Genomic DNA, 139,628 nt, shown 5'->3' on the forward strand with positions numbered 1-139,628 from the left:
TCCCATGTCGATAACAGTGAGGACTCCGCAACCCACCTATTGACGATCCACAGAAACTGCCCTTTACATGTTCCGTCCGTTTCCTCTTGCGTTGCAGAACAGCCACGTCGGGAGTCAGGAATCTCTCCAGCCGACCGGGACTGAATCCCTGCTCCGGGTATAGCAAGAAAACGAGGAGCCCAGCGCGTGCCCGCGTGTCCCACTGAAACGAGAGAAAAGTATGAATCCTACTGAGACGACACCATGGCCGGAGGTTTATCCTGAGATCCCTGGAAACCCCGAGAGCAGAGCGCAGGCAGGTAACTTAAACCCCGAGAGCAGAGCGCAGCCAGGTAACTTAAACCCCCTTCTGAGCACTTAAATGGGGTCTCTAGTTTCATCATTTGTAAAGCCAAAAGGGACCACTGTGATCGCCTGTTCTGATTTTATATATATACACACACACACACACACACACCCGCCCACACACCCCACTGCTGCACACCCACTGCCCCCTGCATCCAGCCCACACCTGCTGGGGAGAAGCTAGCAGCTCTTGTAAAAAACACGTGCAAACCTCTGGCTCTGTACAGATGGGGCTCTGCCAATTCCAAAGAGTGAGTGTAGGAGTCTCACCTTTCAGTGCCTGTGACTGTAACACCTGTGGGGGTGGGGGAAATTGCTGGAGCATCTGCTTTGCCTTAAACACGACTCTGGAAAATGCTGGCTAAGGACCCGTGGAGAGACTGAAACTGTTCTCTCAGCCCCAGATGGCCGGGTACCCTGGGTTTATTCCCCCTGGGTAAGCAGTTTGCCTGGATGCCAGGCCATCCAGCTTGCCCCAATCAGGAGGTTGTTTAAGAGTGTGTGTGTACATGTGGGGTTAGGGGCATGGGGAGAGCAGGGGCCCTGGTGTCAGATGTGAGACCTCGCACACATGCCTCCGCCCGCCCCATTGCAAGCCTTAAGAAGCTGGTCTGCCTGCAGCAAGCTACAGTTACATGCTCAGATGCTCATCAAACCCTCTTTTATCCCTCTTGACCTGAGCGACTCGCCAAAAATGTGGTGTCTTGCAGTTACGAGGCGAAACAGACAGTGGGGTCTGGTCCCCTTTCATAGAGTGTGGCTTATTTACAAAGTCCAAAGTCGTGTTACCCCAAACACAGGAGGAGTCAAAAGATGGGAGACAATTTCCTTGCTCATAGTTCCCAGCCTCTTTCAGCCAGCACTGTGCCCAAAAGCGCGGTCTCAAGGTTTCTTCTCAGGGTCCCACTGCCAGTGCTTCTGTGTCAGGCTTTCTGGCTGCCTGCTCCCTCCGGTTCTCTGGTGTTTTTTCTTCTCTGTCTTGTGCACATGCACACATCTATTCACAAACAATACCCAGGCAAGCCCCTCTCCTACATAGCACAAACTCCTGAGTAGCCCACATGTGCCTCTGTGTTGGGATAGGGGCGTGGTAGTTTCATAAAGGATCTTAGCTATAAGAAATAATTATTGTAAAGGAAGGGTGGTGGTTACACCCAGCAGCTTCAACAACAACACAACAACCACCTACAACGTGATAAAGTCTCTGGGGGGTCTGCTGAGCCTACTAAGGCTGCTTATTGGTGATGGTTGTCACAGGACAAGCCAGACCAGTGTTGCCAAGGTGTTAGAAGAAGCCAGTCCCCAGGTGTTGTCAGAGGCGGGTACGCCCCACCCAGGATGGGGTCACATGCAGTGTTTGGGGGTTGACCCCCTGTGCCCCGTTACCGTTGCTGTCAGTCCTGTTCCGGTGGCAGGTCACTCTGTAGTATGATGTCTCCAGGGTCAGCCTTGGTTTTTCCTTGATGCTTTTCAATGAGACTTATTACAGTTGGAGATGACATCTATCACTCCCTGATATGTGGGATATTGCAGTGGAAAATGCCTCTGTCACATCTAGTCCACAGTCTCCCCTCTCTATACAGCACTCCAGGGAACCCGCTCAGGTTTGTGGAGGGGTATGTGCTGCAGGGATAGGGCTGGGTTATTTGTTATCGGGTTTTTCTGTTGGGGAGTTTGTACCACACCCAGAGCCGTGGTCCCTGGTTTTTAGGATCTATGATGTAAATTAACAAAACAGGATGTTTTTACTGAGAGTAGGTGTGGAAATTGTCAATTAAGCTGCTGTTATAACCTAAAATGACTGAAACAGTCATCACATTCCCCACTTCACTAGTTCAAAGCTCGCACGAGTCATGTTTTCCAGCGGAACACAGACAGCGCTAGGTAAGCTGGGTAAGTGACGAGGAGACGAAGATGTGTTTTAGGCTGGGCTGCATGGGAAACATACAGGTTATAACTTCCCAGGTGGACATTCTTATTGTGCAGTAAGTGGCTTTTTTGGTTTAGCTTGAACCCCTTCCAAAGCAATATTAGCTGACCTAAAGGCCACTCGTCTACTGGAATAAGAGTCTCCCCGTGGGAGGCTGAACTGGTATCACTATTGGTTTAAATTCCCCACCTTGGCTTGTACTGGGATCACTTTCCCATATAGACAAACCTTTATACTCCAGGGGATGGCGACCGGTGGTCTGAAGTTTGTGGTTGTCTCCTTGGGTAGAAAGAACGGGGTAAAAACTTCTGGGCTTCAGACAAAATCTGCCCTTTGCTCTCCTAGTTTGCTTTAAATTAAATGGTTTTAGATGAGCAGGCAAAGACCAGAACCACCTAAGGGATGATCTGAAGTGCCATGAAGGGGCCTGATGCTCATTAGAACTGGAATTTGGGAAGGAAATAAAAGGAACCTAAGAAAATTGCCTAGGGAGGTTGTGGAATCTCTGTCATTGGAGCTTTTTAAGAGCAGGTTGGACAAACACCTGTCAGGGATGATCTAGATAGTGCTTAGTCCTGCCATGAGTGCAGAGGGCTGGACTAGACGACCTCTCGAGGTCCCTTCCAGTCCAGTGATTGTGAAAAGAGACTGACACCGCAAACCACCAAGAAGCAAAGCCCAGCACCGCCCCTCTGGGCCCTTTGTGACTTGTGCTCTCAGGCCACGCCCAGTCGCTGGACTTGGCAGAGTTTTCCAGGCTCTTTAGCCCAACCGTCTTAACTGGAAAACTGAACCATCTCGGGGAGCCTGAAATATGTCAACAGACTTTCAGTTTTCCCAGCATGCTTAGCGGGACTTGGGCTAAGTGACTTCAAGCCTCTCCCCCAAATTCCAAGCTACCAGCCCATGCTCCAGAGGCCTCCAATCCATTGGGGTCTTTTCACTCTCTCCTAGAGGCAGGCGCCACTGAAACAGAGGCTGTTCATGGTGATAGTCCCCAGCTCTGACAGCACTTCTCATCAGGAGATCTCGGCGCACTTTACCAAGGGAAGCCGGTCTCGCTCTCCCCGTGTCAGAGAGGGGAACTGAGCCCCAGAGAGGGGACGTGATTTGCCCAAAGTCAGGCAGCAGCGGAGCTGAGAACAGAACCCAGGCCCCAGTGTCCCAGGGCAGTGAGCTGACTGAAGCAGGTTGCCCCTAGTGAAGCACTGGGGATGGGTGGGTGCGGGCCCCTGCCCTCAGCCTAAGGGGAGGAGCCACTGAACCCAGGCTTTCAGCTAGTCACTGGGGGACAACAAATGAAAAAACAGGGATGGGAGTGAGGGTCACAGATTCGGAATTAGGGATTCCGAGGGGGACCCCGAGAAAAGAACCCAGGACAGAGCCCGTCGCTCCTCGCTGGTGTCCTGGGAGCCAGGGGACACAGCGCAGAGGAACTCTGCCCAGAGACGTGACATCAGGAGGGAGCAGGTTGTATGTGGGGCGACATGCTGAGATTTTAAAGGCCTGACAGAGAGCTAGATTTCCTCCATTGTCCCCCCTCCCTATAATTCCCTTCTCTATTCCCCTGCCTCTCTCTGACCGCTTTTTTCCTGCTCCCCTCCCCCGATTCCATGCTGTCCTCTGCAGACCCCTCCAGCAGAGCAAACATCTGTGTGCACCTTAGCAGGGCTACAGAAGTGGGGTGCAGGAGCTGGAAAGGGGCTTTAGTGGGGGGCAGCCAAGCAGGGAGTTGCCCTGATTTTCACTATCTAGCAGATGAAGCCAAAACCAGTGTTTTCCCCAGGAATTGAAATTAGGGGTGGGTGGGTGTTCGAATTTACAGGGAGGCGCGGGTCAGGGCCTACGAGGGGTGAGACCGTGAGGGTGAAGGTGGGCTGTATGGCACCATAGTAAAAACTCAAAACTGTTTCATGACCATTTTATTAAATTTAACATATGTTTTGAAATCATCACACAAATTAAAGTTCGCTACTCAAGCATTCTATGAAGCACGATATCTACATCCTTCTTGGTTTCTTGTTATAATTTTGCACAACTCTGTTAATAAACTTCTTGAATGCAGCGTGTTCATCTTTGGTGGCTTCTCATGTGTCCAGTACTTCCATTCCTTCAATTGATATGCTCATTTGTTCATTCACATGATCAAGCAAGAGGCGACTTCTTTCAGAACACAAAATTCTAATCAGTGATGAAAAAGAACACTCAACTGTAGCTGTTGTGACTGGGAGTAGCAAGAGATGAATTCCTACTTCTTTCATCCCAGGAAACATAGCACAAAGATGAGGTCAAACCACTAGTGTTGATAGAAAAGAAGTTGAAGTCAAATCTTCGTTCATTCGTTGTATGATATTCTGCTCTGTGTTCAAATTCTCTATTCTGTCCTGAGCACATGGCAGCCCCATTGCTGGTAGTGCCTCACTCCACTCAACTGTTGGTGTTTTATGGACAGGGATCTGTAAAAGCTACGTAGAGGTTGAGTAGAATCTAGAAGTCGCTGTTGCAGATTTTTAAGAATCAAGTCTGTGTACTTTTTCAGTTGTTTTAACAAATACTTCTTGTTCTCTTCACTTAAGGATTCAATATAAATGCCTTCCTTAGTCAACTTCTGGACTGAAGTCTTTGCTTCTTCCAGTACTTTTTCAATGGATAACTCTCTGATTGATCCAAATGTAGCTTCTATTGCTGGACAAAGATCTACTGCTGTTCTGGCAGATGCCTGGATGGCCTTGTTTAATGACCCAAGTGGTTTTAACAGTAGACTTACAAGAGAGAGAATGGCAATAGTCTTCTCTGAACTTAGCAGCAAAAGTAATCCACCAGCCTCACTACTTAGATCCGTCCCATCTCGGTAGATACTTTCCAAAGCCAATAAAAATGGTTGCAGTCATTTGAAGACAACAGCCAAGGATCCCTCATGAGAAAGCCAGAGGGTTTTCCCAGGTTGGACTAATTTGAACTTCAATCCTAGTGTACTTCTATATTTTCCAAGATATTCAGTCTTTTTGAACTCTTGCTGAAAAAAGAATGTAATGAAGATATTAAATTTATAGCTTTTTAAATGTCTTTTGAAGCGTCTGCAGCTTGTACTAGCACTAGTTGGAATAGATGGCCTCTGCAGTGTGTATAGGAGAGATCAGGGTTATACTTTTCTCTGTACTCCTCCATGTCTTCCAGAGAAGTTTGCAGCTCCATTAAATGCACAAGCAGCCATCTGTTTGGGGTCCAATTGACAAGCATTTAACTCTTCTAAGATGTGGGTTGTCACAGATGCAGCCGATGTGTCTTCTATAATTTGAACATCTAGAAATGCATCTAATGGCCTACCGCTGACATCAAGATAACGTACACAATGACTTAATACTTGCCCATTTGCATCAGTGCATTCATCAGCCATGTACGCAAATTTTTTGAATGTGGTGAGAGAGGTCTTTACTTTTTCAACTGTTGAGTCTTTCACTGTTGCACTATATGCTTCTAGCCAGTCAGTTGAGCTTCTTGCAGAAAGATAGTGAGAATTTGCTGGTCTTGTTCAGAACCAGCGTTCAACTTCAGGATAAACAAGTGACAGTGCACTTAACATTGGCCTCTAGCTTGTAGTGTGTGGTATCTCTTGCTTAAATAGAAAGTATGATGCCACACCCCTGTTTGTTCACATGTCTCTTGAGGTTCCACCCAGCTCACCATGACTTCAGATGAGCTCTCAGTAGGGGAACCTTGCTAGTGCAATCTGGGTCCTCTCTTCCACTTAGTCCTGATTATCAGTGATTTTAGCTGTAGTGCTCACTTAACAAAACAAAAGACTATCTATGGAGCCTAATCAGCTCTGTCTTTAAACAGTAGAGAGGGGCAGGTCAAATAGTACTTGTGATTCAGGCCGACCAACAAGCAAAACACCTGTCCCCTCCCTCTCTCTTGATGCCCTCAGTCAGCACAGGCTAAGTACAGTTCTACTGCCCTTTACTCGTACAATAAGAATAACAATATTTCATTTAACACACACACACACACACACACACACACACACACACACACGATTTGTAACCCATCACCAGCCAAAAGTTAGCACTTGGGCAACACAGCTCTGCTTGCTGGTAGATTAGGTGTGAATGTAAATACATTCTGGTCCTGATGCCTTTTCCCCCCCCCCGCAGCCCCCAGCTCATCACTAGCTGTCAGGGAGAGTCATTTAGACTTTGCTTACAAATCATCATTTGAAATTATTAGCTTGGCCAACATCACCGAAATGAATGCACTGACATTGTCATAAAAACAACAGCTGTGTAAGGAAGCTAGTCTATGTTCATACTTTTCAAATATATGATACTTTTTCTCGTATTTTATCATACACGGTCTATGCTTTTAAAGTGTGTATTAATGTTTCAATTTCAATTCAGTTTCCCAGACAATCACTAAATTGGCAACACTGCATGTAACTAATTCACAAAACTGGGGAGGTGGGGTGTTTGGGAAAATTCGGGCGGGTGGGTAGGGAAATCCTTGGCCAAAACCGACCGTTAACCATCTCACTGTCAAGTCGGGATCTGGGATTTTAAAAAAAAAATTTTTTTGTTGAAGTTTCTAACTCATGGTAGTCACCAACTAAAATTAACTTGAATAGTACTTTAAGAGGGGAGTTTATTAACCGCCCACTGATTGCAAATATACTGTAAGTTCCCTAAACATCTTAAATCAGTGTTCGGGTTTTTTAATTATTTGGGGGTTTTTAAGTGATTCATTTGCTAAATCAAAAGAGGACTTTACTCTTAATATCTAAACTAGGATGGTCATCGCACAGACTTGGCAGAGAGCCAACACAACGCGAGGGGTGAGCTGAAAGCCATGTGGGTGCAAGTGTGTGTGTTTAGTCCCCAACTCTGGAAATGCCCAAGCTTCTGTTTAAGGGACTGTCCATACTGCAGCCAGGGGCGAGTGTTTGCAAATCTGAGCTAGCTTTGATTTAGTGAGTGGCAGTATCAATAGCAGCAGAGCAATGGCCTGGCTTTCAGCATGGGCGGTGTGAGCCCCTCTGATCCCCCACGTATGTACCTGCCTTCCTAGCTCGCACCAAAGCCTGCACTGACACTGCTTCGCTGCCAGTTTTTAGCGACACTCGCTAGATCCAAGCTAGCTCGGGGACGTCCACCCGAGCTGCAGTCACACCTGCTGACTGCAGTGTAGATGTCACTTGGTCCCCTCCACGCCAAGCTCCGGCTGAGGCTGGAGGAGGGTGAATCAGCAGCGGGAGGGATAGAGGGCTGGAAGGATGCAGAGGTGGGTGGGGGAAGGAGTCATCAGCCAGAGGATGAGCAGTTGTTAGGACGGGGAAGGGGTCAGCCATGGGTGGGAGAGATGCGGGGGAGGGCAGGAAGCAGCAGCAGTGGGAAGAAAGGGAGGAAGCAGTGGGGTGAGACAGAAAACCAGCAGTAACGGGGACGGGTGTATGGGAGGGGAAGGGGCCAGCAATGGGGTGGGTGGGAGGAAGCAGCAGTGGTGGGGAGTGGGCTGTGGCTGTGGGGGGAAGCAGGGGGCCTGCAGTGCTCAGTGGAGGGGGATTCAGACCGTGAGCAGCCAGGAAGGGGATGTGGGAAGAACAGTAGGGGTGCAGTGTGTAGTAAATCCGCTGTCGTGTATGGAAAATGGAGGAGGCCGGGGTTTGCGTCATGGAGACTCTGAACAGCGTCGATGCCGGCTGCTTCCTTTTGACATTAAGTCTTTCCTTCCGCCGCTCTCTAAACCTGTGAGTGAGTGACGCAGACTGGAAACCCCTGAGCAGCGTGACTGGTGTGTAAAGTGATCACAGGATGCCACACGGTCCCCGGGGCCGATGCCCACACCCTACAGGAGCACTGGAGCAGTTCCTTGCTTGTGACTCAATATTGTAGCGTCTCGGTCCCTGTGTCGATGTCAGTGCAGGCGGCTGTTAGCTGGGCTCTGGGGCTGTGTGACACTTGGACAGCCTGGGAAAGCGGGGAAGAGCTGAGATGCAGCAGCCCCTTGACCGCCGTGGAGACCCAGGCAGTGAAGGGGAACCGGCTCGCTGGAGCGTCCCTGGCTGGAGCCAGAGAGGCTGCGGCTTGCACAGGTGGGGTGAATTTTCTGCGTTGGCTGTAAATGGCCAGGCCCTTTGGGGGAGCAGCAGGGAGCTGATCACGGTTAGGAGCGGGGCAGGCGGTTTGCACTCGCAGCTGCTATATCCTGTGTGTGCATCCGGGATCAAGGCCATGTCCTGGGGGGAGGGGACTTGGCAATAGTCCCTTGTCTCCCTCTATTCTCCTGCCTTCCCTGTCCTCTTCCTTCTGGTGGTGAGGGTGAGATTTCACAGGTGCATCCTCCACAATGGGCTCCTAGAGGCCTGAACAACCAGCTGGGATTCTGAGTGGGGTGTGTGTGTGGTGGGGGCTAATATATCCTGGGGGGGGCTCATATTGAACCCCATTCGAAGATCTGCCCTGTCTCTCTCCCTTCACCACCTCATGTTCCTTTTTCCTGCTGTTCTTTGGGGCCAGTTTTTCCCCCGTACATCTGTGTGGACACAGACGGTCCTGTCGCATGTTTCCTGCTCCCAGGTGTTACGAACCCCCCTGTGTGAACCTCACCGTCCTGCACAGCTGCTGGGCTGGGACTGCAGCTCCCCCAGCTCGGTGATTCAGATTAATTAGGGGCGGGATTTTTCCCATTCACCCCTGGCTCTGACTGCTGAGGGAAGGGTGGCCAAGTGGTTTGGGGGCTAGGCCAGGCATTGGAAGATCTGGGGTTGATTCCCTGTGTGACCCGGGCAAGTGTTAGTCTCTCTCTGCTTCAGTTTCCCATCTGTACAATGGTCAGACCAGTAATTCCCTCTCTCACAAGGCTGCTGTGCAAGTAAATTCATTAACAGGCTGTGAGATGCTCACATATTGTGGAGAAGGGGGCCAGAGAAGACCTTACCTAGCTAGGGCAGGAGATTTTTTATGTTGAGGGCTGATCTAGTTCCCCCAAACCCAAAGGACTCTTCTCCCTCAGTGGCTGCCTGGGTTCATTCCGTCCATATCAGTGTGAATCATCATGAATCATCAGTGAGCAAAGAGTCAAAAATTCTTCAGAGGAAATGAGGAAAGCTGGCGGGAACATTTTCCATCTAAGTATGTGGCTTCATTGACGCTAAAATGTTTTGCACAGTTGTATCAATTTTGATGGGAAGGTTTCTGAGGTCCACAGCTCTCTGATCACTTCTGAAGAGAGAGAGGAGCACGTGTCTACACTGCAGGAAAAGGTGTGTTCTCAACTCCGGTGGGTGACCCACATTAGCTCACTTGGGTGAAAGTAGCAGTGAAGACACGGCAACTCAGGCTAGCAGCTTACATTAAAGCCTGAAATGGAGCCTGGGGTTGAACTTGGGGGGCTAACCCCAGTTGCTTTAAAGGTCTTTGCTGCCTTTTTAACCCAAGTTTGCTAATACAGGTTAGCCAACCCGACTTCAGAACATTTCCTCCCCCCAGTGTGGACATACACAGAAAAAGGCACATATGAAAAATTTGTGGTTTGAACTAAAACATATGAGAACTAATTTCCAAACTGAGAAAACTATTACAAAAAGGAATTGGCATCAGCTCGCCAGCCTATGATAGGTTTCTTGGGAGAAGAAAGATGCTCATTGCCATCTCTAAAGTAGCCCAGCCTCTTGGGCATAGCTAGGCATGCAGGCTTAGTGTCTGTGAGAGGGCACAGGCTGGGCAGGCGGCACAGGCTGCCAAGTGAGGATGAGCCCCACACTCCTATCCCTTCTCCCATGGAGCCAGTCGCCCTTGGGACGTTCTGCGTGCCAGCTCTGGGAAGGAGCAAAGAGTGGAATTAAACAGCCCCATTCATCATGTGGCACAGGTCTGGATGGAAGCTGGGCTAAGTAAGCCACCATCTCTGCAGTCATTCCTCATGCAACCAATGAAACTGTTGCGTGCAAATCGGGAATAGAGTAAGGATGGTGATTGGTTGCGTACCTCTGACATCACAATGGTCTAGGCCAGGGACTCTCAACCTTTTTCTTTCCGAGGCTGTGTCTACACTGCCCCTTTCAGCGCCAAAACTTTAGTCGTTCAGGGATGTGGAAAAAACAAACAAACCCTGAGCAACAAAAGTTTTAGCGCTGAAAAGCGCCAGTATAGACAGCGCTTTATTGTCGGGAGCTACGCCTCATTCAGGGTGGTTATTTTTTTTATCGCCATGAGAGCTCTCCCCCGGCGATAAAGCGTGACTACACTGCCCACGTCGCAGCACTGCTGCAGCCGTGCCCTAATGTGGGCAGTGTAGACAGCCCCTGAGGCCCCCCAACATGCTATTAAAAACTCCACGGCCCACCATTGCCACAACAGCTGTTTTTCTGCGTATAAAAGCCAGGGCTGGCATTAGAGGGTAGCAAGCAGGGCAGCTGCCCAGGGCTCCAAACCACAGGGGTCCCCAAGGCTAAGCGCCTCATGCTTCAGCCCCAGGTGGCAGGGCTCTGGGCCCCAGGCTTCAGCCCTGCACAGCGGTGCTTCGGCTCTCGACCCTGGGACCCAGCGAGTCTAACACTGGCCGTGCTTGGCAGACCCTTGAAACCTGCTTGCGGCCTCCAGCGGGCCCCATATCCCTGGTTGAGAACCACTGGTCTAGGCTCTTGGCATGGCATAGATATATCCCTGACTGTAGTTGTATGGTGTAATCTGTAATGTCTGAATGGCTGAGAACTTAAAAATTAGGCGGTAACAGGCCGGGGAAGTCAGTGGTGAATGAACCTGGTGATATTCCGAACAAAAAGAGCTTCTGGCCATATTAATAGCTACTTCCATTGCTTCCCAGTGACTCTGCAGACATTGTAGGTTCCAGAGTGACACAGACAGACCGACACTCCTGGGGTCCTATTCCATAGATAGATAACGGCAGCCATTCAGCACAATGCTCCTTGCACCAACGCCGCTCAGACCCTGATGCAGCTACTGACTCTGGGTACCCCACTCTCAGGAGAATTAAGGGTTTTTTCTCTTTCAGGTAATGGCCGTAGCTGCAGGCTCAGGAAACATGCTGCATGGACAGTCGCAGCGAGCGTTGTACTTGTCGTTCTGGTTGTTGCTGTTGTTGCTCTGGCAGGTGAGTGGCTAATCCCAGTGTCCGTGTGTTCCATTTACATCGAGCTGGCCACGCCACTCAGGGCTGTGAAAAATTCATGTGCGGAGCACCACAGTTAGGTCAACCCAACCCCCGGTGTAGACACGGCTGGATCGGCAGAAGGGTCCTTCCATCGACCTAGCTACCGCCTGTCAGAGAGGTGGATTAACGACTGCGATGGGGAAAACCCTTCTGTTGATGTAGGAAGTTTCTACGCTCCGGCACTACTGGGGCAGGGCTGCAGCAGCGTAGCAGTGCCATTGTCATGCAGACATACCCAGAGTCACAGGCTGTCTCCTCTCAGGCATTAGCCGTGGGGGCCAGGAACGCATCTTCAGACTCTCCCTCCTGCTCCCTTCTGGAGCCTTGTTTGTGATGACAAAACTGGCCCTTTAAACTGTCTTCCTGGGTAAGTACGTATCCTTGTAACGAAAGGGAGAAACGTCCGTTCCTGAGATAATACAAACAGGGAAGGAATTTCTCCTCCAAAGAGCGTACAGTCTCGGGGATGTCTGCCCTACGGAGACTACACTGGCACAGCTGTGTCACTCTGGCTATGCCGGCATAACACCCTAGTATAGACCCAGCCTATGCTGACAAAGATTTTTCCGTCGGTGTTGGAACACCACCTCCCTGAGCAATGGTACCCGCATCAACACCAGCCCGAGCATGGGGCAAACCACGGGTCATGCCCCCAAAATCATGAGATCGGCTTAGAAATTGTGACTTTTAAAAATTAAATTTGGGTTCTGACATCTGCACTGCAGTTTATAGCCCTGCAGGCTGAGCCCAAGTCAGCTGACATGGGCCAGCCGCAGGGGTTTTATTGCAGTGTGGATGTACCCTGAACTGCAGCTCCCAGAGTGTGTCTACACTGCACTGACAAGGAACAGCCACGACTAAAGGCCTGTTACATTGATTCCGGGTTTGACCTGGACTCTAGAATCCCCCCTGTACTTACAGTGACACCTAGTGGCTGGTTAGAGTAATCCCAGGGGTGAATACGCTGGAGGTAACTCCTAAAGCTGATTTCAGTATAGAAAGCTGCTAGGTGTGTGTCCCATTTCTAGCCTGCAGGGGGCAGTGGGCCAGGCTCAGCTTTCCTGCTTAACAGCAGGTGTTTGACTGTCATGTGGGATTTTGGTTTCTAGCTGTCGTATCCCCCAGATCTCCTTTCCCACCTCCCCACTCTCAGGGGAGTGGCCAGATTTTTTGGGACTGTGGACCCCAGATGAATTCATAACACAATTCTGCTACAAAAGTACCTATACTATATGGTAAAAGTATACAGAAGTACACAGCATTTCTCAAACTGGGGGTCCCAACCCAAAAGGAGGTTAGAAGGCTATTGTAGGGGGGGTCACGGAATTACCACCCTTACTTCTGTGCTGCTGCTGCTGGCGGCAGCGCTGCCTTCAGAGCTGGGCACCCAGGCACCAGCCGCTGCTCTCCGGCCACCCAGCTCCAAAAGCAGCGCAGAAGTGAGGGTGGCCAATACCATAACCTCCCTACAATAGCCTTGTGATCCCCCTTTGGGTCAGGGCCCCCCAGTTTGTGAAACGCTGAGTCTTAAGGGCTTTACGTGTTTATATTTTGCCATTTTTAAATATATATTCATGTTTTGTTGCAACCCTGTGAAATGTAAGATTTAAATACCTGAAACTGTGAAATTCAAGATTTTTAAAATGCTGTGACCGTGAAATGTAGGGAAATGACTGTGAATCTGGTAGGAGCCTAATCATAACTGATGCACATAAAAAGGGAGGATCAGGGAAACCAGGGTTAAGGTCGCACTTTGGAGCCTTTCCTCATTTCCATCTGGTGGGTGTTTGCATCTGGGGGAGGGAAAGGTTGATTTCTTACCCTTATGTCGCTCTCTCCATTTCAGTGCTGGTACTTAAAGCACAGCCCCAGTTCATGGCCTGGTGCCCAGACGGCTGGATCGGATACCAAGGGAAATGCTACTATTTCTCCGAGGCTGAAAAGAACTGGAACAACAGCCAGAGCAACTGCTCTGCATTTGGTGCTTCCCTGGCTGGGATTGACAGTGAGCAGGACCTGGTGAGAAAAAAACAGACCCTGGGGGCGATGGGCTATGCTGGAGTTATGGTCAAGGCCTTCAAGGCGCTCCATGGCCTGGGCCCAGGGTGCCTAAAAGAGCCGAAAGCTCCAGGATGAAGACCTTGGTTGACATCTCTGCTCCTCTGGCACCATTTAAAGGCAAAACTTCTCAGTGAGGGAGACGGAGCTTCCTTGGTGGCTGATCCTAGCTTGGGGAATGGACTCCCCCAGGAGCAAAGGACTGTCCAAAACCTCACCACCTTCTGCTCCGAGAGCGAGGTGCACTTCTTTGAGCTGTCTTCTCGGATATCAGCACCCACCGGTGAGCGTGTCACTGGTTACACTCTGTGCTTGTCCAGAGAGGAGCTGTGCTGACTGGAGAGGGTTGCTTCGTTAGCTCCAGCTGGCGTGACTTGGGCTTTTTCGTTATGGAGGTTCCCAGTCTGTCAGCCAAGATGGCCGCCTTCACATAAACATGTAGCACGTGCACGTCAAATAACAAAACCCTACCAAAACAAATCGCTCCACTACACACACATGATTCTTCCCCTTGGGGAGAGACAACAAATCACATGTAATATGTTAATCGTGTCGCTTAATGCATGAGTGGAAGATGCTCAACTACAAGGGGAATGGGGTAAGACCCCACCTAGGATAGTGTAGACACACGGGATGAGGCCTATTGTTAAAATTGCCTAAGCCACTGGTCCCCAAACTGTAGGCTGTGACCTGCCCTAGGGAGGCTCGGAGGAATGTTTGGGTGGGGGAGGCGCATGGCAGGGCCCGAGCCAGCCCCCATAGGGGGTGGAAAGGAAGCCCCACCCACAGCTCAGCTCTGCTCCGCCTCCCAACCCAGCTCTGGCCTATCCCCAACTTCGCCCTGCCTGTCAGCTGCAGCTCCACCCCGCCCCTCAGCTGCAGGGCTGCCCCATCCCCAGCTCTTCCCCCCCCCCCACCTCCCTCAGCTGCAGGGCTGCCCCATCCCCAGCTCTGCCCCCCCCCCCACCTCCCTCAGCTGCAGGGCTGCCCCATCCCCAGCTCTGCCCCCCCCCCCCCCACCTCCCTCAGCTGCAGGGCTGCCCCATCCCCAGCTCTTCCCCCCCCCCACCTCCCTCAGCTGCAGGGCTGCCCCATCCCCAGCTCTTCCCCCCCCCCACCTCCCTCAGCTGCAGGGCTGCCCCATCCCCAGCTCTGCCCTCTCCCACCTCCCTCAGCTGCAGGGCTGCCCCATCCCCAGCTCTGCCCTCTCCCACCTCCCTCAGCTCCAGCCACAGATCCGTCCTGCCCCCAGCTCCGCCATCACCCTAGCTCTGCCCTCCTTCCCGCTCCACCCCCAGCCCAGCTTCGGCCCCTCCTCCAGCTCTGCCTCTAGCCCCAGCTCCTCCCCCAGCTCCGCCTTCAGCTCAAGCTCCTCTTCTGACCAATTCCGTTACTGGTAAATGAGGACACGACAGGAAACATTTGGGCACCACTGGTCTGAGCATTTCCATTTTTCAGTTACTTATAACTGCCCCCAGGTTTTTCTTTTGTGCTGGGGGGGGGGGGGGGTGTTTGTCTGAACTTGACTCTCCCAAGGCGACGTTTTTTTTTTCCTGAAAGTTTCAGCAAATCCACGTGATGATTTCTCTCGTGGTAGCACCTACGAACTCCAGCCCAGAATTTTTCAGCGAATTTACAAGTCACCAAACATTGGCCCAGCTCTAACTGGGAATAAGTCAAAGCTCCCAAGTGCCACCTTAACTCTGGTTTTCCTTCTCCTTCCCTTTGGTGTGGCTCAGTTATGAGCCAATCTTTAGTTATGTGGCCCCCTGCTGTGTTTTCCCACGGGACCCCTGCCTCATTCAGCGCCCAAAGAATGGGGCAGGGTTGTGTGACGAATTCCTCTGGGGTCCCCAGCTTCTTGCCACGTTCGCTGCACTGGTTGTACCCGGCGCCGTGACTGAGGCGGGGCTGAAGGGATGGGCTTGTGGTTAAGGCGCTAAAGTGGAACCCAGGAGCTCTTGTTTCAGTTCCACACTTTGCTTTAACTAACTCGGGAACATTTCTGTACAACGTGACTCTGTGCTGCCCGGAGCCCTGTGAGCGGCACACGTGGAATCAAACTCTTTCCTTTTTCTCTGTTACAGGCTTTCATGATGCGATACAAAGGCGTCTCCGAGCACTGGATTGGCCTCTGGAGAGAGCAGGAGGGGCAGCCCTGGAAATGGGTGAATGGCTCTGATTTCAACAGCTCGTGAGTCTTTTTTTTTTTCTGTCTGTTTAGCTTCTGAACATTAGGCTTTGGGGCTGAATTCAGGCAGAGTCAATGTTCACCATGTAAACCCCAAAACACTGACGGGGAGTGAGGGAAATCTGTATTCTCTCTGGGATTTGGGGCTCACTTCCACTGCTGAGACATGGATCAACAGGGGAGCAAGGGATTCTGCAATGTTAGGGGGATGGTAACACTAGGGTTGTTGAGAACTTTTCACTGAAACTGTTTTATGATGGAAAATAGGGGTTTTGGTAAAATCTTGTCATAAAATGTCTTTTAATGGAAAATTTTGACTTTTTGATCAAACTCCCCCCCATCTCCCCCCTCCCCCAAAAACAAACAAACAAACAAAAACCTGAAATATTTCTGCCCCAGATGGTGGCTATATACCTCATGGGAGTTGTTTGGTTTCCTCATATCCCCAATCTCCCACTTTATGGGCTGGGCTCCCCAGCTGGAGTACATCTCCCATGGTGCAGCATGGCCAAGGGACTCCATGATTCACCACCTCCCCTCACCAAGAGCGAGATCAGGGGGCATCATGGGAGATGTCGTTTGGACATGGAGCTTGGCCTATAGAGAAGAATGGGAGTATGAGGCAGTTGCACTGCATCTCCCATGATGTATTGCCTCCTCTTGATCAGTAGTGAGACCATGGTGCACCCTGGGATATGTAGTCTGAATGGGGAACCTGGTCTATAGAAGAGAAGGGGAGCACGAGGCATCTGAACTACAGCTCCCATGAGACACCACATCAGCCTTACCAAATTGAAATATTTTAAGTTGTGATTTTTATATATATATTTTGGGGGGGGGGGGGGAGTCAAACTTGTCCGGGCCGAATCCACCCACCTCATCTCCTCCCACTCAGACTCCAGTCCCTGGAGAGCTGCAGGCCAGTTGCTTTGGAGAGTCTAGAGAGAGTCGGAGGCTGGAGGAAAGGGGTGATACCTGGTCCGGGGCTGTACGTTTTGACACCCCTGTCTTAGACTGAGACAGCATCAAAAAGAGGGAGCAGAGTTTGCATGTGCGTCAGGCTGACTGAACACAAAGTCTCCGCAGATGGCTGAGCCCTTTGAGATTCAAGGGAAAGCAAAAGGCACCACAGTGAGTCAGTTCCACCACAGCTAACAGACCTCACAGTTTGAGTTATTCACACGGTAGCAACCGTCAGTACGAAAGGGGCTGCAGAGAAACCCTCATGAGTGGAGACTGACTCCCCTGTTTACTGCCACCTTCAGGAATTGGGTTCCTTGGTGCAGCCCGGCTAGGCCAGGTCCTACATGAGCCTGTCACGTACCCAGGAGCACAGGAAGGCCCAGGCTGGTTCTGACCCAAGGTCCATCTAGCCCCATCTCCTGTCTTTGCCAGTGGCCGGCGCCAGCTGCCCCAGAGGAAGGTGTAAGAACTAGAGCTGTCGGAATGAGCGATATTGTCGTTCGCTGGCTGAACTGAACATTGGGAGCAGAAGAACCTGGATCAGCCAGAACTGAAAAAAAATCAGACTTTTCAGCGAAACAAAGAGCCAAAGTGTTTACTTTCACATCAAATGATTTTTTTTTTTTTTCAACCAGAAACGAAATGTTGCATTTCAGTTTCAGGCATTTTTTAAACCCCTTTTATTTATTTATTTTTATTAAAAGCCAAGGAAATTTGGAAGCACCATGAACAAACCCAGTGGTGGTGTCCGTCCTCCGTCCCCCGTAGCCCCTGGTTAAGGCACTCAACCTGCGTCTCCTGTATCCCAAATCAAGCCCTTGCCCTGTCTGATTTGCACCTGGCTCTAGCTAGAAAATCCTTCCCACACGCACCTGCAATAGTAGATGTGGGCTCATTTGGGCCCCCTCACACATTGCGGGGAGATACAGTGATCTAGGCTGGAGGTGTTAGATCAGCTGCTCCCAAACCGGGGGTCGCACGTGAGCAGACGGGGTGGCAGTGACCCCTAGTGTGTAGAGGTACCACTTTGCTCCACCCGGCGTCCCCTCGCATGTACAGTTCCTGTGAGGGCGCGGTGCGCAGAGGACGCCATTTTGCTCTACAAAGTAGCATCCTCCGCACTGCATGACTTTGCATGACCTAGGCGTGAGGTTGCGCTGTGGAGCAGATGCCATTTTGTAGAGCAAAATGGCGTCCTCTGTGCGGTGTGACTCTGCACAAAATGGTGCACAGGAGACCACGCTGTGCCATAGGTGCCGACTTACACAGATCCCTGCCCCTGCTCTGTCCCAGGCCCTGCCCCCGCTCACCCCTTCCCCCAGCCCAGCCCCTCTCCGCCTCTTCCTGCTGCCGCTTCTCCCCCTGCCCCCAGAGCATCCTGTGCGCCACTGAACAGCTGATCCGTGCTGGGTGGGAGGCGCAGGAGCTGACCCGTGGGGCCATCAATGGACAGGAGGTGCTGCAGGGGAGGGCGAGGCGCTGATCCGCTGGGGGGTGCTGAGCACCCATTACTTTATAGCCCCGGAGCACCCACCGAGTCAGCGCCTATGTCCTATGTGGAGGATGCCATTTTGTTTATGCTCTACAAAATGGCGTCCTCCATGCTGCCTGGGGTCCTGGGAGGAAACAATTCATTAACATGGGGTCATGCTGGCAAAGAGTTTGGGAGCCCCTGCGTCAGGCGCATTCTCCCCCTGGCAGTAACAGGACAGGCCCAGCTGCTGGCTGACGATGGCTTTATCGTTCATTGCAGGCTTCCGATAGGAGGAGGAGGGGACTGTGCGTACCTGAACGACAAGGGCGTTAGCTCTTCAAGGTGCATCACTGAGAGAAACTGGGTCTGCAGCAAACCTGATGCGTATACAAGCCAGAAAAACGCGACGCAGAAGATAAGGAGCTGACAAAGGCTCACAATGGGCTACTAGAGAAACTGCCTCTCGCACATCTGGTCTACAGCGGAGTTTATAAACACAGGCTGAAGAATAAGATAGCAAAATTTCCATTGGACGCTGGATTATTAGGTTAATTAAATTGAAAAACAAGAGGAGGAACTTCGGCGGGATCTAGCCACATGAGAGGAATGGGCCACCCACCGGCAAATGAAACAGTGTGACAAATACAGATAGGGTCCAGCGGAGGAACAATTGAGGATTACTCAGCCATCTTCATAGCTACTAACATCACCACAACAGCTCAGGAGAAGGAGCCGGGGTGAACTGCTCATCCCACTGAAATCTATGCGCATTTTCCCATTCAGTTCAAGGAGGCCAGCATCTCACCCAGGGGTGTCATTGTTGATCGCCCAGTGCAGACCTCGGCTGAGTGTGCAGCAGCTGACAACAAAGCAAACAAGATGTTGGGGTATATAAGGAACGCACTAGGTGATAATACAGAAAATGCTCTGATGTCATTATATGACTCAAAGGGACGTCCTGATGGGGAACACCATGTGCAGTATGGGTCACCCATCTCCAAAAGGACGCTGCAGAACTAGAGGAGGTTCAGACACCGGGAAGAAGAATGATGTTTTGACACATTCAAACCAGAATGTTTTGGGGTTTGAGCCAGAACGATGGTTTCTTTTTTGAGATTTTTAGGAACTTTTAAATATGAAAAAAAGTCACAATCAAAACATTTTGAAATTATCGAAACGAACGGTTTCAGTGGACCCAGAATGAATTTTTGGTTTGGTTTATTGACTCTTCATCTTGATTTGGGATGGGATAAAATTTTGAAATCTCCCAAAGTCTCATGGATGGGAAAGGAGTTTCCCACCTAGCTCCACTCCAAAGCCACATGGGCACTTTTGAAAATCGCATCCTCTGGGCCCAGTTGTGTAGAACGAGGCATCTCCAAGCTCTGTCTATACACCAGCTCAGCTGAGTTTCCAGGGTTGGCAACTCCTGCCATTTTTTGGCACTGTATTTGTTGCTTTTCGGCAAACCCCGGTTCTTGGAATGAGCTGATATGAGAACCTCAGCTTTCTGCTGTGTAAATTTTTTTTAAGCAAGTTTCTAGCCCACAGCATCATGGTGAAAAGCTTAAAATTATGACTCAAGTTCTCCCTCAAGACTCACAAACCAGAAGGCAATGAAAAAGAACCCAACATTTTTAATACACATTTCATTTAATTTCTTTCATGATTTTTGTACATCTGGAGTTGGCAATAGTGGGTCTTGGGCTCTCATAGACCAGAAGGGATCTCTGTGAGAATCTCAGCTGACCTGTATAACACAAGCCGTAGGCCTGGCCTGGATTAATCCCTGTTCGAACCAGAGCAGATCTAGAAAAACATACAATCTTGATATTAAAAATTGCCCATTCTGGAGAATCCACCACGACCCTTGATAAATTGTTCCAGTGGTTAATTATCCTCCCTGTTAGAAATTTACACTTCATTTCTAGACTAGGTTAGTCTGTCAGGTGTTTACACGTTGTATTTATTGCACTATATAGTTGTTTGATTACAAGGTGTGAGAAGTAGGTAACTAGCTTACTAGTATGCAAATGTTACTGTTCATATCCTTTATCTGTAGTCCTATACATGTCTTTGCCTCACTGTATATTCATGGGTATTTCCATTAGTTCCCTCTTTGAAATTAATATAATTAAATCCTGTTGTTCAAAATGGAGCGGGGAGTTGTGAATAAAGCAGATTTCACTGTCACACTGACTCCACTTCACTGCCTCTGTACCTCTGTCATTATCAAAATTGGGCTGAACCATTTTTTGCCTTTGCTTAGACTTCACCCAAAAAAATTCACCTTTAGGCAAGAGCTCAGACATGACACTTTTCAGCCCCAAAGGAAGTGTTCAGTAGGTGCTGAGCTAGAGGAGTCAGTGGTATTCTCACGAACTCTGTCAACAAAAATGAACTCTGCCCATTCCGCATGCCAGAATGAGAAGCCACTCTCAGGAGCTGGTGCACGTGTTCAAAAGGTGACATGCATGATCCTTGGACTCCCTGGGTTTAGATAAAACAAGTTTATTATAGAAAAATATATGTTAAGTGATTACAAGTACAGAGGCATAAAAGTCAGAATTGGTTACAAAGAAAATAAAAAGATAAACCACATGCTAATGCTTAACGCAACACGCTAAATGAACTTGAAAACAAAAAAAACTTTTCTCACAATAAGCTTACAGCAATCTGGCTGGATTGCTTTAGCCACACCTCCTACATAGTTCAATGATGCTTCCTTTGTCTTTCAAACATTGTAGCTGCCATGAGTTGAGATGAGGGGAGAGAAGTAATTTGTGGTGTGTGTGTGTGTGTTTTCTCTATTTTTATACAATTCTCCCTTCTATGAGGATTATCTCCAGCTGGGGTTCAGGCAATAGACAGTCTGTTAACACAGGACATCCAGCTGTTTCCGTTGCCAATATGTAAAGTTCTTGCTCACACTCTTCTTCCTGCCAAAGAATGGCCACTTAACTAGGTGATAGTCCATGATAGTTCATTTGATTATGCTGACATCTGCCTGGGACACCAGTGTGTCTTTGTCTCTGAAGAACAGGTTTGGGCCTGATTTTCTAACTCTGGAATATGTCACAGCAATGCTATACAGTAGAATCTTATAAATATACAAACAATGATACTGCAAATATTTTATCTGGACAATAATGTTCAGCAGATTATGAGGTCTCAAATGATACCTCACAAGGCATACTTTGGTGGAAGGGGATACAGGGGGAGGAAGAGGCGTGTTCTTGCTGGACCAGAGTCACTGGTGCAGTGTTTTCATCCATGAGATGTTCCTTTGCTCTTGGGCCTGATTTGCACATGCATGTACCCGAGTTGAAGATACAAATAGCTGGTCTGAGGATGCACGTACATGTTTCTGCAGGCACATCCGTGCCTGGAAGTCTGGCCTGAAGACTGAAACCCAAGGCAGTGTACTGGTCTGTTACAGGAACGAGTGTCTCTAATGCCACTGTTTAGAGCAGCACGGCTTCCTTCTGGCAAATCCATTTGAATTCAGCTCTGCAGGTTTCAGAGTGAATCCGATTCCCTTTTATCACCCCGCAGCTGTTCACGACGGTAGGACCCGTTACTGGGAACCTGTAAAACAGAGGAGAAAGGAAGCCAATGAGCCAAATTCAGAGCCTCTGTAACTCTGCCGAAATCAATGGAGTTGATTACATCAGGACAAATTTGTCCTTATTGTGCTTAGATTAAATGACAGGAACCTAGAGTAGTGGGGTCTTCATTCTAATCCAATGGGCAGTTTGAATTCTTTCATGAGCTCTGTGTAACACATGCTAGCAAATCATTGATTTTTTTTTTTTCCAGTTTGGGAGCTAAACTGAAAAAAAAATGTTTGGTTCAAACCAAAACTGATTTTTTTCCCCCTTGGTTTTTCTTTCTGGAATGAAAAACTGAACAGGAAAAAAAAATCATCACGAGTCGAAAAACATCCCTACCTTAAATGAAATGCAAATATTTCTATATATGCGTTATTTTTTGTTTTGTTTTGGGAATGTATTACATTTTTTTAAATATATATCGCTACATTTTGAAACAAAGCAGCATTTCAAAATGAAAAGTTGCAACGCTGCATTTCCAACAGTCGAACAAACCATTGTAACTTTTTGGTGGGGAAAAATGGGCAGCCAAAACCATTTGTTAATTTGGGTTGGCTTCACAAACTGTTTAATTGCCCTAAAAATGCATTATTTTTTCCAGTGAATTTACTGGTCACTGATAAAAAAAAAAAACCACCATTGTAGTTGCGCAGGGATCGGCAACCTTTCAGAAGTGCTGTGCCGAGTCTTCATTCATTCACTCTGATTTAAGGTTTCGCGTGCCGGTCATACATGTTAACGTTTTTAGAAGGTCTCTTTCTATAAGTCTATAATATAGAACTAAACTATTGTTGTACGTAAAGTAAATAAGGTTTTTCAAATGTTTAAGAAGCTTCATTTAAAATTAAATTAAAATGCAGAGCCCCCCAGACCGGTGGCCAAGACCCATGCAGTGTGAGTGCCACTGAAAATCAGCTCGCGTGCCGCCTTCGGTGCACATGCCATAGGTTGCCTACCCCTGTGCTAGAGTCTCTGCATTCATAGAGCTGGCCCTGGAGCTGAAGGAATCTTGCAGTTTGGTTTGTTTAGATACATGGCTGCATGTGTTCAAGGCCTATGAATAGCTAAACCAGATGGTGCCATTACATGTGCTTAAAAAAAAATAAAATAGCAACCACCAGGCAACACTCACAGAGTTTGGTCTAACACGGAGTTGTCCACCCAGGTCCAGTTCTTCTCTGCAGATGGAACACTGAGCCCGAGCCAGACGTGATATTTATCCCGTGTGACATTCTGTATGAACTCCTGCGTGGTGAAGACAGAGGGTGAAGACAACCTGCCAGAGCTCTAGGGTTCTTGGCGCAAACTGGCCAGACTGTTCTCAAACAGACACTTGAGCATTTAGGATTTGTCTACACTAGAATTTCTTTTGTTGTTATAATGTCCCAGCACTTCTACCATCTGTGTTGCGGCACCAGTGGGAGCGCTCATGTAAACGGGGCTCAGGGCTAGATGACACAGGGTCGGAGTGCCAAGTGTCTAGGGGAATTAGGAGCAGAAGTAACTGACAGTCACTTGTCACCCCATTGACAGGGACTTATGCTCCTAACTCCCTTTTGAGCTTCTGAAAATCACACCCAGAGCAGTTAATATACCTCTCTGCCTCCCGCCCTGCTGTTCCCCATGCTTGGATCCTGATGGGGAGGGGGCATCCATCAGAATGAGGCAAGAGGAGGAATACGCAGAGGCAGTGGAGACAGACAGGGTTGGGGCTCTCCCTGCTCTGTCACCTCTTGCACATCTGGTACCACGTAACCAGTGATCCCTCCAGCAGAAGTCTAGGACCCGCTGTTTTCCATTACCATCTCCTCCTGGTCCTGGAGCACTAGCTTTCGAGAGCTCTTCGCTGAGCAGTCAGCACGGCTCTCGGTCCAGTTTTTGCTGTCTTTGGAAAACCAGTAACACTTTCCCCTGCGTGACAGCCAGTCCATGGGGCAGAGTTTGCAGCTGGAGCCGTCTGGAGAGAGATGTGGCGAGACACAGCATTAATGATCCTTAGCCCCAGGGAACGTGTGTGCTTATAACAGCTCAGAGAGGATACAAATCTCACTGAGTTAGGCACTATCGGTGATCCCATCCAGAGCCTTTCTCAATATTTAACAAAGAGAGCTGGGCAGAACATTTTCCTCAAAACTGTTTTCTAGTAGAAAAGCTGTTTCAACAAAATGTTCTCATGAAACCGTGTCAATTTTGACACACATTCTCACAGAAAAAAGTTCCAGAATAACAAGGTTTTTTTTATTGTGGAACATGTTCAGCTCCGAAAAGTGCGAAATTTCACTTTGAATTTTATTTTATGGATTCTTATTTTTATAGGATTGGTATTATTTTGTACATTGTTTCATGCCGTGTCATAATACGTTGAAAGACTCTGTGATTTTATTGTAATTTAATTTTATAATTCATTAAGGGCAGCTGCTACTTTGTGCTGATCAAAAACAATGTTGATAAACTGCAGAGGGTTCAGAGAAGAACCATGAGAATGATCGGAGGATTAGAAAACCTGTTAAACAGCGATAGACTCAAAGCGCCAGAGCTATTTAGCTGAACAAAGAGAAGGTTAAGGGGTGAGTTGATCACAGTCTGTAATTATCTGTGTGGGAAACAAATATTTCATAACGGGCTCTTTGATCTAGCAGAGAAGTATAATGTGATGGAACTTGAAGCTAGACAAATTCAGATTAGAAATAAGGTGTAAATTTTTACCAGTGAGGGTAATTAACCAGTGGAACCATTTGCCAAGGGTCATGGTGGATTTTCCATCACTGACCACTTTTAAATTAAGATGGGATGTTTTTCCGAAAGATGTGCTCTAGGAATTATTTGGGGCAGTTCTCTGGCCTGTGTCCTACAGGAGGTCAGACTAGCTCAGCGGTTCTCAAACTTCATTGCACTGCGACCCCCTTGTGATAACAAATGTTACTACATGACCCCAGGGGTGGGACCAAAGCCTGAGCCCTCCCCAGCCTTCCCACCCCAGGGGGTGGGGGTGCAAAGCCTGAGACCCATCACCCAGGCTGAAATATTCAGGCTTCGGCCCCAGGCTGTGGGGTTTGGGCTTCGGCCCTAAGCCCCAGCAAGTCTAACGCCCGCCCTGGTGACCCCATTACAATGGGGTCGTGACCACTTTGGGGTTCTGACCCCCGGTTTGAGAACCTCTGGACTAGATGATGACAATGGTCCCTTCTGGCCTTGGAATCTACGAGTCTATGCTTGAAACTTCTGGTCGTCTTTTCTTTTCTAGATCAGCGCGTCTCCAGTTTGTGCTGTAATGAAACAGTCTGGCACTTTGTGTCAAACTCTTTTCATTGCAGGGCAAGGAGGAGACACTTTGATCTCACTCTCAAACTGTTTCATTGTTTAATTATGACACGAAGTGGCAGTTTTAACAGGAGAGATTTCCCCTACACGACTCAATAGCCCAGGGTTGGGGGCACTGGGTGCCGTCCCCAGGTCCAGATCAGGCAGAATTCTGGGTTTCCCATGTCCGAGCAGAGGGCTGTAGCTAGTGGGTATAACAGAGACGCGCTACCAGCCAAAATCCTGCTCTGTGCAGTCCCAGCTGTCCTTGATGTTAGGCATCTACAGGGTTAAGTGGCAGCTGGGAGTGGGTGTTGAGGATCCCAGCAGTATTGAAATGTTGGACTTAGGCTCCTCGAGAGGCCGTTAGTCATCTAAGTCCCTTTATGGAGCCAGCCATAGGGTCCTCACTCAGCATCACCCACTGTCACTATCGCTGCACCCTCGACCGTCACCCAGAACCGCCCAGGCATTGTCAGCCGCAGGCATCAGCCAGAACTAGCTCTGCACGCTCAGCCTCAGCCATACCCGGCTACCACCGCGCTGCCCCTGATCTCCGCTCCTCCCGCAGGCCGGCGCAAAACCTGCATGACGCCCTCTGCCCTGACAAAGCAGAACCACCTGCTTCCCAACACACGGGCCGTGTAACAGGCAGACGTGCTGCTCTGTTGTTACTGCTCAGGTTTCTGTGTGAGAGTTGGGTGAGGTTGGGATGCCTAGTGCTTTCTGGTATCCACTGGAGTGTGTTACTGACAGTGCTGTAGCAACATGGCTGTGCCTTTGGGGGGAAGGCTACGGGATACCCTGATGAAATCTGAACTATCACTAAATACCGTCTTTGTTGGAGTATCTTAGAACAACCTGTCCTGCTCGACCGGGGGGGAATTCAGCAAATAGTAAATTTGCCAAATAACGCATTTTTTTGCACTCCAGCTATTCACAATTTTGGGTTGAATTCCACAAATCGTTTTGGCCCCAACATTTTTTTTTTTCTGGAAAAAGACAAAATGGTTCATTTCAGCCATATCAAAACGTATCATTTCGACCTCTCATTTTGAAACCGTATTTCAGCTTCCAGTCTGGCTATTATAAAAAATAAATAAATTTTAAAAGGGCAAAATACCCCTGAAAAATGAAAAAAAAATAGTTTTAGGTTGACAAAATGAAGCCAAAATGAAGCTTTTTCATTTTTTTTCAATACATTGAACATTTTCCAAAAAAATCCAGTTTTGGGTTGAACTGAACTGTTGTCTATTTTTTCTCCCCCCTGCCCCCCCCCTCCCAGCTCGCTTTTTTGGTTCAGCCCCTGAACTGAAAAATCAATTATTCGCTCAGCTGTTCTGTCACCCGGACAGTTGCCCTGACTGACCACTGGAGGTCACTGTGCCCCACAATCCCCACTGAGAGGTGTCTGCCATTGGTGCTAGTTGGCCAGCAAACATTGTCCAAGTTAGACCACAAAAGTATTTGCTTGTCTGTCCGTAGCCAGCACTTCTCCCCTTCCCCTGATGCCACCAGACTGGGAATTCAGGCACCCAGTGTCTGCCCTACCTCCGGCCACTGCTGGTCTGAGGCTGGAGGAAGGAGACTCTCTCTCAGCAGCACCACTTCTCACAGACTCATAGAAATGTCGGGCTGGACGGGACCTTGAGAGGTCATCAAGTCCAGCCCCCTGCACTGAGCACGACCAGGTAAACCTAGATCGTCCCTGACAGGTGTTTGTCCAAGCTGTTCTTAAACACCTCCAGTGATGGCGATTCCACAACCTCCCCTGGAAGCCTGTTCCAGAGCTCAATTACCCTCTGAGTTAGAACGTTTTTCCCAATATTTAACCTGATTCTCCCTTCCTGCAGATGAAGCCCATTAGTTCTTGTCCTGCCTTCAGTGGCCATGGAGAACAACTGATCCCCGTTATCTTTATAACAGCCCTTAATGTATTTGTTATCCTTGAAGGAAATATGGGAGAAGATCCCTTTCTTGCGTCCCCCATCCACAGCATCCCCCCCTTCCCCCAGTCTCACCGTGTGAGAGAAAATCTCCAGGGCCCCCTGAGAACTGGGATGGGAGGAGGAGAGAGGCTAGCAGGCTGGCCTGCCCATGGCCGGCCTCCTTCAAACAGGCCCCTCTCTGCCTGCGCGGTGCATGGAACATGCCGAGGGGCTTAGGGCCACAGTGAGTTGTGGTTACCTGCTGAGGGGCTCTGGGCTGAGTGACACAGACTCTGCTTCAGGCGAGACACCAAATCATCCAGGCTCCTGTTGCATTCTCTGCCGGGGGAGTGTCTCTGAGCAACACCGCTGCTCTCAGGGACCGATGAGATTGCGCCGGTGTCCGTCTGCAGGGAGCGGCCCTGGAAAACTTCCGAGCAGCGGGCAGGTGAGTGGTTGTTACTGCTGCTGTTATGGCCGCAGGAGCTCAGGTTGTGCACTTTAGGGGTCACTGATGTACGAGCTCCCAGGGGCCACAGGGCTTTCCCAAGGTCCCTTGTGCTGCACAGCAGCTGCCCCTAAGGAGAGCTAATGGCCAGGGCACCTGTCCAGACCATGCAGTCCTAGGTGAGCGGCTCTGACTATGGGGGCTTCCCCAGGGCCGAGGCAGGAACAAGGAACAGGGTGAGAGTGCAAGAGACACAGAGGATACCTGCTTCTTGGTGACCGGCACTGGGGCTTCTGCAAGGGGGCGTTGCCAGGGAGCAGTTTATGACCAGGAACCCAGATAGCTGTCTGTCTGTCTATCCCCATGCACACCCTCCCTCCCTCCCTCTCTAGTAAATAAACAAATGGCACTAGGAAATACCCTGGATCTGCATTACCAATCTCTCCTCCAGACAGGAAACTGACCTGCCAGACCCTGAAATCTGCCAGCACCCAGCAAAGAGTGGAATGATCATCACTATTGAGGGATCTGAACAGTGAGAATGTGATGATGTGAAAAATCACCAAGGAGCATCTGTTGACCCTGGTAGGGACAGAGGTGATGATGGAGTGCGGCAGGCAGGAAGGAAGAGCTTTGTTCACGATGAATATTCTAATCCATTCCATGTTTTCCTTCATATCATGATGTTGAAAGGTCTCATCCAGGGGGTGTTTGACCCAAGGACAATCACTGGCCTAATGAAAGCCAGTGGGGAGCTAAGCAACCTCCTTCAACCTCAACAAAAGGGGCAATTAAGCCCCCTTATATGGCAGAGACAGCAGCAGGCAGTGGAGGTTACCACCCACTGCAACAGGCCACGTGGCAGATCAGAGCTAAGCCAGGTGGGCGGAGAGGTTTCCTGGTTGGAAACGCAGGGGCTAGGTTATTGGCTGTACCCTGTGTGTGTTGGAGGGGAGGAGCCAGGAGAAGCAGGTGTGAGCATGACACCTGAGAGGAAGCACGAGGACAGAACTTCTTGGGCACAGAGCTCAGTGGAGAGGCAGGCTTGGGGATTTCTGAGCAAGGAGACTTCCTGCTGCTGTTTGTTTCTCCTGTGATCAGAGAAACGGGACTTGGTGCATGTTTTTTGTAAATAAACAAGACGACACTAAGAACAGACCTGACTCATATTGATTTCTCCTGATGGCCATGGACAGCAGCGAACCATTCGGACCAAAGGGGCAACGATATTTGACAAAGACGACGTTTCCCCCCCCCAACTGGATGACCTGAGTTTCAGGAACCAAGCTCAGACTGGACCTTGTTCTTGTAACACTTTGCCCTGGCCGTGATGATGCGTCCAGTCATCTACTGACAAGTGGAGCAAAATCTCAAGGGAACTATGCCTGGACAGGAGAATTGGGTCTATGTCGCTGAAGAGTTAGTCAGCTAACGGATTCTCCATGTCCAACATTTAGAAATTTGTTTTCATTCTGAATTGGAATGAAAAGTCAAAATTTTGACCTTTCCCGCAAAATGGAAACTCTGGAAAAAAACATTCTGTTCAGAAACATTGAACCAGTTGTTTCGATAATGTCAAAAGGTTTCACTGTGATAAGGTAAAAAGGCATTTCGTTATGACAAGTCAAAACATTTTCATGTCATATTCAATATGATGATAAATGTGCAACATTCTGAAATTTAAATCTATCATTAACATTTTGTTTTTTATAGACTGTAAATGTAGAAACAAAATGAATCAAAATGGGAAAGTCAAAACAAAACTTTTTACCTTATCGAAATGGAACATTTTGACCTTACTGAAACAAAATAAGTCAAAATGAAACATGGTTACCTCATCAAAACAAAACATTTCAACATTATTGAAACTCAATGAAAAAAAAATAAAATTTGTTTGGATGTTTTTCTGGTGACAATTTTATAGACATTGACACATTCCCCCAAAACTTTCTTTCTGATGAAACTGCATTTTCCAATGGAAAACCGTTCCGTTGAAAACTTCCCAACCAGCTGCAACCACTAGGCACCTGTTCCAATGAAGAGCAGGCCTTGAGCTACTCACCCTGAACGCCCAGTGCAATTACCGCTGTAGCCAGGATCACGTCGCCAGCCAAAGCAATCCACAGAACGAACCCGTGCCGGCGTGCAAATCCCCAGAGATCTGTGAGATGCAATATTCAGTGAAGCACTTTCTGTAGCTACTTAAGGACGTGTTAAACAAAGAGGCATATGCGCTTATCTACATTGCAAACAAAAACACGCCGTGCCAAATCTCAGAGCCTGGATCAATTGACTTGGGCTCATGGGGCTCGGGCTGTGGGATCAAAGATAATAGTGCAGATGCTCTGGCTGGAACTCAGGCTCTGAATCCCTCACGGGATTTCAGAGCCTGGGGTCCAGTCCAAACCTGGATATCTACACTGCAATTTTTAGACCTGCAGCCTGAATCACTTGGTCCAGGCTCTGACACTCAGTGCCACGGGTGTTTCTCTGCAGTGTAGACGTGCAGGCAGCGTGCTGCTGGGGCCGGTTGTAAAGCTGTCAGACAGGGATACACTATTCTGAGGAGTTCCCCATTGACTGGCTGGCCAGAGTGTTGGACTGTTATTTCCGGAGCAATGTTAAACTATTGGAAAAGTGGGTCAGATTTGAGCAGTGGTTTTAATCAGTCTTGTCTAGTCAGCCCATGAGAAAAGCCGCCAGCACCAGGAGTGATTTGGGGCGATAGACCAAACGGACACATAATCCATTGCAGTCAATGGGTCAGATTTGAATTGTATCTAAACATACTGTTCCTGTCTTGCGCTCAGCATCCTGCTGGTTGGCTTAGTCCCTGCTTTCAGCGCTGGGCCACGAAGCCGAACCCTTCAGCATCTGTTCAGACTTCTCGTGTCCTCTTCGCTATGTGCTGGGGTGACTTGCGATCGCTGGTGATGCTGAACATAACAACTTGGTTCAGAGGTGAGATCTGTGCTGGCAAGTATAATAGGTACCCCTCGGGCTGAGCCTCCTACACAAGCATCGGGCTAAATTCGTTGTGAGGTTTTGTCAGTTTCTGGTGGTGTGAACTGTGATGGAAATTCTGCTGGGGGAACAGGTGGCAGCTGCACAAAACATCCTCCCCCACTGGTGCGAAGGGGTGAATGCACACAGACGCGTGCACACACACACACACATAGAGACATGCGCACACACACACACACAGAGACATGGACACGCGCACACACACACACACAGACACGCGCAATGGGCTTAGCTGGCAGGGAGAGATACACTTTAGAATTCCCTGCACCAACAGTGACTAATTTGGCCCATTGTTTGCCCGACGATTAACGGACTCTGGATTTTCTTTGAGCTGGGAGACCTAAACAGTTTCTAAATCAAGCGACATTTCACTTGCTAGTCAAAGGGAAGAGAGACGTTTCTCCTCAGCCGGTTCAGATGTCAACACATCTAATGGCAGCCACTGGGATAACCTCACTTTGTCCTTCTGTCCCTTCCACCCTTCTACACAACCTCCATCCATCCATCCCAGCCCCCGTCGGACTCCCTCGCTAGTTTCATTTGCAGCCTCGACGCCTGTCTCTGCCGCGCTCGCCCTGCATCATCTTGTCCTGGCTCCGGAGTCTCATCTCCGTTGCACTCACTGAATTCAGCACCTGGGCCTGAGGCCGAGGACTGCAGTGGGGTCACCGGGTTTACACTGGGGTCACCAACATCAGGAACCTGGCTCCTCCCTCCAAATCCAATCATCAAACTCTGCTCACTGAGTCTCCCAGGGTGTTCATGCTCAATTGCCACCCTGCACTTGCCCCTTCCTTTTCTCACTCCCAGCTAGACCCTTTGGGCCCGATCCCCAGCTGGGGTATCAATATAACTTACTGAAATCCCCCAGAAGATGTATAAAAGCTGCTGCTACATTTTACTGCCCTGGCTTGTGAGTGTAAAGGAGGTTCCCAGCTGCAAAGATTCCAGTGATATTTATACACTCATGTGGCTGTTAAGAGAAATCAAGTGTTCTGTGTTATGCCAAAGACAGGCAGATACCAGGACAAGCTTTTTCTGAGCACCGCCTGGTAGCTAGGGAATTGCTCTCTGAACTCTGCCGGCTAAACTTTAAACTTAGGACAAATGGGGAGAGAATAAAATCAAATACACTTACCGTGGTGCTTAAGGGAAGAGGGTTGGCAGGCAGGGGATGCATCTTCCAGAACGTTTATATCCGCGTAGATAATCTCCTCAGTCATGGTCCAGACAGCAAAAGACGACAGCACCCAGCAAGGGACGTTGTGTGGAAGGGCAGCCGCTGAGATGTACGTGCAATCCAAGGCGAGTGGTGCCTCCTAAATCAGGAAGTAGCACCTGTCCTATTTCTGTGCTGGGGATTTCCTTCATTAGCAGGTTACCCAAGAGCAATTGACACCAGAGGCAGAAAGCCGTCCTGTTGAGCAGCGAGCCCCCGACACAAGAAATTCTGCCTTCAAAATGGCCGTGACAATAAAGCGTTCAACGGTTCAGTGGTGGTTTCCTGCTGGGGTCGGCCATCTTGAATCCAGACACGTTGCCTTTTCTTTCCCAACAGTTTTGGGATGGCCAGGCCCATGCGTCGATACTCCCATGTCTACACAACTGGTGCGCTCGATGGACGCTGGGCGTGAATCCCCCTTTCACGAGGATGGATGCTCTGCTGCAGCGAGGTGAACTTGAGCGTGAGTCACAGCCGTGTAGAACCTGGTGTTAAGTGACTGGGTTCCCACAAGCAGCGGGGGCTGAGTTTTGAGGGGGCCTTCTCACCTTTATACACCCCCGAGGGCCCTGCAGCCGTCCCCGCTCATGTCAACGTTGTGACAGCCGACTCGATGGCCACCCAAAACCAGCAGGGGTGGAAGTTCAAGTAAAGTTTCCATTACACCCAACCCAGCCACGACTCCGCTGCCGCTGGGCCAACGTGTGGCTTGGAAGCGAAGAGGCCAACGACTGGGCCCGTCCTGTGGGGAGAACAATTGTTATTTCATTTCCCCCCCCAAGCCCCGGGCACTTGGCGCTCCCCAGAAACGAGCCGGGCCCCTGCCTCCCAGCACTGGCCACGTACGCTCAGCTCTGAGACACCCAGTGAGGGTCAGCCACTGGCCCACGCGAGAGGAAGGATGAGGGTAACACTAACAGGTTCCCACGGTTGCTCAGTGTATGTGTGAAGGTCGTTGCTTATGCAGATGACAGCCAAGTGAGCTGTTAGAAGGGCTTTGAAAGAGGCTGGGACCTGGTAACAGGATTTGATGACCCCATAAGGGCAGCATGGGAGAAGGTATATTCGGGGCCACTCCCCTCCCTGCTAACTCAAATTTAGCCAGCTGTGGGAGCTGCTCATGTTCACAGCTACAGGCCTCGGCAAACCCCTTCTCTGCTCAGCTACTGGACCTGCCCTCACCCATGTGCTGCTGGAGACCCCTCCGCAGCTTTTGGGGAGAGGGGAGCATGGACGAAACGAGCAAGAAAAGACAAGAAGGGTGGAAAGGCAGGAAGGAGCGAGAGCAAAGAAGACTCCAGACTCATTGATGAGCCGCTGTTCCATTTCCAGCCTGCAGGGGAGCCCCAGTTTGGGACAAGCGTGCTTGGGAAGGGGGTGCTCCAGAATTGGGAGTGTCCCGGAACAAGAACTCTGGGGCGCAGCGCACGCTCATCAATCCGTGCACACCGCGTTCGCCCTACAGGGGTAGGTAACTCCCTGGGAAAGAAAACTATGTGCAGAACACAAGTGGCGTAACCGGATCCCCCAGTGGCAGGGCTGGACTGAGGTGCACTGGCAGGAATGTGGGTGAGATGACCCAAGGCTGAGACATGGGGGGCCCTGTGCATTGGGTTTGATGCTACCATGGCACCTGCCAACTCCAGGCTTGGCTCTAATCAGCCCCTGAGTGAATTCACTCGCATGAACATTTTAAGAATAAAATGCAGCTTCTTTCGGAGGCAGCACTGCCAGTCACTGGCCAACAAGAACTGTGGCATCAGCAGCCCTGATTCTTTCTCTTATCAGCCAAAACTCATTCTGCTTTCCATGGGAGGAGAGGTGCTGAGCCAGGACGCAAGGGATCGAGGTACCCACCTCTGCCACAGGCTCTCTTTGTGCCCTTGGGTGAGACACTTAAAGTGTCTGTTTCCCTTTAAGAACATAAGAATGGCCATACTGGGTCAGAGGAATGGTCCATCTAACCCAGTATCCTGTCTTCCAACAGTGGCCAGTGCCAGGTACTTCAGAGGGAATAAACAGAACAAGACAACCATCAAGTGATCCATCCCCTGTCGCCCATTTCCAGCTTCTGGCAAACAGAGGCTAGAGACACCATCCTTGCCCATCCTGGCTAATAGCCATTGATGGGCCTATCCTCCATGAACTTATCTAGTTCTTTTTTTGAACTGGTTGTAGACTTGGCCTTCACAACATTCTCTGGCAAGGAGTTCCATGGGTTGACTCTGGCAGCATCAGAAAAAAACCCTCAACCTTCATGCCTCAGTTTCCCTTATTTAGACTGGTCCTCCTGTTGAGAGAAAGTGTGGCCTGGTGGCTACTGGAGAGGGATTCAGGAGGCCTCAGTTCTGCCAGCTGGGTGACCTTGGGCCCCGCTCTGTGACTCAGTTTTCCCATCTGTAAAATAGGGATAACAACACTGGTGTTCCTTTGTGAAGCGCTTGGTGCTTTATGGATGAAAAGTGCTAGCTAGGAGCTAGGGATTATTATCAGTCTATGTGAGAGGCTCAGATAGTCCAGTGAGGAGGGACTGAGTCTGTTCTTGCGCCTTTGGCCTGGCGAAGTTGCTCCACACTAGTCATTTCCCTAGTGCTAAAAGCAGGCAGTATTTTTAGAACCGACTCAACTACTCTGCTTCAAGGCCTGTTCTGTGCAGGTATTGGTCAGTGAGCTCTGCAGTCTGACTGGAAATTACCTTACCACACAGCCCGGCTAACCCACAAATGACCTTATGGGTTTGGTTTTTTCCCCTCCCGTGTGGGCTCTGCTCACCTTCTTCCGCTTGCAATAGGTGCTGAAAGATGTTGTCTCTCAGATCTAGCTTGTGATGGCAGCCCCCTGACTTGCGCCCTCTTGATCTGTGGACCCGCCTCAAAATGTTGTTACTCAGGGTCCACACTCAACAGCCGCCCCTAGGGGTGAAGACCGGTGCTGGGAAATGGTTTTCTTTTTCCTTTGCGGAAATGTCAGATTGGTGAAAAAAAAATCAAACCCCGAAATATTTAAGAGTCCCAAATGTCGCTGCAGTGCCTCGTGGGATTTGTAGTTCCCCATAATATATCGATTGCAAACCTAGAAGAGGGACCACTGTGATCATCTATACCTCAGGTATAGCAATCACCAAACAACTTCCCCAAAATCATTCTGATCTGAACTAGAGCAGGTCTTTTAGGACTAGTCTACACTAGATGTGCTACGGCGGCGCAGCTGTATCTATGCTGACAGGAGAGAGCTCTCCCGTCAGCTTAATAAAACCACCTCCGCGAGAGGCAGTAGCTATGTCAGAGAAGCTCCGTCATACACTGGTGCTTAGGGTTGGTATAATTTACGTTGTTCGGGGCGGGGGGTGGCTTATTCACAACCCTGAGCAACATAAGCTATACCGACATAACCTGTAGTATAGACAAACCCTTAGAAAAACATCCAATCTTGATTTAAAAATTAGTAGTGATGGAGAATCCACCACAGCCCTTGGTAAGTTAATTACACTCACTGTTAAATATCTTGCACCTTATTTCCAGTCTGAATTTATCTAGCTTCAACCTCCAGCCACTGATTCTTGTTTGATCTTTTTGCCTGCTAGATTGAAAAGCCTATTATCAAATATTTTCCCCCAGGTAGATACTCACAACCTTCTATTTGTTAAGCTAAATAGATTGAACTCCTTGACTCTACCACTATAATGATATGACTCGGTTGCAACTATGTGGATGAAACCAGACAATCACTATGTTCTTCAATGAACTCACACAGGAAAATGATAACAAACAAAAACACCCTGTCACCTGTGGATGAACACTTTTCACAGAGTGATCACTCCATAGCTGACCTCTCAGTGCTTCTCCTCAAAGGAATCCTGCACACCACCTTCAAAAAACTGAGCCTGGGAGCTTAAATTCATTACTCTGGTAGGCTATGTCTACACTACCACAGTAAGTTCACCTAAGTTACACTACTCCAGCTATGTGAATAACGTAGCTGGAGTCAACGTAGCTTAGGTTGACTTACTGTGGTGTCTACACCGCACTGGGTAGATGGGAGACACTCTCCCGTTGACTTACCTTACTGTTCTCATTCGGGATGGAGTACTGGAGTCAATTGTAGAGCGATCTGCAGTCAATTTGGCAGGTCTTCACTAGGCCTGCTAAATCGACCCCCAGTGCATTTATCACCAGAGCGTCAATCCGATTGTAGTGTAGACATAGCCTAGACACTAAAAATCCTGGACTGAACAGAGACACCGGATTTATGACTTATTACAACAATTGGTAACCTGCTAACCCCCCAACTGCCTTTTTTGTCTTGTGACTGCAGAGGTGTTAATGGGCCATTCCACCTTGAATGGTCCCTTTCAGTGTGTGCTAATTAGTTATGCTACTTACAGGCAACAAAATGGCAGATGAAATTCAATGTTGGTAAATGCAAAGTAATGCCCTTTGGGAAACATAATCCCAACTATACATACAAAATTATGGGGTCTAACTTAGCTGTTACCACTCAATTAAGAGATCTTGGAGTCACTGTGGATAGTTCTCTGAAAACATCCACTCAATGTGCAGCGGCAGTCAAAAAAGCAAACCGAATGTTTGGAATCGTTAGGAAAGAAATAGAGGATAAGACAGAAAATATCATATTGCCTCTGTATAAATCCATGGTACGCCCACATCTTGAATATTGTGTGCAGATCTGGTCACCCCATCTCAAAAAGATATACTAGAATTGGAAAAGGTTCAGAAAAGAGCAACAAAAATTATCAGGGGTATGGAACAGCTTCCATATGAGGAGAGATTAATAAGAATGGAACTTTTCATCTTGGAAATGAGACGACTAAGAGAGAATATGATAGAGGTCTATAAAATCAAGACTGGTGTAGAGAAAGTAGGTAAGGAAGTGTTGTTTACTACTTCTCATAGCACAAGAACTAGGGGTCACCCAATTAAATTAATAGGCAGGAGGCATAAAACAAACAAAAGGAAGTATTTCTTCATGCAACACACAGTCGACCTGTGGAACTTCTTGCCAGAGGATGTTGGGAAGGCCAAGACTATAACAGGGTTCAAAAAGGAACTAGATAAATTCATGGAGGATAGGTCCATCAATGGCTATTAGCCTGGATAGGCAGGGATGCCAAACCATGCTCTGAAGTGTCCCTAGCCTCTTTTTGCCAGAAACTGGGAATGGGCGACAGGGGACGGATCATTTGATGATTATCTATTCTGTTTGTTCCCTCTAAAGCAACCTGGCATTGGCCACTGTCAGAAGACAGGACACTGGGCTAGATGGATATTTGGCTTGACCTAGTATGGCCGCTCTTACGTTCTTAATCTGTTGCACCCTGTATTTTGCTGTGATGCTTGGAGAACCTTTCCTAGCCCTGAAGAAGAACTCAGGATGCCTCAAAAGCTTATCTCTCCCCGCAGCAGAAATTGTTCCAATAAAAAATATCAGCTCACCCATCTTGTCTCTCTCTGTCACTCCCAGGCAGGGTTTCTAATCCTTTTAATCATTCTTGTGAACCTTCTCTGACACCTCTGCAAGGTATCAACACCCTTTGTGACCTGTGGGCGCCAGCTCTGGACACAGGATTCCAGTAGCAACCGCACCAGTCCCGAATCCAGAGGTAAAACCATGTTCTACTCGTACTTACGATTCCCCTGTTTACGCATCCAAGCATCACAGCATCGCACTGGGAGCTCACATTCAGCTGATTATCCACCAAGGCTCCCCAGGACTTTTTCAGAATTCCAGGATAGAGCGCCCAGCCTATCGGCAAGGCCCGGTTTCTTTGCTCCTACACGGATGGCTTTACATTTTTGAAGTATTATCATTAAGGGACTGAGCGGCTGGTTGGAGTAGGAAATTCCCTTTGATCAGTAAGCCCTGTGGTACGTGGGCAGTGTTAGTATTTGCACTACAGACATCCTGTAGATTGTATCAGCATTAGAATATGGGCTAGATGCAGGAAGCAGTGGGTGTGTCACTGCTGATACTGCTGCCTGTCATATTAATTAATATTGTCTCGTTTCCTTGTAAACTTCCCCTCCCTCCCCCAATCTGTCTGTATCCGCCTCTTATCGCTTGTCTTAGAATCATAGACTGAAAAGTTGCTGCCTTTCTCTTTTTTACCATGTAGAATGATAAAACAAATCGATTGGAATATAAATATTGTACTGTGTAGGCTATAGAGCAGCGCAAACAAGTCATGGCGTGAAATTTTAGTTTGTGCTGACTTTGCTAGTGCTTTTGATGCAGCCTGCTGTAAAACTAGGCAAATAGCTAGATGAGTTGATGTGCCCCCTGGAAGACCCCTGCGTGTACGTGTACCCCTAGTTGAGAACTACTGAACTAGTCTAACCTCCTGCCAAGAAAGATGCAGGATTTGTTGCGTCTGTTCCATCCAAGACAGATGGCTTAGACTTGGATTGTCAGCTGTTTGGGGCAGGGACTATCTTTTCACCCTTCGTTTGTAGAGAGTTTAGTGCAACAGTGGCCTGGGACATGTCACTATAATAATGCAAAATAATAAATAATAACAACAAATCTTGGGCAGTGGAGCCTAGTGGGTCAAGCACAGGACTGGGACTCAGGAGACCTGGGTTCCATTCCCTGCTCTGCCACTGGCCTGCTGGGTGACCATGGGCACATCACACCTCTGTGCCTCAGTTTCCTCATCATTATGTAAGCGGGGGAATGGTCCCGCTATTGTGGGGAACTCTCCTGGCTTCTGCACTATCCCGGTGAGGTGGGCTAGCGAAAGGATCTGAGTCCTCGCTCCCACTTCCTTTACCCAGAGGCCTCCCTGCCCTTGAGGACTCCCCTTCCACTCTCCTGTCTGGCAGAGTCCTCGTAACCCTGACAAGGCTGGGCCCAGGATTCCTAGGGGGCTCAACCCCCAATCCTGCTGTGGCCACCTAGGACAGGGGCCAGGGTGTCCCCACTCCGGGGTACTATCTCTGCATGGGGCACCTCCCTGACCCACTGATCATTTCATACAATTTAAAGCAAATACAAGTTGTTTAATTAACAATTAATTTTCAAAAGGAATAAGGAAAAATGGGAACGGCTGAAGGAAACACATCACCCCGCTCTGTGGCAGGGAACATCACAACCAGTGCCTCTGGAATGTCAAGGTGGTTCACAGTCTGTTCTTTGTAGGTCCCAGGCCTCCTTCTCTGGCCCTGGCCGTGCTGCAGGGACGCTGCGGGTTGGACACTTGTTCTGGCGGTGGCCACACGCCCTCATGCTCTAGGTGGCAGGACCCTCTAGGTCGCCCCCGCCCTGTCAGGGTTACGATCCCCCCCAAGTCTGGCCTGCAGAGCCTCTTGGCTGAGGCGTCTCCCTGCGCTGGGCCCACTGCCCAGGGTCCCCCTCGCTCTCCCCAGCTGCTCACCGCACCCGGCTCCGGACTGCTCCAGCTCCTCCACTCTGCCCCAGCTCCAGCTCCACATTGCCTCAGTACAGCTGCTGCTGGGCTGCTCCTCTGGCCCCTCTGGCTGTGGTTGCTGCAGCCCTGCTCCCAGCACAGGTCTGCTCCCTGGGCTGCTTCTGTGACTCTGCTCCCAGCTCTGACCTGCTTCCTGGGCGGCTTCTCTGGCCCCTCTGGCTCTGGTGGCTGCAGCTCTGCTCCCAGGGCAGGGCTGCTCTCTCTGGGCTGTGCTTTGGCTTTTGAGCTGCAGCTCTGCTCCCAGCAGCTCAGCTCACTGCCCTGCTCTCTCCTTAGCTCAGCCCCACTCCGACTGCCCCAGGCAATTCCAACTCACATGGAGGATGGGACCCCCCCCCCCGCTGGCCTCCTGACTCCCTGATTAGCTGCCTGCCCTGTCAATCAGGCTGACCTGGAGCACTGGCCTCTCCCCATTGTTCCTGGGGACTGTCAGTCTCAGGCTCCTGATTTCCAATTGACTCTTCCCCTTTTACTGATGGGAGCTAGCAACCAACCCCCCACACTGAATGTTAGTAAGGGGGCAACAGTGCCCTTACATGTAAAATAAGGCTACTGCCCGCGTTTGTAAAGTGCCTTGAGCTCTGCGGCTGCAAGGCACTAGAGAAGTGAGGTGTTGTTCGCCAGGAGGTCTGACTCAGTACTGCCAACCTCCAACGTCCCAAAATCGTGAGTCAGACACTAAAACAATCGCAGGAGATTGGCTACGGTTCGTTAATAAAGTCGCCGCTTTCGTCTCGCCCCAAGCAGGAGCCCAGACGCTCAGCTGGCAGCGTTTGCTTTGATTAAAGACAGGCAGCAGGGCTGGCAGATAAAGGGAAGTTGCTCCCAGGGCTTGTCTGCCCAGCGAGAGGATACGCGCTTACGGGGGTGTGAAGGCTGAAGCTCACTGAATCGCTAACTAGTCCACGTAGGCCCTGCAGGTGCATGCTAGTTCCCGTAGTGTGTTTTAATGGTGTGTTGACTATATTAAAGCACACTAGGGAACGGCTGATGCACCAGCCTACACAGATCAGTTAGTGTGTTACCCACCGCCCCTGCTAACGTGTAACACAGGCCTCCCCAAACAGCCCGGCGTGGCCCCGCCCATGCTCCACCCCCGGCCCCATCCTCCCTGTTTCCAGTTCCCGCTCTTCCCCCGTGGCCAGGCTGGCCTGCAGCCAGGACTCTGGGTGGCTGGTGCTCGTGTCACCTGGCGCTGGGGGCTGGATCACCCTCCTGGTGCTCTGTGCTGGGGCCACACCGCCCTCCTGGTGCTCCGGGGCTGGGGCTGTGCCATCCATCCAGTGCTGTGGGGCTGGGGCTGGGGCTGGAATCACGCCACCTGCCCAGGGCTGTGGCCTCGCCGACCGCCTGGTGCTCCAGGACTGGGGGTGCTCAGGCAGCCGGGGATGGGGCAGAGGGCCCAGTGGCCACAGTAGGGGTCTCTGGGCTCTGGTGGGGGAGAGGGTTGGGAAGGGGCCTCGAGCAGAAGGGGAGGAGCCAGAAACTAGCTTCCTCCAATGGACGGTTCACGTGCTGCCCATGTATGCTGATGAAATCACCCCCCTGGTAGTGTGCCGTGCCCCACCGTGTAGACAAGCCCCATGGCATCATGTACGGCTAGGCCGAGATCTTCAAATGCGACTAGTGATTGCAGGTGGCCAATTTGAAATACTTTAAAGGGGCCTGATTTTTAGAAGGTGGGTGGTCAGGTCCCTTTAGATGTCACAGGTTGGGCTCCCAAAAAGCACTAGTCACTTTTGAAACTCACAGCCAGATAAGGTGTGTTTTTCAAAAGAGTCTAACATAACGTCGGCGCCACCATGGATTTTCAGCAGGACTTGTGCTCCTAGGTAGAGCTGGGCACAAAAATTTGAGTGAAACTTGTTTTGGAGAAAAAAATGCAGATTCAGGTTTGACGGAAACATTTCGTGACTTCAGGACAAATTTGTCAAATTATTTCAGTCCACGCCCACCTGGCCCAATCTGAAAACGTTTTGTTTCAACATTTTTTAAAAAGAATCATCTTGATGTTTCGATTTGACATGAGTTTTGGTTTAAAAATTCCTTAGTGTTATAATTGTAAAACCTCCTTAAAATAGCTCAAAATCAAACAATTGTTTTCATTATTATTATTATTATTATTATTTGGAACTGCCTCGGAACCAAAACCTCAGTTATTCCCCCAGCTCTATTCCTAGGTCACTTAAGTGCTTTTTGAAAATTCAACTAACTTAATAAAGATCTAGGCAGGGCTTAATTTGTAATGAAAGAGGTGCTGGGAATCAAGCAATTTTTTTTACATCCATAACTGATGCAGCAGGCCCAGAGGCGCCGGGGCTCTGAACTGCAAGGCCCAGAGGCGTCGGGGGCTTACTCCTGGCACAAATTAAATACTGATTTTAGGGTCATTTTTGGCCTGCAGTCAGTCAATCTTTTGATTCATTTTTGTCTTCCGCCTCACAAAAACAACTCTACTCCGTTTTACAGAGCTGAGAGGTCCCTGTTTAACAGCCGTAGCTCTCGCGTGTCCATCATCTGAGCTTTCTGTGTGGTTTCAGTCAGAACCTTAGAGGAGCTCTGTGGGCTACAGAGCTAAACCAAACCGGCCTTGTGACCAGTCAGAGCTGGTTGCTTTTCTGAAAGATGTAAGAGCAGGAAAAGAAAAGACAAGACTCTGGGTGAGTTTTGGATGGTGCGGGATGAAGAATGATTCCTGGTGATGAATTTCTGATGGATGAGGAAGAACCCAAAACACCTGTCTCAAGGAGAGATCCTAGGGCAGAGGTCCCCAAACTGTGGGTCAAGGCCCCCTAGGGGAGCTGGGGAGGAACGTTCCAGGGGGCGTGGCAGGGAACCCACATGAGGCGGGGATGGAGCAGCACCCAGCCCCATGCCACTTCCACCTCTGCTCCGGTCCTGTCCCCAGCCACACGCCTGGCCCCATGCCCAACCTTAGCCCTTGAACTGCAGCCTGGCCATGCCGCTGGCCCCGGCCCCGCCCCTAGCCTCGGCCCCTGGCCACAGCTCTGTTCTCGGCCCCAGACCTGCCCCCAGCCTCAGCCTCCTTATCTCTGTCTGCATCTCCCCAACCCCAGAGCTGCAGCCCCACTTGGGGCGGGGTAAGTGGTTGACAGGGTAAGGGGGGGCACGACACTGAAAAATGTGGGGACCACTGCGTTAAGGACTAATTTCCACCCACGTCATGGTATTTATAGTGGCAGTGCAGGAACGTTCTGAAGGGGTGTGGAAATCTCGCTCCGAGGGTACGTCCACACTACAGCTGGACGTGTAAATCCAGTTCAAGTAGCCATACCTGAGCTAGCACTGAGCGAGCTAGCGCACTAAAAATAGAAGTAGAGCCTGTTGTAATAACGGGGCCCACACCTTTCGACTAATTCATCCACAGCTGTAAAAAGTTTATAAAATGTCACAATAACCTGTAACAACAAATGAGGGGTGAAGGTACACGAGGGGAAAAGAGAGCCTACATTAGTCCAAACAAAAAGGCCTCCTGATATAATTCAAGGCAGACACCGACTTCCCCTCTACCTAGGGGGTGCCCCCTAGGCCCTGCCCCCACTCCCGCCTCCCGCCCCAGGCCCTGCTCTCACTCTACCCAAGACCCCACCCTGCCTCGTTCCGCCCCTGCTCCGCCCCACGCCCAGCCCCCACTCCACCCCCTCTCCCAAATCCCTACACTCGCCTCTTCTCACCCAGATCCGCCCCTCCCCCAATCACGGCCCATCCCCACTCCTCCCCCTCGCCCCCAGAGAGAGGGAGCCAGGGGACATGGCAACCTCCACCAGCTCTGGCTACATCCTGAATGTCACCTGGGATACGAGAATTTGTCATCTCCTTTTCCCCCTGTGCCCTTTTCCTTCCTTACCTTTTTTCTTTCCTCTCCTCTCCCTCTTCTGGTGACTTCTGTGTAAGATCCCCCAACTGGTGTCAATGGGCCGTATCTTCACTGGACTCAATGGGGCCAGATCCCAGCTGGGGTGAATCAGTGAAGCTCCGTTGACTTCAGAAGAGCGATACCAATTTACGCCACCAGGGGACTGGGCCCGTGCCGTTGTTTATTGCATGTTTAGAGATGTGTTTATCACTGACAGGCGCAGCAGGGCGTGGGGACGGACTCAAGAATAGCCCCCCAGTGCCTTGGCTGCTCTCGGTCCTGCCTGCAGCCTGCAGCTTCCCTGTGACTTATTTCAGGGCATCGGGTCCAGCTTTGCCCTGTGATTGCTCCCGTTACGTGCTCCCCCACTTAGCGTTATGTTCTGACCCACGCTCCCATCCTCTTGCCCTTTCACAGTGCCAGGCCCTGCAGCTCGCGAGCAGGTTGGTCGGCCTCTTGCATCTGAGCAGATCTGTGGTTTGACAGCTCGAGGTGGGGCCAGCGCTTCCTCTGCAGCCTTGAGCCCTCAGTCGGACAGGGTGAGTCTGTGGAGGGTAATTGCTTTCTTCTCTTCTTGTCGTTTTCTGGGCAAGGCTGGAAGATGGAGGATGAAGAAGGTTACACGGTATTAAACCTCCGACGCCAGGAGAAAACCACCCCCCGCCCGTCACCAGGGAGGATCCAAGGTACGGACGTTAGAAAGTTGTGCTTCATGAGCATGTGGCAGGGAGAGAATGAGTGCAGAGCAGAAGTGCAGAGCGCCATTATTCTGATGTGTGTCAGACAGGCTTTTCTTTCACCCCGTGACCAGCCATTCCCTGTTCCTGTTCAGAAATGGATATTTGCACTTTACGGTGGAGATTTTCAATGCTGCCTAAGAGATTTGGACACCCAAATCAAATAAAAATAAATGGGATTTGGACATTCAGTTCCCATAGGCTCTGATTTTCAAAGGTCTCTAAATTTGAGCACCCAGAATCATATGACCCTTTTGAAAATCTTATTTTTAGGGTGTAGAACTGATGAATGAAATTGTTTTTAATTGTTCACTTTATTAACGTAACTTCATAAGTAAAGTTTTATGAATGAAACAATGTTTATTCATAAAACCGGTTACCCCAATAACTGGCTAATTGACAATAAAAATGCTTGTTAAGAGCCATAGCTGTTCAGTCAGCTGCCTTTGTAAGTTTCACTATTGGTCCAATTCCTGCTTAAATCACTGAGACTTGCACTGTTTCAGTATTGTAACTTCTGTTTAGACAAGTGTAGTGGATGGCAAACAGTATATTGTAACTTCTGTTCACGGTTTGCCATATTGTAATTCAAACCCCATTTTAAAACACTCACTCCATTTTGTAAAAGCTTCCTCCAACCTTCCTTTTTTGCAAATCCTGCTGTAATCTTATTAGTTTAGTTTAGATGTGTGACTGAGGTATGGATGGATGATGGAATCAACCTCCAGCCCCAGCCTGTCCTGATGAAATAGAGTTCAAACCCCACCGGCTGAAGATGCAGACAAGAGCCCTAACAAAGGAAGAAGTGTCCACCCTAAAAAGAAAAGGTGCAATAGAAGCAAGATCAAAGCCAGGTCCCAGGCTGAAAGTCATGCCTGCAACTGACAGGTGATCAATCACCAAACCCAGAGGCAGCGTGACAAAGCAAGACCTATAGACTCTGGATTCAAACTAAAGCCTACAAAAAGGATGGGCGAGATGGAAGACTTTGGAGGGTAACATTCTGCTGCCAACATGGAAGGGCATCGGTGCATGCCCAACAGAGACCCAGCTCGTCCTTGTGCCTGGCTTTCCTGGCCAGTTAGCCGCTACAAGCTACGAACCCAAGCTATGTTCAGGACTGGTAACTATGCAGCAGCTGTGTGTGTGTGTGTGTGTGTGGATTAAGATATTAGTTATTGGTCATAAATCAAATTATCATAATAAATGAGGCATCTTTGTCTTGTCCCCTGAAAAGATCCCGTGTAGTTTTGTCTGTATAACAAGGGCTGGCTGGACAACAGGAATTCCCTTGTGTGAAAAATGTAGCGGTCTCGGCATTTGTTTTAATTCTGCAGCAGAACAAAAATAAGATCCTTTGATATAGCAGGGATGTGAGCCTGGCTCCCTCACATCCCAGGGGAAATGCCATAACCACCCCTGAACCTGAGCAAACTTTGCTGGAACTGATATGCTTCCATGAGAAGTTTTGATGATTCTGCATTTTTCCAACAAAAACAGGTTTTTTTGACAAATTCCCGACCAGCCGAATGTGAGCTCCCAGTGTGGGGCTGCAACTGAACGCAAAGGTGATTCTTGGAGCCATAAATAGGAGAATACTGAGTAGGAGTAGAGAGGGGTTTTTACCTCTGTATTTGGCACTGATGTGACTGCTGCTAGAATACTGTGTCCAGTTCTGATATCTACAATTCAAGAAGGATCTTGATAAACTGCAGAGGGTTCAGAGGGCGGGTGCTCAGTGCTTTCTGAAAATCTGGGCCTTTTAAGGTCTCTAAATTTGAGCACCCAAAATCACTTGTCACTTTTGAAAATCTTCACCAATAACTTGAAAAATTGCTGCGGCATTTTCTTCACTTGACTTTAGTAGATTTCATTTAGGCTAAAAAAAAAAACCCAAGCCAAGACTGGTTATGCAACTGTAAATTACTGCACATAGGGTTGCATGAGAAAGTTCGGTTTGTATTGCATTATGGATATTATCTGGCTAACAATGCCTTAATGACATAACGTGAGACTATATTTTAAAAGGCAAAGATAAGGTTGACACCATCTCAAACTTTGCATGTTTTACAGATTCTCCTTTGAGTTCCCAGTGCTATAAACGCATGCTAGGGATTTTGGGGGCTGTTTGCATCATTCTGACATTAGCCGTGATCATTTTGACTGTCCTGGGTAAGTGTCTGGATCCCGTCTGTTTTGTAAATACGCAGGTGGTGAAGTTTCTGATGCCTTAGTAATTCAGCTTAGCTATTTTCTATTAATCAATCGGGGATTCTCAAAGTTTTCCATGGCACAGTCCGCCTGTGAAGGTCCATCTACGCTGCACACTCTTTTCGGCGGTGTGCAGAGCACATACACCACATGCCCCCCCTAACTTGGGTATAAGTGGCAGTGTAGATGGTGAGGCCCTGCCTAGGGGAACAGAGTTAAGATTACATACCCCAGGGTTCAGTGTCTCAGGAATGCCCCCTACACAGCTCTCTACTCACCCAAGCAGCGTCTCCCCATCTCCATTTCTATTTCACAGTGTCCCACTGCCAGAGTCTTTCCCCGCCAAAGGGGAAGGGCCAGAAGTGGGGAAAGACTGTGGCAATGAGAAGTCAGCGGTGAAAGGCTCCAGCAGCTCCCTGCTGTGGAGCCTTTACCCGTTGCAGGGAGAGACTCCAGCAGTGGGGAAAGTCTCTGGCAATTCCCTGCTACCGAGCCTCACCCCACCGCCTCCTCTCTGCCAGAACCGTTCCCTGACACGTAGCTGTGCACCACAGCGTGGACCGGTGCTGCGCCACCTTCAGCCCAGGGGCCGCACACGGCCCATCAGGGTAATCCACTGGCAGATCGCGAGACACTTGGTTTAGATCGACCGTCCGCAGGCACGGCCGCCCGCAGCGCCCAGTGGCCACAGTTCACCATTCCCAGCCAATGGAAGCTGCGGGAAGTGGGGATTACACATTCCCGGGTGCACATAACATAATCTCTTACATTTATAATCCCTGTGTCAATGACAGCTACTGCTTACTGGAAAGAGTAATGTTAGGAAAATAATGTAATTGTTGCTATTGTGGAAAGTAATGTAGCAGGTAAAAGCAAAGAGATTTAGCCCTAAGTGGCCAGCTTTTGCTACCACCAAGTGCTCACTGGTTCATCATGGGTTACAGTTTGAGAACTGCTGTCCTATACTCGGATACCACATCATTAGTAACATCAGGAAGAAATGGCCCCTGAGCAGGAAATGGCCCCAGTTCAGGTAAGCACACACGGATGCTTTGAAACTGAAGGCTGTGCTTCAGTGCTTTCCTGATTAGGGTCCTTAAAGAGACCAAGCTGAGAGGGGTTTCCAGCAGGGCCACCCGGGTGGGGGGGGGAAAGTGGGGCAATTTGCCCACAGGGGCCCCCATGAGAGTTTTTTGGGGTCATTGGAGCGGGGTCCTTCACTCGCTCCGGGGACCCCGGAAAACTCTCGCCGGGCCCGGGACCCCGGAGCTTCTTCTGCTCCAGGTCTTTGGCGGCGGGTTCCGGGGCGGAAGGACCCCCAGCCACCGAAGGGCCCTGAAGACCTGCGGCAGGGGGCCCTTCCGCCCTGGGACCTGCCGCCGAAGTGCCGGGTCTTCGGTGGCAATTCGGTGGCAGGGCCCCCCCGCCACTGAAGACCTCAGGCCCCCTGAATTCTCTGGGCAGCCCTGGTTGCCAGGACTTTGGAGACAGGATCAGAATTCAAAACAACCTTGACAAATTGGAGAATTGGTCTGAAATCGACATGATGAAATTCAGTAAACACAAGTGCACAAGCTACACTTAGGAAGAAAAAAAAAATCAAATGGACAGTTACAAACTGGAGAATAAGCGTCATCAAGTCCAGCCGTCTGCCATGAGGCAGGAGCAAATACACCTAGACCATCCCTGACAGGCGTTTGTCCAGCCTGTCCTTAAACACCGCCAGTGATGAGGACTCCACAACCTCTCTTGGAAGCCTGGTCCAGAGTTTAACTTCTCTTTCAGTTAGAAAGTTCTTCCTAATATCAAACCTGAATCGCCCTTGCTACAGATTCAGCCCATTACTTCTCGTCCTGCCTTCAGTGGACATGGAGAACAATTGATCACCCTTCCAGGGATTTCCCTAGACCCTCCTTGGGGGGGTGTACACCCTCCCCCCCGAATTTCCCCAACACTCCCCCCACCCCATTACATGCAGTGTTGCCAATTTAGTTGGTGGTTGGAAATTTGAATTGAAATTCAAACATTAATACCCACTTTAAAAGCATACACAGTATATGAGAAAACACTTGTACCTGAGAAAACACAATGGGTTTGAAAAGTCTGAACAAAGACTAGCCTCCTCACACAGCTGTTATTTATGACAATGCCGGCACGTTGGTTTCAGCCATGTTGGCCGACCGAATCATTTCAGATTATGCTTTGTAAGCCAGGTCTGACTGAGCTCTCCCCTGACAGCTAGTGATGAGTCAGATGAGGGGGAAAAGGCTTCAGGACCAGATTGTATTTACATGAACTCACCTGCTCTGCCCAGGTATCCAGCAGACAGAGCTGTGCTGCCCAAGTGATCGATTTTGGCTGGTGTTGGGTCCAAATCACTTATTAAATGTGGGGATAATGAAATGTTGGTCTCCTTATTGTCTGAGTAAAGGGCAGCAGAACTGTGCTTAGCCTGCCTGAATGAGGGGGTCTCCCTCAGGGCTTAATCTGTGCTAGGACTTCTCTAGGCTGGGCAGTTCATAGCCCTGGGACCTCTGGGCTGGTCACATCAGTTATGAAAGTAACAAACTTGCTTGAGCCCCGGCACCTCTTTCATTACAAGTTAAGCCCTGGTCACCCTCAACTGAACTGCACTTGCTAAGCAGGAGGTTTGGGTGCCAGATCCTAGCACAGGGAGAGAGGGTGGGGCACAGGTGTTTTGCTTGGTGGTGTGGGCTTTGCCTAAGAGTCTGGGCGCTTGGCTACACTGGAGAGTTGCAGCGCTGGTGGTGGCTTTACAGCGCTGCAACTCACAGGCACAATTTGACCTGCCCCCTCTCCTGTTTAGAGATAGAGCTGAGTAGGCTCCATAGAGTCTTTTGGTTTGTTAAGTGACCACTAGAGCTGAAATCACTGATAACAGGTTAAGTGCTTAGACCTGCTGCAGGAGAGCATTTCTGTGGATGAGATGGCCCAGCCTGCACTAGCAGCGAGGTTCCCCCACTGAGAGCTCAGCTGAAATCACTGAGAGCTGGGTGGAAGCTCGAGAGACCGACTCGCAGAGGTCACAATGGCAGGTGGCAGCAGAAGGTAACAGTGCAGGGCCATTGGGGACAGAGCGGCGGTAGAGTGAACGGTGGCACAACGAACAGCCGTGGCCAGAGCACTGGACTATGTTTTAGTAACTTCACTCCAGAATGCTAGATTTGTGACTTGGAAACTTGTATATTTATATATTTCCTAGTATGCCAAGATTTTTAAAATGAATTATTTGCCAAGGTCATTATCTCACACAGTTGCTATCTCAAGAGGTTGTTATCTTGGAGAGTTTCTGTATTAAACTTTTTGATTATTATAATTATTTTTATATAAGAATTGCATATTGGGTCAGACCAATGGTCCATCTATCCCAGTATCCTGTCTTCCAACAGTGACTATTCCAGGTGCTTCAGCGGGAATGAACAGAACAGGGAATCATCAAGTGATCCATCCCCTGTCACCCACTCCCAGCTTCTGGCAAACAGAGGCTAGGGACACTCAGAGCACGGTGTTGCATCCCTGCCCATCCTGGCTAATAGCCATTGATGGAACTAACCTCCATGAACGTATCTAGTTTTTTTGAACCCTGTTATAATTTTGGCCTTCACAACATCCCTGGCAAAAAGTTCCACGGGTGACTGTGACTGTGTGAAGAAATACTTTGTTTGTTTTAAACTTGCTGCCTATTAATTTCATTGGGTGACCCCTGGTTCTTGTGTTAAGTGAAGGGGTATTATTCATTTTCTCCACATCAGTCAAGATTTTATAGGCCTCTATCATATCCCCACTTAATCATCTCTTTTCAGAGCTGAAAAGTCCCAGTATTTTTAATTTATCCTCATATGAAATCTGCTCCATACCCCTAATCATTTTTGTTGCCCTTCTCTGAACCTTTTCCAATATATCTTTTTTGAGATGGGGTGACCAGAACTGATCACAGTATTCAAGATGTGGGCATATCATGGATTTATATAGTAAAAGTGGAGGAGCTTGGTTTGCCAGACTGCTGAGCTAAGCCAATATTGACAACCTATATAAAAAGGCTGCAAAAACACCAATCCTCTGGACTGCATCGACATGCAGAAAGCCTTATAAGCCAGTCACTGTCAAAGCCAATTTTAGAAGAACTTAATGAGGCTGTTAAGAATGCTGGACACACACAACTCAGTTTATGTGACCAAACATGGTTGTTGCATCATTCTTGCTTAAATAGAAAGTGATACCACACACTACAAACTGGAGGCCAGTGTTAAGAGGATAGATGATAGATGGATGGAGAGGGAGGGAGGGAGGGAGGGTGTGCTTGGGGATAGATAGATGATATCTTGGTTCCTGGTCATAAACTGCTCCCTGGCAACGCCCCCTTGCAGAAGGCCCAGTGCCGGTCACCAAGAAGCCAGTATCCTCTGTGTCTCTTGCACTCTCACCCTGTTCCTGCCTCGGCCCTGGGGAAACCCCCATAGTCCAAGCCACTCCCCTAGGACTGCATGGTCTGGACAGGTGCCCTGGCCATTAGTCCTCCTTAGGGGGAGCTGCTGTGCAGCATAAGGGACCTCGAAAAATCCCTGGGACCCCAGGGACCTCATACATCAGTGACCCCTAAAGTGCACAACCCGAGCTCCTGTGGCCATAACAGCAACAGTAACAACCACTCAGCTGGCTGCTGCTTGGAAGTTTTCCAGGGCCGATCCCTGCAGACGGACACCGGCACAGTCTCATCGGTCCCTGAGAGCAGCGGTGTCGCTCAGAGACACTCCCCCGGCAGAGAATGCAACAGGAGCCTGGAGGACTTGGTGTCTCGCCTGAAGCAGAGTCTGTGTCACTCAGCCCAGAGCCCCTCAGCAGGTAACCACAACTCACTGTGGCCCTAAGCCCCTCGGCATGTTCCATGCACCGCGCAGGCGGAGGGGGGCCTGTTTGAAGGAGGCAGGCCATGGGCAGGCCAGCCTGCTAGCCTCTCTCCTCCTCCCATCCCAGTTCTCAGGGGGCCCTGGAGATTTTCTCTCAGTGAGACCGGGGGAAGGGAGATGCAAGAAAGGGATCTTCTCCCATATTTCCTCCAAGGATAACAAATACGTTACGGGCTGTTATAAAGATAACAGGGGATCAGTTGTTCTCCATGGCCACTGAAGGCAAGACGAGAACTAACGGGCTTCATCTGCAGGAAGGGAGATTCAGGTTAAATATTGGGAAGAACGTTCTAACTCAGAGGGTAATTGAGCTCTGGAACAGGCTTCCAGGGGAGGTTCTGGAATCCCCATCACTGGAGGTGTTTAAGATCAGGTTGGACAAACACCTGTCAGGGACGGTTTAGGTTTACCTGGTCGTGCTCAGCGCAGGGAGCTGTGAGTAGTGGTGCTGCTGAGAGAGTCTCCTTCCTCCAGCCTCAGACCAGCAGAAGATGAGCCTGGGGCATCTTTCCCCATCCCCACCAACAGGAGGGAGGCCAGAGGTGGATCAGGGAGGTGGAGCAGAAACATGGATATTAGCATCTGTCACCAGATCCCAGCAGAGGCCAGGCCATCAGAGAAAGCACTGGCCAGGGGTAGGAGACACGGCCATATCCGACCTCCCCCATTCAAGTGGGCTCAGAGGAAGGAAATTTCTTTCCAAGCCTCCTCAGCAGTGGCTGGAGGTAGGGCAGACACTGGGTGCCTGAATTCCCAGTCTGGTGGCATCAGGGGAAGGGGAGAAGTGCTGGCTACGGACAGACAAGCAAATAGTTTTGTGATCTAATTTGGACAATGTTTGCTGGCCAACTAGCACCAATGGCAGACACCTCTCAGTGGGGATTGTGGGGCACAGTGACCCCCAGTGGTCAGTCAGGGAAATTGTCAGGGTGAGCAGGATTGCTGAGCGAATAATTGATTTATGAGTTTAGGCACTGAACCAAAAAAAAGGGGCTAAAGGGACAGAGGGGGGGAAAAACTTTTTTCATTTTTCAGGGGTATTTTGCCCTTTTAAAATTTATTTATTTTATACTAGCCAGACTGGAAGTTGAAATACAGTTTCAAATCGAGAGGTTGAAATGACACATTTTGATATGGCTGAAATGAACCATTTTGTCTTTTTCCAAAAAAAAAAAAAAAAAAAAAAAAAAAGTGTTGGGGCCAAAACGATTTGTGGAATTCAACCCAAAATTGTGAATAGCCTGAGTGCAAAAAAATGCGTTATTTGGCAAATTTACTATTTGCTGAATTTCCTCTCCCCTCACCCAGCTCTAGGGAGCAGGACAGGTTGGTCTAAGATACTAGTATAATGACCTCCAACAAAGACCGTGTTTAGTGATGGTTCAGATTTCAATCAGGGTACCCCATAGCCTTCCCCGCCAAAGGCTCAGCCATGTTGCCACAGCACTGTCAGTAACACACTCCAGTGGGTTGTAAGGCCTTCACCCCCACCAGAAAGCACTAGGCATCCCAGCTTCACCCAGCTCTCACACACAAACCTGAGCAGTGACCTCAGACGCTCTCTTGCAACACCAGCAGCACGTCTGCCTGTTACACGGCCCGTGCGTTGGGAAGCAGGTGGCTCTGCTTTGTCAGGCCGAGGGCGTCATGCAGGTTTTGCTCCAGCCTGCGGGAGGAGTGAAGATCAGGGGCAGCGTGGAGGTAGCCGGGTATGGCTGAGGCTGAGTGTGCAGAGCTAGTTATGGCTGATGCCTGTGGCTGACAATCAGGGCCGACGGGAGGGGTGGGAAGCTGGTACAAATTACTGGGGCCCAGAAGGATGCCCAGGGCCCGGCCTCCCCAGCTTCCCCCCCCCCTTGTTTAGCTAGTCTGCCCTTGCTGGGGGGCCCCCAAAAAAATTTCACCGGGGCCCAAACCTGCTCTCGGCGGCCCTGCTGACAATGCCTGGGTGGTTCTGGGTGACGCTCGAGGATGCAGCGATAGTGACAGTGGGTGACACTGAGTGAGGACCCTGGGGTAGATCCACAAAGGGACTTAGGCTCCTCAAGTGGCAGTTAATCATCTAAGTCCAACATTTCGATACTGCTGGGATCCTCAACACCCACTCCCAGCTGCCACTTAACCCTGTAGGTGCCTAACATCAAGGACATCTGGAGCTGCACAGAGCAGGATTTTGGCTGGTAGTGCATCTGTTATACCCACTAGCTACAGCTCTCTGCCCGGATGTGGGAAACCCAGAATTCTGCTTGATCTGGACCTGGGGATTGCACCCAGTGCCCCCAACCCTGAGCTATTGAGTCGTGTAGGGGAAATCTCTCCTGTTGAAACTGTGCCACTTTGTGTCATAATTAAACAATGAAACAGTTTGAGACTGAGATCAAAGTGTCTCCTCCTTGCCCTGCAATGAAAAGAGTTTGACACAAAGTGCCAGACTGTTTCATTACAGCACAAACCGGAGACGCGTTGATCTCGAAAAGAAAAGACGACCAGAAGTTTCAAGCATAGACTCGTAGATTCCAAGGCCAGAAGGGACCATTGTCATCATCTAGTCCAGTGGTTCTCAAACTGGGGGTCAGAACCCCGAAGTGGTCGTGACCCCATTGTAATGGGGTCACCAGGGCGGGCGTTAGACTCGCTGGGTCCCAGGGCCGAAGCCCAAACCCCACAGCCTGGGGCCGAAGCCTGAGGAGCTCAGCCCTGGGTGACGGGTCTCAGGCTTTGCACCCCCTGGGGTGGGGAGGCTGGGGAGGGCTCAGGTTTCGGTCCTCCCACCTGGAAGTAACATTTGTTATCACAAGGGGGTCGCAGTGCAATGAAGTTTGAGAACCGCTGAGCTAGTCTGACCTCCTGTAGGACACAGGCCAGAGAGCTGCCCAAATTAATTCCCAGAGCAGATCTTTTGGAAAAACATCCCATCTTGATTTCAAAATGGTCAGTGATGGAGAATCCACCATGACCCTTGGTAAATGGTTCCACTAGTTAATTACCCTCACTGGTAAAAATGTACATCTTATTTCTAATCTGAATTTGTCTAGCTTCAAGTTCCATCACATTATATTTCTCTGCTAGATCAAAGAGCCCATTATGAAATATTTGTTTCCCACACAGAAAATTACAGACTGTGATCAACTCACCCCTTAACCGTCTCTTTGTTCAGCTAAATAGCTCTAGCGCTTTGAGTCTATCGCTGTACAACAGGTTTTTTAATCCTCCGATCATTCTCCTGACTCTTCTCTGAACCCTCTGCAGTTTATCAACAGTGTTTTTGATCAGCACAAAGTAGCAGCTGCCCTTAATCAATTATAAAAATTAAAATAAAATCACAGAATATTTCAACGTATTATGACACGGCATGAAACAATGTACAAAATAATACCAATCCTATAAAAATAAGAATCCATAAATAAAATTCAAAGTGAAATTTTGAAATGTTCAGAGCTGAACATTTTCCACAATAAAAAAAACTTGTTATTCTGGAACTTTTTTTCTGTGAGAATGTGTCAAACTTGACACGGTTTCATGAGAACATTTTGTTGAAACAGCTTTTCTGCTAGAAAACAGTTTTGAGGAAAATGTTCTGCCCAGCTCTCTTTGTTAAATATTGAGAAAGGCTCCGGATGGGATCACCGATAGTGCCTAACTCAGTGAGATTTGTATCCTCTCTGAGCTGTTATAAGCACACACGTTCCCTGGGGCTAAGGATCATTAATGCTGTGTCTCACCACATCTCTCTCCAGACGGCTCCGGCTGCAAACTCTGCCCCATGGACTGGCTGTCACGCAGGGGAAAGTGTTACTGGTTTTCCAAAGACAGCAAAAACTGGACCGAGAGCCGTGCTGACTGCTCAGCGAAGAGCTCTCGAAAGCTAGTGCTCCAGGACCAGGAGGAGATGGTAACGTAAAACAGAGGGTCCTAGACTTCTGCTGGAGGGGTCACTGGTTACATGGTACCAGATGTGCAAGAGGTGAAGGAGATTTCTTACTGAGGATGCTAATGCAGCATAACGGCTGGCGTAGCTCCCACACGCTTTGCTCCCCATCCTCAACGGGGGGGGGGGGGGGGGGAGAGCCAGGAGAGCCCCAACTCCGTCTGTCCCCACTGCCTCTGCTTATTCTTCCCCCTGCCTCATGCTGATTTATGCCCCTTCCCCATCAGGATCCAAGCACGGGGAACAGCAGGGCGAGAGGCAGGGAGGTATATTAACTGCTCTGGGTGTGATTTTCAGAAGCACAAAAGAGAGCTAGAAGCATAAGTCCCTGTCAATGGGGTAACAAGTGACTGTCACTTCTGCTCCTAATTCCCCTAGACACTTACCATTCCCACCCTATGTCATCTGGCCCTGAGCCCCATTTACATTAGCAAAAATAAATGAGGAGTTCTTGTGGCACCTTAGAGACTAACAAATTTGTTTGGGCATAAGCTTTCGTGGGCTAAAACCCACTTCATTGCATACATGCAGTGGAAGATACAGTAGGAAAATATATATACACAGAGAACATGAAAAAATGGGTGTTGCTATACCAACTGTAATGAGTATGGCAAAACCCATTTTTTTCATGTTTTCTGTGTGTATATATATATATCTTCTTACTGTATTTTCCACTCCATGCATCCGATGAAGTGGGTTTTAGCCCACAAAAGCTTATGCCCAAATAAATTTGTTAGTCTCTAAGGTGCCACAAGGACTCCTCGTTCTTTTTGCTGATACAGACTAACACAGCTACCCCTCTGAAAACTATTGTGACAAAGTTCCTCCTCTACCTTGGTGGGTCCTGCACTTATTGGCAGATTTACTCACCTCAGTGATCTTCCCCTCTGGTAGAACCCACAGTCCGGGTCAACTCCCCCTGTGTCTGATCAGGAGTTGGGAGGTTTGGGAGGAACCTGGGCCCACCCTCTACTCAGGTTCCAGCCCAGGGCCCTGTGGATCGCAGCTGTCTATAGGGCCTCCTGGAACAGTTGCGCGACAGCTACAACTCCCTGGGATACTTCCCCATGGCCTCCTCCAAACACCTTCTTTATCCTCACCACAGGATCTTCCTCCTGGTGTCTGATAACACTTGTACTCCTCAGTCCTCCAACAGCAGCACTCACTCTCAGCTCCTTGCACCTCTTGCTCCTAGCTCCTCACACACACCTCACTGACTAACTGAGAGGCTTTTAACTAGTTCCAGCCAGCCCTTGATTGGCTTCAGGTGTCCCAATCACTCTAGCTAGCTCCACTGCCTTCTAGAAGGATCTTAATTGGCCCCAGGTATCTTGATTAACCTGAAGCAACTGCCATTTGGTTACCATGGTACCAGGGATGTGTTTAGCCTGGGGCTAACAGACCTGTTCCTCAGTACTTTACTGTAGCCATCTTGCCTTGCCCCATCACACTATTTACATGAGCACGCTCACTACTGCTGCTACACAGATGGTAGAAATGCTGGGACATCATAACTACAAAAGAAATTCTAGTGTAGATGAGGCCTAAATACTCAAGTGTCTGTTGGAGAACAGTCTGTCCAGTTTGCTGGCTGAAGCCAAGAACCCTAGAGCTCTGGCAGGTTGTCTTCACCCTCTGTCTTCACCACGCAGGAGTTCATACAGAATGTCACACGGGATAAATATCACGTTTGGCTCGGGCTCAGTGTTACATCTGCAGAGAAGAACTGGACCTGGGTGGACAACTCCGTGTTAGACCAAACTCTGTGAGTGTTGCCTGGTGGTTGCTATTTTATTTTTTTTAAGCACATGTAATGGCACCATCTGGTTTAGCTATTCATAGACCTTGAACACATGCAGCCATGTATCTAAACAAACCAAACTGCAAGATTCCTTCAGCTCCAGGGCCAGCTCCATGAATGCAGAGACTCTAGGAACTACAACAGTGAATTTTTGTCAGTGACCAGTAAATTCATTGGAAAAAATAATGCATTTTTCGGGGCAATGAAACTATTGGTGAAATCATCCCAAATTAGCAAATAGTTTTGGCTGCCAATTTCCACCCCCAAAAATGTAAAAATGGTTTGCTTGATTGTTTGAAATGCAGTGTTGCAACTTTTCATTTTGAAATGATGCTTTGTTTCAAAATTTAGTGATGTATATTAAAAAAAGATGTAAAAGTTCCCAAAACAAAACAAAAATATTTATATCTTTGCATTTCATTTAATGTAGGGGATGTTTTTCGACTCATAATGTTGTTTTTTTTCCTATTCAGTTTTTCATTCCAGAAAGAAAAACCTAGGGGGAAAAATCAGTTTTGGTTTGAACCAAACAAATTTTTTATTACTTTTTTATTTTATTTTTCGGTTCAGCTCCCGAACTGAAAAAAATCAATTATTTGCTTAGCTCTAGTAGCAGCCTCATAAGCCTCTATCTATGGTGTAGCCCAGGGCTCTCAAACACACAGCCTGTGGGCCGCATGTGGCCCTCAAGGTTATTCTCTGCGGCCCGCGAGGTCCTCGCGCCCCCCCCCCCCCGCCTTCCCCCAGCGTTTACCTAGAGCAGCTCTGGCCGGCATGCACCGGGGGCAGGGAAGGCTCCCTGCCCTGCCCTGTGCTGCTCCGGGACAAGGAAAGAACGTGGGGGAAGAGAGGTGCAGGGGGGGGAGTGTTGATGTTGCTTCAGACACCGCCCCCAGCAGCTCCCATTGGCCGCGGTTCCCCGTTCCCGGCCAATGGGAGATGCTGGGGGCGGTGCCTGAAGCAACAGTAACACACACCCCTGTGCCCCATCTCCGCCACATTCCAGCCACTTCCCGGAATGGAGCGGGGGCAGAGCGGGTAGGCAAGGAGCCTTCCCTGCCCCCGGTGCATGCTGGGCCAGAGCCTGCCCCTCAAACCCTTCCTGCAGTCGAACCCCCTGCCCTGAGCCCCCTGCTGCACCCCGCACCCCTCCTGCACCCCAACCCCCTGCCCTGAGCTCCTTACCACACCCCAACCCCCGCCGTACCCTGCACCCTGAGCCCCCTGCTGCACCCCTCACCCCTCCTGCACCCCACACCCCAACCCACTGCCCTGAGCCCCCTGCCACACCCCTCCTGCACCCCAACCCCCTGCCGCACCCCTCATCCCTCCTGCACCCCACAGCCCAACTCCCTGCCCTGACCCCCTGCCACACCCCACACCCCTCCTGCACCCCCTAGGGGCAGGGAGGGGGTGGAGTTGGGGTGAGGATTTCAGGGAAGGGGTTGGAATGGGGGCAGGGAAGGGGTGGGAAGAGGCGAGGCAGGGGGCAGGGGCCTCATGGAAGGGGTGGAGTGGGGGCAGGGCCGAGGGCAGCAGTGGGGAGGTGTCAGTAATGTGGCCCTCGGGCCAATGTACTAGTCCTCATGTGGCCCTCGTGGTCATTTGAGTTTGAGACCTGTGATGTAGCCATTAGATGGGAGGAAAGAGCGACCCTGTGCTAGCATGGATTATACAGAGCTCCATTCAAACTGCCCATTGGATTAGATTGAAGATCCCACTACTCTAGGTTCCTGTCATTTAATCTAAACACAATAAGGACAAATTGGTCCCTGATGTAATCAACTCCATTGATTTTGGCAGAGTTACAGAGGCTCTGAATTTGGCTCATTGGCTTCCTGTCTCCTCTGTTTTACAGGTTCCCAGTAACGGGTCCTGTCGACGTGAACAGCTGCGGGTTGATAAAAGGGAATCGGATTCACTCTGAAACCTGCAGTGCTGAATTCAAATGGATTTGCCAGAAGGAAGCTGTGCTGCTCTAAACAGTGGCATTAGAGACACTCGTTCCTGTAACAGACCAGTACACTGCCTTGGGTTTCAGTCTTCAGGCCAGACTTCCAGGCGCGGATGTGCCTGCGGAGACATGTACGTGCATCCTCAGACCAGCTATTGGTATCTTCAGCTCGGGTACATGCATGTGCAAATCAGGCCCAAGAGCAAAGGAGCATCTCATGGATGTAAACACTGCACCAGTGACTCTGATCCAGCAAGAACACGCCACTTCCTCCCTCTGTATCCCCTCCCCCTGTATCCCCTTCCACCATCACTGATTCCCTGGCTCCATCCCTTCCTCCTTCACCCCTTTCTCTTCACCCCCAATGCCTCTTCTGCTTTCTGCCTCTCAGGCCAATACTTCAATTCCCTTGTTCTCCACCTAGCTCAGTGGGAGGCAGTGATTTCCCTACACCCCCCCTGAATTTCCCCAACACCTCCCCGCACCCAGTTTTGTGAGCTAGTTACATACCAATTTACTGACTGTTTGGAAATCTGAATTTAAACTGAAACATTAATACACACTTTAAAAGCTTATACAGTGTATGATAAAATATGTGTATCTGAAAAAGTATAATAGATTTGAAAAGTATGAACATAGACTAGCTTCCTTGCTTCCTTATACAGCTGTTTTTTATGATGTCAGTGCATTCATTTTGGTGATGTTGGCCAACCTAATAATTTCAAATGATGATTTGTAAGCAAAGTCTAAATGAGCTCTCCCTGACAGCTAGTGATGAGCTGGGGCTGCGGGGAAAGGTTTCAGAGCCAGATTATAAGTTTATTAGAGAATATTTGAAAATAAACGATAAAGTGTTTGAAGCGTTAGTTATTGTGTTTACATTCACACCTAATCTACCTAGGTATCCAGCAAACAGAGCTGTGTTGTCCAAGTGATAGATTTTGGCTGGGGTTGGGTAACAAACCACTTGAATGTGGTGGGAAGGGGGGATGAAATGTTGTTCTTATTGTATGAGTAAAGGGCAGTAGAACTTACTTAACCTGTGATGATTTGAAGGCATCAAGAGAGAGGGTGGGGACCTGTCCCTCTCCACTGTTTAAAGACAGAGCTGATTAGGCTCCATAGATAGTCTTTTGTTCTGTTAAGTGACCACTGCAGCTGAAATCACTGACAGTCAGGTTTAAGTGCTTAGTCCTGTTGTGGGGACAGTGTTCCTGTGGATACAGTGTTTTTGTGTAAGGCTGTGGCTACACTTAGCACTTCAAAGCGCTGCCGCGGCAGAGCTTTGAAGCGCTAAGTGTAGTCAAAGCGCCAGGAGAGAGCTCTCCCAGCGCTGTCCGTACTCCACCTCCCTGTGGGGAATAACGGACAGCGCTGGGAGCCGCGCTCCCAGCGCTGGGGCTTTGACCACACTGGCGCTTTGCAGCGCCACAATTTGCATCGCTGGAGAGGGTGTGTTTTCACACCCTGCTGCAGCGCTGCAAATTTGTAAGTGTAGCCAAGCCCTAAGAGACAGCCCAGACTGCACTAGCAGCGAGGTTCCCGCACTGAGAGCTCAGCTGAAATCACTGAGAGCTGGTGGAACCTCAAGAGACCAACTCGCAGAGGTCACAGTGGCAGGTGGCAGCAGGTGACTGCACAGGGCCACTGGCAACAGAGCGGTGGAGTGAACGGTGGCACAACGAACAGACATGACCAGAATGAACAGTGAGCAGCTGGAGAAACAAGCAAAGTGCCTTCTTGTCCCCCGCCTGGGAGATGTACTCACATGAAAGCACCTCTGAACTCTGAGTCTCCACTGACCAAGGACAACACCGGTGAATGGAGTGTGGTGGAGGGAAAAGTGAGGGGCATGTTAAATAAACATTTGTTTGTTGGACTATATTTTAGTCACTTTGCTCCAGAATGCTAGATTTGTGACTGAGAATGGAAACTTATATAAATATGTTTCCTAGTAGGCCAAGATTTTTAAAATGCAGTATTTGCCAAGGTTGTTATCGCACATCGTTGCTATCTTGGGAAGTCATTATGATGGAGAGTTTCTGTACTAAACATTTTTATTATTATAATTAATTTTTACATAAGAATGGTCATATTGGGTCAGACCCATGGTCCATATAGCCCCAGTACCCTGTCTTACAACAGTGGTCAAGGCCAGGTGCTTCAGAGGGAACGAATAGAACAGGGAATCATCAAGTGACCATCAAGTGACCAAACAGGCTAGGGCCACTCAGAGCATGGTGTTGCATCCCTCGCATCCTGGCTAATAGTCACAGATGGACCTGTTCTCCAGGAATTTATCTAGTTCTTTTTAAAATCCTGTTATAGTTTTGGTCTTCACAGCATCCCCTGGCAAAGAGTTCCCTGGATTGACTTTATATTGTGTGAAGAAATACTTCCTTTTGTTTTTTTAAAATCTGCTGAATATTAATTTCATTGGGTGACTGCTAGTTCTTGTGTTATGTGAAGGATTAAATAACATTTCCTTATTCACTTTCTTCGCACCAGTCAAGATTTTGTAGACCTCTATCATATCCCCATTAGTCATCTCTTTTCTAAGCTGAAAATTCCCAATCATTTTAATCCCTCCTCCTGTTTCATACCCCTGATCATTTTAGTTGCCCACCTCTGTACCTTTTCAAATTCCAATATATATTTTTTAGGATGGGTGACTAGATCTGCACACACTATTCAAGGTATGCACGTACCATGGATTTATATAGAGGCAATATGATAAACAGACTGGCTGTCACCTGAATCCCAGCTGGAGATAATCCTCAAAGAAAGGAGAATTGTATAAAAATAGAGCACAGACAACACAAATTACTTCTCTCCCCTCATCTCTACTCATGACAGCTACAATGTAAAGTAGCATTGCAGCTGGGAGACATTCATGACACTGCAACCTGTGGCTTTTTCATGGCTGGATCCTTTGTCCAAAGGATTTAAACTCTGAATCCTAAGAGAAGTGGCCCAAGTGAGTTCAGTCAGGCCAGTTTCCCATTTCTCTGGGCTGTATTAATAGTGTCAAAGCCCCCTGTCCGCACCCCCTTTTGGAGAAGGCAGGAGAGAAGGTAGCTGACTTATCAGCTATTTAGATCTGTCATCCTAATAATAAACAAGCTAAATGAGATCAAATGAAGAAATTCTATGTTGCATAATCTACCATGGAGCCTAGGAGCACCCTCTTAAATGCTTCCCAAGCACTGGGCAGCTCCAGCAGGGAAATTGCTCCACTGAAAAGGAGCCCCAGGGCTGGAAGGTTGGTTCAGGATATCCTGAACATCTGCTGCTATCCAGCTGCACTGCTTGGCAAAAATCCACACAGCCCGGGGTGGGTGTGTGGGTGTGTCCTGCCCCAGGAAGCAAAACTAACAAGAATTCATTTCTAAAAGCTGCAGGACTCGTCTTTGGCTCAGGAAGAGCCATGGGTTATTAAAGGGCGAGGTCACTGGGGTAGAGGCAATTTACATAGTAACTGCAAGACGAATTCAGGAGGTGTAGTAGTGCATTTCCGGCCCACACCAGCAGCTTCAGAACACAGGTCAAGAGACCCCCTAGTGGACAGTGATGGAATAACCAACCAAATGGAGAAGTTTCTTCCTGATCTTCATTACTTAGATGGTGGTTCATGCCCCGAAGAGAGGAGGTTTGGATCCCTTCCCAAACTCCTGTTCATTTCCTCTTTTGTATGAACAACAGTATCTAATGCCCCTGTCCTTTAAAAAACAAATCCTGCCAAGCTCTTGGCTTCAACGACATCTTGTAGCAGTGAGTTCCACAGGCTAATTGTGTGTTGTGCAAAAACATAGGTCCTTTGATCACTTTCAAATTTGCTGATTTTCAATTTTGTTAAGTGTTCCCATTGTTGTTGTATGAAGACATGGATTGAATAGCAGCACCCCAATCCATCTTTCCCATCCCAGTTTTTCTCCCCTTGTTCACGTCCCCTTATTCTCCGACAAGAACAGCTCCAATCTCAACCCATAAAAGTCCCACCTGGCCTCCCATCATTCTTCTTACCAGTCTCTGAACCTCCTCTAGCTCTGCAGCGTCCTTTTGGAGACGGGTGACCCGTACTGCACACGGTGTTCTGCATCAGGTGTCCCTTTGGTTCATATAATGACATCAGAGCATTTTCTGTATCATCACCTACTGTGTTCCTAATATAACCCAACATCTTGTTTGCTTTGTTGTCAGCTGCTGCACACTCAGCCAAGGTCTGCACTGGGCGATCGACAATGACACCCTGGAATTGACGCTCCTTGAACTTAATGGGAAAATGCACATAGATTTCAATGGGATCAGCAGTTCACCCTGGCTCCTTCTCCTGAGCTGTTGCAATTGCATTTGGACCTAGGAAGATGGATGAGTATTTGTCACACTGTATTTCATTTGTCAGTGGGTGGCCCATTCCTCTCATGTGGCTTGATCCTGCTGAAGTTTCCTCCTGTTGTTTTTCAGTTTGATTAACCTAATAATCCAGCATCCACTGGAAATGTTGCTATTTTATTCTTTAGCCCTTGTTTATAAACTTGGCTGTAGACAAGTTGTGCGAGAGGCAGTTTCTCTTTGTCAAGGTTTCTTAAGCACTTTTCTGGCTGTATACGCATTGGGTTTGCTGCAGACCCAATTTCTCCCAGCGATGCAGCTTGAAGAGTTAATGCTCTTGTTATTCAGGTACACGCAGTTACCTCCTCCCCTTATTAGAAGCCTGCAATGAGAGAGAACAAAGCCATTGTGAGCCAGTCGATGGGCCTTTCCTGTAACTGCCAGTGGGAGAATGTGTCTGACACCTCCAGACTGGATCTCTCCCTAATTTGCAGGGGGGGGGTGTTGCAAATTAGCCCACATTTACTATTGCAGGAAGGGAGGGGAAGGATGTTCTTACTAGATGAAGTTTTTCAGATGAAGTTTATTCACCGAAAAACTCAATTTTGGGGTTGACACCTCCCTCAAATATTTTTTCTGGCTAGATTGACATGGCAGTTTGGGTGCCCTTCACAACACTGGAGAAGGAGCCGGCTGTAGGCCTGATAGCCCAGTAATTAGAGCACTTAACTTGGATGGGGAAGATGAGGGTTCAAGTCCCTACTCTGAACCAGGCATGGAGAGGACTCGATTTCAAATACAGGAGACCCAGGCTGAAGTGCCCTAACCAGTGGGCTATGAGATGGGAGGCTGACACCTCCATCGGCTTTGTGCATGTTTTTCCAAATTTCCTTCACTTTTAATAAAAAAAAAAAAAAAGGCAGTTTAAAACTGCCTGAAATTGAAGTGAAATATTTTGTTTCAGGTTGAATGTAACATTTCATTTGACCCAAAATGAAAAAGCTGTTCAATTCCTTGTTTCATCGAGAAAACTGGCTGATCCAGGTTTAATTTCTGGCTGATCCAGGTTCTTCTGCTCCCAATGTTCAGTTCAGCCAGCGAACGACAATATCGCTCATTCCGACAGCTCTAGTTCTTACACCTTCCTCTGGGGCAGCTGGCGCCGGCCACTGGCAGAGACAGGAGATGGGGCTAGATGGACCTTGGGTCAGAAGCAGCCTGGGCCTTCCTGTGCTCCTGGGTACGTGACAGGCTCATGTAGGACCTGGCCTAGCCGGGCTGCACTGAGGAACCCAATTCCTGAAGGTGGCAGTGAACAGGGGAGTCAGTCTCCACTCAGGAGGGTTTCTCTGTGGCCCCTTTCGTACTGACGGTCGCTGCCATGTAAATAACTCAAACCGTGAGGTCTGTTAGCTGTGGTGGAACTGACACACTGTGGTGTCTTTTGCTTTCCCTTGAATCTCAAAGGACTCCACCATCTGGGGAGACTTTGTGTTCAGTCATCCTGACGCACATGCAAACTCTGCTCCCTCTTTTTGATGTCTCAGTCCAAGACATGGGTGTCAAACGTACAGCCTTGGACCAGGTATCACCCCTTTCCTCCAGCCTCTGACTCCCTCTAGACTCTCCAAAGCAACTGGCCTGCAGCTCTCCAGGGACTGGAGTCTGAGTGGGAGGAGCTGAGGTGGGAGCTTGTGATGGACTTGGCCCAGAGAAGTTGACAAAAAAATAATAAAAAAAATAATCACAGCCTAACATTTCAGTTTGGAAAAGCTGCCATGGTGCCTCATGGGAGCTGTAGTTCAGGTGCCTTGTGCACCCCTTCTCTTCTATAGACCAGCTCCCCGGTCAGACTACATCTCCCAGGGTCACCATGGTCTCACTATTGGTCAAGGGTACGCAGTGCATTGTGGGAGATGTAGTGCTGATAAACTCCCATTCTTCTCTATAAGCTGAGCTCCATGTCTAGACTACATCTCCCATGGTGCCCCCTGACCTCTCTTGGCAAAGGGGATGTAATCCCTTGGCCACAGTGCACCATGGGAGATGTAGTCCAGTTGACGAGTCCAGCCCATAAAGGGGAGATTGGGATACAAGGAAATGAAACTACAACTCCCATTAGGTATCAGGGCAGTATTTTCATCTGAAATCTCAGTTTTTGGCCATTCATTTTTCCAATGGAAAAAAAAAATCAAATATCTTCCATGAAGAGACATTTTGTGAAAAGATTTGATCAAAACCCCAATTTTCCACCAAAAACAGTTTCAATGAAAAGTTCGCAACAACCCTAGTGTTACCATCCCCCTAAAAGTGCAGAACCCCTTGCTCCACTGTTGATCCATGTCTCAGCAGTGGGAGTGAGCCCCTGTCATAAACATACAGCTAAGGGTAGCATAAAATCCCTCTTTACCCTGTAAAGGGTTAATACCTCTTTTACCTGTAAAGGCTTAAGAAGCTCAGATAACCTAGATGACACCGGACCAATAAGGGGAGACGATACTTTCAAATCTGTGGGGGAAGGTTTTGGGTCTGTGTCTGTTGGAGCCAACCAGGAAACAAGGCAGGGGAAAATATATCTGAACTAAGCATATAGTCTTGCAGAAATAGTAAGTAACAGCAGAAAAGGAATGAGTTACATTACCTTTTGTTTTAGTTTGTGAATTTTTCCTTGTGCTGAGGGAGGTTTATCCCTGTTTTTTGTAACTTTAAGGTTTTGCCTAGAGAGGAAATCCTCTGTGTTCTTGAGTCTTTTGTTATTCTGTAAAGTAGTTACCATCCTGACTTCACAGAGGTGATTTTTTTTTTAACTTTTCTTTAATTAAAATTCTTCTTTTAAGAACCGGATTGATTTTTCATTGTTCTTAAGATCCAAGGGTTTGGGTCTGTGTTCACGTGTACTAATTGGAGAGGATATTATTCTCAAGTCTCCCCAAGAAAGGGGGTGTAGGCGCTTGGAGGGGGTATTTGGGGAAGGTAGAGCTCCAGGTGGCCCTCCCTGAACGTTTGTTTAAATCACCTGGTGGAGGCAGCATTCTATTCAAGGTGGAATTTGTGCGTTGGGAAAGTTTTTAACCTAGGCTGGTTGAAATAAGCTTAGGGGGTCTTTCATGAGGATCCCCACATCTGTACCTCAGAGTTCAGAGTGGGGAAGGAACCTTGACAGCCCCAAATCCCAGAGAGAATACAGATTTCCCTCACTCCCCGTCATTATTTTAGGGTTTACTTGGTGAACATTGGGTCCACCTGAATTCAGCCCCCACAACCTAGTGTTCAGAACCTAAACAAATAGAAAAAAAGACTCATGGGATGTTCAGATCAGAGCCATTCACCCATTTCCAGGGCTGCCCCTCCTGCTCTCTCCAGAGGCCAATCCAGTGCTCGGAGACACCTTTGTATCGCATTATGAAAGCCTGTAACATAGAAAAAGGAAAGAGTTTGATTCCACGTGTGCTGCTCACAGGGCTCCGGGCAGCGCAGAGTCACGTTATACAGAAATGTTTCCGAGTTAGTTAAAGCAAAGTGTGGAACTGAAACAAAGAGCCGCTGGGTTCCACTTTAGCGCCTTAACCTCAAGCCCATCCCTTCAGCCCCGCCTCAGTCACGGTGCTGGGTACAACCAGTGCAGCGAACGTGGAAAAAAGCTGGGGACCCCAGAGGAATTTGTCACACAACCCTGCCCCATTCTTTGGGTGCTGAATGAGGCAGGGGTCCCGTGGGAAAACACAGCAGGGGTCCACATAACTAAAGATTGGCTCATAACTGATCCACACCAAAGGGAAGGAGAAGGAAAACCAGAGTTAAGGTGGCACTTGGGAGCTTTGACTTATTCCCAGTTAGAGCTGGGCAAGTTTTTGGTGACTTGTAAATTCACTGAAAAATTCTGGGCTGGAGTTCTTAGATGCTACCACGAGAAAATTAATCAAGTGGATTTGCTGAAACTTTCAGGAAAAAACCTCCCCTTGAGAGAGTAAAGTTCAGACAAGTGTTCCCCCCCACCCCCCAAAAAAAACACAAAAAGAAAATCCGCAGCGCAGTTATAAGCAATTGAAAAATGGAAATGCTTAGTTCAGTGGTGCCCAAACATTTCCTGTGGTATCCGCACTTACCAGTAACGGAATTGGTCAGAAGAGGAGCTTGAGCTGAAGGCGGAGCTGGGGATGGAGGAGGAGCTGGAGCTAGAGGCAGAGCTATGCTGAGGGCGGAGCTGTGGCTGGGGCTTCCTCCCCGCCCCTATGGGGGATGGCCCGGGCCCTGCAATATGCCCCCACCCCGGAACATTCCTCTACACCTCCGTAGGGGAGGCGACACCCCACAGTTTGGGGACCACTGGCTTAGGCAATTTTAACGATATGAATCATCCTGTGTGTCTACACTATCCTAGGTGGGGTCTTACCCCATCCCCCTTGTAGTTGAGCATCTTCCACTCATGAATTAAGCGACACGATTAACATCTTACATGTGATTTGTTGTCTCTCCCCAAGGGGAAGAATCATGTGTGTGTAGTGGAGCGGTTTGTTTTGGTAGGGTTTTGTTATTTGAAGTGCACATGCTACATGTTTATGTGAAGGCAGCCATCTTGGCTGACAGACTGGGAACCTCCATAACAAAAAAGCCCAAGTCACGCCAGCTGGAGCTAACGAAGCAACCCTCTCCAGTCAGCACAGCTCCTCTGTGGACGAGCACAGAGTGTAACCAGTGACATGCTCACCAGTGGGTTACACTGATATCACAGAAGACAGCTCAAAGAAGTGCACCTCGCTCTCAGAGCAGAAGGTGGTGAGGTTCTGGACGGTCTTTAGTTCCTGGGGGAGTCCATTCCCCAAGCTAGGACCAGCCACCAAGGAAGCTCCACCTCCCTCACTGAGAAGTTTTGCCCTTAAATGGTGCCAGAGGAGCAGAGATGTCAACCAAGGTCTTCATCCTGGAGCCTTAAGCTCTTTTAGACACCCTGGGCCCAGGCCATGGAGCGCCTTGAAGGCCTTGACCATAACTCCAGCATAGCCCATCGCCCCCAGAATGGGTCTGTTTTTTTCTCACCAGATCCTGCTCGCTGTCAATCCCAGCCAGGGAAGCACCGAGCGCAGAGCAGCATCTCTGGCTGTTGTTCCAGTTCTCTTCAGCCTTGGAGAAATAGTAACATTTCCCTTGGTATCCGAGCCAGCCGTCTGGGCACCAGGCCATGAACTGGGGCTGCGGTTGAAGTACCTGCACTGAAATTGAGAGAGCGACATAAGGGTAAGAGCCCATCCTTTCCCTCCCCCGCTCCCCCAGATGCAAATTCCTCATTTCCATCTGGTGGGTAAGGCTCCAAAGTGTGACCTTAACCCTGGTTTCTCTGCTCCTTCCTTTTTATGTGCATCAGTTATGATTAGGGACCTACCAAATTCACAGTTCATTTCCCTACATTTCATGGTCACAGCATTTTAAAAATCTTGAATTTCACAGTTTCAGGTATTTAAATCTTACATTTCACGGGGTTGCAAAAAACAAATATATTTAAAAATAGCAAAATATAAACACGTCAAGCCCTTAAGACTCAGCGTTTCACAAACTGGGGGGCCCTGACCCAAAGGGGGATCACAAGGCTACTGTAGGGAGGTTATGGTATTGCCACCCTCACTTCTGCGCTGCTTTCGGAGCTGGGTGGCCCGAGTGCAGTGGCTGGTGCCCAGCTCTGAAGGCAGCGCTGCCATCAGTAGTAAGGGTGGCAATTTTGTGACACCCCCGCCCCCACTACAATAAGCTTGCAATCTCCTTTTGGGCCAGGACCCCCAGTCTGAGAAACGCTGTGTACTTCTGTATTCTTTTACTATATAGTATAAGGTACTTTTATAGCACAGAGAAAAGTACACAAAAGACCAGCTTTCACAGGGGAGACCAGATTTCACAGTCCGTGACGTGTTTTTCACAACCGTGCATTTGGCAGGGCCCTAGTTATGATACTGTCTTTATGTGGTCACTGTTATGTTTTTCCACAGGACTCCTGCCTCATTCAGTGCGCAAAGAATGGGGCAGGGTTGTGTGATGAATTCATCTAGGGTCCAGAGTCCTGAAAAATCTGGCCACTCCCCTGAGAGTGGGGAGGTGGGAAAGGAGATCTGGGGGATACAGCAGCTAGAAACCAAAATCCCACATGATGGTCAAACACCTGCTGTTAAGCAGGAAAGCTGAGCCTGGCCCACTGCAGGCTAGAAATGGGACACACACCTAGCAGCTTTCTCTACAGAAATCAGCTTTGGGAGTGACCTCCAGCGTATTCACCCCTGGGATTACTCTAACGAGCCACTAGGTGTCACTGTAAGTACAGGGGAGATTCTAGAGCAGGGGTAGGCAACCTATGGCACGGGTGCCGAAGGCGGCACGTGAGCTGATTTTCAGTGGCATTCACACTGCCCAGGGCCTGGCCACTGGTCCGCGGGGCTCTGCATTTTAATTTAATTTGAAATGAAGCCCCTTAAACATTTTAAAACCCTTATTTACTTTACATACAACAATAGTTTAGTTATATATTATAGACTTATAGAAAGAGACCTTCTAAAAATGTTAAAATGTATGACTGGCACGCGAAACCTTCAATTAGAGTGAATAAGTGAAGATTCAGCACACCGCTTCTGAAAGGTTGCCGACCCCTGTTCTAGAGTCCAGGTCAAACCCAAAATCAATGTAAGAGGCCTTTAGTGGTGGCTGTTCCTTGTCAGTGCAGTGTAGACACACTCTGGGAGCTGCAGTTTAGGGTACAGCTACACTGCAATAAAACCCCTGCAGCTGGCCCATGTCAGCTGACTTGGGCTCACGGGGCTCAGCCTGCAGGGCTATAAACTGCAGCATAGATGTCGAAACCCAAATTTATTTTTTAAAGTCACAATTTCTAAGCCGATCTCATGATTTTGGGGGTATGACCCATGGTTTGTCCCATGCTTGGGGTTACCAGAAATACAGCTCCTCTGGATAACTAAAGTAACTAACTATTATGATGTGGTTGTACAATGTTTAGTAATATCTACAGAGCCACATTTCCGTATGCGTTAAAACTTGTAAGAGCTTTGGCCACATCCACCCAATAGTCTCCGGAAGGCCACTTTATTCATTGTTTCTCTTTATTTTGCCCATGGTCTCAGGTTGTTTAGTCTATTGAGAGTTGGTCTACACTTAAAAGTTAGGTTGACATAGCTACCTCGGTCAGGGGTGTGAAAAAACCACACACACACACGTGCGCACACATGTACGTGACATAGTCAAACCGACATAACCTATGTCGCAACTATGCTGATGAAAGAAGGCTGGTGTTGATGCGGGTACCATTGCTCAGAGAGGTGGTGTTCCAACACTGATGGGAAAAATCTTTGTCCGCGTAGGCTGGGTCTATACCAGGGGTCTCAAACATGCGGCCCGCGGAGCTCTTCCCTGCGGCCCGCGGAGCTCCCCAGGGCCGCCCAGAGGGGGGGGCAAAGGGGGCAATTTGCCCCGGGCCCCGGGCTCCGCAGGGGCCCCCCAAGAGAAAAGCGGAGGCTCCCGCCTCCGCCCGTCTCCTGGAGCCTCGGCGCATAGAGCGCCGAGTCTCCGTCCGAGCGCCTGAGCCCCGCCCCGATCCGAGCCGCGTGGGGAGGGGGCGGGGCGGGGAGCGCTGGGCCGAGCGCTGCGCTCGGCGTGGAGCTCACAGCCCCGCCCCCTCACCACGCGGCTCTGAGCGGGACGAAGCTCAGGCCTCGCCGGAGACGCGCTCGGGTAAGGGGGGGGGGAAGCGGGAGCCGCCGGGGAGGAGGTGGAGAAGAGACAGGGCAGGGGCGGGGCCTCATGGAAGGGGTGGATTGGGGGTGGGACCAGGGGCAGCAAGGGGGCGTGTCAGTGATGCGGCCCTCGGGCCAATGCACTAGTCCTCATGCGGCCCTCGGGGTCATTTGAGTTTGAGACCCCTGGTCTATACTATGGTGTTATGCCGGCATAGCCAGAGTGACACAGCTGTGCCAGTGTAGTGTCCGTAGGGCAGACATCCCCGAGACTGTAGGCTCTTTGGAGGAGAAATTCCTTTCCTGTTTGTATTATCTCAGGAACAGAGGTTTCTCCCTTTCATTACAATGATACGTACTTACCCAGGAAGACAGTTTAAAGGGCCAGTTTTGTCATCACAAACAAGGCTCCAGAAGGGAGCAGGAAGGAGAGTCTGAAGATGAGTTTCTGGCCCCCACGGCTGATGCCTGAGAGGAGACAGCCTGTGACTCTGGGTATGTCTGCATGACGATGGCACTGCTATGCTGCTGCAGCCCTGCCCCAGTAGTGCCGGAGCGTAGAAACTTCCTACATCAATGGAAGGGTTTTCCTCATCGCGGTAGTTAATCCACCTCTCTGACAGGCGGTAGCTTGGTCGATGGAAAGACCCTTCTGTTGATCCAGCCGTGTCTATAGCAGGGGTTGGGTTGACCTAACTGTGGTGCTCCGCGCATGGAATTTTTCACAGCCCTGAGCGGCGTGACCAGCTCAATGTAAATGGAACACACGGACACTGGGATTAGCCACTCACCTGCCAGAGCAACAACAGCAACAACCAGAAGGACAAGTACAATGCTCACTGCGACTGTACATGTGGCACGTTTCCTGAGCCTGCAGCTACGGCCATTACCTGAAAGAGAAAAAGCCCTTAATTCTCCTGAGAGTGGGGTACCCAGAGTCAGTAGCTGCATCAGGGTCTGAGCTGCGTTGGTGCAAGGAGCATTGTGCTGAATGGCCGCCGTTATCTATCTATGGAATAGGACCTCAGGAGTGTCAGTCTGCCTGTGTCACTCTGGAGCCTACAATGTCTGCAGAATCACTGGGAAGCAATGGAAGTAGGTACTAATATGGCCGAAAGCTCTTTTTGTTCGGAATATCACCAAGTTCATTCACCACTGACATCCCCGGCCTGTTATCGCCCAATTTTTAAGTTCTCAGCCATTCAGACTTTACAGATTACACCATGCAGTGTACAGCTACAGTCAGGGATATATCTATGCCATGCCAAGAGCCTAGACCAGTGGTTCTCAACCAGGGATATGGGGCCCCCTGGGGACCGCAAGCAGGTTTCAGGGGTCCACCAAGCACGGCCAGTGTTAGACTCGCTGGGACCCAGGGTCGAAAGCCAAAGCGCAGCTGTGCAGGGCTGAAGCCTGGGGCCCAGAGCCCTGCCACCTGGGGCTGAAGCTGAAACCTGAGCCATTTAGCCTTGGGGACTCCTGTGGTTTGGGGCTCTGGGCAGCTGCCCAGCTTGCTACCGTCTAACGCCAGCCCTGGCTTTTATACGCAGAAAACCAGCTGTTGTGGCAATGGTGGGCCGTGGAGTTTTTATAGCATGTTGGGGGAACCTCAGAGAATGTCGACACTGCCTACATTAGAGCACGGCCGCAGCAGCACTGTGACGTGGGCAGCGTAGTCACGTTTTATCGCCGGGGGAGAGTTGGTAGCTTTATCGTGCGGAACGTGGCTCCCGACAATAAAACGCTGTCTATACTGACGCTTTTCAGTGCTAAAACTTTTGTCGCTCAGGGGGGTGTTTTTTCACATCCCTAAATGACTAAAGTTTTAGTGCTGAATGCAGAGGTAACACAACCAATCCCCATCCTTCCTCTATTCCCAATTTGCATGCAACAGTTTCATTGGTTGCATGAGGGATGACTGCTGAGATGGTGGCTTATTTAGCCCAGCTGCCAGACCTGTGCCACATGATGAATGGGGCTGTTTAATTCCCCTCTTTGCTACTTCCCAGACTCTCCCAGAGCTGGCAGGCAGAATGTCCCAAGGGCGACCGGCTCCAAGCTACCATGGGAGAAGGGATAGGAGTGTGGGACTCACCCTCACTTGGTAGTCTGTGCCGCCTGCCCAGCCTGTGCCCTCTCCCAGACACTAAGCCTGCATGCCTTGCTGTGCCCAGCTCCTTGTAAGAGGCTAGGCTGCTCTAGAGACAGTAATGAGTAACTTTCTTCACACAAGAAACCTATCTTGGGCTGGCCAGCTGATCCAAATTCCTTTTTTGTAATGGTTTTCTCCGTTTGAAAATTAGTCCTTATGTTTTCATTCAAACCACAAACCTTTCAAAAGTTCCTTTTTCTGTGTACGTCCACACTGCAAAAAAAAAAAAAAAAAAAGGGTTGCTCTTAACTCAGGATGACTAACCTGTATTAGCTAACTTGGGTTAAAATGGCAGCAAAGACCTTTAAAGCAACTGAGGTTAGACCCCCAAGTTCAACCCTAGGCTCCATTTCAGGCTTTAATGGGAGCTGCTAGTCTGAGTTGCCGTGTCTTCACTGCTATTTTCACCCAAGTTAGCTAATGCGGGTCACCCACCCTAGTTGAGAACACACCTTTTCCTGCAGTGTAGACACGTGCTCCTCTCTCTCTCTTCAGAAGTGACCAGAGAGCTGTGGACGTCAGAAACTTTCCCATTAAAATTGATACAACTGTACACAACATTTTAGCTTCAATGAAGCCACATACTTTGATGGAAAATGTTCCCGCCAGCTTTCCTCATTCCCTCTGAAGGATTTTTGAATCTTTGCTCACTGATTCATGATGATCTCAGATATGGATGGAATGAACCCAGGCAGCCCCTGTGGGAGAGGAGTCCTATGGGTCTGGGGGAACTAGATCAGCCCCCAACATAAAAAATCTCCTGCCCTAGCTAGGTAAGGTCTTCTCTGGCCCCCATCCCCACAATATGTGAGCATCTCACAGCCTGTTAATGAATTTACTTGCACAGCAGCCTTGTGAGAGAGGGAATTACTGGTCTGACCATTGTACAGATGGGAAACTGAGGCAGAGAGAGACTAACACTTGCCCAGGGTCACATGGGGAATCAAACCCAGGTCTTCCAATGCCTGGCCTAGCCCCCAAACCATTCGGCCACCCTTCCCTCAGCAGTCAGTGCTGGGGTGAATGGGAAAAATCCCGCTCCCAATCAACGTGACTCACAGCGACAAAGAGTCAGGTGCGCACTGAGCTGAGGGAGCTGCAGTCCCAGCCCAGCAGCTGTGCAGGCAGTGGGGTTCACACGGGGGCAGGGGGGGGGTTCGTAACACGTGGCAGCAGGAAACATGTGGCAGGCTTGTCTGTGTCCACACAGACGCACAGGGAAAAACTGGCCCCAAAGAACAGCAGAAAAAGAAACATGAGGTGGTGAAGGGAGAAAGACTGGAAAGATCTTCAAATAGGGGTGCAAAATGAGCCCCCCCCAGGATATATCTGCCCCCCACCACACACACACCCCAGTCAGAATCCCAGCTGGTTGTTCAGACCTGTAGGAGTCCATTGGGGTGGATGCACCTGTGAAATCTCACCCTCACCAACAGAAGGAAGAGGACAGGGAAGGCAGGAGAATAGAGGGAGACAAGGGGCTATTGCCAAGTCCCCACACCCCCCAGGACACGGCCTTGATCCCGGATGCACACACAGGATATAGCAGCTGCGAGTGCAAACCGCCTGCCCCGCTCCTAACCATGATCAGCTCCCTGCTGCTCCCCCAAAGGGCCTGGCCATTTACAGCCAACGCTGAAAATTCACCCCACCTGTGCAAGCCGCAGCCTCTCTGTCTCCAGCCAGGGACGCTCCAGGGAGCCGGTTCCCCTTCACTGCCTGGGTCTCCACGGCGGTCAAGGGGCTGCTGCATCTCAGCTCTTCCCCGCTTTCCCAGGCTGTCCAAGTGTCACGCAGCCCCAGAGCCCAGCTAACAGCCGCCTGCACCGACATGGACACAGGGACCGAGACGCTACAAATATTGAGTCGCAAGCGAGGAACTGCTCCAGTGCTCCTGTAGGGCGTGGGCATCGGCCCCAGGGACCGTGTGACATCCTGTGATCACTTTACACACCAGGGAAAGGGTTAATGCCAAAAGGAAGCAGCCGGCATCGATGCTGTTCAGAGTTTCCATAAGGCAAACCCCAGCTTCCTCCATTTTCTATACACGACAGCGGATTTACTACACACCGCACCCCTATTGTTCTTCCCACATCCCCTTCCTGGCTGCTCACGGTCTGAATCCCCCTCCACTGAGCACCGCAGGCCCCCTGCTTCCCCCACAGCCCCAGCCACAGCCCACTCCCCACCACTGCGGCTCCATCACCCCACCCCACCCATTGCTGGCCCCTTCCCCTGCCGTACACCCTCCCCGCTTGCCGCTGGCATCCTGCCCTACCCCGCTGCTTCCTCCCCTCCCTTCCCCCCACTGCTGCTGCTTCCTACCCTCTCCCGCATCTCTCCCACCCACAGCTGACCACTTCCTGTCCTAACCACAGCTCATTCTCTGGCTGATGACCCCTTCCCCCACCCACCTCTGCATCCTTCCAGCCCTCTATCCCTCCAGCTGCTCATTCACCCTCCCCCAGCATCAGCCAGAGCTTGGCATGGAAGGGGCCAGGTGATGTCTACACTGCAGTCAGCAGGTGTGACTGCAGCTCGGGTCGACGTGCTGGAGCTAGCCTGGATCTAGCAAGCAAAAACTGGCAGTGAAGCAGTGTCAGTGCAGGCTTTGGTGCGAGCTAGAAAGGCAGGTACATAGGTGGGGGTCAGAGGGGCTCACACCGCCCATGCTGAAAGCTGGGCCACTGCCCCACTGCTATTTTTAGTGCCACTCACTAAATCAAAACTGGCTCAGGTCTGCAAACACCCGCCCCTGGCTGCAGTACGGACAGTCCCTTAAAGAGGGGCTTAGGCATTAGCGGAGTCGGAGACTGGTCGACACACACACTTGCACCCACATGGCTGTCAGTTCACCCCTCGTGTTGTGTTGGCTCTCTGGCAAATCTGGTCAGTGACAATCCTAGTTTAGATGTTAAGAGTAGTGTCCTGTTTTGATTTAGCAAATGAATCACTTAAAAAAAAACAATTAAAAAACCCAAACACTGATTAAGGTAAATCAGAAAAGGGCACTTACAGTACATTTGCAATCAGTGGGTGGCTAATAAATTCCCCTCCTCTCCCCTCTTAAACTACTATTCAAATAATTCAAGTTAGTTTTATTTGGCGACTGTCACAAGTTAGAAACTTCAAAAAAAAATTAAATCCCCCAGATTCCGACTAGACAGTGAAATGGTGAAAGGTCGATTTTGGCTTCATCTGCCAGATGGTGAAATTCAGGGTACCTCCCTCCTTGGCTGCCCCCCACTAGAGCCCCTTTCCAGCCCCTGCACCCCCACTTCTGCAGCCCTGCTAAGGTGCAAACAGATGTTTGCTCTGCTGGAGGGGTCTGCAGAGGACAGCATGGAATCGGGGGAGGGGAGCAGGAAAAAAGCGGTCAGAGCGGGAGGGGAATGGAGACGGGAATTGTAGGGAGGGGGCACAATGGAGGAAATCTAGCTCTCTGGCAGGCCTTTAAAATCTCAGCATGTTGCCCCATGTGCAACCTGCTCCCTTCTGAAGTCACATCTCTGGGCAGAGTTCCTCTGCGCCGTGTCCACTGGCTCCCAGGACACCAGTGAGGACTGACAGGCGCTGTCCTGGGTTCTTTTCTCGGGGTCCCCCTCGGAATCCCTAATTCCGAATCTGTGACCCTCACTCCCATCCCTGTTTTTTCATTTGTTGTCCCCCAGTGACTAGCTGAAAGCCTGGTTTCAGTGGCTCCTCCCCTTAGGCTGAGGGCAGTGGCCCGCACCCACCCATCCCCAGTGCTTCACTAGGGGTAGCCTGCTTCAGTCAGCTCACTGCCCTGGGACACTGGGTTCTGTTCTCAGCTCCGCTGCTGCCTGACTTTGGGCAAGTCACGTCCCCTCTCCGGGACTCAGTTTCCCTCTGACACGGGGAGAGCGATGCCGGCTTCCCTTGGTAAAGTGCTCTGAGATCTCCTGATGAGAAGTGCTGTCAGAGCTGGGGATTATCACCATGAACAGCCTCTGTTTCAGTGGCGCCTGCCTCTAGGAGAGAGTGAAAAGACCCCAATGGACTGGAGGCCTCTGGAGCGTGGGCTGGTAGCTTGGAATTTGGGGGAGAGGCTTGAAGTCACTTAGCCCAACTCCCGCTAAGCATGCTGGGAAAACCAGAAAGGGAAGGGTAACAACCCTCCTGTTTACAATACTATAAAATCCTTTTACCTGTAAAGGGTTAAGAACTCCGGTCGCCTGGCTGACACCTGACCCAAAGGACCAATAAGGGGACAAGATACTTTCAAATAGTGGGGTGGGGTGGGGGGTGGAAGGCTTTTGTTGTGCTCTTTGTTTATGTGGGTGTTCGCTCTTGGGACTAAGAGGGACCGGACATCAATCCATGTTCTCCAAATCTTTCTGCACCAGTCTCTCATTTTTCAAACTTGTAAGTAACAGCCAGGCAAGAGATATTAGCTTTATCTTTGTTTTCTCCACTTGTAAATGTTTCCTTTGCTAAAGGGTTTATCCCTGTTTTTGCTGTAACTTTGAACCTAAGGCTAGAGGGGGTTCCTCTGAACTCTTGGAATCTGATTACCCTGTAAAGTTACTTTCCATCCTGATTGTACAGAGATGATTTTTACCTTTTCTTTTTAATAAATCTTTCTTTTAAGAACCTGACTGATTTATCCATTGTCCAAAGACCCAGGGGGTTGGGTCTTTGATCACTTTGTAACCAATTGGTTAGGATATTATTCTTAAGCCTTTCCAGGGAAAGGTGCGTAGGGGCTTGGGAGATATTTGGGGAAAGGCAGAGCTCCAAGTGGCTCTCCCTAAATGTTTGTTTAAATCACTTGGTGGTGGTAGCGTACTGAGTTTAACCTAAGCTGGTAGAAATAAGCTTAGGGGGTCTTTCATGTGGGTCCCCACATCTGTACCCTAGAGTTCAGAGTGGGGAGGGAACCTTGACACATGCTGGGAAAACTAAAAGGCTGTTGACACATTTCAGGCTCCCCGAGATGGCTGAGTTTTCGAGTTAAGACAGTTGGGCTAAAGGAGCCTGGAAAACTGCCAAGTCCAGTGACTGGGCGTGGGCGGAGAGCACAAGTCACAAAGAGCGCAGAGGGGCGGTGCTGGGCTTTGCTTCTTGGTGGTTTGCGGTGTCAGTCTCTTTTCACAGAATCATAGAACTGGAAGGGATGTCATCTAGTCCAGTCCCCTGCACTCATGGCAGGACTAAGTATTATCTAGATCATCCCTGACAGGTGTGTGTCTCTATCCTGCTCTTAAAATCCTCCAATGACAGAGATTCCACAACCTCCCTAGGCAATTTTCTTAGGTTCCTTTTATTTCCTTCCCAAATTCCAGTTCTAATGAGCATCAGGCCTGTTCATGGTGCTTCAGATCATCCCTTAGGTGGTTCTGGTCTTTGCCTGCTCATCTAAAGCCTCTTGGCTAAAGCCAACTAGGAGAGCAGAGGGTAGATTTTGTCTGACACCCAGAAGTCTCCTCTGATCCAGCTTTTTCCAGCTCTTCCTACCCAAGGAGACAGCCACAAGCTTCAGACCACTGGTTGCCATCCCCTGGAGTATAAAGGTTTGTCTATATGGGAAAGTGATCCCAGTACAAGCCAAGGTGGAAGTTTAAACCAATAGTGATACCAGTTCAGCCTCCCACAGGGAGAGACTTATTCCAGTAGACGAGTGGCCTTTAGGTCAGCTAATATTGCTTTGGAAGGGGTTCAAGCTAAACCAAAAAAGCCACTTACTGCAGAATAAGAATGTCCACCCGGAAGTTATACCCTGTATGTTTCCCATGCAGCCCAGCCCTAAAAAAGACACCTTAGTCTCCTCCTCCCCTGCTTACATAACTGTCTGTGTGCCACTGGAGAACATGACTCGTGCAAGCTTTGAGCTAGTGAAGTGGGGAATATGGTGACTGTTTCAGTCATTTTAGGATAAAAAACCAGCTTAACTGACAATTTCCTGACCTACTCTCAGTGAAAGCATCCTGTTTTCTTAATTTACACCATAGATCCTAAAAATCAGGAACCATGGCTCTGGGTGCAGTACAAAATCCCCAACAAACAAAAATAACCCAGCCCTATCCATCTGGCACACATCCCTCCACAAACCTGAGCGGGTTCCCTGGATCCCTGTTTAGAGAGGGGAGACTGTGGACTAGATGTGACAGAGGCATTTTCCACTGCAATGTCCCACATATCAGGGAGTGACAGATGTCACCTCCAAGGGCAATAAGTCTAATTGAAAAGCATCAAGGAAAAACCAAGGCTGACCCTGGAGACATTGTACTAGAGTGACCTGCCACCGGAATGGGACTGACAGCAACAGGGTACAGGGGCTCAACCCCCAAACACTGCATGTGACCCCATCCTGGGTGGGGCATACCCGCCTCTGACAGACACCTGGGGACTGGCTTCTTCTAACACTTTGGCAACACTGGTCTGGCTTGTCCTGTGACAACCATCACCAACAAGCAGCCTTAGTGGGCTTAGCAAACACCCAAAGAGACTTTATCACATTGTAGGTGGTTGTTGTGTTGTTGTTGAAGCTGCTGGGTGTAACCACCACCCTTCCTTTACACTAATTCTTTCTTATAGCTAAGCTCCTTTATGAAACCACAGTGCCCCTATCCCAACACAGAGGCACATGTGGGCTACTCAGGAGTTTGAGCTATGTAGGAGAGGGGGTATTGTGTGTGCATGCGCACGCGCAAGACAGAGAAGAAAAAATACCATAGCGGACGGAGCAGGCAGCCAGAAAGCCAGACACAGCAGCACTGGCAGTGGGACCCTGAGAAGAAACCTTGAGCACATGCTTTTGGGCACAGTGCTGGCTGAAAGAGGCTGGGAACTATGAGCAAGGAAACTGTCTCCCATCATTTGACTCCCCCCGTGTTTGGGGTAACACGACTTTGTACTTTGTAAATAAGCCAGACTGTATGAAACGGGACCAGACCCCACTGTCTGTTTCTCCTCATAACTGCAAGATGCCACATTTTTGGCGAGTCGCTCAGGTCGAAAGGGATAAGAGAGGGTTTGATGAGCATCTGACTGTAGCTTGCTGCAGGCAGACCAGCTTCTTAAGGCTTGCAATGGGGCGGGCAGATGCCTGTGTGCGAGGTCTCACATCTGACACAGGGCCCCTGTTCTCCCCATGCCCCTAACCCCACATGCACACACACACTCCTGAACAACCTCCTGATTGGGGGGAGCTGGGTGGCATGGCATCCGGGCAAACTGCTTACCCAGGGGGAATAAACCCAGGGCACCGGGCCGTCTGGGCATCCCTCCGGGTGTCCTTAGCCAGCATTTTCCACGGTCGTGTTTAAGGCTTAGCAGATGCCCAAGCAACTGTCCCTCTTTGGTATTTGCAGAGCCTCATCTGAACAGAGCCAGAGGTTTGCACGTGTTTTTTTACAAGCACTAGCTTCCCCCCGGCAGGCGTGGGCTGGATGCAGGGGGCAGTGGATGAGGTTCAATGGCCCGTGCTATGCAGCAGTGGGGGGGAGGGAGAATGGGGGGGGTGTCAGAACAGGTGATCACAGTGGTTCCCTTTTGGCTTTACAAATGATGAAACTAGAGACCCCATTTAAGTACTCAGAAGGGGGTTTAAGTTACCTGGCTCCGCTCCGCTCTCGGGGTTTCCAGGGATCTCAGGATAAACCTCCAGCCATGGTGTCGTCCCAGCGGGATCCATTCTTTCCTCTCGTCTCAGTGGGACACGCGGGCACGCGCTGGGCTCCTCCTTTCTCGCTATACCCGGCGCGGGGATTCAGTCCCGGTCGGCTGGAGAGATTCATGGCTCCCCACGAGGCTGTTCGGCAGTGCAAGAGGGAACAGCCGGAACATATAAAAGGCAGTTTCTGTGGATCGCCACTAGATGGGTCACAGAGTCATCACTGTTATCGACCTGGGACACAGGGCATGGGAAGTTCCCATTGGTAGATCACTAGACCTGACTTTCCCCCCTCTTTAAAAGGTTCTGAGGCCACATGCTTGGTTGAAACTGCTCCCCAAGACACTGCAGCCTCAGACACGCTGGCAGGGGAAACTGAGGCAGGACCACAGTGGGGCTCTGACTGGGCTCCCCAGATGCAGGTTCTCCCTTTGCATAGTACCCCAGCACTTTCCCCAAGCACAGCCCTTCTCCCCACCAGGCCTGCCCTACCCCCCTCATATTCCCTCCCCTTATGGTCTCACACAGCCATTTCTCCCCTGCGTGCGTGCACACACACACACACACACACTTCTGGTGGGAAAGGAAACAAGGCTGTGGGGGGAGCTTTGGGGCAGACCCAAAGCACCAGGCTCGCCTGGCACTCCTGCCTCAGTTTCCCCATCAATGCTGCCTCAGTGTGCAAAGGAGCCTTTAAGCACTGATGCTTCTTCATAGTTGGACTAAGCTCCCCACTTCAGACCCTTGCCCTGTGCACAGCTCTATTCTCTTCAACACAGGAGCCCCCTACACACAATCCCCCCACCATGCATTCCCAGCCCCCTCCCACACACACTGCCTTCAACAATGCTAATGAATCCTCCCATCTCATGCCCTCCTCCCACCCACTAACTCTTAACTATCAAGTTCTTCTACACAGCTGCAATATGTTTTCAGATCGTAAAAACAGAACTTTCTGTGGGCAGTAACAATCCAGCCACGTTTCTCTTTTGCTCCTTGATAACGTGCTGGCGTATAGGAGAAAATGAAAGAGAGAAAATAAACTGGAAATAAGCAACAAATGACTTGTCTTCCCTGGCTTTCTCAAAAGCTGCTTTCAAAGTGCACAACCCTACGCCCTGCAGAATTGGCCCTTCCCTTAGGGCGAGGAGCGCTCCCCCAGGAAAACACAACCCAGAGATGACAGCTGCACTCCTGACTCCTCTCAATGCACAGCCCGCTGGCCCAAACACCCACTCCAGTAGAAGGGCTTGACATTTTTTTGATCACTGTGTTTTCCAGCAAAAAATGATCCAAATGGTCCAAAATTAACGGGGGGGGGGGGCGGATTTTGGGATAGGAAAGTGTCATTTTTACAAATCTTTCCAGCAGGAAATTTCCAAGTGTAAAGTTTCATTTGGGATAAAAAAAAATCCCCACCACTTTTTTTAAATACTACACCGCCCCCCGTTTGTTGCCCCTAGGGTGACCAGACATCAAGTGGGAAAAATCAGGACAGGGGGTGGAGGGTAATAGGGACCTATATAAGAAAGAGCCCCAAATTTCAGGACTGTCCCTATAAAATAGGGACATCTGGTCACCCTAGTTGCCACTGAATGCAATAGAACAAACAGCGTCTTTGGAGTCTCATACACGTGCTTGAAACTGGATATGGCCAATGTGAGCCAGGGTCTGGAGCTGGAGGGTGCAGTGGGTGCGGTCATATTAATTATCCTATTAGAGAGGAGAATTGGCAGGAGGTTCACAGCCAGAAGTTGGCTGGATCCTGCTATGGGGATGTTGCTTTTTGTGATGTTCTGCACCCTTCCCCCTCATGCACCCACTTTCTGATGGTCTCAGACCAGCACAACACTTATTCTCTATTAACAATGACAGGGTCAGGGATGGGGACGGGGGCGATCTGGACCAGCAGCGTCCATGTGCTGGTTGAGGGTTTATACAGCATTGTTATGCCTGGGGCAGACTTTTCCTGCGGGAGGAGGAGGAGATTCTCTTGTTGTCTGTTCTGACAATAGATTTGGGGGTCAAAGCTTGTCTGGGTCACTTTTTATTGAAACCACTTTGTGGTTTCCCCAGAGACCGCAGGTCATGACTCATGGTCTCACCAATTCACACCCCATCCAACACCCAATTCACCCAGGGATCCCTCGGAGCATCCACACTAGGAATCAGTGGGTCCCCACCACCTCCTGGACCCCCTAAGGGGAGGCACGTGCCAAGTCCATGCTCTCCCATCCCCCACACCGTCCCTCCCGGCACCTCTGCAGCCCGCCTCAGTGCACAGGGACCCGAGCCTCCGTGCTGAGAGCGCCCCGTGATCTCCCCACCCCACCGCCCAGGGGCGCTGAGAGACACTGAACCAGACAGCAAACCGGGTCTGGGATGGGAACCACTTCGGGGGAGGGGGGCGGCAGCTCCAGTTCCAGTCCCAACGCACCCGCCCTCCAATCTGGATCTACACTGGGCCCCCTCGCAGCATCTCGGCCAAATCGCCCCCCCCCCGCCAACGCCCCCACCAGCCCCACCCCCCTGCGGGCCCCCGGTGCAGCAGCAGGAAGTAGGATCCCCCGTGTCCCGGGAGCTCTGCTGGTCTGCGGGCTCCATGGGACCCGGCCACTGCCCAGCGGGGTCCTGGCCCCAGCCGCCTCCCCCCAGCCTGAGCAGCCCGGTTACGGCTCAGACCCCGCAACCCGGGATCCCTCCAGCCCCAGCCCCAGCGCTCTCACCTGGCACGCGGCGGCTCTCATAACACTGCTGAGGGGAGACGCTGCTGCGCCGCCTGACCCGGGACCTGCTTCCAGGGACAACTGGGAAGCACGTGGTGGGGGCGGAGCTAGCTCTCCACCAATCAGCGTCAGAGGGCGGGGTAGCGGGGGAAACACAAATTGGCTCTGCGCCTCCAGTTCCACGAAGCGCGCGATCGCACTCGCAGTGCTGTGCTAGGCTAGGACAGGAAGCTGCGAGGATGTTTTGCTAAAATCCCCCAGAAGTTTCGCTCCAGCCGCAGCCGCTCCCGCCTGTAGCTCTGCCAGGCCCCAGTTTACTCCTGCGCGCGACGGGTCACCCCCCTGCGCGGCTCCAATGCCCTTTGTTCGCGGCCCCCGCTCGGAGCCCCGGCCCCCCGGCACTTCGTGGCTGGACACAGACACCTGCAGCGCGGCTCGCGGCCCCGCGCTGTGAGCGACGCTCCCGCTGCAGCGATCGGACTGTGAGAGCCCGGCCTGAGCCCGTGTGCGCCCCTCGGCTGGGGAAACGCGTTCACACGGTGAGCGGCGGGGGGAAGATGCCCCGGGACAGACCCGAATCTCACTGACACTTAGCTCGGGAAGCCCTGGGGGCCGGACTGTTGTTTTGTTCTGGCTCCACAGAAACTGTCTCAGGCAAAGACTTCGATGTCCCAGGAAAGGTGCCCTGGCCGGAGGACCGAGCCAGGAAGGGAGAGCACCCGGTATCCCAGAGAGTGAGGGAGAGAGGCGGGAAGGTGCACAAGCAGCGCCAGAAGGGAATGTCACACCTGGAAAGAGCAAATCCCCAGAGCAACCAGGAGGAGGCGCCCTACCTGTAATTATCCTGACAACCGCTGATTATTTGTAACAAAAATCAGAACCCCCGCTACGCACACTGACCTGCCAGACGTGTGTAACGGTGGCAACATCAAAAAAGAAACCCGGCAGCCACCAGATGCAAAACAGGATCCTGGAGACAGAGTCAGAACATCCAGAAAACCCACCACTGAAAGCAGCAGAGATCCCAATTCCAGGGATCCTGCCCCGTGAGAACACAAGCCAGAATCAGCTCCAGAGGCTGACTGCTAAATTGCAGGGGAAAACGCAGAGCTAATGGAAAACCTACAGGTGAGCAGACCATTAGATTTAATACAAAGAGACGCTTCTCCGGACCTTTGTTTGAGAAGTCTAGTCACTAACACAGATTATTTCTCTCTCCCCCCCCCCCCACTTTGTTCCACAGGTTTCCGGTATCCGGTCCAGCTGTGAGAAACAGCTGTAGGGTGATAAAGGGGAATCAGGTGCGTTCAGAAATGTGCAGCTCTGAATTTAAGTGGATTTGTCAGAAAGACGCCGTCCTGATCTAAGCAGTGACAGTAGGGGGGCGGTATCCTTAGAAAGAACAGATTCCCAGATAGAAAGGCCGTTCTGATTGTCTACTCTGACCTCCTGCATAACAAAGGCCAGCGAATGTCACTCAGTAAAAAGCTGATGGGAGAGAGCCACATGCTCCTCATAGTTAGGGTGGCCAGATATCCCGATTTTATAGGCACAGTCCCGCTATTTGGGGCCTTTTCTTATATAGGCTCCTATTACCCCCCACACCCTTTCCCGATTTTTCACACTTGTTATCTGGTCACTCTACTCCTAGTCCTCTGAAAGGTCCAGCTCACCCGTGAGAGAGTGGGAATTTTCTGTAATATTTTTGTATGACACCTGTGTGTGCCTCAGTTTCCCCTGTATGCGGCGTTGTCACCTAGGAGGTAGAAAAGGGCTGGTTATGCTCAGGCAGGGGTGGCTGACGCTGGTCTCGAGTGTGGGGCCCATGTCGTTGGAAGCCCATGAAGACAATGGAAAAGCCATTTGCACTTGAAGGTTGAGATTTTCAGTGCTGCCTAAGAGATTTGGACACCCAAATTGAATCAGAATAAGAACATAAGAACATAACATAAGAACGGCCGTACTGGGTCAGACCAAAGGTCCATCTAGCCCAGTATCTGTCTACCAACAGTGGCCAATGCCAGGTGTCCCAGAGGGAGTGAACCTAACAGGCAATGATCAAGTGATCTTCCTCCTGCCATCCATCTCCATCCTCTGACGAACAGAGGCTAGGGACACCATTCTTACCCATCCTGGCTAATAGCCATTTATGGACTTAGCCACCAGGAATTTATCCAGTCCCCTTTTAAACATTGTTATAGTCCTAGCCTTCACAACCTCCTCAGGTAAGGAGTTCCACAAGTGGACTGTGCGCTGCGTGAAGAAGAACTTCCTTTTATTTGTTTTAAACCTGCTGCCTATTAATTTCATTTGGTGACCCCTAGTTCTTGTATTATGGGAATAAGTAAATAACTTTTCCTTATCCACTTTCTCCACATCACTCATGATTTTATATACCTCTATCATATCCCCCCTTAGTCTTCTCTTTTCCAAGCTGAAGAGTCCTAGCCTCTTTAATCTTTCCTCATATGGGACCCTCTCCAAACCCCTAATCATTTTAGTTGCCCTTTTCTGAACCTTTTCTAGTGCTAGATTATTTTTTTGAGGTGAGGAGACCACATCTGTACACAGTATTCGAGATGTAGGTGTACCATGGATTTATATAAGGGCAATACTATATTCTCCGTCTTGTTCTCTATCCCCTTTTTAATGATTCCTAACATCCTGTTTGCTTTTTTGATCACCTCTGCACACTGCGTGGACATCTTCAGAGAACTATCCACAATAACTCCAAGATCTTTTTCCTGACTCGTTGTAGCTAAATTAGCCCACATCATATTGCATGTTGGGGTTATTTTTTCCAATGTGCATTACTTTACATTTATCCACATTAAATTTCATTTGCCATTTTGTTGCCCAATCACTTAGTTTTGTGAGATCTTTTTAAAGTTCTTCACAATCTGCTTTGGTCTTAACTACCTTGAGCAGTTTAGTATCATCTGCAAACTTTGCCACCTCACTGTTTACCCCTTTCTCCAGATCATTTATGAATAAATTGAATAGGATTGGTCCTAAGACTGACCCCTGGGGAACACCACTAGTTACCCCTCTCCATTCTGAGAATTTACCATTAATTCCTACCCTTTGTTCCCTGTCTTTTAACCAGTTCTCAATCCATGAAAGGACCTTCCCTTTTATCCCATGACAACTTAATTTACGTAAGAGCCTTTGGTGAGGGACCTTGTCAAAGGCTTTCTGGAAATCCAAGTACACCATGTCCACCAGATCCCCCTTGTCCACATGTTTGTTGACCCCTTCAAAGAACTCTAATAGATTAGTAAGACATGATTTCCCTTTACAGAAACCATGTTGACTACTGCTCAATAATTTATGTTTTTCTATGTGTCTGACAATTTTATTCTTAACTATTGTTTCAACTAATTTGCCCGGTACCGACGTTAGACTTACCGGTCTGTAATTGCCGGGATCACCGCTAGAGCCCTTTTTAAATATTGGCGTTACATTAGCTAACTTCCAATCATTGGGTACCGAAGCCGATTTAAAGGACAGGTTAAAAACCTTAGTTAATAGTTCCGCAACTTCACATTTGAGTTCTTTCAGAACTCTTGGGTGAATGCCATCTGGTCCCGGCGACTTGTTAATGTTGAGTTTATCAATTAATTCCAAAACCTCCTCTAGTGACACTTCAATCTGTGACAGTTCCTCAGATTTGTCACCTACAAAAGCCAGCTCAGGTTTGGGAATCTCCCTAACATCCTCAGCCGTGAAGACTGAAGCAAAGAATCCATTTAGTTTCTCCGCAATGACTTTATCGTCTTTAAGCACTCCTTAAATGGGATTTGGACATTCAATTCCCACAGGCTCTGATTTTCAAAGCTGCTTATTTTTAGGGCTGGCTGGACAACAGAAATTCCCTTTTGTGAAAAATTTAGCGGTCTCGACATTTGTTTTAATTCTGCAGCAGAACAAAAATATATAGCAGGGATGTGAGCCTGGCTCCCCCACATCCCAGAGGAAATGCCATAACCACCCCTGAACCTGAGCAAACTTTGCTGTAACTGATACGCTTCCATGAGAAGTTTTGATGAATTGGCTTTTTCCGACAAAAACAATTTTGTTGACAAATTCCCGACCAGCTGAACGTGAGCCTGAAACAATAGCCCTGATATGTGAACTGCCCCATCCACTTTAACAGATGCTGACTTACAGTCTATGAGTCTCAGGCCAGAAGGGACCATCATGATCGTCTAGTCTGGCATCCTGCACATCGCAGGCCACAGAATTTGTATACTAATTATGATACTTTAAATGTCAATATCGTTAGCTATTTCACTGTGCAACATCGCATGTGAGAAAGGAGAAGAAAGATCATCTTTTGAAGAGACCCCAGCCGATAGGACCGGAAGCAGGAACTGCTGCAGTGAGAGGAGGAGAATAACTGCAGAATAAGAGGCTAGGTATGGGGAATAAGAGGCTTGGTAGTGGTTACAGTGGATCATAAATGGAATAACAGATGAACTGTTATCTCTATATGACAGGTGGGGAAACTGAGGCACGGCAGATTGCCATGACTTTTTCCAGGTCACACAATAGAATGTGCGTCACAGCTGGGAATTGAAGCCAGATCACCTGACTCACAGTCAAGTGCCTGAACCCGCTGCATGGAAAGTGTTGAACCATGAAGTGTCTTCAGGACCATTAATGTCGGGTCCCTTTCCCCCAGGTAGAGGCTCTGAGTGCAAACTCTGTCCCATGGACCGGCTGTCACACAGAGGAAGCCTTTTTAGAACAGGAAAAGGAAGATGTTATTTCAGGGTGGGTCCCCCTTCCTCTCTCCTGCTGAAGCTGTTCCACGTCGCATAGGACACTTGAACAGTCACCGGGGCCGAGCGCGAGTGAGACGGACTCTCTAGCCTGGTGGTTGGGTCACTCACCTGGGAAGAGACCCAAGTTCAGGTCCCTGCTCCAGGCCCATTTTGTCGTCTGGAGGCGTCTCACCTTTTCAGGCAGGGTGTCGATCCCAGCCAGGGAGATGCTGAAGGAGGAGCAGTTGCTCTGGCTCAAGGTCCGGTTTCCTTCAGCCTCTGAGAAATGGTAACATTTCCCTAGGTACCCGACCCATCCGTCAGGGCACCAAGGGACAGCAGGGGAGCCCGGAGGATCAAATTGAAGTTTCAGTGCTACTCTTGGGGGGAAAGAGAGAAAGTAACAGACGCAGGGTGACAGAGACCCATCTATTCTTGCGCAATTACACGCAGCAGTAAGAATTTCACACACACACTTTCCCCCTGAGATTAACCCAGCCCATCCTGTGCCCAGTGCTCAGATCCGTGTATTTGATTCAGTAAAAATAAAAAAGAAGAGGATTTTATTTTGAAGAAGAAAAGCATCTGACTGAAAGTCACAGCATGAGACCAGCCACAGTGGGTCAGACCAAAGGTCCATCTAGCCCCATATCCTGTCTTCAGACAGGGACCAATGCCAGGTGTCCGTCCCAGAGGGAATGAACAGAACAGGTGATCATCAAGTGAGCCATCCTGTCACTCATTCCCAGCTTCCGGCAGTTGGATATTTGGAGCATGGGACTGCATCCCTGATCATCTTGGCTAATAGCCATTGCTGGACCTATCCTCCATGCACTTATCTAATTCTTTTTTGAACCCCCATTACACTTTTGGCCTTCACAACATCCCCTGGCAAGGAGTTCCACAGGTTGACTGTGCGTCGTGTGCAAAAATACTCCCTTTTGTTTGTTTTAAACCTGCTGCCTATTCATTTCATCAGGTTACCCCTAGTTCTTGTGTTATGTGAAGGGGTAAATAACACTTCCCTATTCACTTTTTCCACACCAGTCATGATTTTACAGACCTTTCTCATATTCCCACCTTAGCTGTCTATTTTCTACGTTGAACAGTCCCAGTCTTTTTTATTTCTCCTCATACTGAAGCTGTTCCATTCTCCTAATCATTTTTTTCACCATTCTCTGCACCTTTTGCAATTTGAATTTATCTTTTTGGAGTTGAAGTGACCAGAACTGCACGCCATATTCAAGGCATGGGCGTATCACAGATTTACTTAGTGCTATTTATGATATTTTCTATCTTATTATCTAATCTCTTTCCTAATGGTTCCTAATATTCTGTTAGTTTATTTGACTGTCGCTGCACATTGAACAGATGTTTTCAGAGAACTATCCAAGATGACTCCAAGATCTCTTGCTTGAGGGGCAACAGCTATTTAGACCCATCATTTTGTATGTATAATTGGGACTGATTTTTTCTAATGTGTGTTACTTTGCACTTATCAACACTCTTCAATAAATGCAGGTAACCTGCATTATTTAAAAAAAAAAAAAAAACCTAGATAAGTCCAGCCACAAGATGGCACCAGAGCCTCATCACAAAACTTTGCACTGACTGGCTCGGAGAAAGGTTTTAACTCAGTGGTGGGCAACCTGAGGTCCACTAGGCAGGGCCAGCTCTAGACCCCAGCGCGCCAAGCACGCGCGTGGGGCAGCATTTTCCCGGCAGGGCGGCAGGCGGGTCCGGTGGACCTTCCGCAGTCATGCCTGCGGAAGCTCCACCGGAGCCGTGGACCAGCTGCAAGAGGTCCCGTGGAGTCGCGGGACCGGCGCCTGGCAGCGCGCCCCCTGCAGCGCGCTGCCCTGCTTGGGGCGGCCAAATTCTTAGAGCCGCCCCTGCCACTAGGGTAACGTTATTGTGGGCTAAGAAACATTTTGCTGACGTTGACCATCCGCAGGCACCGCCCCCCTGCAGTTCCCAGTGGCCGCGGTTGTCTGGTTCCCTGCGGACAGTGATTCCAGGCAGAGAAGATTGAACAGCGCAGAAGGCAGCAGCAGCAGCCCAGAGGACGTCCTCGCTTATCTGAGACAGAGTCTGTGCGAGCTGCAAACACAGAGCAGTGCAGGTAACTGCAGCTCCTTCCATGCCTGAGCTGTCTGCCTGTCTAGCTCCTTAGGCTGCTGTAGTGCACCTGTCAGAGCTCCCCTGGACTTGTTTCTTGCGACGTGGTCAGGGCCAATTTTGGATGGCCTCCAACTTGTTCACTTGGGGTTTTACCAGACCTTTTCCCACAATGTAGCTACTAGGCCTACATGTACCCTTCAGATGGGACTGAGAGGAGCAGCAGTGCCACCTAGTGGCCAGTAAGGGTAGCTCTCAGTATATACAGTACCACAGCAGAAAAAGCACAGAAGAGAGTGAGGGAGAAGGGAGTGGCTGTGCTGGGACATGGCATGAAGGGACATCAGGTGTCTGCCCATCATGCCACACACAGACACAGAGGGAGAGACAGTCCCTGCCCCAGCTGAGATCAGGGCCCCGTTGTGCTGGGCGCTGCACAGACACACAGCCAGAGACAGTCCCATTGACTTTTCCTTGCTATTTGTTCCTGTTTGCATTGTGAGATGTTTCTTATTCAGGATACATTATCTATTTGAATGGACTATATTTTCCTGTCGTTATTTTAAAAAGACTCGACAAACAAAATTTTTATTTAAAAAAATATTTATTTAAAATAAATAAAAGACTTAAAGAAATCACGTTAGAAAACAACTCCCTTGGTCATATAATTATAATAAATAATAATACCCAGCTCCTATGTGGCTAATCTCGAAGCTAAGGGACCCAACACGGACATCCATGAGTCATTTTTAAACTAACTAGGGCTCTGAGCCTCTGATCAGAATGTTAAATTAGGGCCAAACCCCACTGAAATCATGGTGTAAGAGGGTCCTTTGGAGGAAAAGTTCATCTAATTTCTCTTCTTTACTGTCTCCAGTAGTTGCCGAATGCTGATCCCATGGGACATTACTGGGAGAGGGCTGGAGATTCTCACCTTCATGGGAGACATTAATCCCTCCTGCATAGTCATTGCTGGATACCCAGTACTGTTAGAGAAACTGCCCTTGGAAAGAAATCTTACATTGAGCTCCCTTCTGCCCCATGCGTGTTGTGGTGAGGGATGTATTTGAGTGTTGTGTAACTATGTTGTGGAGCAGTCCTTTGTGGGGTGAGGGGCGGAGCAGTACTTTAAAGTCATGTTTTAGGCCTCCTGAAGTGTGATTTACAATACGGAATAATTAAGGAGCTGCCTCAGAGGAGTCCGTTGAGGAAGAAATCTCAGCAGGAAACTTTGGCTACAATCCACTGTCAGCTCCTGTCAAGGAAGCAAAAACAACTGTTCAGTGAGTGGTGTGGTTTTATATCTAGACAGAAGGAGCAATCTGAAACTTTGTGCCTGGATTACATTAAAAGAAATGATAAAAATAAGAATTAAATAAAGTCTCTAGGAGAGAGCACAGTGTGTGTATCTCTCTCTCTGTAACAGTCTGCGACACTGCTGAGAACCAAAGTGGCAGTTTGCAGACAAGAGGTGCGTAGCCATTTAAAAGTTTCAATGCACAGAAAATAAAATTATCCAGAGGTTTATCACAATGCACAAGTAGTTAAAGCGAAGCTGCAACTGAGAGGTAAAAGGGTGCTATCAATTTGAAAAGCACATTTCCATATGGAAATTTGGTGTTTATTAGTATTACAAGTAACCTTTAAAGCCACGTCTACACTCAGATTTCTAGTTGTGTTTTAACAAATTTGAACCAACTTATGTTAAGTGGAGCTAGACAAATAATGGGTTTTTCAGTTTGCTGGCAATTCCAAAAATCTGGGAGGAAAAACATTGGTCTCAGGTCAAACCAAAAATGAAATGTCAACACATCAAAATGTTTAAACCATAATAATAATTTCACGTTGAAGTAGATGTTTTGACAAAATCAATTCAATTTTGACCATTTTCCCCTTTTTTCAAATATAATTAAAAAAACAAAGTCATTTTGCACAGAAAAATCAAAACATTTAATTTTTAAAATGTCAACAAAAAAATTCTGAAATTATTTCCTTTGGTTTTTCAGCCAAAAAAAATTTCACCCAGCTCTAGTGTTAAGTAACATGATTGTAGATTCTAGTGTAGGCATGACACCTATGTTTATTCCTTGTAATTAAACTGGGATGAAGAAGAATTTACAATTATGTTAAACACCTTAGGTAACAAATATTTGTCATATTTTAATGTAAGTGTAGACAAACCCTAAAATAACTGACAAAGATAAAAAGAAACCTTTTACTTTCCTCAATTTTTTCCTATCTCAGATGTCCAATGCCGATGATTTAAATGTCTATATTGTTAACTATTTCACAGCTCAAAGAATGTAAGAAAAGCGAGGGAGGAGGGTCATATTATGAAGATCTTTATGAATGCCAGCTCATTCTGATGCTGCAGGAAGCAAATTTGGGAAATTATGCCAATTCCCACCCCCAATCAGGAAGGAGCCACACCCCAAAAACCCAGCAGAACCCAGAGACCTTCCCTGATCATATTTTTAACATCTGAACAATCTACTCTGAGGGGCAATAGAATGGATCAGGCATTTTTCATTGAAACGTTTTTCATGTCAGACTGTTTCATTTACAAATGCAAACAGGAGCTACAGCTTATGTTTTCTAGATCAAAGTATCCATCAGTACTGAGAAGCTGCCGTCTTTCATGATTTTAAACAAAATAATGGACTATTTCAACTTTTTCATATGATAACGTCAATAGCAGTAATGCATATTGTGCACTAATACTCACCTCATGGAATAATATCAAAAATGTAAATGAAATAAAATAAAAAATTCTAACTAAAAGTTTTAAAATGCCAATACCATTTTTTTTTTCTAAAACCAAACATTTTTCAGAATTTCCAATTTGGAAGAAAATTTCAAATATATTTGCGTGTGTTCTGATTCGGAATGAAAATATTTCGATATGTCAGAACTTCCGGCAAAACAGAAATTTGGAGTTCTGACCAGCTCTAAGTGGAATCTCAGATCAGTGGGATTTGGTTTGGAGGCCGATTGTGGGAGGACACCACTACTATTTTCCTTTTCCCTCCTTGGCTCAAACCCTGGACATCAACAGGGAGTGGTTGCTGCTCTTCAAAACCACCCATGCCAGAGCCTGACTCTCATAAGCCACACCTCTTTCTTTGGCAGACATCTAACCACTGACTGGAATACTGCAGAATATTTCAAGCACAGCAGCTGAGCGGTGGTTTGGGTCTGCACAAGGGTTTGTGACCCTTTCTCTCTCCAGCATTTCATGACAGAGCTGATTAGACTCACTTGAGAGTCTTTTGTTATGGATCACTAGAGCTGAGATCATTAATAAGCAGGTATGTGCTAAGTCTTACATCTACTGTGGTGAAAAAGACTGGCCAGTCGGCACTAGCAGAGAGGCTCCCCCATTAACAGCTCACTAAAGCCAACAACTGTGAGTGGGATCCAGTAGAAGGAGACGGGAGCGACGCGTTAAAGGAACATTTGTTTGTTGGACTTTCACATGGCAAGGTGAGGAACTGAGGCAAAGGCCACTGCCCAGCGTACTCCGGGGTGAGCGTTTTGCTCATGGTCATGTTTCCGAATCCTGCTTGTGGTGCTTTCCTGAATGCATGCCGGGTTTCTTTACCCCTTTTCATTAGAAGTTTGCTTTGCTCTACACAGATGCAGTGCTTGCGAGAGGGGAAGTACGGTGTCATTGAGGTGCCCGGGGTGGTGTGCAATTTTCCCAGATTTCTGGGTTGGGGGCTCAAGCCAGTTCTGTGTCATACTGTTGAAAGGAACCCCTAGATATTGAACCCGGCCCTTATTGCTGCTGACTCCACCTGGTAGAAGGGCTACATTCATAGGTGCTGGAACTAGGGGTGCTGGGGGTGCGGCAGCACCCCCTGGCTTGAAGTGGTTTCCATCACATACAGTGTTTACAGTTTGAGTCAATGGCTCTCAGCCCTCCCCACCCCCCCCCCCATACTATACACATTGTTCCAGCACCCCCGTAACATTTACCTCCATGGACATGGACACACTGCCTAACATCTGACTAAATCAGAATGGAAGTGTTTCAAACACCCTCTGCACTGGGGTAAATGCCGACACAAGATGCAAGATAGCGGGGTCCAGTTTAGCAAGGGGAATGAGTCTCGCAAGCTTTCGATCTGTTTTTAAAAAGCAGCAGTCTCGGGTTTTAGTTGTAGAATGCCGTGTACGGAAGTACTCCCATTTCACGTCACTCTCCGTTGGGCATATTTGCCATATAGATCATGGCTGGGCTGCAGGCGCCATCTTGGAATTCATCAAATTGAGCGGGAGTTGGATAAGATCAAACAAGATTAGGGTGCGGCTCAGCTGCCGGCGCCATCTTGGAATCCTTTAAGTTGGCCGGGTGTTGGTTCAGCCCCCGGCTAGTTAGCCCTGTTCAAAGTACCCGCTCTTTATCGCTTTTGCAATTTATAGTGGAAAATGTTGTAACAACGGACAGAATAAATTCCACCTCAAGATGGGATCCTCTCAGAGCTACACAAGGGTCAGAGAAAAACAGCAAACCCTCTTTGTCCTGTCTCCTTATACGTTGCAGTGGCTGAGGTTAAACCCTACCTCGCATTCAGATGGGACCATTTTAGAGCCCCTGTTTCACACTGCAACACACTGAGGGTAAACGCAGGGGTTCCCAAATGTGTTTATTGCGTGGACCATATTTAAATATGTAGCTCAACCTATGGATTCTCCTCTCCTTCCATTCCCTACCATGCAGCGGTCCTTGTGGCTAACGGGGAACTGGACTAGAAATGACCTCTCAAGGTCCCTTCCAGTCCTATGATTCTAACTGCAATGGTTGATTCTGAAAAGTACCATTAAGAACCTATGTAACACTTTTATCTATGAATTTTTTTTTTTGGCAGCTGAAACAAGGAGAAAGAGCCAGTGCTCTGTGACCAGCTAGCTCTCTGCTGAGCCTCACCGAGCAGCCTGCAGATCACTCTCTGAGATCCTCTGAGCTACACAATTTTACCACGTGGTAAGTCTTAGCAGACATGCAAAAAAGAAGCGCACTACTTTGGTTTTCTTGCCCCCATGCAATGCTTCCAAAAAATGGTTTTAAATGCTCCATTGAGCCAGAAACTTTTCACTCTCCTTCGTCAGCCTGGGGAGGGGAAAATAAAGACATGGGGAGCTTGGAAATTAATTGCTCAATAGGACCATGATCCTGATGGGTGTATCTCTTGGTGCTATGGACATTTAATAGTGAATGACGTCTGCTAGCGGATGCTCTCTATATAACTTTCTTTTTAACTACGTTTCTGTGGGGCTGATGTGCTCACTCCAATATTTAGAAATTAAGAGTGAGATTTTTAAAGATAAAAGCTGCTTTTTTGACCAAAAAATGAACTGTTTTTTGGATTTTGGCCAAACTATTTTGGGGGCTTTGGAAATTTTGAAATATGCAAAAGTTTTCTCAGATGGCACTGGCAGGCAGACCATGGCCTGTGTTGTTAGGGCTGGATCCAACTCCCTCTGAAATCAGTGGAAAAACTCCTATTGAAAACTTTGCAGGGGGGAGGGATAAACCCAGGGTTGTGAGTTCAATCCTTGAGGGGGCCACTTGGGGATCTGGGGCAAAAATCAGTACTTGGTCCTGCTAGTGAAGGCAGGGGGCAGGACTCAATGACCTTTCAGGGTCCTTTCCAGTTCTATGAGATAGGTATATCTCCATATATATTCTGTCCACATTTTCTGTAGAAGAACATCCCATTTTCTAACCAGCTCTAGTTTACACGGTGCCTGCCACCATGGAGTTCTGGTCACTGGCCCATTCTATGAGACAAATGCTAGATATTTAGTATGGTCTTTGAGAGGCCAGAAAAGGTAAGAATTTGTCTACCCTGATTAGAAAAAGAGTCTCGCCTTCGAAAATATTTTCTGACACCAATTTCAAATATAATTTATATAGTGTTTTTTTTGTTTTACAAAAAATTGTTAATAATTTAAGTGCCACCATCATGCTTTGCTCTCCCCAGGTCACAAAAATCTTATGGGGCCAGATCCCTCCCTGGCGTACCTCATCTATGTTGCAACAAAATTCCATGGGGGGGCGCTGTCTGCTCTGATCTGTAACACAGTCACGTTAGAGTTTCACTTGCAGAGTCTATCACCCCAAAGCAGAAACTGGGTAGTGTGGGGCATCCTCTGTCCTCACTTTAATTTTGTCCCTTATTTGTCATTGATTTGTCCCTGATTCCTCATTGAAGAGGTTGAGGGGGCTTGCTCAGCACCTCAGCCAGGCTGACCACTTCTAACTTTTTAAGTTTTCTGCACTGCAGTTTTTAAGCAGTTCGTGCCTTGCATATTTTGCCTTGTTAACAACAGTCACTCTGACAATGCTGATGTGGCAGCCTAAACTGTCTGAATTTGGGGAGTTACTAGAACAGGAAAAAATGCAGTAAACTTAGATCCCACCCTCACTGTCCTTCTCAGGCTCACTCACTGTTCTTTCCGGTCCATGTCACTAAATCCAACATTATCCTTCTCCACATCAGTCCCTCTTCTACCTGTGGAAGATCGAAATTGTCCACGTACCTGCTTGCTGAATGCCCTGGTAAGTCCATACTTGCTCACTGTGGGTCATATCTTCATTACTGCGGCCACAAGCAAACAGAAGAATCAAAATCTCCCAGGCAGAAGGGACACCAAGAAAGATAAATGTGAAGGGAAGCTGGAGCCAGCAGCACGGAGTTCGCAAAACCAGCCAAATAACAGTTATGAACCACGCAGTGCGATATCACTGCAGGCGAGAGTCTAACATACACGTCTGGGCTTCGCTAGCTCGGTGCAGTGAGACACTGCAATGAACAAATATGGTCACTAGACAGCTGGGGGGAGTGGATCAGGAAGTGCGTATGCAACAGGGCTGTTAGCATTCTGCCAGCACTCTCTGGCCTCTTTCCATCTTCCTGATTCATAGGGCTCTTCTCCCCACTCTGTGTGTGTGTGTGTGTGTGTGTGTGTGTGTGTGTGTGTGTGTGTGTGTTCTGGATTCACCCACCGTGCCTCTGTGTGTGTGTGTGTTCTGAATTCACCTACCGTGTGTGTGTGTGTGTGTTCTGGATTCACCCACCGTGCCTGTGTGTGTGTGTGTGTGTGTGTTCTGAATTCACCTACCGTGTGTGTGTGTGTGTGTGTGTTCTGGATTCACCTACTGTGTGTGTGTGTGTGTGTGTGTGTGTGTGTGTGTGTGATCTGGATTCACCGACCATGCATGTGTGTGTCTATGGCCTGTGTGTTCTGGAGTCACCTACTGTGTGTGTGTGTGTGTGTGTGTGTGTTCTGGATTTACCTACCGTGTGTGTGTGTGTGTGTGTGTGTGTAAGGCAGAACACAAAAGGACCAGGAGCATCCGAAGCCTGGTGTCTGACCTAGGCAGAAAGCTGGTGATTGGTTTTTGGGTCAAGGGTGCAGGAGGAAAAGATTGTCTGTGAAGAAGCTATTTCTTGCTGTTTGCTTCTTTCTGGGTTCACAGACCCAAGATTTTGTACGTGCCTTGTAAACAAACAAGATTGCATCCAAAAAATACCTGTCACTGGGGCGGCGCTGCGGAGGGGGGGCCCTGCAGGGGCTATCGCCACCCCAAAATTTATCTTACCCCCCCCACCCCATGTAGCCACCCTTCCCAGTGCAAAGGTCAAACGTTCCACAGATACTTCTCTGCTCCCATTCAAATTCATTCTTGCCATCCGGCAGAGTGGGGGGATTGAACCTGTCCCCACCCATGCTCCACCCTGAGGCCCCGCCCTCACTCGGCCTCTTCCTCCCAAGGCCCGTCACTCACACGGGTGGAGGGGAGCGAGGGGTGGAGAGGAGCGAGTGCGGGCGTGGCCTCTGGGCAGAGCACAGGTGGAGACGGGGGCGGGGGCCCCAGTCAGGGCACCGAGGCCCCTTCTGAGTGTGGGCCTGGTGCCACGTCACCAGTGGGGCCATTGTAAACCTGGTGCTGGACACCCCCCCTCTCATGGCATCTCCCATTGGCTAGTTCATGCGAGGAGCCCCCTAGCCAGCTGGTTGTTGTGGCTCCCATGTGGAGGCGTCTATCTCTCCCCATTCACCTAGGACCACATGGCATAAAAAAGTGGCCAGGTTAACCATCTTAACCAATCATTAACCAAAACGTCTGTTAGTCTATAAGGTGCCACAGGACTCTTTGCTGCTTCTACAGAACCAGACTAGCACGGCTACCCCTCTGATACTAACCATCTTTTGTGCAGCTATTCTGCAGCTGCAAGGAACCTTAGAAAGGTTTACATGCTCCTGGGAGAAGGATTTAACCCATCACAATTATCTGAGCTTGCTGTGTCCTCTTTCTATGAAGATTTTCATCTTGCATGCTCATACCAGTGACTCACCATCGCCATAACAACTGCCAAGAAAAATCTCCTGACATATCTTGATGCTGTGATTGGATGAAATTCATCTGGTGATTATCCTGATATGTTCATGTTCTGATTCCCAGCTGGTCTTTGGAAAGTCACTCTCAATTAGAAGAGTTTACGACTGTTACCCTGTGGGTGGCACTCACTCTTTTCTGGGCCCTTCACATTCCTCTCTCTGCTGAGCAGCTCTGAGCTCCCAGGTAAGACGTGCCTCTTGTATCTTGCAGAGGTATTGAGTTAGTGCAATAGTCAGAGGATATGCAGAGATGGGTAGCAAGATAAAACCCTAGCATAGATAATATGGTGGAACACTGTGAGGAGGAAAGAAATAGGAGTGTGTGACTCTACTCTTTCTCTCTCGCTCTATTTCTTTCTCAATTCTGTATCAGGGAAGTACGTTAGGCCTCAGTTCTGAAATGTAACATCTGGGATTTCCCACACAGAGCAGGGGAGAGGAAACTGAAGAGTTGTGTGTGTAATTTAGATTGTAAGTTTTTTGGAGACTTTAATTTTTCTGTAAAGTCCCATGTACATCTGTCTAAGCAACCAGACTAATCGATATGAGCCCTTTTCAGGGTAAGGTTGCCTACATCAGTGGTTCTCAACCAGGGCCGCCCAGAGGATTCCGGGGGCCTGGGGTCTTCGGTGGCGGGGGGGTCCCTTCTGTTCCAGGACCCACCGCCGAAGTGCCCTGAAGACCCACGGCGGGGGCCACCTGCCGCCAAAGCGGGACCCGCCGCCGAAGCGCAGCCGGGTCTTCAGTGGTAATTCAGTGGTGGGAGCCCCCGCCGCAGGTCTGCAGGGCACTTCAGCGGAGGGTCCCGGAACGGAAGGGCCCCCCCCCCCGCCGCCGCCGAATTACCGCCGAAGACCCGGCTGCACTTTGGCCTTCCCGCTTCTGCGGTAATTCGCCGGCGGGGGGTCCTTCCGCCCTGGAGCGAAAGGACCCCCCCGCCGGCGAAGACTGGGAGCGGCAGAAGCTCCGGGGGCCCGGGCCCCGCAAGAGTTTTCCGGGCCTCCCGGAGTGAGTGAAGGACCCCGCTCCAGGGGCCCCGAAAAACTCTCGTGGGGGCCCCGGCGGGACCCGGGGCAAATTGCCCCACTTGCCCCCCCCCTCTGGGCGGCCCTGTTCTCAACACCCCTGGGGGTACACAGAGGTCTTCCAGGGGGCACATCAGTTCATGTAGATATTTGCCTAGTTTTACAACAGGCTCCATAAAAAGCACTAGCCAAGTCAGTACAAACTAAAATTTCATACAATGACTTGTTTATCTGCTCTATAGACTATCTGCTGAAATCGAAGTACAATATTTCTATTCCAATTGATTTCTTTTATAATTATATGGTAAAAATGAGAAAGGCAGCAATTTTTCAGTAATAGTGTTCTGTGACACTTTTGTATTTTTATATCTGCTTTTGTAAGCAAATAGATTTTAAGTGAGGTGAAACATGGGGGTACGCAAGACAAATCAGACTCCTGAAAGGGGTTCAGTAGTCTGGAAAGCTTGAGATCCACTGGCCTATATCATATTGGTGATTATGGAGAGAGGGATGGTGGTGAAAGAAAATAAAAACGAAAGGGAAATATGACACGTTAGCCTGGGTGTCCTTGTCAAGTGCACACATGATGTTGCATCAGCTTGGAGAAAGGAAAGAGAATCCTGCCACGAGGTGAGATGTGTCCAAAAGGAATCTGTTTCCTCCAGCAGATCCCCTAGCCAGCCAAGTTGAAGCATGTGTGTGTGTGTGTTCCTTCTACGTTTCTCTTTTCCTTCTGTGCCTGCTCCTCTCTTTCCCTCAATTTTTCATTTCTCCTCCTCCCCATGATTAACCTTTCTTTCCCCTCCCTCTCTCTGAGTCTCCCCCTTCTCCTTCTCTCCTTTCCATCCCTTTCCGACCCTTTCAGTGCCCAACACACTTTTCTCAACCTGTCCCCAATTTCACTGCCTGCTCCTCACTCACCGGAGGAGGAGTAGAAATGCACCTTGAAGCTCAGCGTGGCTGAGAGCAGGGATTGAAATAGATTGAAACAGGAGAGGGGAGCCCCTCAGCACTCCAGCCTCAGAGGAGAGGCGGCTGTGAAGGGGCCCACATGCTCTGGAAAACAACAGCCTGTGAAATCTACCGCTCAGAACCCGCAATGCCAAGGCAACTGTCTTTAACTCATCCACGGAAATGGATCTCGGGCTGTAGCATCCCTGACATCACAACTACCTCCTGCTTACATGGCTCCGGAACTGACTCTCCCATCGCATTAGAATTTGGGAGGGGCCTGTGCCACTAGAAATGGACGACATTTTTCTTCCTTTCGGAGAAAAATGCAGATTCAGCAACACCAAAATGGCTTATGAATGATTAACAAATTGTTGTGGCCAATAATAATAACATTAATAATGAATGGGGCGCATGTATACTTCTTTTATTCTCCTTTCACATACCCACCCCCAAATGTTGAGCCACTTTTGCTCCAAATCTGGAAAAATGTATCCTAAGCCAGCCCTGATGTGGGAAAGTTGAGATGGACGGGTGAAAGTCTCAGTGATTTAACAGGGGATTATAATGGAAACACTTAGGCAGCCTTATTCACAGCTATTGCCAGTGCTGTGCTGTTGCAAACCGACAAGAGATCCTGATTATGGGAGAAAGCTCAGGGCCAGCATTGCTTACAGCTGTCTCTGATGACGTGGGTGTACAATACTTAGGCTGTTGTGGTGCTGATCTCAAGTCGAGGCCTCTAGGTGGTACTATAAGACACCCAATAACAGAAACTAGCTCTGCCACCTTTGAATAACGTACACTTCTTTGCAGCCAGCCGATACTGATTGCAGCCAGAAGATACAGGAAAGCAATGTGCTCCACTTGCTACATGGGTCAATCAGAGAATGGAGGAGAGACAGCTAAGGCACTTACTAACCCTCCAGGTTCACAGACAAAAAACAGACCAGGTAAGCGAAGCTTCGCTGTCATTAGACAAACAGAAGAACGAAAAAGAAGTATGGAAAGAATTGCCGTGTTTACAAGCTTACCACTGAGCCTTTAATCAAAAGGTTCACAGCGTTCCGGTACTTCTGAGAATTGTACTTTTCTCAGGTGTACCAGAACGCTGTTCTCCTCCCAACAGAAGTACCAGAACTGGAGTGTTCTGGCATGACTCGGGCCCTGTTCTTGTCTGATCCTATTTGTTAACCATCGGAGGTTGTGGGAGGACAAGAAATAGCTGCGTAGATGCTCAGTATTGTGTCTCCTTCACACGTCTTAGAAGACAGTGTAAAGTGCCACACTAATTGTTACATAACATAACACTACAGGCCAGCCCTATGTACTCCGTGGCAAACTGGATTTAAATTCTGCTTCGGTGTTCCTGGATTTCTGTTGCATCTGGTGGAAATTCTCTGGTGGCATCAGATAAATTACAAATGTGAGCTCTTATGAGATTAAATATGAAAAAGATAATGCAATCAGTCAATGGTGGATTACCACTGGAAGAGCGCTTGCTTTCTGCTTCCTCCTCACCCTGGCCCCGGGGCCACGGCAGGGGCACAGAGCTTCTCCAGTCTCACGGCCACAGTGGGGGTGCGGAAAGGAGCAAGCAGGGGCCCCGGGGAAAGGGGTGGAATGGGGTGGCACCATGGGTGGGGCCGCAGGCGGAAAGGATGGGCGGGGCCACGGTATTTAAAACAGACTTCAACAAGAAACTGCAGAACTGGAATTAATTTGCAAACCGGACACCAGCAAATTAGGCCTGAATAAAGACTGGGAGTGGTTGGGTCACTACAAAAAGTAATTTTCCCTCTGTTGATATTCACCCCTTCTTGTCACCTGTTGGGAATGGGCCACATCCACCTTGATTGAACTGGCCTTGTTAGCTCTGAACCCCCCACCCCACTTGGTAAGGCAACTCCCATCTTTTCATGTGCTGTATATTTATACCTGCCTACTGTATTTTCACTCCATGCATCTGATGAAGTGGGTTATAGCCCACAAAAGCTTAAGCCCAAATAAATTTGCTAGTCTCTAAGGTGCCACAAGGACTCCTTGTTTTGTTTTTAATTTAATGTTTTTCATCTTGGGTATTTTTTTTTGACCATTTAAAATTTTTGAAAAAAATTGAAAAATTAAAAGCAATTTCACAACTGTTGTGAAATTGTTCATTTTTCAAGCAGCTCTAGTTATAATAAATTAAGCTTATTTTATTCTGTTCCTACCTTTTCTATATGTGTCACATTGTTATCTGTAAGTTTTAGCGTTAACACCCCATAGTGATGAATTGGGTAGTTGCCCTCTCTCCGAGCTGTTGTTTCAGGCTTTCTGCAGACTCAGGCAGATACTGCTGCATTGGTTGCACTCATGTCACCTTTTCAAGCTGTTCTTTGCAACCACGAGTACTAGAAACATGCATTTTTAGAATAAAGGTCAGATTCTGGAGCACAATTATGCAGCAAGGTATGAACCCTGCCGCCACAGAATTGTAGTGTACACAGGGCTCTGGCTATAATGCACAATATTACATTCCCCAGGATTTACTAGCAAGTGCAGTTCACAACAGATAGCGATTGCAAACTAATACTTGACCACTGGGGGCTTGGCTGCAGACACTGTTGATAAATGTGGCTCCTCTATCTCTCCTAAAGCAGCCTCAAGAACATTAATGTGTTGGGTTTTTTTTCAGATGAATCTCACTTTTGGATTTGCCGTATCCTCTGGAAATATAGATTGGTCCAGTTTATAGTTTTTCTCATTATTGCTATTATTGTTTTGGCAGGTGAGTTGACAGCAATTCCTAATTGAGTTTTTAGTGTTTCTTTACCCTTCACAGTCAGAATCCTGGAAGACGCACAATCCAGCCTCCCCACCTTAGTAGTGCTGAACCAGCATGTGATAGGAAAGCAAACAGCCTGAAGTCTGACATTTCTGCTTTGCTTCATCCCTCTGGCTGAAACTAGTTGTTTCACCCCCATCAAAATAATTCTTACAACCTTCTGGCTGAGAATCTCTAGAGCCTCTCTGCTTTGGAGTGGGGACTTGAAATTTGACAGATTCCTTCCCAGTCACTTGTGGGAGAACTTCTCTGTCCTTCAGGGGGGCGTCGTGAGAAAGGCCTCGGACAACAATCAGCACTCGAATTATTTTTATAGATTCATTCACTTGAGCGATTTAGCCTGCATCCTTCCTACAAAGTTGGTGGGTTCCAGCCTGAGTTAAATCAGAGCCTAGATCCTAACCCATCCCCCAGCCAGGTCAGCTAGTGTGGGCATAAATCACCTTCAAACACATGTCATTGTTTTTACCTGTGTGGACGGGAGCTAAAACCTGGGGAAGAGTCTGGGTTAACAGTTCGGTGTAGACATACCCTTTGTGTCAAGGGCGTGCCGCTGGCGGTCCCATGAAAAGCCATCCAAATTTGGGGACGTTATAAGCCTTTGAAAAAATTCCATTCAGAGGTGCTCAGCAGAGATTTGTGAGAGGCTGGGATTTTGAGTGGCCTCCTGGCCTTAACTTTGGAGTGTTTGACTTTGCAAACGTAACTTTCCATGTCATTTTTTGTCTGTATTAGACTGTAGGTTCCTCTGGGAAGTAGCCAGGTCTTAATTCTTACGTGTAACATTCTATGCGCACCTCCGTCCATATCTAAGTACACCTCTACCCTGATATAACGTGACCCGATATAACACGAATTCGGATATAACGCGGTAAAGCAGCGCTCCGGGAGCGGGGAGGGCTGCGCACTCCGGTGGATCAAAGCAAGTTCAATATAATGCGGTTTCATCTATAACGCGGTAAGATTTTTCAGCTCCCAAGGACCGCATTATATCAAGGTAGCGGTGTAATCATAAATGGGCCACAACAATAGAGATTTTCCTAGAATGTGTAAAATTGATAGTGGTTTAGGGGCATTTTCCATCCCTGAATGGTCACGTTTGCAGATAGGAAGGCCGGACCCCTGGGTGTAAAAATGCATGGCTCTGTCTGAACTTCCCATAACTGCACATATAAATAGGTTCTCAGCACCTGAGATCGTCATTTAGATGCCTACCTAGCATTTAGCCATGCAGCTATCTCATGTGAAGTCTAAATGTGATTTCAGGCCACCTCTGCTGGCCAAAAAGCACTCCCAGCCTCAGTTTCCCTCCCCAAGGTGAGCGTCCTTAGTTTTCCAGACACCAGTCAGTGCTGGAAATGTGGCTGAACCCTCCGGCTAAGTTACAAACAAATGTAACCCCCTTCCCTGGTAACAAAAGTCCAGCTAAAAGTCCCACCCTCCAGGGTGAGTTCCCAGTTCCTTCTGGGTTACCTTTCCGTCTCTCTGGGATGGAGCACTTACCCCCCAGGCTGGAGTAGCAGCCTCCTGCAGACCCTACCTCAGAGCCTTCCAGAGGCTCCTACCCACTCTCTGTGGTTCCACTCTCAACTGATTTATTTCACCCCCCTTAGTCCCACCCCCTCAGGCTGGGAAGCACACAATTATATATGGCACAGGTCAGGCAGGCCCCATCTCTCCTTAAAGGCCAAGTCCCCCGGTGACGATGTTATTCGACAGTATTGGCATACCCATTTCATAAAACCCTGCCATCAGCCTGCGGTTCTTGTGTCTGATTGCCAGCTTCCAGGTATGTTGCACATTAAACCGCTCACCTCCTTGCTTGCCAATATGCTATGACGGAATTTATACTGGGGATGTGGGGCCTGGTGTTCCTCCCATTGAGATCAACGGCAAAGCTCCTGTAGCCTTTCATGATGCAGGATCAAAGCTTCGTGGCAGAGCTAATCTTGTTAAACTCCGGTGTCGATCTTATATCTAACAATATAAGCTGCAGACGGGGTATTTGAACCTGCCAATAGCACATTCCAAGTAAAATACAGAGAAGGGCAATAAAAATGATCGGGGAATGGAGCAGCTTCCTTGTGAGGAGAGATTAACAAGACCAGGACTATATAGCTTAGAAAAGAGACAACTAAGTGAGGAGATGATAGAGGTCTATAAAATCATGAATGGCCTAGTGCAAGTGAATAGGGAAGTGCTATTTACCCCTTCACATAATACACACACTGGGGTCACCTAATGAAATTAACAGGCAGCAGGTTTAAAACAAACAAAAGGCAGTATTTCCTCACCCAGTGCACAGTCAACCTGTGGAACTCCTTGCTGGGGGATGATGTGAAGGCCAAAAATATAACTGGGTTCAATTAGAAGTAGATAAATTCAAGGAGGAAGGGTCCATCAATGGCTATTAGCCAAGAGGGTCAGGGATGCATCCCCATGCTCTGGGTGTCCCTAAACCTCCAACTGCTAGAAGCTGGATGACACAGGGGATGGATCACTCGATAAATTGCCCTGCTCTGTTCATTCCCTCTGAAGCATCTGGCAGCAGCCACTGTCAGAGACAGGACACTGGGCTAGATGGACCATTGGTCTGACCCAGTATGGCTGTTCTTACGTTCTTGTCACCCAAGTGTAGACCCCGCACACAATCTTTGGGCCACTTACGTCCTATTTTGAGAACTTAAGTGGGTGGGGGGTTTAATCCTTGTACACAGGCTCTCAGCCCGGGGTGGAATATCACTCTTTGCCTCTGAATCCTGTACAGAGAGGAGATGGGAAAGAGCCTCATTGTTGTGTTAATTTCATTTTCAGTGGTTAGCAGAAGGCCCTGCCCAAATCATGCTGCTACCACATGTCCAGTTGATTGGATTGGGTCCCAAGGCAGAACATACCCATGGAAATGCTACTACTTCTCCCAAGTCGATGGGGACTGGAACTCCAGCCAGAGAAACTGCTCTTTGCTCGGTGCCTCCCTGGCTACAGTTGACACCTGGGAGGAAAAGGTGAGAAACTCTGCGATCCCAATAGTCCTTGGCAACAGCTAGATAGTGACTGTGGAGATGCTGCGCGGAACTCTGTAGTTAAACCTGAGGAATATTTTATGCTAGGACTCAGCAACTCTAGAACAAGGAGATGCCTCGGTACCAAGTCTCATGATGAGAAGCCAAAATAAGGCCCTGATCCTGCAGTGCGCTCCACGCAACCAGATTCCTGCACTCCCAGAGGCAGGGGTCTGCCCAAGCTGAATCTATTCTAGTCCAGTCTATAGAGCAGGGGTCAGCAACCTTTCAGAAGTGGTGTCATTCTAATTTAGTCATTCTAATTTAGTCATTAGTCATTCTAATTTAAAGTTTCGTGTGCCAGTCATACATGTTAACGTTTTTAGAAGGTCTCTTTCTATAAGGCAGTGAGTGCCACTGAAAATCAGCTCATGTGCCAGCTTTGGCACGAGTGCCATAAGTTGCCTACCTCTGCTATAGAGGTTCTTATGCTGCACTCATCGCTGATGGGCTAATAATATTCTTATTAATATATTCTTAATAATATAATAGCCTCTTTTGCCCACAGCATCACACTGTTGACTCATTTCAATTTGTGATTCCCCCTTTAGCCACTTATGGGATGAGGGCCTGAGTACATCTGGGGATAATTGGCATGTTAAAATTGTTCACGTGGTCTTACGTTCCACGTATAAAAAAAACTATTGGATTTTTTCCCCAATCTCTGATGTATATTATTGCATAGGCTGGTCCTGTAAATGAGTTCCACGTGTGGAATGTGATGCAGACATTTGTGTCTTTACTGCATCTTCTCCATTAGCTTCTCAGTAACATGTAATGCACAATATTTGTTTTCACTTTTTTTTTAATAAGGAGTTCATGCTGCACTATAAGGGACGCTCAGAAACCTGGATTGGCCTTACCAGGGAACAAGAAGACAAGCCCTGGAAATGGGTAAATGGCACCCCATTCAAGGACCAGTAAGTCCATTTCTTTACGTTCCCTTTCTATCATGGTCTAAGGTGACTAACGTGCAGGGAGATATTCTCAGCTGGTCTTCATTGGAATAGCTCCATTGACTTCTGCAACTTAAGTGGAGCTATATGACTTACGCCAGCTGGGAATCTGCCCCACTGACTCCAACGGGGTTGTTTGTTTTTTAAATCCCATGGCCTTTGTGTTGCAGGTTTCCAATAAGGGGAGGAGGTGAATGCGCGTATCTGAATGACGACAAAGGTATCAGCAGCTCAAGATGCAGCACAGGGAGACGCTGGGTCTGCAGCAGGCCAGACTGATGCACAAAGCCAAGGCAAAAGGCAATGCGAGGCCTTCGGAATGCGGGAGAGTGATTAGTCGTCACTTTGCTTTCTGAACTGGAGATATTGACCCCTGTCAACTCACTGAGGACTGGTCTAAACCTGTGTTTCGATGGAAAATTGGGCTGGGAAATGGAGTTCTCATAGATTCTGAGGCCAGAAGGGGTCACTGTGATCCCCTCTCCTAGATGGGAGACTGCGGTGCATTGTGGGAGACGTAGTCTGACCAAGACGCCTGGCATGTAGAGGAGAATGGGAGCATGAGGAAACAGAACTACATCTCCCATCAGGTACCACAGCAGCATTTCCAAATCAAAGTATTTCAATTTTGGATAAAAAAATTGAAGTTTTCTACACAAAACCCCTCCCCTATATTCTGACCAGCTCTGGTCTCAACTAATGTGCCAAATGGGCCTTCACCAACGTAAAAGTTATTTTTCTGAATATTAATATATTTTTCCATATGACCAGCTACCAAAACCATCAAAGAAAACACTATGTTCTTCCCTTCCTCCTGAAGCAATACCTCTCCTACCAGCTTCTCAAGCTGGATGTTGCAAACAAGCTGTTACCAAAGGACTGTAATCACGCTGCCTTTCCTATAGTGTTAAATGAGAAGACGGTCTTGCTGTGGAAAAGGTTGAGATCCCTTGATCTACCCACTGCACAAACAATTCACGAACAGGCATTCTCATGTTAGTCAATAAAAAAAGTGGGAGCGACACTCTGTGTATTGGACCTTATTCGCTAAGATGTGAGAGGTAGCTGTGGTTAGGTGACTAATAAAGCAATAAGCCACCAAAGGGTATGCAGTGATAGGCTACTGGCCTGTCCTTCTGTGGGCCCCATCCTCCGTTATTATTATCATGAGTCATTGTGTATTATGGCTGTGCATTGTGTATTATGGCTGTGCATGAGTCATTGTGCATATGGCTGTGCATTGTGTATTATAGCTGACATCAGGACCCCATTGTGTCGAGTGCTGCACAGACAGACAGGAAGAGACAGTCCCTGCCCCAGCTGCGATCAGAGACCCGTTGTGCTGGGTGCTACACAGATGCACAGCGAGAGACAAGCCCTGCCCCAAAGAGCTTGAAATCTAAATATACAAAGGGAGTATCGTTATCCCCCTGTTACGGATGGGGAACTGGGGCCCAGGGAGCAGGGGTGCTGAAACTCAGGGTGCTGGGGTGCCAGTGAATAAACAAACTGTACCCAGAAAATCTCAGTGCTCTGAGACGTAGAGATGTAGGACCGTGGTCACGCTTTAAGACAGATGCGGACAAACTGGATAAAGTCCAGAAGACACTGACAAAAAAATGATCCGCTGTTTAGAAAACATAACTTCTGAGGAGATGAAAGACTTGGTCAAGTTCAGTCTAGAGACGAGATGGCTGAGGGGGGACATGATAATAACCTGCCAATATGTAAATGGTTCTTATACAGAGGGCTGTGATCAATTGTTCTCCCTGTCCACAGAAGATAGGACAAGAAGGAACCTGCTGAGTCTGCAGAAAGGGCGATTTAGGTGGGATATTAGGGGAAAAACTTCTAACTCTAAGGAGAGAGACTCTGGAACAGGCTTCTGAGGGAGGTTGTGGAATCCCCATCACTGAAAGTTTTTAAGAATAACTTAGACAAAGTCACTTCCCTGAAATAGCCTTTCCAGATAGCCTTACTAACCGGGTGGTTGTGCATATCCAATCTAGTTTTGCTAGACATGGCGTATCTGACATAGTGATGTCTGACAACGGGCCCCGATTCAGTGGGCATGAGTTTAAACAGTTTGCAGTGATGTACAGGTTTCAACATGTAACCACTAGTCCCCGTTCTCCCCAACCCAGCAGGTTGGCAGAAAACGGTACTAAAATAATAAAATGGAGGCTGAAAAAAGGACGCAGTGTCAGACTCTGATCTGTGTTTATCACCGTTAAATTACAGAACGGCACCACCACAGCATGGGTTCTTCACCAGAAAACTGCCAACAAGCGTGCCTGCACTGTTAGAAACTGATGTTAGCGTCACTGGGGATTTTCAGATGTAGAACGAGACAGATAAGGCAAAGCAAAAAACTGAAGATGATTTGGGGTCCCAGGAGCTGCCACCACTTCTGAAAAATGATCTGTATGATGGGAAACACTGGTCGCAAATAGCAGCGGAGTCACAAGAGGTTGCCTGGTGGTTGACTGAAGCTGTGACCCTCGCTGGACACATACTATGGAAGAACAGGTGACGATTTCTCCAGATCTCAGAAGAAAGGGAGATAACGGGGACAGAATCAGCTGTTTTGGCTGAGAGGGTCTCAGACTGGCAACAACCACATTGGGTTGAGACAATGGAAATCTCAGACAGGGAACAACCAGACAAGTGGACTTGCTGCCTCCTGACAGCTGTAGAGCTGATGTTCCAGGGGAGACTGCACAAGGCACCTCAGAGACTAGTTGAACATTGTTAGTAACTGTGTGTTGGTTTCACGTTGGGTTTTTCTAGGTGTTACTAAGTTTTGCTTAGAAGAAGAGATGTGGTACTGGGAGGGAGGGGCTGTTCCTGTAAGGGCTAAGCTTCCCAGCCAGAGAGTCTCAGTGGTGCCATGGGAACCTCTTTGTAGGTGTTATTTTGCACAGCCAGTTTGATACAGACTGAGAATAAAGCAGAGCTGATGCAAGCAATTTAAGCTTTGTATGATCTCTGACCAGCTCAGGGACCATATACACAACCAATGTGCAATTGCTCATCATCAAACAGAGGATTTTGCCTTCCATGTGTCCGGATGGCTGACCTGTACCCTGCAAATACTCTTATCCTCGTGCCCTTTGCTTCTGCCTCATGCAAAGTTACAAATATCTGCTTCTCTCTGCCGTCTGCAATCTATGGCCCCTGTTGCCTTCCCATCCTGCCCTCAGTGACCCCTCTGCAGCCCTGGTGTCATCAGTGGATTTGCACAGCTGGAACTCACTGATGCAAGAGCCTGAACTGAATCCAGCTCCCGCTCCCAGAGCTGGGCTCACTCCACAGAGAGGCGAAGGCTCAGGAGATGGGACTTGGATACCTAGAGGAAGCAGATCTGCTGAGCGAAAAAGGACTGCTTTTATAGAGGCATTTTGCAGAGAGGAATTGCCTGTAAAGTGGCTAAGCCTGCTGCAGAAGCCGATTGTAGTAACACAACCCCACTGAAGATATAGGTAACTGCACCCTTCCCACTGTTCTTTCAGACCAATGCAGAAGCCAGCCGTACTTAAGCTCATGCACAGAGATCACAGAGTAGTGACAGGAAGGACTGAGTGCTGCTAGCTGGTAATATCATCAGTAACACCTGTTGGTAGCTATGCCACTGAATTACCGCAGGGCTCATTGATCAGAGAGTGTTTCCTGCTACAATCCATGAGTCAGTTTCTTAGTCACACATTTGCCAAGACGTAAAATCGGTCTCTGTTACGTGGCTGTGAATCCTGATTGGTTGGTAATTGGGAACAAAGGACTGTCCCGTCCAGATTGGATCAGCGGTCCATGTACTCCAGAGGTCTCCAAACTGTGGGGCGAGCCCCCCTAGTTCCACCCAGTCCCAATCTGCCCCCAGCTCTGCTCCGGTCCCTCCCCCCAACTGCGTCCCCGTCCCTGACCCCGTCCCTCAGCCTCGGTGCAGCTCTGCTCCCGGCCCCACGCCAGCCCCCAGCCTCGACCGCTTGCTGCAGCTCCGTTTTTGGCCCAGGGCTGAGGCTGGGGGTGAGGCCGGGAGCGAAGCCTCACCAGGCTGCCAGCCCGGCTGCTGGCCCCGGCCCCACCACAGCCTGGCTGCGGCTCCGCCTCCGCCCAGTGGCATAGCTAGGTTCTAAGAGCAGGGGGAGCAAACATTAAAAAGCCCCCCCCCCCGGCTCCTCCTCGGGCCACGCCCACCCCGGCTCCTCCGGCCGTGCTGCGGGCTGCCATACTGCCCCCTCCCCTCGCTCCTCTGGCCGCCCCCATGGCCCCCCATGGCTCCTCCGGCCATGCCATGCCGCCCCCGGGGCCCTCCCCATGGCTCCTCTGGCCGTGCTGCCCCCGCCCCATGGCTCCTCCGGCTGTGCCGCCTCCCCTTGCCTGCAAGAGCCCAGCGCTGGCCCGGCAGGCCAAGCTTCAGAGCGGCGCGTGGGCCCCGCCCGCTGGCGCCATGGTAACCCCTAACTAAGGCACCGCTTTTGGAAAATGTGCTGAGGGGAAGCGGCTGTTTCCCCTGCACCTCCCCAGCTATGCTACTACCTCTGCCCAACCTCAGCCCCTGGCCACAGCCCCGCTCCTGGCTCCAGATCCACCCCCAGCTGCAGTCCTAACCTCGGCCCCCTTATCCTTTTCAAAGAAAACATAGTTTGCTAGCATCCGGTCTGGCAAGAAATCACTTCTCAATGGTTGTGGTTGTGAAACCCTCATTTCTCTATTGTTTTATCTTTATGGCCCCCACTTTTCTATTAATCTGTCCGGTTCTCTCATTGTTTCTGCCTGCGGTAGAATTAATTTTGCCAGGTGTAAGTTAATGAGGGTAGTGGGATATGATTGGTTAGAGAATTATGTTACAATATGTTAGGATTGGTTAGTTACATTTCAGTGAAATGATTGGTTAAGAATGATAGAGCTGAGACTATTACTATATAAACTGGGGTCAAACGAAGTGGGGGGGAAGGAAAATTGGAATCACATTTGCTAAGGGGGGAATGGGAACAGGAAATAGGGAACGGGGAACAGAGACACAGGCAAGGCTCTGTGGCATCAGAACTGGGAAGGAAACACTGCGGAAAAGACTCTATCACATACAGATAAGCCCAACCGGTGTGCAGGGCTTCGGAATATGCTTGCTTGGAAACTAACCCCAGTAAACATCGCATTGTCTGCGCTTCGGACTTCTGGTCTTCTGCTTTCTGTCTGTGTGAGGAGAACCAGGGGAGAGGGTGAAGGGAAAACCCTCTAACGCACCACATTGGTTCTGTTTTGCAGGAGACTGCAGTGTGAGGGAGCCCTTCCTGAGCCATCTCTGTCGTGGGAGCACAATTGACACCTTTTGCGAGCAGCAGACCAAAGAGATCACACAGGAAAGGAAGGCTAAAGGTCAGTGACGACTCAGGCAATGTTCGTTAAGCTGTTGAGGCTTCTGAAGTAGAGACTTTCCAGTAAAGGAGACAGGCCTTAAGCCAAATCATATAAAAATAAAGCATTGTGCTGGCAAAGCCGAGGGCTAGCTTCCCCTCAGAGGAGAAAGGGGCAGTGCCTAATAAGAGGATTTTCTTGGTATGGTTCGTTTATTTACAGAAGGTACAAATGCCCCTGCCCAGGACTTAGCAGCTATTCTTCAGCCTCTCTGATGAGCTGGCAACATCCTAGCTCATTAGTGACCCTAGTTGGATGTAATGGGGCATAATTAGAAACCAAGCCCAGCTGTGGTGGTGAAGCAGGCAGAGCACTACTTAACTAGGGCTGGGGACTCGGCAGAGGAGGAAGATCGTGGAGAAAGGAACAAAGCAGGTTCCCCTCTGGGAAGAGCCTGAGGAGGTCAAGTGGAGAGACCCGCCTGGGGCAGAATCGGCTCCTGAGAGAAGCCCTACATCAGGGAAGAGAAGAGAAGCCCAGGAGGGGTAGGAAACCAGTTCACGTGGAATTTTGGACTCCCAACGGGGAAAAAGCCTGGGAAGTCAGTGCCTTGATGAGAGGGAGGAGAAATGAGAGAAGCCCAGGAGGGTTGAAGGACCTTTTGTGAACATCAGCTTGGACGCTGAGTACCCCAGAAGCGGAGTGAACCGTTGCGTGACTGTGCTGGAGGAGAACACTCTGAGGGTGAGTTGGGAGACGACACAGGCTGGGCCATTGCACATCTGTGGGAGAGCCCAGTAGGGGCACCGGAGAGGAGGACCCCATGCAACATTGGGCCAGAGAAAGGGGCACCCACAAAGCAGAGACATGCTCTTCCAGTCCTGTTTCTTGAAAAAAAGAGACTGCAAACAGTTCACAGGCAACCCTTGCAGAAACACCAGCTAAGGGTATGTCTACACTGCAAAAAAAGGTGTGTCTTTTAACTCACATTAGCTAACTTGGGTTAAAATAGCAGTAAAGACACAGCAACTTGGGTTTTAACTCAGGGTTAGCAGCTCAAATTCCACCACCAGCTCCTCTATAGGCTTTAATTTGAGCTGCCAACCCAAGTTAAAAGCCGAGTTGATGTGTCTTCACTGCTGTTTTAATCTGAGCAGGGGCGGCTCTAGGATTTCCGCCTCCCCAAGCAGGGCAGCACGCCGCGGGGGGCGCTCTGCCGGTTGCCAGTCCTACGGCTCCGGTGGACCTCCCGCAGACGTTCCTGCGGATGCTCCACCGGAGCCGTGGGACCAGCGGCCCCTCTGCAGGCATGCCTGCGGGAGGTCCACTGGGGCCGCCTGCCGCCCTCCCACGGGACGCCGCCCCAAGCGCGCGCTTGGCGTGCTGGGGTCTGGAGCCGGCCCTGAATCTGAGTTAGGTAACCCAGGTTAAGAACCCACAGAGTGATCAGACAGCAAATGAGAAACATCGGGAGGGTGGTGGGGGGTAACAGGAGCCTATATAAGAAAAAGACCCCAAAATCGTGACTGTTCCTATAAAATTGGGACATCTGGTCACCCTATGAACACACCTTTTATTTTTTCAGTATAGACATATGCTAAAGCCCTGTCAACAAGGAGCAGCTTTGTCTTTCTTGGAGTTTGTCTTCACTGCAAAGTCAGCTGAAGTTATAACTCAAATGCTGCCCTAACTTGAGTCCTGTTCCCACACCAAAGCTTTTAATTCAAATGCAGTGTTGCTTGTAGCTCACGTTATTGTCCCATTGGAGAGTACAACTTGAGTGAGCACAACTCATCAGCTACTAACACAGCTGCTCTGTAGTGTGGATGCAGGCTAGCACAACTTCAGTGTCACTAGTCCTCCAGTGCCTTCCCACAATTCCCCAGTGTGCCCCAAAAGGACAGACAAGTTCTCCAACAATTCACTGGGAAAGAATTCCTAGAGCAGCTCAGCTCACTGACGAGCTGGAGGATGTATCCTGAGAAGTGCTAGCACCACATTCAGGTGAGAACAGAGCCATTGTGGACATGGCAACATGAGTGTTATTTTTGCAGCATGGGCATCCTCGCTGGAGCTAGGCTAACTCAGGGTAGAGTTCTGCAGCTGACTAGTTTCTCAGTTTGCTGGCACTCCTGAAATATCAGGAAAAAAATTAGTTTCAGATCAACCCAAAATGAAAATTTTTCAAAATTTTCAGCATACTGAAAAGGCAGAAAAAATTCATTTGGGGTCAAAGAAAAATGGTTCATTTCACCCACAACGAAAATGTTTTGTTTTGATTTTGAGCTTTTATTTTATGTTGAATAAAATTGAAGGAAATTTCAAACTGAAAAGTTGTTTCAAATCAAAATATTTTCAGAATATTTTTTTAACTGAAACAATTGGTAAATTCAGCACAATTTCACAAAATGTTTCAGTTGTCCCAAATCTTCATTTTCCATAAAAAACAGTTTTGGTTGAAAAATTTCCCATGTTCTCCCCCCCCCACCCCCTCCATTCTACTTGAGAGGAGTCACTCCAGTGCAGGTCAGATGAGTTAGCTCTGCAGTGAGGATGTAACCTGTGGACTCTTGCACAAATCTAACTTCTTAAACCACTCTGTGGCCCATTTCTTTCCTCAGTAACTGGATTTTACACCAGATAAATGACCAAATGGAAGCCACACATCTAAGATGGCCTCAAGAGATGGCCTGGCTACTAATCCTGAGATTTCTGTGTGCATAACAGCAGACGTTTTCACCTCTTGCCATAACCATACTCTGTGATTTCATCACTCCTTCCTAAGAAAAATACTACTATTAAAGCAGCTGACATCAGGCTTGGGTCTCAACAAACCAGCAACACAAAGGAAGATATACAAATGGTCTTTTTTCTGATCAGAGAATGAATCAGAACTTATTGGTTAATGACAGGCAGTGCTGAATATGGAAGAATCTGCTATTTATTTTTTAAAACGTGTCCATGAATTTATTGCTCATGGGAACAGGGAGAGCTGACACAGTGTTCGGTTATGTAAGGATACCATTTGGCATTGCCGAAGCCCAGGCAGTGTTTCAGAGAAAAAACAGTGACATTGAGAAGGTCACATTGGTCATGGTGGAAATCAACTCCACGCGACCTCTCAGTGTGACACTGTGGCTAAGAAGGCCAAAGACATCCTTGGGTGTATAAGGAGGGACATATCAAGTAGGAATAGGTGTTACATCTGTATGCAACATTAGTGAGACCGTTACTGGTCTGTCCAGCTGTGAAATCAACTCTGAAGCTCCTGGCAGGGTTGCCTGGGAGGATTGAACCTGGAATCCTGTGAAGCCTGAGCCTCTGCTGCCTGAGCTAAAGGGCTTCTTTGTTAGCCCTGAGGCAGTCGCAGACTCCTAAACCTCTAAACCTGGTTCAGCCACTAGAGGGAGACATGGAGGCACACTGGGTTAACCTGCTTTGCACTTAATTTAGCTAGTCAAATTTTTTCTGTCAAAATGTTACTTTTTCCAATGGAAAATGGATTATGTGCAAAACAGACATTTTCTTTCCAAAAATAATTTTAATTCAAACTGTTTGGAATTTCATTGAAAAACAAATCTAAAATTCAGTTTAAAACCAAAAAATGTTATTTTTTTCAGATTTTTTTCTTTGTTTTTATTAACAGATCCATTCTTTTATAACAGAAATCTTATAACTTAAATAGAGATACTTAGAGTACATCTATACTATGCGCCAGATTGGCGGGTAATAATCGATCCCCGAATCGATGCCCATACTCCACCTCGGCAGGAGGAGTAAGCCACGTCGACAGGGAGCCGCGGCAATCAACTCGCCGACGTGAGGACAGCCAGGTAGGTCGAACTAAGATACTTTCGCATAGCTGAAGTTGCGTATCTTAGATCGATCCCCTCCCACAGTGTGTTATACACAAATACACATTTATAAACTGGCCTATGTAAGTCCCTAGAGCTGCATTGACAAGACCTGCTACCAGTCACTTTCCTCAACTTTGTGATCTTGATCACATATTGTGGTTGATGATTTTCTACTCTTTGTCTTCCTCTTCTATCTTTTAAGTTGCTAGCATCAGTTAAAGTCTTTCATCTCACGTTTAGGTCCAAACTTCTGTTTTTCATGCATTTGAGTTGTATAACCAATGTATTAGCTGTCCTATCAAAATGCTGCATAATGTTAAACTTCAAACACACACACACACAGAAAAATATCAATGAAGATAAAAAATGTCTCATTTTCACTACTTTTTTCCTGGAGAGGGAAGGGAGACATTGCTGAACAGTTCTATGTAAAATGTTAGCTCCAAAGTATATGTTTTGCCCTCTGTGTTTGAAAAGCTGTAACAGTTATAGGTATTTCATTTACATACATTCAAACAATCTCTTTTCCACCATGCCTATAGTTCTTAATTTCTTTCTCCTTCTGATATTGTTTCTGGTGGTGAGTTTCTGGCCTGTCTGCCTTTATGAATTGGTTGTGTTTGCCAGGTCATGCTGTGACAATGGACACACTCGCCTTGAAAATAATATTTGGTTTCACTTAAAATGGTTTTTGAAACTCCCCTGTGAAATAACCACTTTGATTTAAAGAAATCTGTTCCCATTGCAGCAGCCGCTCTGAATGCTCCAGAGACAAGAAACACTTCTTGCTACATACAAACTGGAAAACGCATTGACAACAACATTACAATTGGCATTTGGCAGATTACGTATTTGCACTTTTTAACCCCTGTCAAGCATTTGGAGGATATAGTGGTTTGTGCAACCGAAGCGACAAAATATTAAGACTATTTTGTGTCTGACCACCACAGAGGCGGGTCGAGTTATTTTCCGTATAGGTTTGGTACATGTTCAGGTCAAAGCCACACATATTTGGGTAGCAGCTAAGCAGATATGGGGGCTGAGTTTGTTGCAATGGAACAGAAATTCAACTTCCGCTGCGCGTATATATAGACATATATCTGTAAACAACCAGACACTCAACATTGATTGTGTGCATTTTGGTAGCATCTATAGAACACAACTGAAATCAGGCCTCCATTGTGCTGCACACGGTAGTAGGAAGAGGGCCTGAAATATAAACCTTTGAATCACAGGCCTGGTATGAGGCCTGAGGCCTGGGCTAAAGTAGTGGGCCAAGCTTTGCTGATATAAAGCAAAGTCAGGTTGTGAGCAAGAGGTAGGCCCTGCTCACAGAATCTGGCAAGAACAGGGCTGATAGTGCAGAAACACACGTTTCTAAGAGGTACTAGGCACAACACAATCATGAAAGAACATTCCAGAAGGGTGGTACCAGACCACCTTGATAGCAAAATGGAGTCTCAAAGAGAGTGTCTTTGTCCAGCCGAAGGGATAGTGAAAAGTCTGGCCACTAATTGAGCTGCATCCATTGTCACGGGCATACACTCATTGAGTGTACTTGTAGCAAGTATAAGGCACCTATACAGTGCTTCATCGACAATCAACCAGGCTGGGTGCCTTCATACCTTAACGGATCTTGTGGTCATTGGGTGGTTCGCTCAAGGTCTGCTGTGCCAGGTCTCTGCGCAGAGCTGGGATGGCACACAGAGAGAACACACACACACAGCCTAATATCTGATGACACACACTGTACATAGTAAGAGACACCCTGTGCCCCAAAGAGCTTCCAATCTAAATGGGAAGAAGAAATGAAGGACTGAGGCCCAGAGATTTAAGTGACTTGCTCAAGGTCACTTAGTGAGTCTGTGTCACAGAACTGGGATTTGAACCCCTAGCTCACAAGCTTGTTCCTTATCCACAAGAGCATCCTTGCTCACTAAGGTTTTCAGAGCTTATGCAAGGTAGCCTACATACGCTCCAACTCTAAACCTGCGGGCCGGTCCCTGTGCATTGGGAACTCTATGGAACTTGTGCACAGATCCCTGACTCTCAAGTTAACCCCCCGCCCCCAACCCCCACAGGAAAGAAGAAATCAGCCGTGATGTGCCATCTACCCAGTGCCGTCTCTTTTCACAGGGAGCATCGGCACAAGAGCTTGACGATCCCAAAGCTGTTGGAAAGGGAGAGGGGACAGGTCTGGATTGGGCTGCTTCCAGTGGGTCTGGGAAATACCCGTTGTAATTTCATTTCCACGCTCTTTCTCAATTTTTATGCAGCAAAAAATGTTGGGCCCCCTCTAGCTCGCAGAGCTGCTGTTTACAGGAAAGCATGGGGGCGTCTGGAAGCCAATCAATTCAGTGCCTCCCAGCTCTGCAAGTGCAAATGCCTTGATTAAAACTACACGATCGGTTCAGTCCTTAGCCTGAAATGGCGAAGGAAATCCACAGAGCGGTGATAGGAAAGAAATTCAGCAGCTTCTGATAGATAACACTTCCTGGCTTTGGATGTGTTGTTCATTTTGTTTTATGCATAATAGGTGGTTCTCCTTATTCACAGCTCTGCTTACTGGCGTGCTCTCATCTCAGGCTGGATGTGCCATGGCTGCTGATGTCGTCTATGCTGATTTAAACATCCCGGGAGCCCGCTTACCTCATCCATCTCAACCCCACAGTGAGTGCGTTCTTCCTTCCTACTTTTGTGCTAAGATGGGGATTTTCAGCTACATCTCCCGGTTTCTAACTGGAGATGAGTGTGCAGAGACAGGGGTCCGGAATAGAGGCACTAGTCTGTGTAACACAGAGTCAGAGAAATGTAGGAGTAGAAGGGACCTTGCTGGGTCTGTGGTCCATCCCCCCATGCTGGACAGGACCAAATCTGGGCCTTGGGTCTAGCCGAGTAAATGACTATTTATTAGTTGATATGTATAGTACAGTATATTTTAAACTTTGTACTGTGTCAATGTAAATGTCTCCCAGGCTGCTTCAGAGCTAATTGTAGCCCTAGCACAGAAAGACAAGCAGCGTATTGTTTTGTCAGAGAATCCTTAATGCTTAGTTTAGTTTCTTATTTACAGACTTGGGGTGGAAAGAAGTTAACGCTGTAGGTGACAATGTTTCCTGCCGAGTGTCTCTAGAATAACGGGGTAGGTGGAGGCTGGCACGGATTCACAGGGTCTACTCTGTGCCCCTTCGGCGTCTCAGACCCCCAGGGCTCACACGGTGCCTCAGCGGTCCATGGACCCCAAGACTGGGTCTTCTGGCACCAGTGATCCATCCCTGCCACAAATCCAGCCAAGCCAGACCCCTGTGGGTGGCTTGTTCTGTACCCCTCCAGGGTGCAATGTGCTCAGGGAGTATTTGCAGCGACGCAGGCAACCTTTTCAGAACAAGGTAGCAGTTATTAGTCACCTGGCTACAGACTCTGAACATCCTTGGGTTGGCAAAGAAGCAAAAGTTACACCATCGTCCATCCTGGCCAAGGCAGTGCTATGAACCAGCCAAGCTGCAATGGATTTCATCTCTGGCCCTCTCTCTATCTCTTTGTCCTCCCCAGGGGAGAGCTTCTCACTCCCTGCATAGGGAAGCCCCTATTCCAGCCACCCAGCACCATTTTCCCTTTTGTTCTCCAGCTCTGTTCACATGTCTCACCTAATGAAGTTTCCTGCTCTTAGGCATTGATGGTTCAGTCCTTCGGACTTCTTTCCGAACCTTCTGTTGATGTGGGTCGGTTTCAGCCAGTGCATTAAGGACCCAATTCATTCCAGCCAGGCAGCGAGGTGACACACACACACGTCTCCTGCTCTTTTCCAGGAGCAGTGTTAATTCCCCTCCTGCCCGACACGTAGGTGGCAATGCAAAGTTCAGAGGAAAACTGAGGCACGCATAGGAATCGTGAAAATATTACAAATTTTCCCCACTTTGTCACAGAAAGGATGAAAAAAAGCTTCCGCGGTTGAGTTTGGGGAAGAATGAGCGAGAATGAGCATTGAGATTCGGGATGCTCAGAGAGTGAATTTAAATGTATTATTTCAGAAAGCAGGGCAAAGACTCTGCTCTCATTTAAACCAGTGTAAACCCAGACTAACTAGTTCTGGAGTCACTGTGGATTGACACCATGGTCACTGAGATCAGGATCCAACCCCGACTCCATTGATTGCAGTGAGTTCACTCCGGATTTACACCAGGGTCGGTGAGATCAGAATTTAGCCCTGAATCCTTCAGGTAAGACACTTACGTTTGCAACAGAGACATTTCACTGTGCTAACAGAGAATGACATGGGCTAATGGAGATGGACCATCTTTCCTTTAGAAGAAGTGGCTGAGAGTACAGCCCGGTGGTTCTCAACTATTTTCCTTTTTGAAAACTGATGTATTCGGTCCCCACCCAGTCCCAGTTCAGCGTTTCCACACTTGGTTACATGAACCATTAATCACAGAATCGTAGAATCATAGGATTGGAAAGGACCTTGAGCGGTCCATCTAGTCCAGTCCCCTGCACTCATGGCAGGACCAGCACCTTTTATAACATCCCTGACAGGTGTTTGTCTAACCTGCTCTTAAAAATCTCCAGTGACAGAGATTCCACAACCTCCCCAGGCAATTTGTTCCAGTGCTTAACCACCCTGACAGTTAGGAAGTTTTTCCTAATGTCCAACCTAAACCATCCTTGCTGCAGTTTAAGCCCATGGCTGCTCCTCCTATCCTCAGAGGTAAAGGAGAACAATTGTTCTCCCTCCTTCTTGTAACAACATTTTAGGTACTTGAAAACGGTTATGATGTCCCCTCCATGTTCTCCCTCAGCAGTTGATTTCTTCTCCCGGGGCAAGGACATTACATTTATTCACGCTGACATTTTCTCCAGCTGCCGGCAGCCCTCAGAGCTCGGATCTCGTTTAATTAGTTATGTCCCCATTCAATTTTGGTGTCGTCTGCTGATTTGATGTACAGTGTTAATCAGCTGTAATAAGGGCACAGGCAGAGCTGTTTAGTTTTGGTGTTCGTTGCCATAATCTTGTTCTCTGGACTGTTACATGTAAGACGTGAGGCTGGGGTGTGAAGGGATTTGAGAAGGAGGATCTTAAAAAGCAGGAGACACCCGCTGTTGTCTCTGTCATGAAGACTCTATTTTTGCTCTTTGTGGTTTTCTTTGGTCTCGGATAAAAACCTTACCCCTCTGGCTGAGTGGTAGCCATATGCACAGCTTGCCAGGCCAGCTTTCCTCTGCCTGGGCCCAAAGAAACAGCTATCGTGCCTCTGTCCCTCTCCAGGGAGTCACACAGACCAACACCTCGATTCAGCTGCTTCTCACTAGGGTGGCCAACCCTCCAGGATTGTCCTGCAGTCTCCAGGAATTGCAGATTAAATCTTAGGTCATGTGATGAAACCTCCAGGAATATGTCCAAAATTGGCAACTCTTGGGGTGCCAGAATAGGGGGGTGGCTAGAGGGGCAGAAGGGCAAGCAACAGGGGAGGGAGCAGAGAGGAGTGACCAGGGGACGGGGTCTTGGGAGGAAGGGGCAGTGCAGGAGCGGGGCCTCAGGGGAAGACCCAACACGCTGCTGGCTGGTCACAGGCTCACACCAAGATTCAAGGACAGACAAGTTCTTCCACAATACGCTGCAGAACAATTGCTATTGTTTTACTACTTCGGGATAATATTAGGGGGTGCATAATTCTGTCTAGACAGTTTCAGGGAGGCTCTTAAAATGGACATTCGCCTGATGGACAGCTGTATCGTAGCCCCCAGAATCATGATTTATTTATTGTTCGATGAGCAAGGGTAGGGTGGTCTGGTGGCTAAGATGCTGGGCTGTGATTCTAAAGATCTGAGCTTGCTCTGCCGTGGGTAGACTTCCTGTGGGATCATGGGCAAGCCGCTCCAATCTCCCTGGACCTGAGTTCCCAGCTGTAAAATCAAGGTGTCAGGACTTTTCTACTACATAGGAGTGCTGTGAGCAGTTGTGGGGAGCGTATCTGCTGGCGCCATCCTCTTGCAGGGGTTTCTGGACAAGCTTTAAAAGAGAATAACGAGGAGTCCGGTGGCACCTTAAAGACTAACCAGTTTATTTGGGCATAAACTTTCGTGGGTAAAAACCCACTTCTTCAGATGCAGTCTCCATGCATCTGAAGAAGTGGGTTTTTCACCCTCGAAAGCTTATGCCTAAATAAATCTGTTAGTCTTTAAGGTGCCACCAGACTCCTTGTTGTTTTTGTAGATACAGACTAACACGGCTACCCCCTGATACTTGTTTAAAAGAGTCTGTAAATCATCAAGTAATTGCAATATTTCCTTTTTTATTATAATTTCCCCAAATACGGAATTGGCCAGATTTCCATCAGTGTCTGCACTGGCATCAACTTGTCTTGAAGATCGGAGCGGCTGGGTACGTTGTCCTGCTGATGACAGTCATAGTGCTGAGTGTTTGGGGTAAGTCGCTCCACACCAGTTATTCGCTTGCAAGCATATCACAGGCAGTCAGATCACAACAACACCTATTGTTAAGGCATTTTTATTACAAGGGACGTTTTTTGGTTCCTATAATTTCCCACAGTTTTCACATTTTGAGCTAAATTTTCCCCACTCATTCTTCGCAATATTTGTTTTTAAAAGTTTGAGCAAAAGGAGCTCAGCTGTTCTTGGATACAACAAAAGTTGGGAGGGGGAAATAGGCTTATTTTTTTTTTATTTTTAATTTTTTTTAACAGCTCTGACAGCTTGACAGGGAGTTTGCCATAGAAATGAGTTGGGGAACCAGAGAACCAGCTCCCCTAGGAATTGGGCAGCCCAGAAGTCAGGCATTATATTTTATTGCAATTTATGTTTTATTTTTAAAATTGGTTAAGAGAGCTACTCTTCTAAGCAGCAGTTGTTTTTGATGTCTTAGAAAAAAGATTTCTGGCTAACACATGGCATTGAAACGAACTTGCTGTCGTTAGTACTCAGGGCTTCTCTGATTTTCTTGCTCAATGTGTCAAACGGTTTCATAACATCAAACAGGGGACACATCCAACAAGGAAATAAGATAAGCGCCCGGGCTGTTTAAGACAGCCGGTAGCTGCTGCTTTTAATAATTAAAAAAAAATGAAATGAAAAGAAATTGAAAAATAGAACCAAATATAAAAACTCAATAAAAATTTTTATGATAAACAATAAAAATTAAAATTTGATTTCAAAATTTTGAAATATTTCAGCATTTCATTTTGAAATTTTCCAATGCAATTGTTTTGATTTTTTTCCCCTAAATGATATCTTTTTTTTAAATTTCCACTCCACAGAAAATTGCAGAATTTCTACATTTTCTTCCAAACAATTTTGGAATGAAAATGTCGTCATAACACAGTGGCACAGAAATGTGAATGTTGACCCACTCTACTCATCAGTTTGGGGGAGACATTTAAAAGTTCTAGGCCTTGAACACATGGGTCACCAACGTTCCTTTCTGTGGTTCCTTAACGTTTTGATTTGGGGATGGTCTAAGGATTTGTTGATGCTGTTTTTTAATGGTTCAGTGTGCATGAGCCGTGATTTTTGTTATACTAGGAGGATGGTTTTTAATAGCAGATCTGCGCCCGTAGCACTTTGCTTGCAGATAGAATTTAAATGGAATTTCTCCGATGCCGACATGGAGGGTTTCCCCAGTTTAACTAAAGGTGTGAATTTAAACAAATTTAGTTAAAACAACACAACCTCAGTTGTTGACCCTCTTATTTTGGCTTAACTTGATTGGGAGCAGATTTAAGGAAAACTGAAATAAGGGCATTGCTAGGAGTGCTAGTGATGATCATGTAGCATTCAGGCCAGTATATTTGCCTGAGGTGGGCGTCGAGGCAGTCTTCAAGTATACGCTTGTATATTACACTCCCACTCTATCCAGCAACATGTTAGCTCTATCGCGTATCTCTTGTCACCCCGTCTGCGTGTGGGCAGATGTAACACACGGTGTCTTTGTTCTTTGTTCACACACCTTAGTAAGAATATAAAAATATCAAAAGGCAAACGGGCAAACAACTCAAGACCCCACATTCTATCTCAGGCAAATATACAGGCCTGAATACTACATTATCATCACTGATTGGCCACCTCAGAACCTCCAACCCATCCAACACCCCCCCCCCCGCTCCTTGTCCCCTGACCACCCCCTCCCGGGACTCCCCCCAACTGCCCTTTGGGACCCCACCCCCGATCCAACCCCCCTCATGCTCCCTGTCCCCTGACCACGCCGACCCCTATCCACAGCCCTGCCTCCTGACAGGCCCCCTCAGGACTCCCACGCCTATTCAACCCCCCCATTCCCTGTCACCTGACTGCCCCCTCTCGGGACCCCCCACCCCTAACAGCCTCCTGGGACCCCACCCCCATCCAATCCCCCCTGCTCCCTGTCCCCTGACAGCCCCGACCCCTATCCACAGCCCTGCCTCCTGACAGGCCCCCTCAGGACTCCCACGCCTATTCAACCCCCCCATTCCCTGTCACCTGACTGCCCCCTCTCGGGACCCCCCACCCCTAACAGCCTCCTGGGACCCCACCCCCATCCAATCCCCCCTGCTCCCTGTCCCCTGACAGCCCCGACCCCTATCCACACCCCCACCCCCTGACAGTCCCCCCCCCGGAACTTCTACACCTATCCAACCCCCCACCCCGGTTCCCCGTCCCCTGACTGCCCCTCAAACCCCCGGCCCCTTATCCAACCCCCCCCCCCGCCCCCTGTCCCCTCACCATGCCACTCAGAGCGGCAGGAGCTCACAGCCCTGCCACCTGGCTGAAGCCAGCCACGTCACCACGCTGCCCGGCAGGAGCAGCAGGCCAGAGCGCTGGTGGCACAGCGAGGTGAGGCTGCGGGGGATAGGGGCTGGGGGCTAGCTCCCCAGCTGGGAGCTCAAGGGCCGGGCAGGATGGTCCCGCAGGCCGTAGTTTGCCCACCTCTGGCCTAGAGCACCTCCCACATAAATACCCAATCACCCAGCTCCCCGGCTCAGTGAAAGTGGGAGATAGAAGCAGGTGCTGAAGAGGTGGTGCCTGAAATCAGGGGTGTTCCAGTGAACCCAGGAAACTGACTGGCTCCGGTGCAGAGTGCAAGAGGCAGCAGTGCAATATGCAGCCCCTTGCTTCTCACACGCTGCCCATCATCCAACCCTTCTGTGAATCAAAGGCCACCCCACATCCCTGCTGCAGCCACCATCCAATCTGTGCACTGAATAAGCCAGGGTTCTGGGTGGACAGCCTGCGTATCATACTAACGCAGAGGCACCAGGGGAGCAGAGGTGAAGTTGCACAAGCAAGCTTCAGCCGAGACATTTGCCTAACTTGAGAACGCTGCCTTCTGCGACCTCCATGGTCTTTGAACATAGCAAAAGCCAGGGAATTGTAGGAATTTTCCTGCTCGTTTTCACGCCCGTTACACTTGCCAAGAAACAACTTGATCATTCTCAAGAGCAGGACAAAATGAAACAGACGGGATCCCAGTGCATGAATTCACCTGAGCTGCTCAGGAAGGCCTTACCTTTGTTACACAGACAGGAAAAGTGAGAAGGCGGTGAACAGTTGTAGCAAAGGAGATGCCCAGTCCATCTGTTTATAGACTCTAGTACTGGAAGGGACCTCGAGAGGCCATCGAGTCCAGTCCCCTGCCCTCATGGCAGGACCAAATACTGTCTAGACCATCCCGGATAGACATTTGTCTAACCTACTCTGAAATATCTCCAGAGATGGAGATTCCACAACCTCCCTAGACAATTTATTTCAGTGTTTAACCACCCTGACAGTTAGGAACCTTTTCCTAATGTCCAACCTAAACCTCCCTTGCTGCAGTTTAAGCCCATTGTTTCTTGTTCTATCCTTAGAGGCTAAGATGAACAACTTTTCTCCCTCTCTTTCAGTCCCCCCGTCTCTTTCCCTAGCATGGTCACTAGCCGCTACTGAATGAGGTGTAACATACAGACCTGCATTCGTAATGGTTTAAAGCACGGCCCACAATGTTCATTCACGTGGATGTTGCACTAAAGTTTTTCAGGGCTCCTCGGGGAGTGGACAGGCCCCTGAAGGTGAGGCGGTCCCCGAGAGACCCAGAAATGAAAGCAAATGCGTCGCCAGCCTGGAGAAATTGTCTTACCTGAAACAGCACCTGTGTGACCCACCCCAAAGCAGCTCAACAGGTAACATCACAGGCGCTGACTTTCATTTTTCTGGGCAGGTGCAGCTTCAGTGGGTTGTTATTTAACCTCTTTTTGTCCACTCTGTTTGTAGGATCTGCTTTTAGCCATTCGCTCCCAGCCCCGAAGCCCCTGTGCTGGTGTTAGAGCTTGCTGGGAAATGGGAATTTTCGTTCTGTGGGAAATTCCAACCATTTGGAATTTTTTTTCCCCATCAGTCTCAGAACCAAGAGCTGAATCCTTGACATTTCCTGGGAAACGAAAATTCCAAACAATTTCGATCCAGGACCATTGCAATATTCCGGTTTGATAATGTCAACGCTCCCTCCCCCGAGGCCCCACCCTCGCTCTCTCTCTTCCTGTCTCCACTCCACCCTCTCCCCGTTGCCCCCGCCCACTCACCATTCTCCACCCCCTCCAAGCCCCTCCCTAACCTGCCAAACAGCTGATCAGCAGCTACAGTAGGTGCTACAGTTATATAGATAACTCATTAATGACGGCTCTTTCCAATTCCCCCTCCAGAGGGCTCCAGGTGCGTACTTTGCCCCAGGGACTGGCTGCCGTACAAGGGGAAATGTTACTGGGTGTCTAAAGAAACTACAACGTGGAACAGCAGCCGTGACGACTGCTTAACGAAGAGCTCTCGTTTATTGGTGACCAAGGACCAGGAGGAGATGGTAAAGTTAATTTTCTTGCAGGATTTTGGAGCACTGCTCCGTAATAAACCACTGTGGGAAAATGTACTTCCAGCCCCACTGATAAGCCAGCAGATATTTTGTTTGAAGGTCGGCAGCTCGGAGTGCTAAGATCCCAGGGACAGTATGTAGGGTTGCCAACTTGGTAATATTTAAAAACCCGACACTCCAGCAGGAATGCCGGAACCTCCCCTGCCCTGCTTCTCCCCCCAAATCCCCACCCCCATCCATTCCTCTTCCCCTCTCCCCCCATCACTCACTGCTTTCCCCCGCCCCCCAGGCCCCCGGCCTGGGTCAGGAGGAACGTGTCTGCAGAGCTGGGGCTGGGAGCTGCAGCTGCCCAATGAAGATAAGAGGTGGCCCCAGCTGAGTAGGGGATGGCACAAGTGATGACCCAGGGCCTCCCCACTCCCCCTGCCTGCAATGACCCGGACTTTGGGTGTCCGGTCAGTAGATCTGACCGGACACTGTCAGGTCCCCTTTCCGATTGGACTTTCTGATCGAAAACCAGGCACCTGGCCACCCTAACAGTATGTTGTGGTGGTTTTTTTTTTTTATCACCCTTGTGATTTTCCCCACTGCGGCATTTGTGTGTGGTGCTGTCAACACTGGAGCAGACTTCAGAGAATTAGAGCACCATTTATTCACCCAAATGCCTGTCTCGTACACTTTACAGGATTACATACAGACGATCACATCCGAGAAAAATTCTGTTTGGATCGGATTAAATTTTAAATCTCCCGAGAGGACATGGATTTGGGTAGACGGCTCCCCCTTCAATGAAAACCTGTGAGTTTCGTACTGTTTGTGTTTGCAAACAATCTTATTGCTTCATTTGCAGATTCAGAAGCCACAAAATGTCGCACTTCACCTCCTTTGAAATTATTGCAGTATGGGAAAACTCAAGCCCATGAATCCGATCCCCCAAATTGTGAGATTTGTTTAAAAATCATGAGATTTTTTAAAAAAATAATGCATTTAGGATTCTTTGCCTTCTTGTTTTCAGGGTCATGTTTTCAAACAACAGGAGAGGCAGAAACTTTGTTTTTAAAAAAACAAGCTGAGATTCTCCCATAATCACCTGACTCCGAGAGCAGGGACTTAAAGAAAAGCACAAAATAGCATGAGACTCGCAGTACAACTGCAAGAGCTCCCAGCACTGCAGAAGTGAAGGTCACAACAGGCGTCACTGGAAAAAATTGGGTTTTCGTGTGTATTTCCGGTGTCATGATAATCAGAGAGCCAAATTCAACATAACATACTTGCAGATTCTAGGAACATAACTCAAACCCCAGCTCATCCTTCCCAGGTGATCAAACATGGGAGTTTGTGTGCAGCTAACAAGGCCTGGTATACACCTAAATGTCGTACCAATATAACTATATCAGTTGGGGGGATGAATTGTTAGTGATATAACTACATCATTATGAGCTGTACTGGGGACACAGTTACACTGATCTAAAGGTACCTTAAACCAGGACAGCATATCCCCATACAGGAATAGCTATACCAGTATACACACTTTTATTCCTGTGGGTACGTCTACACTTAAAACGCTACAGCGGCACGGCTGCTTCACTTCAGTGTAGCCACTACCCTATGCCAACAGGAGGGGTTCTCCTGTCAGTGTAGTTAATCCATCTCCCCGAGAGGTGGCGGGCAGGTCGACAGGAGAATTGTTCTCTCAACCTAGTGCTGGCTACATCGGGAGTTAGGTCGGGATAGCTGCGTCTCACAGAGTATGGATTGTTCACACCCCTGCGAGATGTAGCTGTGCCGATATAAGTCCCTAGTGTAGCCCAGCCCTGTATAATTGCATCCGCTGTGGTGGGAGATTTGCTGCTCTAATTATACGAATGCAGCAAAAGTGGCCAAACGTCGTATGGTTAAACCACTGCCAGGCTAAAGCAGACGGGGGTTGGTGTGTAGCTACAATCGATGCAACAGGATCAAGCCATAAGGCTGCTCAGTCCCTGCTCTACTGGCATTAGCCAGCTGTCTGGGCAAAAGACGAAACGTTCGTATTCCCCATTCAGGGTGGTACCCACGTGGGTCTGTTCAATGCCTGAAGCCCTGCTGGGCAGGCAGGAACGCAGCTTTCTTGACCACTTGCCTGCATTTTTTCTATAGCCATTTCCTTGTTTTTATCCCCCTCATTATAAGGCAGCGACTGGGTGTTCCTGCTCCTAGAGAAATCCTCACGTGGGACCTGATCAGCCCCCGCCCAGTTACATCTTCCTGGCCAACTCGCTGCTCCCGCTGCCTATGCCCCTAGCCAGTGCTGGTGAGCACCTAATGGAAGCCCATAATGCCGGTGCGACCCCGTAAGGTGCCGGGGCCACTGAACTTCCAGCAGTCTGGGCGGCTGCGTTTGCAACTGCAATATTGCAAGAGCGGCTTTGTTTCTCTCCATTTACTGTAACATTGCCCCTTCCTCCCCAGCGCTTCGTTAGTTCCTGAGCGATTTGATCTCCCACAGCTGTGGAACAAGGGAACCAGCTGGAAACTGGAGGGTGATGGAGATGGAGGAATTTTCACCCCAAACTTGGTGGACAAATAGAAACTGGCTCTGCAGAGGCCCTTGAGTTTCCCCTTTGTTTCCCCCCTCCACTTTCTCCAAATCCCCCATTTCCCTTTCAGGCTCCTCTTGTCCCCTGCCGCCCCAAGGCTCCCCTCCTACTTCCCTCAAATTTCCCCACTCTCCCGATCTCTTTGCCTCCTCCATCAGATTCCCCCTTCCCTGGCTCCCCCTACTCCCGCCTAGCCCCTTCCTCTCTGGGACCTTTTCCCCTGGAGTTTTGGGAGGAGACAAGGAAGGGGGGGTGGGATCACCTGTCTCTGCCTGAGGCCCAGAGCCAGTCAGAAATGGGGAAGCTTTGGACGCTAAGGGGAGGGGGACATCACCAAATATAAGTGCAGGGAAACCAGGAAGAATTTTGAAGTGGCATTCCCTGCTGCTTAAAACACCCGTCCCTCTCCCCCATCTCAGCTGAACACACAGTCACGCCGTCTCCACCCCTCAAGCACGCACCGCTGAATCAGAGACTAAGGCCCAGAATCCCAGAGATATCTTGGCTCCTAACTCCCATGGATTTCAGTATTTAGGTAGAAGGGATTAGGGCCCTAATTTCCATTGAAATCCATGAGAGTTTGGAGCCTAACTACCTTTGAGGATCAAGAGCTGAGTGACTTGCCCAAGGTCATGCAGGGAATCTGTGGCAGAGCCTAGAACAGAATGCTGATCTCCTGGGTCCCCACCCAGTGCGGCCTGGGAAAAAAGAAACCACAGTTTCCTGCCCCACGGGGCCGCTACAGACCCAACTCACTGCAAAGTCTATACACATTGGCAGTGACTGTCTCTTTGATTCTGCAGGTTCCTCGGAGCAGGGAGACCCGGTGAAAGAGACTGCGGGGTGTTAAAAAGAAACCAGATTGCGTCGGAAACCTGCAGCGCTGAATTAAAATGGATTTGCCAGAAAGACGCGCTCCTGATATAAGCAAGGCTGGTCCGGCTCTGTTGTTGGTGCAATTGACGGAGAAAAGGCCTTTCGTCTTGGTCTGTCCCGTGAAGATTATCACAAGGGCTACGTACCTTTCTTTGTTCCATGGTTTGAAACATCTGGGGTCGGATCCTCAGCTGACATAAATCGGCAGGGTCTCGATGAAGTCAGCAGACCTGGGGGCCAGTTTACATGAGATGGGGCTGATGCGCCATGGTTAATTCACTGCTCTGGCTGCGTGGTCTCATGTTGTGCTGTTAAGAGTCTTTTCCCCGGTTCTATCTCGCTCTGAGAGTCACGGTGGGGACTGGACACCAAGCAACTCCCTTGAAGGCTGTCACGGCTTCCAAAAACCACGGACAGCAGGAAGGAGCCCTGCCGCCAACCTGGGGCTGCCAGGTTTTTTAAGCACGGTCCTCACGAATTGCCTCCCTGCCGTTTATGGCACTCACTCTCTTCAGGTGTGTTTAACTCAGACCCCGATCCCGCGGCACTCTAAAAAAATGTATTGTCTGAAGATGTCAGTTCAATTCAATGGTCTGTCTAGCCGGGATCCTCTCTCTGACAGCAGCCACTGCCCCAGAAAAAGGAATCAATCTCCTAGAGCCGTGATTTTAAAACTGTGTCATAACTATAAAGGGAAGGGAACAGCCCTCCTGTGTGTACAATACTATAAAATCCCTCCTGGCCAGAGACACCAAAATCCTTTTACCTGTAAAGGGTTAAGAAGCTCAGGTAACCTGGCTGACACCTGACCCAAAGGACCAATATGGGGACAAGATACTTTCAAATTTTGGTTGGGGGAAGGCTGTTGTGTGTGCTCTTTGTTTTGGGGTTGTTCGCTCTTGGGACTAAGAGGGACAGGACATCAATCCACATGGGCGGCAGGTTATATATTTGTGTGGGGCCCGGGCCCCAGCAATATTCAGGGCCGGGGGCCCTGCTCCAGCAATAGTTGGAGCTGGGTCTCTCCCTCGGACCTGCCTGGATCGGGCCCCGGGCCCCGCAGGTCTCCCCCCGCCGCCGCGACCCTGCCTGGAGCAGATCTCAGCCCCCGCCTGCCCCCCCCGCGTGTTCCGCCCCCCCCTCCGCTATGTCGCGTCCCTGCCTGCTCCGTGCTGCTGGAGGGCTCCGAGCAGAACTGCTGTCTGCTGCCGCAGGGTCCTAGTGCCTGCCCAACACTAATGGCAAGGCAGGCTGCCCTTACCCTGAGCCTCTCCAACGCCCCAAACCCTCAGCCCCAGCCAGAGCCCTCATTCCCCCCGCACCCTAATCCTCAGCCCCAGCCCTGAGCACCCCCACATCATGAACCCCTCATCCCCCTGCACCCTAATCCTCTGCCCCAGCCAGAGCCGTCATCCCCCTGCACCCTAATCCTCAGCCCCAGCCCTGAGCACCTCCACAGCATGAACCCCTCATCCCTCCGCACCCTAATCCTCTGCCCCAGCCCTGAGCGCCCCCACATCATGAACCCCTCATCCCCAGCCCCACAGCCCTCACCCCACACTCCAAACCTCTGCCCTAGCCCTGAGCCCCCGCATCATGAACCCCTCATCCACAGCCCTCACCCCACAGCCCAACCCTCTTCCCTAGCCCTGAGCCCCCCCGCATCATGAACCCCTCATCCACAGCCCTCACCCCACAGCCCAACCCTCTTCCCTAGCCCTGAGCCCCCCCGCATCATGAACCCCTCATCCACAGCCCTCACCCCACAGCCCAACCCTCTTCCCTAGCCCTGAGCCCCCTCCTGCATCATGTACCCCTCATCCTCAGCCCCACAGTCCTCACCCTGCACTCCCTCCTATCCCCAAACTCCCTCCCACTTCCCACACACCCCTTCCCAACCCCAAACTCCATCCCAAAGCCTGCACCCTTCACCTCCTCCTGCACACCCACCCCCTGCTCCAGCCCAGAGCCTGCACCCAGCACCCTTCCTGCACCCTAATCCCCAGCCCAGGATTCGCACCCAAGACCTCCCCCGCCGAGCCCCCTCCCAGAGTCTTAGGCAGGTGGGGGCGGAGTTGGGGGCGGGTTCTGGGCACCACCAAAATTTTTACAAACTTGCCACCCATGTCAATCCAGGCTCTCCAAATCTTTCTGAACCAGTCTCTCATATTTCAAACTTGTAAGTAACAGCCAGGCAAGGCGTGTTAGGTTTATCTTTGTTTTCTCAACTTGTAAATGTGCCTTTTTGCTAAGAGGATTTACCTCTGTTTGCTGTAACTTTGAACCTAAGGCCAGAGCGGATTCCCCTGGGCTCTATGAATCTGATTACCCTGTAAAGTGATTTTCCATCCTGATTTTACAGAGATGATTTTTACCTTTCTTTCTTTAATTAAAAGCTTTCTTTTTAAGAACCTGATTGATTTTTCCTTGTTTTAAGATCCAAGGGGGTTGGATCTGGACTCACCAGGAATTGGTGGGGAGAAAAGAAGGGGGGATGGTTAATATCTCCTTGTTTTAAGATCCAGGGTTTGGGATCTGTGTTCACCAGGAACTTGGTGGCGAAGTCTCTCAAGGCTACTGGGAGGGAGATAATCTGGGGGGACGGTAGACAGAGTTTCGCAAATAACTTAAAGGATTTGGGTGGTGGCAGCAAAACCAGATCTAAGCTGGTAATTAAGCTTAGAGGTTCTCATGCAGGTCCCTACATCCGTACCCTAAAGTTCAGCGTGGGAAGGAACCTTGGCACTGTGGGTTGCAATCCAGATCTGGGTTGCGGAATGTAAGGCACTGGGTCTCGGTGGCTCTGGTTAGCAGTGCCAACCGGGCCATTAAAAGTCCTGGCGGCGGTGCTGCCCAGCTAAGGCAGGCTAGTCCCTACCTGTTCCAACACCGCGCTGTGCCCCAGAAGTGGCCAGCAGCAGGTCTGGCTCCTAGGCGCGGGGCCACAGGCCTCCGTGTGCTGCCCCTACCCCAAGCACCGGCTCCACACTCCCATTGGCCAGTTCCCAGCCAATGGGAGCTGGGGGGAGGTGCCTGAAGGTGAGAGCTGCGTGGAGCCACTTGCACACCTCCACCTAGGAGCCGGACCTGCCGCTGGCTGATTTCAGGGCACAACATTGTCCGCAGTTCCAGGACAGGCAGGAAGCCTGCCTTAGCACCCCTGGTGCACCACTGACCGGGAGCCGCCTGAGGTAAGCCTGCGCCCCAACCCCACACTCCAGTCCCCTGCCCCAGCCCTGAACCCCCCACCCCCCAACCCAGAGCCCCTTCCGGCCCCAGCCCGCAGCCCTCACCCCCGCACTCCAACCCTGAGCCCCTCCCACACCCCAAACCCCTCATTCCCAGCTCAACAATTTTGTTCAACTGGGTCACCAGAAAAAAGTTTGAAAACCCTGTCCTTTAGGAACGGTTATTCCAAACGGCTCCATTCTGGGGGCACTGCTCTCCAGCCTGGCAGCTGGGGAGGCTGTTGTGAGCTCTAAAGCAGGAGGGTTTGGGGTCCTTGTAACATTTTTCTAAGCAGAAAAAGTTCCTTGTTGCAGCATCGCCTGCCTGATATGGTGTCGGCCTAGCTGCTGCCTCAGTTTCCCCTCTCTCCGGTGGGAATCTCCTGACCTTCCAGCCTCACTTGGTTGTTGCAGAGACCTGGCCCTCCAGCTAAGTTGTAAAAGAAAAGCCCCCCCACCCCCCTTCCAATGTCTCCGAGGCCATAAACAAACTCAACAGCGGCTGCTACCCCAGCCTCAGGCTGGGCACAGCTTCTCCTTTCTCAGGATCTGTCTTCTTGCTTCCAGTTCTTCTGCTTATTCACTGTTCTCCCCATAGACCCTTCTGGGGTTCTTAGAGTCTCTGACAAGCACCAACCCCCAGGGCTTCCTACCTGGCATCTCCCATCTTCTGCTCTGCAAGCTTCTGTCCTCTCTCCATCCCCAGAGGCCTGATTTAACCCCATGATCTGCCTGTCATGTGACTTTCCTTATTTTTTCCACCTGGGGAAGCAAGCTGAGTGTAACAGGTGGGGCTAGGACCTGCCTCCACTTAAAGGGCCACCCACCCATTTTCCATCTAAATGTCCAGTCTGTTTTTGAATCCCGCTGAGCTCATGGCCTCAATAACATCTTGTGGCCTTGAGTTCCATAGGATAATTCAGCCGTGTGTCAATAAAATATTTATTTTCATCTATTTTATATGGCTACCTTTCTATTTCATTGGTGTCATCTTGATTTGAGCTACTTATTACTTGGAATAAATACCTACTGGTCATCTATGCATTACAAATGAGAGTAAGACAGTTTGCATCTTTAACTAGAAGAGTTTTTTGGGAGCAACAACTGAGCGTCACTGCTTTTCCGTCCCTTCCAGACTATTCTCTTTCCGTTTCCCACATCGATCAGGTTTGGCACAGATCCAGTTCTTCTCCGTCTCACAGTTTGACGAGCTGACACCTATGTCATTCAGATACGCACAGTCTCCTCCTCCTCTTATTTCGAACCTGCAACCAGAAGCCGCGGAGCTAGAATCAGTGCGTAGCCAAGGCTTGTTGGTCATACCCACAGAGAAGCATAAACTTGTGTGGATATTGTTAAGCTGGGGAAGCCCCCTGGGTGGATGGAAGCTGTTATTCCGGTTAAAGAGCATTTTATTTTGCTTTCTCTTATACCAATTCCCAGCTGACTGATGCTAAACCAGAATAAGCAACGGAAACTGAAAGAAGAATGTCCACACTGCCTTTTGCACTGGTTTAACTAAACCAGTTTAAAGTCGCACCTTGAGTTTAACAGGGACTACTCTGCATGTAGACCAGCCCCGAGAGAGACAGTGGAATTCTCCGCACCAAAACAGAGTCCTAGAGGTAGTGTCTTATCTGTTCTTAAAAATCTCCCGTGACAGGGATTTCACAGCCTCCCTGGTAACCTATTCCAGGGCATAACTACCCTGACAGTTAGAAAGTTGGACAATCCCCTGTCAGGGACGGTCTAAGTGCACATGGTCCTTCCTCAGTGCAGGGGACTGGACTAGATGACTGCTTATGAGTCCCCTTCCGACCCTACATTTCTATGATTTTGATGATTCTATGAATGGAGTAACAAACTAAACCCACAAGGGGTGGAAATGCTGATTTTTCACCTGTTTTTAACCCATGTGCGTTTGTCAGGTTGATCTCCATTGTTGATCTCTCTGCACTCAGCACTTCCAACACCAGTGACTTAGCACTGAGAAAATTTAGACCCAGAAAGAGACTCACCGATTGTCAAATTTGGTGCCATTGGGCCACTTCCACGACTGGCTGGGCTCCCTTCTGAGGCCGATCCAATGGTAAACGCTGCCTTTGTACCGCAGAAGGAACGTCTTCAAAACAAACAAAGGGGGACCATTGTATTGCATGGACGAATGGCTTATGTTTGACACCCTGCCCATAACGTCTTCCAGCCTAGACAGTAGCTATCATGTGAAAAAAAACCAGGAGGAGGAGCGGGGGGGCATTTAAAAAAAGAACAACTTTTTAGGTCGCCTTCCTCCATTGTCACAAGGCAAAACAGGGCACAAGCCCCTGTGTCTTTGCTTTCGAGGGGACATGTAAGGGAAAGCGTGTTGCTCTGTGCAGTGGCTGGGCGCTGGAAGGCAAAGGGTGGCTTTATAGTACAGGGGAAATGCCTACAACACTCGAGAGCCAGGCAAAATCAGGCCGTCTCTTGAGCCAGCCACTTCTCCTGTCCATCCATCCATCCATCCGGAACCACTGGCTGTGCTGAGCTGGGCGGGGAATGAACTCCCAGGAGATGAGCAGGGCTGGAGCTGGGGTTCCCCACTGAATTCCTGCTCGGGGGCAGGCTGCCAATGAGCAATTTCAATCATGCACTGGCTGCAATGCTGCAGCTCCAGCCAGGGACCTGGGAAAGATCATTCACTCTGCCCTCCCGGCACGAGACACACAGGGGCGCCTCACGCTGCAGGGCCTGGGCACTGTCCCATTGGCTCACGGTCTGTGGTGCCAAGGCCCGTCCATTGCGCTCACAAAACACCCGGGCCCCTCACCATCTCCAGGCCACCGTCAATCCCCGCCAGGGAGGCGCCCTGTGAAGAGCAGTAACTCCGGCTGGCGGTCCAATTCCTTTCGTCCTCGGAGAAGAAGTAGCACTGTCTTCGGTAGCCGACCCAGCCATCCGGGCACGATGGGACGTCCTCACAATCCAAACACGGTTTAGCGGTTCTGACTGAAACACAGAATGTAACACAGGGTAAGAGGCTGCCCCCTCCTCATCTCTGTATCCAAGGGGAACACGTCGAAATAATCCCCTCAGACCAAGGCCTCAGAGAATCCCCTAAGCGGCTCTGGCAATTGCTTGGATGCAGTGGTGGGCCGGGACGTTTCCAGTAAGGCAATTCCACACTCGCATGCAGGACATGACCTCACCTTCCAAACGCTTAACAAATGAAGGGGTGGGGGGCTGCCGAAAACACTCCTCGCTTGGGACACCATTAGGTCTAGGTCCAGCCCTGGTCCAGCCCCCTTCCCATTTTTCAAGCAGCATTAAAAAAGAAGTACGAGGCAACTACAGGAGCTACGACCCGGGAAGCCGTTTGGCTAAGCGTTCCCTAGTGGCTGCAGCGCTCTGCTGGCTCCCCCAAACCTCGCGAGGACGTCAGCTCCAGGCCCTGGAAACGTGCGCTCGAGCCAGCTCCAGATCCAAACAGAAAACGCAGAGAGTGAATCCATAAGAGCTGCACACTCACCTGCCAGGGCGGCTGTGGTAGTGATTAAACCCAAGATCAGGACCGTGACTGTGACTGTTGCAATCATTTTAAGTGCTCTAGTTTTCCTGAATCCGTAACCTGAAAGAGACCAATATATTAACACTCCTGGACTGGGGCTGCTGCAGGAGAGAAGAATCTGAGTTATTTATTTACTGTGGCCTAGTGCAGAGACAGAGGACAGTTTGCACACCCCCTAGTCAGTCACTAGCTGCTTGGTAGATCAGAGTTTATAGCTATCTCTGATCTACCCTGCACTGAATATGGGATTACGAATTTCCTCCTGAGCTTTTCGACAGCACTTATCACCGTAGTAACTCGGCGAGATATTTAAACAAGTAACGATTACAGACCAGCATGGAACAAGCCAACCTGCTCCCTGCACAGCTGTGCTTTTGCCATCATGTCCCAGTGAAACAAACTGGGATATTCAGCCCTGAACCAGAGCGAGAGAGACAGGGCCACAGTCCCAAACGGGTGCAGCTGGCAAGCCCACCAAATGCCCCTGCACCCTGTTACACAGCCGTAAGCGCCCGGCTGCAGGGAAGGTTGTAGCAGAAGATGTGACGCAAGCGGTGGTGCTCATAGGAAGCCGGTGGGGTGATCAGATCCCTGCTGCATTCGCAGGCAGGCGTTTGGGCTGCTGCACCCGAAACTGAAAATACGGCTTCATCTGCGTAAGCCGCAGTGTCTCTCCCAGGCAGAGCGGCTCCACCTACCTGGGTCCTTTCCTCGCTCTTGGTCTCCATTGCTATTAAGGGACATGCCCAGCTGCTGTTCCTTGCAGGTATCCAGGCCATTGTACATCCTTTGACTTTCTGTGTCATTCTCTATTTAAAAAAATCACAATTCTGCTTGCACCTGCTATAGTCACAGTAACAATGACGATGATGCAACTGAATGATGAGAGGGGAAACATTCTCTGCGGTGTGTTTCCTTTGTGCGTTGGACAGCAGCTTGTGTTGCTATTATTTGTTATCTGCATTACATTAGTGCCCCTTTGTGTGCCACTCACAAATAACTAAAAGCTGTTCTCTGCCCCAAAGAGCTTACAATCTAAGGGCAGGTCTACACTTAAAATGCTGCGTCAGCGCAGTTGCGCTGCGGTAGCAGTTTAATGAAGACGCTCTAAGCCAATGGGCGAGAACTCTCCAGTCAGCCAATAGGATACTTACTCCACCTCCCCGAGAGGCAGTAGATATGTTGACAGGAGCAGTTCTCCCGTTGACATAGCACTGTCTACACTGGGGGTAGGTCGGTATAACTATGTCGCTCAGGGGGGTGGATTTTTCACACCCCCTGAGCGACGCAATTATACCAATATACGGCTGTAGTGTAGAACTGCCCTACAGCCCCCAACCCTGCAAACACTTATGCCTATTTAACGTCACACACTGAACAGTGTCCCTGAAGCCAATGGGGCTACTCGCCGCACAGAAAGCTAAGCATGTGCATTCATTTGGGCAGGATCCGAGCCCACCTATAAGACAAGATCCAGTGGGTGAATCCAACAACGAGATGGGAGGAGCCCTGAAATGATTCTGTTACTGTAACTAGTACATCATCGGTTCTGTCGGTTCCCCTGTATATTCAGTCAAGTTCCTGTTTTGTTTCAGCTCAGCAAAAAGGGAGTGAAAAACCAGCTAATGACAAAAAGATATTTGGTTGTAATAAAACCTGTCAGGGAGATTCTGGGTTAAATGCAGAAAACCGCAGCTGATTTTATCTTATTTATTAAAACTGATTTAGTTTCGGGATGACTGTATCGAGGGGAACCTTAAGTTTTTCCCCCTGCCAGATTTGTTTCATACCAGACAATACGTTGCTGCCAGGGGCCAAGATCGGGAACTGCTGGGGGTAATGTCAGTGATGGGGAAGTGAAGGGATCCCCTAAAGCAGTGTTTCTCAACCTGGGGGTTGCGAGCCCCTGGGGCGGGTCACGGGCAGAGCCATCCCTTGGGTAGGGCGAATCGGGGCAACCGCTCCGGACCCCACGCTTTGGGGGCTCCGTGGGCTAGTGCAATTGTCCAGCGCGGTTGGTCCTGGAAGGTGAATCTGTCACTTCCACAGGGCCCATCATCTTGTTGGCAGTTAGCGGAGACACCGCCCGGCTCGGCCGCCCATGTTTTGGTGCAGCGAGTCCCCCGC

At 49.1% G+C, this 139,628-nt stretch overlaps 7 protein-coding genes and 1 long non-coding RNA gene across 11 annotated transcripts; 5 read left to right on the plus strand and 3 right to left on the minus strand.

The window, feature by feature from the left end:
- The first annotated feature begins 8,124 nt into the window (after positions 1-8,124).
- LOC123344967 (C-type lectin domain family 2 member D-like) lies at positions 8,125-19,243 on the plus strand. Its single transcript, XM_044981471.1, has 5 exons — positions 8,125-8,360; positions 11,282-11,380; positions 13,287-13,459; positions 15,586-15,692; positions 18,406-19,243. The coding sequence occupies exons 1-5, from the start codon at positions 8,180-8,182 to the stop codon at positions 18,551-18,553; spliced, it is 708 nt and encodes a 235-aa protein (XP_044837406.1). The 5' UTR covers positions 8,125-8,179; the 3' UTR covers positions 18,554-19,243.
- Positions 19,244-20,670: 1,427 nt separating this feature from the next.
- Positions 20,671-32,317, minus strand: LOC123344964 (killer cell lectin-like receptor subfamily F member 1). Of its 2 annotated transcripts, XM_044981466.1 has the most exons (6): positions 31,576-32,317; positions 29,476-29,574; positions 27,225-27,395; positions 23,540-23,694; positions 22,870-22,982; positions 20,671-21,714 (listed from the first exon to the last, which is right to left on the minus strand). In XM_044981466.1, the coding sequence occupies exons 1-6, from the start codon at positions 31,658-31,660 to the stop codon at positions 21,591-21,593; spliced, it is 747 nt and encodes a 248-aa protein (XP_044837401.1). In that variant the 5' UTR covers positions 31,661-32,317; the 3' UTR covers positions 20,671-21,590. The 2 variants fall into 2 exon arrangements, with proteins under 2 accessions (XP_044837401.1, XP_044837402.1); XM_044981467.1 differs by lacking the exon at positions 27,225-27,395.
- An 11,264-nt stretch (positions 32,318-43,581) lies between these two features.
- Positions 43,582-59,029, plus strand: LOC123344969 (killer cell lectin-like receptor subfamily F member 1). Its single transcript, XM_044981473.1, has 6 exons — positions 43,582-43,666; positions 45,791-45,889; positions 50,621-50,791; positions 54,594-54,748; positions 56,437-56,549; positions 58,444-59,029. Exons 1-6 carry the CDS (start codon positions 43,582-43,584, stop codon positions 58,565-58,567), a joined length of 747 nt encoding a protein of 248 aa, XP_044837408.1. The 3' UTR covers positions 58,568-59,029.
- Positions 59,030-61,154: 2,125 nt separating this feature from the next.
- Positions 61,155-83,190, minus strand: LOC123344984 (C-type lectin domain family 2 member D-like). Its single transcript, XM_044981490.1, has 6 exons — positions 83,113-83,190; positions 80,329-80,524; positions 71,390-71,488; positions 67,909-68,081; positions 66,179-66,281; positions 61,155-63,257 (listed from the first exon to the last, which is right to left on the minus strand). The coding sequence occupies exons 2-6, from the start codon at positions 80,405-80,407 to the stop codon at positions 63,115-63,117; spliced, it is 597 nt and encodes a 198-aa protein (XP_044837425.1). The 5' UTR covers positions 80,408-80,524; positions 83,113-83,190; the 3' UTR covers positions 61,155-63,114.
- Positions 83,191-83,682: 492 nt separating this feature from the next.
- Positions 83,683-87,525, plus strand: LOC123344990. Its single transcript, XR_006572689.1, has 3 exons — positions 83,683-84,240; positions 84,356-84,413; positions 87,398-87,525. It is a non-coding gene; the product is annotated as an uncharacterized LOC123344990 (long non-coding RNA).
- A 6,826-nt stretch (positions 87,526-94,351) lies between these two features.
- LOC123344980 (C-type lectin domain family 2 member D-like) lies at positions 94,352-109,403 on the plus strand. 3 transcript variants are annotated; one of them, XM_044981485.1, is made up of 7 exons: positions 94,352-94,491; positions 94,868-94,983; positions 101,198-101,334; positions 103,059-103,151; positions 106,023-106,213; positions 107,084-107,190; positions 107,397-109,403. In XM_044981485.1, exons 3-7 carry the CDS (start codon positions 101,238-101,240, stop codon positions 107,503-107,505), a joined length of 597 nt encoding a protein of 198 aa, XP_044837420.1. In that variant the 5' UTR covers positions 94,352-94,491; positions 94,868-94,983; positions 101,198-101,237; the 3' UTR covers positions 107,506-109,403. The 3 variants fall into 3 exon arrangements, with proteins under 3 accessions (XP_044837420.1, XP_044837422.1, XP_044837421.1); XM_044981487.1 differs by lacking the exon at positions 94,352-94,491 and having other exon boundaries at positions 94,794-94,983; XM_044981486.1 differs by lacking the exons at positions 94,352-94,491; positions 94,868-94,983 and adding an exon at positions 98,498-98,589.
- A 9,497-nt stretch (positions 109,404-118,900) lies between these two features.
- LOC123344963 (killer cell lectin-like receptor subfamily F member 1) lies at positions 118,901-131,393 on the plus strand. The gene is made up of 6 exons (XM_044981465.1): positions 118,901-119,108; positions 122,766-122,864; positions 126,440-126,589; positions 127,109-127,263; positions 127,958-128,070; positions 130,655-131,393. Exons 1-6 carry the CDS (start codon positions 118,943-118,945, stop codon positions 130,776-130,778), a joined length of 807 nt encoding a protein of 268 aa, XP_044837400.1. The 5' UTR covers positions 118,901-118,942; the 3' UTR covers positions 130,779-131,393.
- A 3,489-nt stretch (positions 131,394-134,882) lies between these two features.
- LOC123344973 (C-type lectin domain family 2 member D-like) lies at positions 134,883-138,309 on the minus strand. The gene is made up of 5 exons (XM_044981478.1): positions 138,200-138,309; positions 137,463-137,561; positions 136,764-136,942; positions 135,973-136,076; positions 134,883-135,219 (listed from the first exon to the last, which is right to left on the minus strand). Exons 1-5 carry the CDS (start codon positions 138,285-138,287, stop codon positions 135,066-135,068), a joined length of 624 nt encoding a protein of 207 aa, XP_044837413.1. The 5' UTR covers positions 138,288-138,309; the 3' UTR covers positions 134,883-135,065.
- Positions 138,310-139,628: the final 1,319 nt, after the last annotated feature.

The sequence above is a fragment of the Mauremys mutica genome, chromosome 12 (genome assembly GCF_020497125.1).
Source record: "Mauremys mutica isolate MM-2020 ecotype Southern chromosome 12, ASM2049712v1, whole genome shotgun sequence".
NCBI lineage: Eukaryota > Metazoa > Chordata > Testudines > Geoemydidae > Mauremys > Mauremys mutica.

What these genes read in the sequence shown, in the direction of transcription:
- LOC123344967 (XM_044981471.1), top strand. Translation starts at nt 8,180, where the DNA reads ATGTCAGTGCAGGCGGCTGTTAGCTGGGCTCTGGGGCTGTGTGACACT. An exon ending in AGAGGCTGCGGCTTGCACAG is followed by an intron (nt 8,361 to 11,281) that starts GTGGGGTGAATT and finishes TTTCTCTTTCAG; the next exon opens with GTAATGGCCGTAGCTGCAGG. An exon ending in GGCTCTGATTTCAACAGCTC is followed by an intron (nt 15,693 to 18,405) that starts GTGAGTCTTTTT and finishes CGTTCATTGCAG; the next exon opens with GCTTCCGATAGGAGGAGGAG.
- LOC123344964 (XM_044981466.1), bottom strand. Translation starts at nt 31,660, where the DNA reads ATGACTGAGGAGATTATCTACGCGGATATAAACGTTCTGGAAGATGCA. An exon ending in AGCCCAGAGCCCCTCAGCAG is followed by an intron (nt 23,695 to 27,224) that starts GTAACCACAACT and finishes ATCTCTCTCCAG; the next exon opens with ACGGCTCCAGCTGCAAACTC. An exon ending in TCCGTGTTAGACCAAACTCT is followed by an intron (nt 21,715 to 22,869) that starts GTGAGTGTTGCC and finishes TCTGTTTTACAG; the next exon opens with GTTCCCAGTAACGGGTCCTA.
- LOC123344969 (XM_044981473.1), top strand. Translation starts at nt 43,582, where the DNA reads ATGGAGGATGAAGAAGGTTACACGGTATTAAACCTCCGACGCCAGGAG. An exon ending in GTCACCAGGGAGGATCCAAG is followed by an intron (nt 43,667 to 45,790) that starts GTACGGACGTTA and finishes CATGTTTTACAG; the next exon opens with ATTCTCCTTTGAGTTCCCAG. An exon ending in GATCATTTTGACTGTCCTGG is followed by an intron (nt 45,890 to 50,620) that starts GTAAGTGTCTGG and finishes GCTGCTTGGAAG; the next exon opens with TTTTCCAGGGCCGATCCCTG.
- LOC123344984 (XM_044981490.1), bottom strand. Translation starts at nt 80,407, where the DNA reads ATGGATCCCGCTGGGACGACACCATGGCTGGAGGTTTATCCTGAGATC. An exon ending in TGCTGTTGTTGCTCTGGCAG is followed by an intron (nt 68,082 to 71,389) that starts GTGAGTGGCTAA and finishes TCTCAATTTCAG; the next exon opens with TGCAGGTACTTCAACCGCAG. An exon ending in GAATGGCTCTGATCTGAACA is followed by an intron (nt 63,258 to 66,178) that starts TCCCATGAGTCT and finishes TTCTCTCTCATT; the next exon opens with GCAGGCTTCTAATAAGGGGA.
- LOC123344980 (XM_044981485.1), top strand. Translation starts at nt 101,238, where the DNA reads ATGTGCTCCACTTGCTACATGGGTCAATCAGAGAATGGAGGAGAGACA. An exon ending in TGCTATTATTGTTTTGGCAG is followed by an intron (nt 103,152 to 106,022) that starts GTGAGTTGACAG and finishes TTTCATTTTCAG; the next exon opens with TGGTTAGCAGAAGGCCCTGC. An exon ending in GGCACCCCATTCAAGGACCA is followed by an intron (nt 107,191 to 107,396) that starts GTAAGTCCATTT and finishes TTTGTGTTGCAG; the next exon opens with GTTTCCAATAAGGGGAGGAG.
- LOC123344963 (XM_044981465.1), top strand. Translation starts at nt 118,943, where the DNA reads ATGTGTTGTTCATTTTGTTTTATGCATAATAGGTGGTTCTCCTTATTC. An exon ending in TCATCCATCTCAACCCCACA is followed by an intron (nt 119,109 to 122,765) that starts GTGAGTGCGTTC and finishes GGAATTGGCCAG; the next exon opens with ATTTCCATCAGTGTCTGCAC. An exon ending in CCAAGGACCAGGAGGAGATG is followed by an intron (nt 127,264 to 127,957) that starts GTAAAGTTAATT and finishes TACACTTTACAG; the next exon opens with GATTACATACAGACGATCAC.
- LOC123344973 (XM_044981478.1), bottom strand. Translation starts at nt 138,287, where the DNA reads ATGTACAATGGCCTGGATACCTGCAAGGAACAGCAGCTGGGCATGTCC. An exon ending in AGAGCGAGGAAAGGACCCAG is followed by an intron (nt 137,562 to 138,199) that starts GTAGGTGGAGCC and finishes GGTCTCTTTCAG; the next exon opens with GTTACGGATTCAGGAAAACT. An exon ending in TACCACAGCCGCCCTGGCAG is followed by an intron (nt 136,943 to 137,462) that starts GTGAGTGTGCAG and finishes TCTGTGTTTCAG; the next exon opens with TCAGAACCGCTAAACCGTGT.